Raw genomic sequence first — 144,179 nt, forward strand, 5'->3', positions numbered from 1 at the left:
TACAGAAATTAGACATTTGCAATTTTCAAATAAATAAATAAATAAAAATGTTTTTTGCAGAATAAGTGTCTGGTAACCAAAAATTGCAGATTAAGTATCCATCATAAATAGCCTAACTAGTAACTGGTAACCAACTTCACGCTGGTCAATAACTAACTGTAGAAGAAGAGGGTGGAAAAGAAAGGATGAAGTCACTATTTTTGGACAGACTTATTGGTCATACTTTCTCGAACAGTTCACTCTTCCTCGGAAAGCATCAGGATGGACTATATGTTTGGAATGTCCAGAGCCAGTGCAGCATATTAATAAATATGTCAGAGAAAGGCAAGAGCTTCTCTCAAAATTTAGGGAAATAGGCCTGAAAGAAGTTTCAGCAGGAAGTATTTTAGAGATCGGGTGAAGTGGGGGGGAGAGACTGGATTTATCGGGAGGATTTAATATTGCTATAACGGACTGATGCAGAAGGTGGCAGCAATGCCTAAAATAAGGATGCCGCCTGCCGTGAAACGTCATAGAAGAAGCCAAACAGCAGAGTACAAAGATAAATGAAAAACCAAAAGGCAGAGTAGGTCTTTTAGCACCATCTAGTGGGATGTATAAAGAACTACAACAACAATCATGGCGGCCTCCAGCAGCAGACTCATATCGAGGCTGGCGCTAGTTACTGGTGAGTTTAATAAGTTTTTAACTTGTAAGATACACACATAGAGCTGCACAACCAGACGTAAGTAGTTTATGTTTAAAGCTGTAATTGTGTCGTGAATTTCAGTGTTTGGTTGAAATCAATTTTGCAGTGCGTCAACGGTGGTTTAGCTCATTAGCTTTTAGCAACATTCATCCAGAATAATTCGTTTTATAAATGAATGTAAGTGAAGATTTAAATAGTCAAATGTTTTGTTACTCACAATCTCAAACGGCGCCCACCGAAATACACACATTGTGGTGTTAGATACTTTCTTAAAACTTGGCTAAAGATGCCATTAATACAAGTTAGTGGTTATTTTTGATTTCGATTATTTTTTATCATTAATTATATAGTTGATTAGAAGACAGAAAATTAAGAAAAAAAAAGATCCTTTCGCAGATTTTCCACAGTCACGCATACATTTAGCCTCAAATAGCCAAAAATCCAAATATATAATCCAATATATAATCCAATAATTTAGCTCACACGTGTCAAACTGCCACCAACACCTCTTGGGTCTTCCTGGAATTAGTTCGACACCTGATTTAGATGAAATTTACAATAACAAATAATTTAAATGGATCTTTTTTTTTTATAATAGTAGTAAACGCTATTGAAATGTATATCTACTAGGGGTCAGTATATTACAGGGGAAACATATTGGTCTAAAATAAAATAAAATATAAATAAATTATAAATAAAACATAAAAACACAACAATAAAATATATAAATATCTTTAAAAGCTAATTACATGGTTTTGGTACACAACACATTCCATTTCCATAAACATATGATCAACGCACTATGTTTAGTCTCATTTGAATTGCTGGACATACATGTCACATAAACAGGGCATATCTCTCCTTAGACACCTGGTAAACATATTTGTCAGTTTGTCAGGTCACTCCTTTAGATGTCAACAAAAGAATCAATGTTTTCATGAAGTCAAACAGAAGTGTCCTTTCCCTGTATGTCATTATACATTTTTCCCAATGTTATAAAATTAAATTGTATGGTGGAGCTGATCCTTTCTTCTTCACTCTAAATGGATCCTTTAACATTCAAAGGGGTATTAAAATATGCAGTTTTCAGAGCACACTGCCATGTTTTAGATTATTTACCAAACAAAAATGTGCTGATCCATTTTTCTCAAAAATGAGGATTTGCTGCTGTTTCTGTTTTGTAACATTTTAAATGGAATCTCTTTGTGTTTGGAATTGTTGATTGGACAGTAATAATAACTGAGTCACTTGGGCTCTATAAAATTTACATGTTTGTTTGTTTGTCCCCCCCATACACACACACACACACACACACACACTCAGGAGGAGGCAGCGGGATTGGGAGAGCAGTGTGTCAACGCTTTGCCTCTGAGGGCGCCTCTGTTGTGGTTGCTGACATCAGCGAGGACTCGGCCAATGAGACGCTAGGAAGCCTGTCACATGCCATCAGAGGACAATGTCACATGGCAGCTGCAGTGGATGTGTCATCCAAAGACAGTATAAAGAGAGTGATTACAAATATACAGGTGTTACCAGACTCTGCATCATTAAAGTTGTGCGGCTCTTCAAATTGTCAAGAGTTAAGTCATGAAGAGAATTTTCTTTGGCACTGCTATAATTTTATTTAATATGTATATGTCGCGGACATGAACGAGCGAAGCTCTTCAGCATCTTACCATGCCATTTAGGTCCTTCAGACTTTTTTTTCAGTAAATGCTTCTGGAGAGCATTAGCATGGCTAAAAATCTGCAGCTTCTGGGGGACTTTGCTCCCCCTCCCCCCAACTGCGGCCCTTTTAACGGATTGTTTGTTGCTGTGACGCCACTCTGAACTTCACACGGTTGTATACGCTTCTTTTATTTCTGTTTAGCACTCTTCTGGTTATTAATTGTATCTACTCTGAACATTATTTAACAACAGTCCTGTTGTGAATTGCTAGCGGTTAGCATTCACTAGCAGTTAGCTTTCGCTAGCGGTTAGCTTTCGCTAGCTAGGTCGACACCTCCCCTCTCCATTATTACTTTTTATAGCTGTTTATTTTCTACCCGTTTAATACTTCTGTTCGTTTTTCAGTTGAACTGCTGTGAATTTTAAGTAATTTTTACTCCTGTGTAAAATCTTAGGAGCGGCTAGCATTTTCGCTAGCAGTTAGCTTGCGTTAGCTATTTCTGACCCTTCGCATCATTTTTTCATTTCATTTTTTTACACTCCTGTCAGTTAATTAACTGTTTAGTGTATTTTATAGCTGCTGCTTTTTTTTACCTGTTTAATACTTCTGTTAGTTTTTCAGTGTAACTGCTGTGAATTTTAATTAATTTATCTGCATCTGTGTGAGCCTTAGGAGTGGTTAGCTTATCCATTATTGGTTAGCTCATGTTTGCTTGGCTACATTTTTGAATTTCTTAGTGCACAAAGTACACTACTTATTATACTTTACACCCTCCGTAAATCCTGCGTGATGTTGGAAGATAGGGTGGCTCTCTTAGAGAGCTGTGTCCGTAAGTTAGAGCAGCTTCTTAGCGCAGTGGAGTTAGATGTTACGGGCACTCCAGATGAGGTTAGTGTTGGGCCGGCTAGCGAGCCCATTAGCATCAGCTTAGAAACGCCGGCTGTGGAGGACGGCTTTCAGACTGTGGCTAGGCGGAGGAAGCCCCGTAGGGCTTGGTGCCCAGTTGTGGCACCCCGATCACACTCGCCAGTGCGAACTGTGAATCTGTTCTCCCCCTTGGATTTGCCAGATGTGAATTCTCTGAGCCCAAGAGTGACTTCCACTCCTGTCTCCAGGCCGAAACACCGGAATTTAGTGATAGGGGATTCTATCACCCGCAAAGTCAGGTTACAGACGCCGGCTGATGTTAAATGTATTCCTGGGGCCAGAGCTCCAGACATTGCATCTCATCTTAGGGTGCTGACGCTGCAGAAGGGAAGACAGATGAGGGAACATGACATGAGATATAGTCACATAGTTATTCATGTTGGCACCAATGATATCAGTATGAAGCACTCAGAAAAAATGGACATAGAGAGGACTTGTGACCTTGCCAGAAAGATATGTACCTTGCCAAGGTAGCTTAGCCGCCGTTAGTTTCCCTCTGGCAGATCCCGAGCAGCTGGGAAAGAAGGCCGACTGGGTGACTGTGAGGAGGAAGCGTAGTTCTAAACAGAAGCCCCGTGTACACCGCCAACCTGTTCACATTTCTAACCGTTTTTCCCCACTCGGCGACACACCCGCCGAGGATCAAACTCTGGTTATTGGCGACTCTGTTTTGAGAAATGTGAAGTTAGCGACACCAGTAACCATAGTCAATTGTCTTCCGGGGGCCAGAGCAGGCGACATTGAAGGAAATTTGAAACTGCTGGCTAAGGCTAAGCGTAAATTTGGTAAGATTGTAATTCACGTCGGCGGTAATGACACCCGGTTACGCCAATCGGAGGTCACTAAAATTAACATTGAATCGGTGTGTAACTTTGCAAAAACAATGTCGGACTCTGTAGTTTTCTCTGGGCCCCTCCCCAATCGGACCGGGAGTGACATGTTTAGCCGCATGTTCTCCTTGAATTGCTGGCTGTCTGAGTGGTGTCCAAAAAATGAGGTGGGCTTCATAGATAATTGACAAAGCTTTTGGGGAAAACCTGGTCTTGTTAGGAGAGACGGCATCCATCCCACTTTGGATGGAGCAGCTCTCATTTCTAGAAATCTGGCCAATTTTCTTAAATCCTCCAAACCGTGACTATCCAGGGTTGGGACCAGGAAGCAGAGTTGTAGTCTTACACACCTCTCTGCAGCTTCTCTCCCCCTGCCATCCCCTCATTACCCCATCCCCATAGAGACGGTGCCTGCTCCCAGACCACCAATAACCAGTAACAATCTATTTAAGCATAAAAATTCAAAAAGAAAAAATAATATAGCACCTTCAACTGCACCACAGACTAAAACAGTTAAATGTGGTCTATTAAACATTAGGTCTCTCTCTTCTAAGTCCCTGTTGGTAAATGATATAATAATTGATCAACATATTGATTTATTCTGCCTTACAGAAACCTGGTTACAGCAGGATGAATATGTTAGTTTAAATGAGTCAACACCCCCGAGTCACACTAACTGTCAGAACGCTCGTAGCACGGGCCAAGGCGGAGGATTAGCAGCAATCTTCCATTCCAGCTTATTAATTAATCAAAAACCCAGACAGAGCTTTAATTCATTTGAAAGCTTGACTCTTAGTCTTGTCCATCCAAATTGGAAGTCCCAAAAACCAGTTTTATTTGTTATTATCTATCGTACACCTGGTCGTTACTGTGAGTTTCTCTGTGAATTTTCAGACCTTTTGTCTGACTTAGTGCTTAGCTCAGATAAGATAATTATAGTGGGCGATTTTAACATCCACACAGATGCTGAGAATGACAGCCTCAACACTGCATTTAATCTATTATTAGACTCTATTGGCTTTGCTCAAAAAGTAAACGAGTCCACCCACCACTTTAATCATATCTTAGATCTTGTTCTGACTTATGGTATGGAAATAGAAGACTTAACAGTATTCCCTGAAAACTCCCTTCTGTCTGATCATTTCTTAATAACATTTACATTTACTCTGATGGACTACCCAGCAGTGGGGAATAAGTTTCATTACACTAGAAGTCTTTCAGAAAGCGCTGTAACTAGGTTTAAGGATATGAGTCCTTCTTTATGTTCTCTAATGCCATATACCAACACAGTGCAGAGTAGCTACCTAAACTCTGTAAGTGAGATAGAGTATCTCGTCAATATTTTTACATCCTCATTGAAGACAACTTTGGATGCTGTAGCTCCTCTGAAAAAGAGAGCTTTAAATCAGAAGTGCCTGACTCCGTGGTATAACTCACAAACTTGCAGCTTAAAGCAGATAACCCGTAAGTTGGAGAGGAAATGGCGTCTCACTAATTTAGAAGATCTTCATTTAGCCTGGAAAAAGAGTCTGTTGCTCTATAAAAAAGCCCTCCGTAAAGCTAGGACATCTTTCTACTCATCACTAATTGAAGAAAATAAGAACAACCCCAGGTTTCTTTTCAGCACTGTAGCCAGGCTGACAAAGAGTCAGAGCTCTATTGAGCTGAGTATTCCATTAACTTTAACTAGTAATGACTTCATGACTTTCTTTGCTAATAAAATTTTAACTATTAGAGAAAAAATTACTCATAACCATCCCAAAGACGTATCGTTATCTTTGGCTGCTTTCAGTGATGCCGGTATTTGGTTAGACTCTTTCTCTCCGATTGTTCTGTCTGAGTTATTTTCATTAGTTACTTCATCCAAACCATCAACATGTCTATTACACCCCATTCCTACCAGGCTGCTCAAGGAAACCCTACCATTATTTAATGCTTCGATCTTAAATATGATCAATCTATCTTTGTTAGTTGGCTATGTACCACAGGCTTTTAAGGTGGCAGTAATTAAACCATTACTTAAAAAGCCATCACTTGACCCAGCTATCTTAGCTAATTATAGGCCAATCTCCAACCTTCCTTTTCTCTCAAAAATTCTTGAAAGGGTAGTTGTAAAACAGCTAACTGATCATCTGCAGAGGAATGGTCTATTTGAAGAGTTTCAGTCAGGTTTTAGAATTCATCATAGTACAGAAACAGCATTAGTGAAGGTTACAAATGATCTTATGGCCTCAGACAGTGGACTCATCTCTGTGCTTGTTCTGTTAGACCTCAGTGCTGCTTTTGATACTGTTGACCATAAAATTTTATTAGAGATTAGAGCATGCCATAGGTATTAAAGGCACTGCGCTGCGGTGGTTTGAATCATATTTATCTAATAGATTACAATTTGTTCATGTAAATGGGGAATCTTCTTCACAGACTAAGGTTAATTATGGAGTTCCACAAGGTTCTGTGCTAGGACCAATTTTATTCACTTTATACATGCTTCCCTTAGGCAGTATTATTAGACGGTATTGCTTAAATTTTCATTGTTACGCAGATGATACCCAGCTTTATCTATCCATGAAGCCAGAGGACACACCAATTAGCTAAACTGCAGGATTGTCTTACAGACATAAAGACATGGATGACCTCTAATTTCCTGCTTTTAAACTCAGATAAAACTGAAGTTATTGTACTTGGCCCCACAAATCTTAGAAACATGGTGTCTAACCAGATCCTTACTCTGGATGGCATTACCCTGACCTCTAGTAATACTGTGAGAAATCTTGGAGTCATTTTTTATCAGGATATGTCATTCAAAGTGCATATTAAACAAATATGTAGGACTGCTTTTTTGCATTTACGCAATATCTCTAAAATTAGAAAGGTCTTGTCTCAGAGTGATGCTGAAAAACTAATTCATGCATTTATTTCCTCTAGGCTGGACTATTGTAATTCATTATTATCAGGTTGTCCTAAAAGTTCCCTGAAAAGCCTTCAGTTAATTCAAAATGCTGCAGCTAGAGTACTAACGGGGACTAGAAGGAGAGAGCATATCTCACCCATATTGGCCTCTCTTCATTGGCTTCCTGTTAATTCTAGAATAGAATTTAAAATTCTTCTTCTTACTTATAAGGTTTTGAATAATCAGGTCCCATCTTATCTTAGGGACCTCGTAGTACCATATCACCCCAATAGAGCGCTTCGCTCTCAGACTGCAGGCTTACTTGTAGTTCCTAGGGTTTGTAAGAGTAGAATGGGAGGCAGAGCCTTCAGCTTTCAGGCTCCTCTCCTCTGGAACCAGCTCCCAATTCAGATCAGGGAGACAGACACCCTCTCTACTTTTAAGATTAGGCTTAAAACTTTCCTTTTTGCTAAAGCTTATAGTTAGGGCTGGATCAGGTGACCCTGAACCATCCCTTAGTTATGCTGCTATAGACTTAGACTGCTGGGGGGTTCCCATGATGCACTGTTTCTTTCTCTTTTTGCTCTGTATGCACCACTCTGCATTTAATTATTAGTGATCGATCTCTGCTCCCCTCCACAGCATGTCTTTTTCCTGGTTCTCTCCCTCAGCCCCAACCAGTCCCAGCAGAAGACTAGCCCCCCTTCGCCTGGTTCTGCTGGAGGTTTCTTCCTGTTAAAAGGGAGTTTTTCCTTCCCACTGTAGCCAAGTGCTTGCTCACAGGGGGTCGTTTTGACCGTTGGGGTTTTACATAATTATTGTATGGCCTTGCCTTACAATATAAAGCGCCTTGGGGCAACTGTTTGTTGTGATTTGGCGCTATATAAAAAAAAATTGATTGATTGATTGATTGATATGATTGGGCTATGTGAAACCTGGCTTAAACCTAGAGCTGTCCTCCCCTTAAATGAGGCCTGTCCGCCACCATATACATTTAGTCAAGTCCCTCGTGATGCGAAGCAAGGCGGGGGGTGTTGCTCTTATTTATAAATCTAGGTTTAGCTTATTAGCTGTTGGGGGTTACAAATATCACTCATTTGAGCATCTGATTCTCCGCTCTGCTCAGGATATTACACATTGCCAAAGTCAGAAGAATAAAAATCAGTTGTATTACTTTGTCACTGTATATAGGCCTCCTGGCCCATATTCTGAATTCTTAGATGAATTTGGTGCGTTCATCTCTAACTTGTCAACTAGTGTAGATAACATTCTGATCATTGGTGACTTTAACATTCATATAAATAAGCCTTCTGATCCCCTCTGCAAATCATTTATGGAAATTGTGGATGCATTAGGATTTCGGCAATGCATTCAGGATTCGATGCACATTAGTGGAAATACCCTGGATCCGGTTCTCGCACGTGGTATTGCTGTCACGAATATTGACATCATGCCTCTTACATCAGTGGTGTCTGATGACTCACTTATTAAGTTTACAGTTTCGCTGCCGTGTTTAGTGGAACAACAACCTTATATATCTTTACAGAGATGCATCAACTCCTCAACTAAGACTGAACTCGAAGCTACGAGAGTAGGCTGAAAAGTTCTAAGGCTCACTATGATAGTTAATGCATTAACTGCATCATAGTGAGCCTTAGAACTTTTCAGCCTACCCTCGTAGACTGCCTGATGCCTTAGCTTCACATTTGACAAATACCCAGTCAGTAGACAGACTTGTGGATAGTTTAAACTCAGTGCTCAAAACGACACTCGACATGATTGCACCACCTGTGTTAAAACAGCGCTCCCCCAAATCACAGTCACCTTGGTTCAATGATTATTCTGCGTGACCTCAAGCATAAAGCAAGAGGTCTAGAACGGAAATGGCGTCATTCAAAATTAGAAGTATTTCACCTTGCGTGGCGTGATGCTATCTTAGACTATAAGCATGCATTATTGGCTACAAAGCGGACTTACTACTCTGATTTGATCAACAAAAACAAGCATAACTCAAAGTTCTTGTTCGACACGGTGGCAACACTTTTGCATGGACAACCACCTGTAGTTCGCTCTCCTTTTACAGCACAAGATTTCCTGGATTACTTTGGGAAGAAAATAGAAGACATCAGGTTAAACATATCCCAGCATGCCTTAATCCAGCCATTACACCCTGCTATTGATGTGGGCGCCACTACTGAGGTTTTACCTAGATTTACAGAATTTGACAGTATCTCACTAGGCATGCTGACAAAACTTGTAATGTCAACAAAACGCACAACCTGTTTATTTGATCTTATACCAACAAAACTGTTTAAGGACTTGTGGCCCACTCTTGGGCCGACTGTGCTGGAAATTATTTATCTTTCTTTAACTTCTGGTTCTGTTCCTAAATGTTTCAAATCTGCAGTGATTAAACCATTACTTAAGAAACCTAATCTTGACCCTAGTGTATTGACAAACTATTGGCCGATATCAAATCTATCATTTTTCTCTAAAATTCTGGAAAACGTGGTGTCATGGCAGCTTGTAGACTATCTTACTGAGAATAATCTCTTTGAGCCACTGCAGTGTGCTTTTAGAAAATATCATTCCACAGAGATGGCTCTCACTAAATTGGTGAATGATCTTCTGCTTACAGTGGATTCGGACACCACTATGGTTCTGTTGCTGTTAAATCTCAGTGCTGCATTTGATACAGTGGATCATCATATTCTACTTGATAGGCTGGAAAATCATTTTGGGATTACTGGGAGTGCCCTTGCATGGCTGACGTCATACTTGACCAGTCGTTCTCACTGTGTTTTGTACAGTAACACTACCTCTAACCTTAGTGACATGAAATTTGTGGTTCCACAGGGGTCTGTCTTAGGCCCCCTGCTTTTCTCCCTTTATATAGCACCCCTTGGGCACATATTGCGGCGTTTTGGGATTACCTTTCACTGCTATGCAGATGATACTCAGTTATACATGCCAATAACTGCTGGTAATCTCGTTCACATAAAATCCTTAGAAAATTGCCTTGCAGCAATGAGAAGTTGGATGTCTAGAAACTTCCTACTTTTAAACTCTGATAAGACTGAAATGATGGTTCTTGGTCCAGTGAGACATCGGCATCAATTTGACCAGTTAATGCTCAGCCTCGGCTCGTGTGTCATACATCACACTGACAAAGTGAGGAACCTTGGGGTAATTTTTGATTCTTCATTGTCCTTTGGCCTCCACATTAGAAATATTACTAGGACTGCTTTCTTCCACCTGCGAAATATAGCGAAGATTCATCCCATCCTGTCCATGGCTGATGCTGAGACCCTGATCCATGCATTTATCTCTTCTAGATTGGACTACTGCAATGTTCTGTTTTCTGGTTTACCGCAGTCTAGCATGAGGGGTCTCCAATTGGTTCACATTGCTGCAGCCAGACCTTTGACACGAAGCAGAAAGTTCGACCACATTACACCCATTTTGGCATCCCTTCACTGGCTTCCTGTCCCAGTGAGATCAGATTTTAAGGTTCTGCTACTAACCTATAAAATTATTCATGGACTGTCACCCTCCTACCTAGCTGACCTAATTAAACCTTATGTACCGGCCCGGGCTTTACGTTCTCAGGGTGCAGGACTACTTTGTGTCCCTTGGGTGAATAAGAAGACTGCGGGTCACAGAACTTTCTCTTATCGTGCCCCTGTTCTGTGGAATGATCTCCCTGTGTCAATAAAACAGTCAGATTCTGTGGAGACTTTCAAGTCCAGACTTAAGACTTTCATATGGCTAGCATACTGGTACAGTTTTGTTTTACGCTTTTTACTCTTTTAATTCATTTTATTAGTAATTGGAGCGGGCCGCGGCCTCAACTTTACCTAAATTCTGGGTCTTTTAGTGAAGTTTAGGGCTAGTGGCCGGCGATCACCTTAGTATTTCTCTGTTTTTCTTGTTGTTTAATGCTGACAAATTATAAAGTATTTCTTGTCTTTCTGATGCCTGATTCTGTTTTTTTTCTTTCTGTTTAAGGTGCAGCTCCATCCAGAGATGGGAGTTGTGTTCGTGTTGGCGATCCTCCTGTCCTCTGCGCCAATTGCATTTCTTGTATATTCGTCCGTGAATTGTTCTGTAATTTATGTTTTGTAGCATGGCCCAAGCAGAGGGTCACCCCTTTGAGTCTGGTCTGCTTGAGGTTTCTTCCTCAGAGGGAGTTTTTCCTTACCACTGTTGCTCTGGGGGTTGGTGAGGTTAGACCTTACCTGTGTGAAGCGCTTTGAGGCAACTCTGTTGTGATTTGGCACTATACGAATGAAAATAAATTGAAAATTTTTTAAACCCCCACAATTTTAAGCATTTTCTTTACTTGAGTCTTACATGTCTGGAAAAAGTCCTCACCATCTCATTTAGGTCCTTCACACTTTATTTTCATTAAATGCTTCTGGGCAGCATAACCACAGCTAAAAACCTTCAGCTTCTGGGGGGCTTCTTTCCGCAGACTCCCCAACTATGCCTCTGTTAACATCCCGCCATTTTAAGCATTTTCTTTATTTGCGTCTCACGTCCTCACTATGTCAATTAGGTCCTTCAGACGTTTTTCAGTAAATGCTTCTGTGGAGCATTAGCATGGCTAAAAACCTTCAGTTTCTGGGGGCTTCGCCCCCCCCCAGGCCCCTAACTGCACCCTTCTTAATCCCCTGCTACTTTAAGAATTTTTTTTTAATGTAGATGTAAATTCATATACTTTTCAGCTAGTTGACAGCAGGGCTGCACAATATGGCCAAATTATCTGAACTTTCAAGTCTTCTTTTTAAGAATATCCTCCTCTACACCACTCCATCAGGAAGCTGTATTTTATATTTTTAATTACATTTATACCAAGTTGTAGAGATTTGCTATCAGTTTGAGTTTAAGGAAGATAATTTTTGAATTTTGGGGGGGATTTGAAATGGCATCAGCAAATTAAAATGTGTGAAATACCAAGTGTTCCAATACTTTCAAGGCAATTGAGAAACACTCAGGCAGCATGTTACATCTTTAATAAGCAAACAGAGCATCAATCAGCTGCTATGTCCTTGTTTTGTTAATGTAAAATCACCGGAGAAACACCTATATAATGAGACAACCCAAATTAAAGGAGAAATGCTGCTTTTAACAACCTGAATCTCATTTCTGGCATAAAATACTGCTGTTTACTCACCAGTATAACTTTGGTGTCATTAGGAGTCCACAGTTCAGATGATGTGTTCAGGTACAAATCTGGCTCAAAGATTTTTCTTCTTCTACTAAGGTGGATTACAACTTTTTAGTGGACCACAGCACCAGCTAGTCTATAGGAGGGACCTAGCAGTCAATATGTGTCATCAATTTCAAAATGGCTTTTTTCAACCAGATGTGTGGTGCTGTGACATCATGTCAATCATCTGGGTGGCACCTGGGGTGTCCAATCAGATTTCAGGAGAGTCCAGTGCAACCCAGCTACACAGAATGCCAGGAAGTGTTCAGCATTTGACATTTCCTGTTTCACTGTGGACTCAAAATTCAGCACTTCCTGTATCAGTCTCAACTTGCCACTGAATTCCTGTGAGATCCCACAAGATCTTGTTTATTGTCAAACCAGGAAGTGTCGATCCAGGAAGTGTTCAACATTGACTTTTTTTTATTTATTTAATGAGACAAACAAAAGGTTACACAGAAACCTTACAGAGGATTAAATACAACAGCAAAAACAACATACCAAAGAACATGTTCATTAAAAACAGATCAAAACTATGGGGGAATTATAAAAAAAAATGTGGGGTCAAAGGCAACTTCCGGTAATTTCAAGGCCTCATGTTTGGGCACATGCCCGTCCTCTTGAAGATGGCATTAAAAGTAAAATAAAATGTTTCTTATGGAATTCCCCAGATAAATATGTTCTCTTCATTAAAATGTAATTTTGCAACATGTTTAAAAAAATAAACCAACATTTAATGCTTGAGATTTTGTCCGTTTTGTGAAATTTGAAAGGCTGTACAGCTTTAAAGTTTAAAGTCACAATCTGCAACAGTATATAAAATAAATTTCTGTGAAATGCTGCACATTTTGTTGTTGTCCTCCACAGAGTTGGTATTTCCAGCCTCCTTCGGTGTGTGTGAACGCTGCAGGCATCACCCGAGATGACTTTTTGCTGAACCTGGATGAGGAACATTTTGATGAAGTTATCCAGGTCAACCTGAAGGTAAAATCACATTTCGGCCTCTGGCTGTGTGAGCCACCTGCTGTTTATATCCACACAATCTTTGCTGATTATTTCCATAAAGGTTTTGTCGCTTGTGAATGAAACTGTGAAGCAGCTTTGCTGTAAATAAGACGCACCTTTGAACATTAGTATTTTTTTTCCAAGATGTTTGTTAAACGGCACTTTACAGAGGATGGAAAAAGAAAAAGAAGAAATAAATTAGAGAGCAAGATGTAAAAATGTCAGAACCAAAAGTGTGCAAAACACAAAATGATGTAAAGTTCTGACAGTAAGTCAGTTTGAACAGGCTTTCATATCCATCTGCACCAGATTAGAATCAACATGAGAAACAGTTAAAGAAACTTTTTTAAAATACATTTTTATTTCCTTTAACAAGCCATCCCATCATTTTGACAATAAAATAATCCAGATATGTGAATCAAATCTAACTCATTTTATTTATTATTTTCTTTGTACTCATATTCAGAACTTTCTTTTTTCTATGTGTGTGTGTGTGTATGTGTGTGTGTGTGCGTGTCTCTTAGGGTTCCTTTCTGATCACTCAAGCTGTGGCTCAGGCTCTGGTGTCGTGTGGAGCAGCCAAAGGCTCCATCATCACAGTGGGCAGCATTGTGGGAAAGGTGATCCATCACATTTGTTTGACGTTTTCTGAAGCTCTTGGGCCACATTTTAATCAGAATCGTAAGAGGGGTGGCAGCAAAATCCTCCATCATTTATTCCAAGGAGGAGCTTCTCTTTAGTACAACCCAGAAACCAAAATAAAAACTAAAAAGGTAATAATAATAATAATAAATTTAAAAAAAAACCTCAGAAGAATTTTATTTCATGAGTGGTGAATATTGTTTAACTTGGCCTGTGAGAAATCACAGCGCTCAGCTTTGCTGAATAGACTGGCAGTTTTGTTTTCAGGTTGTTTTTAATCTACTGAATACTTTTTAATGATGGTTTTGAATATTTTTGATCAATTTTTTATACTTATATTATGGACTGTAGATGATGGAATCCCTAAATTCCTTGCAATTGAACATTCTTTGAGCATTCATGAACGTTCCCTGTCTTTTGTTGCCCCGTCCCAACTTTTTTGAAATGTGTTGCAGACATCCATTTCAAAATGAGCAAATATTTGCACAAAAACAATAAAGTTGATCAGTTTCAACATTAAGTATCTTGTCTTTGTGGTATATTCATTTGAATATAGGTTGAAGAAGATTTCTAATTCATTGTATTCTGTTTTATTTATATTTTACACAATGTCCCAACTTCATTGGAATTGGGGTTGTAATATTCCCACCAATTTAGAAGAAACTCTATCCCGCTGTTTGAGTTATCTTGTCCAAAAATACACACACACGGTCTGTGCAGCCAAAACAGACTGCCCTCTGAGATTAAAAAAATTAAAATCTTAAATTAAAACAGTAGAACTTTTAAGTGACAACCACAAACAAATTAAATAAAATATAAAGGGCCAATAAGTCACATAATTATTTCATATTTGTTTTTATTTATAGGAGAACTTGTACAAACTGTATGTAAAAGCACATATCATGTACATCAGTGTTATTAAATAAAACACTTAAAAAGCACTCAGTTTTTCAATATATTGTCATTTACATCAGGTGAGGGAACATCGTGTGCTAGTAAACTCTTCCACTAAGTCGATATCCTGTTAATATGTGTGTTTTTCCTGACAGTTAGAAAATAACTTTAGAGCCATCGACTTAAACCCGTGTTTCATTTTAAACATTTCAACCGAGTCACCCTGAACTCTTCTACTCTGTAAAGATGTTAAAAATAAAACTTTGAACCTCTCCTCATAATTCATGTTTCTCAGTTCAGGTGCCAACTTTGTTTCCCACCTTTTTCCAAAAGGATTTTTTTTTCTCTCTCTTTCTAAAAACTTAGAAAAACTGTATGTTGTGTGTGTGTGGTTTGTGTTTGCAGGTGGGAAACATCGGACAGGCGAATTACGCTGCCTCTAAAGCTGGAGTGGAAGGTTTAACCAGGACGGCGGCCAAAGAACTCAGCAGGTGAGAGGAGGCGGCTGCACTCATCTCGAAATGCTGACCAGGGCCCACTTTCATACAGCAGTCAAATCTTGTTTAACTAAATATGGCAAATGGACTGCATTTATATAGCGCTTTTTCATCTGGATCAGACGCTCTAAGCGCTTTACAAATAATGCCTCACATTCACCTTGATGTCAGGGTGCTGCCATACAAGGCGCTTGCTACACACCGGGAGCAATAGGGGATTAAAGACCTTGCCCAAGGGCCCTTAGTGATTATCCAGTCAGGCTGGGATTTGAACCAAGGATCTTCTGGTCTCAAGCCCAACGCCTTAACCACTGGACCATCAACTCCCTTTAATCGACTAAACTCAATTACTAAGGTTAGTCATTGCACAAAGCGCTTGGTCGGCTGACTAAAGTTTTTAGCCTGCTACAGAGGAGGCTAATCTTATTTTAGTCGACAAAACCTCAGTGTGTTATCTCATAAATGGCAGCTATCGTGTGCCACCACTTGATGGAGCAGGAAGGAAGGAGAGCCTTGCGGCAGGAACGGGTGTTCCAAGACTGGAATAATCCATTGGAGGTGTTTACAGGCCCCGAGATTCAGCAGCGATACCGCTTCCCTCCGCCTACAATTGTCTTTGTCATGGACATGATAGCTCCAGCCATCAACCACCAAATGAGGAGGACCAATGCCCTGCCCACCTTTCTTCAGGTTTTGATTGCACTGAGGTTTTACGCCTGTGGGACCTTTCAGCAGGTTAACGGCGACAACATCCACCTCACGTTCGTGTGCCGAACTCGGCCGTGTTTGTAGCAGACGAACAACCTGGAAGTAAACAAAACTCTCGAGCATTGGAGGTGTTTCTTGCCACCAGCACTCGCAAGGCCGCTTATGCCCGTGAAAATCATCAACGAACATTAGATGGCTAATCTACAAGTTTAGCCATCAATGCGAAATGGAGATTAGACTACTAATCTACAAATTTAGCCGTCAATGTGAAACGGACATTAGACTGCTAATCTACAAATTTAGCCGTCAATGTGAAACAGAAATTAGATGGTTAATCTACAAGTTTAGCCATCAGTGTGAAACGGCGATTACACGGCTATCTACAAGTTTAGCCGTCAATGTGAAACTGAGATTAGACAGTTAATCCACAAGTTTAGTCATCAATGTGAAATGGAGATTAGATGGCTAACCTACAAGTTTAGCCGTCAATGTGAAATGGAGATTAAACGGCTAATCTACAAGTTTAGCCGTCAATGTGAAATGGAGATTAGACTGCTAATGTTGGGTGACTAACCTTAGTCGACTAAGTAATTTAGTAGAGTTTAGTACTTTATGAAACCGGACTCTGAGGCACTTAGAGAGCAGAGTGAGGACATAAGAAGAGAAAGACGTGAATCAGGTAGAGACGAGGTGCAGGACCAGGCTGCAGGCAGAAAATCCATCAGGATCATGTCCACAAGGGAATAAAGAAGATTAAAACATGATTCAACAAGTGAACTGCTTTTCCTGTTCATTTTCCCAGGTTTGGGATTCGGTGTAACTGCGTGCTACCAGGGTTCATCTCCACCCCAATGACGGATAAAGTACCTGAAAAGGTCATCAGCAAGGTACAAACATGCAACCAAACAACATAATAAATATTACTGCTCAGTTTAAATCTTCTGTCTGTCCTCATCGTCCACTGTCCTCTGAGGTTCAGTCAGAATCAGTCAGCTGTCTGTATGCTGATTTTGTGAACTTTGTGATGCGTAACAGCTCAGACAAAACACAGTCGCAAGAACAGACTTCAGTTTGTTACAGAGATTATTTTTAAGACCTCCATCTATAATTCCATAAGTCATTGACATTAAACTGTTAGTCACAGTCCCTCTCATCTGTTCGGATGATTCTCCTCTGAAGACATGTGGCGTCAGCAGCGTCCTTGTCACATGTTCTGTGTCGTGTCTTTCAGATGATGTCGTTGGTGCCTTTGGGAAGACTGGGCGAACCTGCAGGTCAGAAAAATACACAGTGTCACCACCGTCTGCTGCTTTTAGTTTTTTTGTGGAACCTGTCTGCATTAATTCTTTGTCATCATCAGCCATCACATTTCTGTTATGCTACATCTAACGAAGCTGCAGACTCATGATCTCTGATCAGTTTCCCACTTCAAATATCACAATATATTGATTAGTGTGACACCTGTTGATCCATATATTTCTGAGCAATAAAATTCACTAAAATTTTAATTTTTGCACATTTTTCCAAACTGAGTGCTGTAGTATAACCAGCAGGAGACCATTTATGTGTACAGTGAATTTGGGGACACCACACCTGAATTTATTGAATATTTTTCTGGTGTCTTCTCATTTTTTCACCTTGTAGAGGGTCCGTAAGCTTCCGTTTCTTAGCCGCCTGCTCGTTCAGGTTAGTGTTATTTTTCCAGCTCAGAGGATGGCTCATATGGATTAAAAATAAGGTTGTAGTTCATTGTCTACCTTCCTGAGGTTAGAAACTAGTGTTGTTTGTTTTTGTACAATGTTTCTCTTAAGATACCCTCTTAACTACTACAGGAAGTATTTAAACTGATCACTACTTTTTCACAAATATCAGATTACTCTATAAATTGGTCAAAATCAATGATACTTCCTTTAGGGCCCCTTCACACACCAGCGACTGAAAGACAGAGTGTGCACTGTGCAAGCCTATCAAACCCTCTTGCGCCAGCTGTCGGCCAAATTCTAGCTGGCATGCACGAACATCTAACACCACTCGTGTGGCACTTAAAAATGTGTGACCATTCGTACTATCATTACAAAAACAGTCAGCAGACAATCACTTTCGAGCTGGATATGGAATTTGTCTCTAACTGCCCCACAAGTGTGGATTTGCAGAACAGCAACACCCATGTGAGATGCCAGAGTGTCCGCTCCCCCCGCACACACATGTGCAGTGCGTGCAAATCATGCGTGTGATTTGCCTGTGTGTTGCGCCCCCCCATCCGTAAACATGTGGTGCAGGGGGGGGGGTTCACTTGTATGAGCTGCCGATATATGGATGTACAGATGGTGTGTTGGTGCGTGCACTGAAGTGACGGTTCGTACCGTGTTTGGATGGACATGATAATTCAACTGTCCACTGTGATGTGCATGTGTCTGCTTGCTGTCTTCATGTGGACATACATAAAAACATATATCGCTGTTGCGACGGGCTGCGGCGAGCGCACGCACGGCGTGCACATTGACAGGCTGCCCCAGGTGACAATGGACCATCAAATCATAACACACAGTGGACGATCTGACTGTCATGTCACCCATGTGAGCTCTGTTCCATATGGACACGCACGCGGGGTTGGCTGGACACACCTGCCCAGTAGATGTAGATGTGATAACAGCGCACTGCTTCATTAATGTCATTTCTTGACTGTACGTCTGTGACCATGGGTCATCTGCAGAGGAACAGACGGTTCATACTTGATAAGAGGGTTTTTTTATGGTGTGTGGTTTTATTTTATTTTTTTATTTTTTGTAATATGGCCATCTCATTGTTGATTTCAGGCATTTTCCTGCACTGCTTACAGGCCAGCGACAGTAGCGCAGTGGTAAGGTTTCAGGCTGGCAATCAGTAAAGTGCAGGTTCGAATTCTGTGAGTGGCATGTTTTTTTTTTTTTTTTCTTTTCCACAGCAGCGGTGCAATGTGGTTCCACACTTACCAGCTGGTTTGTATTTTTATTCATTCCACATCAGCGGCGCAGTGTGGTTCCACACATACCAGCTGTTTCACCGTAATTCAACCAAATTCGCACGATGTGTGAAGGGGCCCTTAACTGAGGATTCATGGAATCCTGCACCCCAAGATCCACACTATACCTTTCCCACTGGCAATATTAAGTACCTAGGCATAAAGATCTCTTGTAAATTTGGTGAGTTAGTTCACCTGAACGTCCTACTTATTGACAAAATCTGTAATGATTGGCAATGATGGAACAAATTCCCCATCTCCTTATTAGGATGAATAGCAACTGTCAAAATGAAAATATTACCACAAATTAATTGCTTTTTGTCAATGATTCCTTTCAAACCCACAGTTAAATGGTTTCAGTCATTAGATTCTGCCATTTCAAAGTTTTACTGGAAAAATAAAAAAAGCTAAAATTAGTCTAGCTACTCATCCATTATAAGCAGAAGATCATTCACCACTTTAGTGAGAGCTGTCTCTGTGGAATCATATTTTCTAAAAGCAGACTGCAGTTGCTCAAACAGATTATTCTCAGTAAGATCCATGAGCTGCCGTGAAACCACATTTTCCAGAATTTTAAAGCAAAATTATAGATTTGATATCAGCCTTTAGTTTTTCAATATACTAAGGTCAAGATTATATTTCTTAAGTAACGGTTTAATCACTACAGATTTGAAACATTTAAGAACAGATCCAGAAGTTAATGTCCAGCACAGTCTGCCCAAAAGTGGGCCACAGGTCCTTAAACAGGTTTGTTGGTGGAGGATCAAATAAACAGGTTGTGCTTTTTGTTGACATTATGAGTTTCGTCAGCATGCCTAATGAGATACTATCAAATTGTGCAAATCTAGGTAACACCTCAGTGATGCCACCCACCTCAATAGCAGTGTGTAGTGGCTGGGTTAAAGCATGCTGGGATATGTTTAACCTAATGTCTTCTATTTTCTTCTCAAAGTAATCCAAGAAATCTTGTGCTGTAAAAGGAAAGCGACTTATAGGTGGTTGTCCATGAATAAGTGTTGCAACCATGTCAAACAAGAACTTTGAGTTATGCTTGTTTTTGTTGATCAAATCAGAGTAATAGGCCCGCTTTGTAGCCAGTAGTTCACACTTATACAACCCCAATTCCAATGAAGTTGGGACGTTGTGTAAAATGTAAATTAAAACAGAATACAGAATGAATACAGAAAACAGAATGATTTGCAAATCTTCTTCAACCTATATTCAATTGAGTACACCACAAAGACAAGATATTTAATGTTCAAACTGATAAACTTTATTGTTTTTGTGCAAATATTTACTCATTTTGAAATGGATTCCTGCAACACATTTCAAAAAAGCTGGGACAGTGGTATGTTTACCACTGTGTTACATCACCTTTCCTTCTGAGGACACTAAATGTTGAAGCTTTGTAGGTGGAATCTTTCCCATTCTTGCTTGATGTACGACTTCAGTTGTTCAACAGTCTGGGGTCTCCGTTGTCGTATTTTGCTCTTCATAATGCGCCGCACATTTTCAGTGGGTGACAGGTCTGGACTACAGGCAGGCCAGTCTAGTACCCGCACTCATTTACTACGAAGCCACACTGTTGTAACACATGCAGAATGTTGTTGATGTATGGCTTTCGCTTTGCATGGTGGAGTTTTAACTTGCACTTGTAGATGTAGCAGTGAACTGTGTTAACTGACAATGGTTTTCCGAAGTATTCCTGAGTCCACGCAGTAAGCTCCTTTACACAATGATGTCGGTTTTTAATGCAGTGCCGCCTGAGGGATCGAAGGTCACGGGCATTCAGTGTTGGTTTTCGGCCTTGCAGCTTACATGTAGAAAGTTCCCCAGATCTTCTGATTATATTATGGACTTCTGATTATATTATGGACTGTAGATGATGGAATCCCTAAATTCCTTGCAATTGAACATTGAGAAACATTGTTCTTAAACTGTTGGACATTTTTTTTTTCACGCAGTTGTTCACAAAGTGCTGATCCTCACCCCATCTTTGCTTGTGAATGGCTGAGCCTTTTGGGGATGCTCCTTTTATACCCAATCATGACACTCACCTGTTTGCAATTAGGTGTTCTTTGAGCATTCATCAACTTTCCCAGTCTTTTGTTGCAAATATCTGCACAAAAACAATAAAGCTGAGGGCTGGTTTTAATTTAGGTGGGGCAATCTTGTCGAGTGTAGTTTTGAGCGCTGAGTTTAAACTATCCACAAGACTATCTACTGATTGAGGATTTTCCAAACGTGTACCTAAGATATTAGGCAGTCTAGCTTCGAGTTCAGTCGTAGTTGAGTTGATGTGTCGCCGAAGTGATAAATAAGGCAGGGTTGGGAACAGCTGACCAAAAGGTTAGCTTCGATAACAGATAATCAGCTAACTGAAAAGTTAGCTTTTATGGAGCTAAACCGATAAACTACCCCAAAAACATTATTGGAAGCTACAGCTAACCGATAACGGTTAACTTTCAGTATTGTCTCCGGTACACTTACAGCTAACAAGCTGAATCGCTTCTGGTAGCATTAAAGGTGACCACAGACCCAAACAATGAGTCAGCACTTCTGTCTTTGTGCACCCTGCCCACTGCTGGAAGCTCCTGTTTATTACATCGCTTGTAGCAGCGACGCAGCTGAGAGGAGTAGAGGTGGGTGATATCGGGAATTTTGGTATTGATCCGATACCAAGTAAATACAGGCCCAGTGTCACAGATACCGATACTTTTTCATATGTAAGCTTCATAGATCCAAAGGATCTAAAATACCTAGGATAGAATTTCGCCAAACATTGTACGTGACAACAAAATACTTTATTATCATAATCAACATTTTTGCTTAAAAAAAAAAATCACTCAACACAACTTAAACTCTCCTGAGGTAGAGGGCTGACAAACCACAATACAAGGGTTCGCTGCTCCGTGTTGTGTGACACAGCGCAGCGTTGCCCTTACATACAGAGAGTAGACTTTGATGAATCTGCCTGCGCAGCAGTCAGTGCTTGCGGGAGAGAAAAAAAAGCTTGAGTATCAATCTTTTTACACGAGGATTTTGTTCAATATCAGTACCAGCATTGGTATCAATATTATCGTTATTAGGATCGATCCGCCCACCTCTAGAGAGGAGCAGCGAAGCTCAACTCTCTACGCAATAGCAGCATCGCCGTGAGGCGGAGGTCTTGGGAAAATAAAGCAGTGCTGACTTATGGTTTGATTATAAATAGATAGAATAATTCCATTAATGTCAGTTCTATCATTAGTACAAAGTTAAAATATAACACATATCTTTTAATTTTAAATAAAGCACTAATTCTGAAGTTTTGTAACAAACACAGACAGATGCCAAAGGGATTATGGGTAAATGAGCCTCCGTTAACACTGATTGGTTGACTCATTCATTCTATGTAAAACCCAACACGTTAATTTGAGGTATGGTGTTTACATATAAATGTGCTTTTGTAAAATATGCCTTTTTTATTTGTAAAACAAAAAAAAGCCATTTGCAAAAGCCAAGTTGTGAAAAGACAACCGCCTGATATAACTGGGGTATGCAGGGGTGGTGGCCAAGTGGTGAATGCGCTTGGTTTCATTTCAGAAGGCTCTGGGTTCAAATCCCACCCCTGCCACATTTCTCCATGTAATGTGGAGTTGCGATATAACCGGGGTCTGATATAACCGGGGTCAGAATAAATAGAACACTGTCATCTGCTGGCGTCCAGACGCTCATACGGCCATGAACACTACTGGCCAGTAGATGGCAGTAGAGACCGTGAAAACTTGCCAAAACAAATATTCCAGATAATCCGCGTCTGATACATTTAAGATGTGTGGAATTTCATAAATGCAAACTGAATTTCAGACATCTTATATATATTTCTCTGGAACAAAGAGGACAGTCAGTGTTTGACAAAAGCAAGATGTTAAAGAACAAACAGGAAACGTTGCAGCAATTCCAATTGAAAATAATGGAGAAGCAACCTGAGCTTGTTCTGGCATTTTTACATAAAACAAATACAATAACAACGTCTATAAACCCAGAGAATATATTCACGAGAGTTTTACGCACAGTATACAAAGGGTTTAATGCTGTTATCCGTGTGGAGCCTGATTAGAGCGTCTCAAATGCATTTCTTCTGTCATGAATGTACTGAGGTTACCCATAATGCACCTTGCCACAGCATGTCCACACTAAAACCTTCAAAATTAGTGCATTACTTTAAAACTAAAACATATATCTGATATTTTCACTTCATAAAACTTCAGATGTGACGTTAATTTAAATAACTTGTCCGAAATTAGTGTGGTTAAAATTTTAACCATAAGTTAAAACTGTATGCCTCTGGATGACTTGGGTGCTGTTGCCAGTGAATCAGTATGGGTTAAAAGAAATGATTTTTTCTTTTCTGTGACCAGTTCTCTTTTGCCTGCAAAGGATAGAGTAGTTTCTCCTGGAACCAGCTCTCCTCTGTTTGCAGAGGATAGAACTGTACATTTACTACAAAACATTTAACAGGTAAGTACTCAAATCTTTGATTTTGAACTATATAAATGTTTGTAACTGTTTAGCTTTGTTCACCATGTCTACAAAAATATGTTGGAGGCCTAAAATTTATCGGACCAAAATTTATCGGAAGATAATTAGTCCACTGATGGTTTTCAAAGTTATCTGAAAAGCTAATCCGATAATGAAAACGTTAGCTTCGATAATTATGGGTTAGTAGATTAGCGGAACTGTGCCCACTGCTGAAATAAGGTTGTTGTTCCACTAAACACGGCAGCGAAACTGTAAACCTAATAAGTGAGTGATCAGAGGCCACTGATGCAAGAGGCATGATGTTAATATTCGTGACGGCAATACCACGTGCGAGAACCAAGTCCAGGATATTTCCACTAATGTGAGTTGAATTCTGAATGCATTGCTGAAATCCTAATGCATCCACAATTTCCATAAATGATTTGCAGAGGGGATCAGAAGGCTTATTTATATGAATGTTAAAGTCGTCAATAATCAGAATGTTATCTGCACTAGTTGATGCACTAGATTGTGACTTGTTTCTTTTGTTTTTTATCCACTAACTCTTCTCTCTTGTGCTGCAGATCCACCTTGCAGCTTATTGTTGTACTCTTGTTATCAGAGAATGACATTATGTGTTTTTTCTTGAATATGTTAGCATTAGTGGAGGTGATAGCTTGCATCTTTTAAGGTGGGTAGCTCCTCGGGTATGATGGTGCTGTGTGGCCTGATGCAGGCAGGGATGGTTTGGTTCTCCTGACTGTGGGGTGCTGGGTTTGCTTGGGGACCTGTGGTCGGGGTGGGGCTTCAGGGGCCTGGGGAGGTGTTGCTTTCCAGTGTTGCCTGGGCGTCCTGTGGGCTTCTAGGATGGTGGGTCAGATGCTGGACCAGGCTCCCTTCCAGTTTCCTCCCTTGTGGGGTGGGGGTGCGACTCCATACCTAGGGGTGTGCTGGGCGGCAGGTTTGGCATGTCGGGGGGCCCTGGTGGCCCTGGAGAGTGGTCCACATCATATGGTAAGGTTCTGTACTTATGTCTTGGCCCAACACACCAGCCACAGTAGTGATCGGATATTTAGCTGTGATCTGGGTGTGTGTGTGGATGGTTAGGTTTTTGTGGCCGTCAACACAATTTGGTTTTGGGTGCTCTCAAGGGGATCAACACTCTGGTGTCCTAGAATAGGGTATGGATGCTCACTAAATAGACAACAGACTGTTGCTGTCACTGCTTGTTTATGTGGTTGTTTGTCCTGGTATGTTGTATTGTTGGGATTCTGTCTCTTTGGTGTCTCACATTTTTCATCACCTCATAGTTATTACTGTCACCACTTGTCTTTCATTCTTGTCTGTCTTCATGTTGTTTTGGTGGTCAGCCCTTCCTGATAGAAGTTATCTGTTAGCTTTAAATAAAATATTATAAGCTGATCAGGAAGGGCAGGTGAAGGTCACACATGTACACCACATTCACTCACACACTACATGCTCTCTGTCTGGCAAGAACAAATTGTATATGTGTTTATATGTATATAAATGGTTCTGCCAGTTTGGCATTTACCATCATATGCAGACAGGGTGGGGGAAAAAGAATCAATAATGGCACAGCTGCTGTTCGACCTGTGACCTCATCACCTTGTTTCCTTCTCTCCTCCTTGTGTCCACCTGCAGAGGTCGCTGATGTTTGTGCCTTTCTTGCTTCAGACGATTCTCGCTACATCACAGGAGCCAGCATCGAAGTGGCGGGTATAGCTTCAGCTGTATCAGTAAACATGCATCATTTACATACTAGCTGCTCTTCTCCTTCTTTCAGCTGTTCCTGTTAGGGGTCTCCACAGCAGATCAGTTGTTTCCTTCTTCGGTCACAAATCACTCCTGACACCTTTCTCCACCCACTCCACCCTGCCTTCACTCTCTTCTTCACCTCTCTACCACACTCTCCATTACTTTGGATAGCTGACTTCAAATATTTAAACTCATCTACTTTCACAACCTCTACTCCTTGTAACTGCACTATTCCACTGGGCTCCCTCTCATTCACACACATGTAGTCAGTCTTGCTCCTACTGACTTTCATTCCCCCACTCTCCAGAGCGTATTTCCACATTTCCAGGCTAGACTCAACTTGCTCTCTGCTCTCACCACAGATCACATTGTCATCTGCAAACATCATAGTCCATTTCGACTCCTGTCTGATGTCATCTGTCAACCTGCCCATCACCATTGTGAACAAGAAAGGACTCAGAGCTGATCCTTGGTGTAATCCCACCTCCACCTTGAAGGAGTCTGTCATTCCTACGGCGCATCTCACCGCTGTCGCACTATCCTTGTACATGTCCTGTACCACCCTCACATACTTCTCTGCTCTCCAGGCTTCCTCATACAATACCACAACTCATCTCTTGGCACCCTGTCATAAGCTTTCTCTAAATCCACAAATCAAATCACTTTTATTTATGTAGCGCCAAATCACAACAAACAGTTGCCCCAAGGCGCTTAACAAGCACACAACGTAACTCCTTCTGGTGTTCTCTATACTTCTCCATCAGTATTCTCAGAGCAAACATTGCATCTGTAGTGCACTTTCTCGGCATAAAACCATATTACTGCTCAAAGACCTTCACCTGTTTTCTAAGCCTAGCGTCTACTACACTTTCCCATAACGTCATGCTGTGGCTGATCAAGTTTATGCTTCTGTAGTTACTGCAGCTCTGCACATCACCCATGTTCTTAAAAATAGGAACCAGAACACTTTGTCTCCACTCTTCAGGCACCCTTTCTCTTTCCAAGATTTTATTAGACAATCAGGTTAGAAACTCTACTGTCATCTCTCCTAGACATTTCCATGCCTCCACTGGAATGTCATCTGGACCGACTGCCTTTCCACTCATCTTCTTCATAGCTGCCCTCACTTCATCCTTACTAATATGTTGCACTTCCTGATTTACTCTTGCCACATCATCCAGTTTTTTCCTCTTTCTCTCATTTACTTCATTCATCAGCTCCTCAGAATATTCCCTCCACCTTCTCCACACACTCTCCTCACTTGTCAGCACTTTACCATCTGTATCCTTTATTCCTCTAACCTGCTGCGCATCCTTTCCAGCTTGGTCTCTTTGTTTGGCCAATCGGCACAAGTCCTTTTCTCTTTCCTTGCTGTTGAACTATGCGCTATATACACACACACACACACACACACATATATATATATATTACAGTGAGGAAAACAAGTATTTGAACACCCTGTGGTTTTTCAAGTTCTCCCACTTAGAAATCATGGAGGGGAGACATAACCTAAAAAAAATTTCGGAAATCACAATGTATGATTTTTTTAATAATTTATTTGTATGTTACTGCTGCAAATAAGTATTTGAACGTCTGTGAAAATCAATGTTAATATTTGGTATAGTAGCCTTTGTTTGCAATTACAGAGTTCATACGTTTCCTGTGGTTCTTGACCAGGTTTTCACACACTGCAGCAGGGATTTTGGTCCACTCCTCCATACAGATCTTCTCCAAATCTTTCAGGTTTGGAGTTTCAGCTCCCTCCAAAGATTTTCTATTGAGTTCAGGTCTGGAGACTGGCCAGGCCACTCCAGGACCTTGAAATGCTTCTTACGGAGCCCCTCCTTGGTTGCCCTGGCTGTGTGTTTGGGGTCATTGTCATGCTGGAAGACCCAGCCATGACCCATCTTCAATGCTTTTACTGAGGGAAGGAGGTTGTTTGCCAAAATCTTACAATACATGACCCCATCCATCCTCCCTTCAATACGTTGCAGTTGTCCTGTCCCCTGTGCAGAAGAGCACCCCCAGAGTATGATGTTTCTACCCCCATGCTTCACGATTGGGATGGTTTTCTTGGGGTTGTTCTCATCTTCTAAACATGGTAAGTGGAGTTGATTCCAAAAAGCTCTATTTTGGTCTCATCTGATCACATGCCCTTCTCCCATGCCTCCTCTGGATCATCCAGATGGTCACTGGTGAACTTCAAATGGGCCTGGACATGTGCTGGCTTGAGCAGGGGGACCTTGCTGCCTTGCAGGATTTTAAGCCATGACAGCATCGTGTGTTACTAATGTAATCTTGTGACTGTGGTCCCAGCTCTCTTCAGGTCATTGACCAGGTCCTTCTGTGTAGTTCTGAGCTTTCTGAAAATCATCCTTACCCCACAAACTGAGATCTTCCATGGAATCCCAGACCGAGGGAGATTGACAGTTATCTTGTTTCTTCCACTTTCTAATAAATAATCATGACAGTTGTTGTCTTCTATCAAGCTGCTTGCCTGTTGTCCTGTAGTCCATCCCAGCCTTGTGCAGGTCTACAGTTTTGTCCCTGGTGTCCTTAGACAGCTCTTTGGTCTTGGCTATGGTGGACAGGTTGGAATGTGGTTAATTGAGTGTGTGAACAGGTGTCTTTTATACAGGTAACAAGTTCAAAGAAGTGCAATTAATACAGGTAAAGAGTGCAGAATAAGAGGGCTTCTTAAAGAAAAATTAACAGGTCTGTGAGAACCAGAATTCTTGCTGGTCGGTTGGTGTTCAGATACTTATTTGCAGCAATAACATACAAATAAATTATAAAAAAAAATCATACATTGTGATTTCCAGTTTTTTCTTTTGTTTGTTTTTTTTAGATTATGTCTCTCACAGTGGACGTGCATCTAAGATGAAAATTTCAAACCCCGCCATGATCTCTAAGTGAGAGAACTTGCAAAACCGCAGGGTGTTCGGTTGAAAGCGTACATACGTGAACACACGCGCACACACACAAACACGGTCAGCCTTAAATATTACATCACAACCTTCTCCGCCATTAGTGTGTTTGTTGCAGCTAGATTTTAGTTTTCTCAAAGTATATTCATAGGTTGAAATCCTAAATTGTACATTTACTTTGAGAGAAATTAATAAATTTAGAAGGGACAAATTAGAGTAATTCAAAAGAAAAAAGTGATTCAGGATTCAGTTTCACTTTTTTCAGTGCGTGAACGTATCACCAGGAAATCACTCATCCCACACATTTAATTTTGCTCAAATTAAATACAAATTTCATTTTTTTCTTAAAATGTAATGATGTCCTGAGATTCTTATAGTTAGAGTCGAATTACAGGTGTGTTTAAGCGTTTAAACTTTTTTTTTCTGCCAGGTGGACTTTTCATTGGCTGACGCTGCTATGTGTCACACAGATGAAGACCAATGGGAGGCCAGATCTTGCCTAAATAGACTGATTTATAAAATAATTGTGAATATGTAAAGTGGAATCATGTGTGTACCAATAAACGTGTGTTTGTAATGTTTCTGTGCCTAATGCAGAACTTTAAAATTAACAGCTCTTCTTGCCCTGTCTTTGGTCACCGGCGGGACTTGAACCAGCAGCTTTATATTTTCTTCAGTGTTTGTTAAAGAACTCAACCACATCACCACCACTTGAGCTTGTTCTGTGGGAATGTTTCACAATTTTATCAGCTGTTTGTGGTTAAAACAGAACATTTTGTGCAGCTTTTAAACTTTTAGGAGTGGATGTCAGATAATCTGACCTGAACTCTGCAGGTCACCAGCTTGGATGTAACTTATTGATCTCTTACACCAAAGGGGCCTGAACCCACAACTTATTTCAAAGGTGTATGAAAACCAACCACCACAACCCCTTCATGACTTCTTTCTCTTTTTTTAAGCTTCCTGAGAGTTTTCATGAGTCCGTTAGATGGCTTTATTGGCTTGTTTGCACTTTAAGAAGAGCAGATTTAAAGTGTTTCAGCAGGACTTGAACTGCTGATCACGGGGGGGGGGGGGGGGTGTTTTGCAGCGGCAAGAGACAATAATTGCGCTGCCGTCGGCAACAAATAATCAGTGGTGGGCACATATAACCAAAAAATTAACTTCGATAACAGATAATCAGATAACTGAAAAGTCATCTTCGATAAAGCTAAAACGATAAACCACCAAAAAATGTATCGGAAGTTACAGATATCCGATACATTCCAGTATTGTCTCCGGTACACCTGCAACTACTAACAAGCTTATTTTGAGTTTTAACACCAAGATCACTTTTGGAAGCATCAAAAGCGACAACAGACCCAATCAATGAGTCAGCACTTCTATCTTTGAGCGTCCTGCCCCCTGCTGGAAGCTCCTGTTTATTGCATGGCTTCCAGCACAGATGCAAGCTGAGAGGAGCAACACAGCTCAACAGTCCAGGTCCTGCAACTGCTCAAAAATGCAATAACCTAGGGTGACACCTTAATTGTTTTGAACTGTGTGTGTGTGTGTGTGTATACATAATCACCAGTTACACAGTTTCAGGGTGGAGTGGCACAGAGAAGGATTTTCTTAAGATGTGAACTTTCAGCTGGCGTTTGCCCAAAAGCTACATGAGAGCTGTAAGCCTAGATTTGATCTGTTTTGTTGTTTGAAAATCCTTCTCTGCTGCACTTCACTATGAGGGTGTGAGTGATGGTGCAACAGACAAACATTGCACTATACACAATTTGTCCAATCACAGCCACAGAAGCCTGTCACTTCTTCAGAGTTGTCTGGGTGTCTTGGTGGCTTCCCTCACTCATCTCCTTCTTGCACAGTTACTCAGTTTTTGAGAACTGCCTCCTCCAGACAGATTTTCCATACAGTACCATACTGTTATACCGATATATTTGACTTGATCTTGAGCATCAGAAGAGGTAATTAGAGAAAATACAGAGAATCAACATGGATCCTTACAATATTTCCCTCTAAGTTCACCGGTTTCATCGATTTTGAGCGAAAGCCAAACATGAGGTATGATATACAGACATTTTCAATTACTTTATCAATACTCCATCACCCTACACAGGAGAAGCCCTGGAGGCATATAAAAGTTTGGATGTCTACAGCTTCTTGGCAGCTGGATGGTTGCAGAATGTGGTCATCAGTCATGTTACTGATAACATCTGAGTAATAAAAGCCGGAGTAGTAAAACTCACCGAAACTGTCATCGTATAAAGTGGATACTTGCACTCACCGGCCAAAAGTCCCAATGTTTTTGTATGGTTTTCTATGTAATAAACACCATAACAGATTTTCGCTCACATCAGACAAAACAACGTCTGATTGCAATGAATTGTCATTAAAACCCCTCGTACAAACCAGACAAAGCAGTCTGGACGTGCCCAGTAACAGAGGTATGAAATTAAAGTTCAGCACTGACACTGAGGAAAGTAGGTACTGGATTTCCTTCATTAAAAGACTGACTCTTTATTTTTTTTTTTCAAACCATGGTCAGACCCGGGACCCGCAACCTGACTTGTACCTGCTAAATCGGACACTGCAAAAGGCTGTGATTTGTTACTTTTACAGTTTCACTCCTTCCTCTCTTATCATATTTAAAAATTTTAGCAGCGTGCACACCAATTACATTTCAATCATGGATCAAATGCGTTTGTCAGAAAAGTACACAATAAAAATAAATATGACCAACTTCACAACACGGAGTCAAAAAACTAACTACTAAAAGTTGCTCAAATGACCCGCAGTTCATGGAGGAAATTGTAAACTGTACCTTTTTGATTGTCAAAAGAAGAGCTTGTTGAAGGACAAATTAATCCAGAAAAAGCATAATCCAGAAAAATGGCATAAAGATGTGACAGAGAACTTTAAAATGGTCACCTTTCACACACTCTTTATCAGCGGGAAAACGCTAAAAATTGTACCCCGGAGCCCTTCTTTTGACGACTCGTGCAATTGTATGCACAGCAAAGTGAAACACCACATTTGCCGTTCATGCAGTGCAGAAGTTGCCATGCAGTTTGACTGCGTGATCACATATCATGGGGAAAAAAAAACAAGAGTCAAGCAGCTCTTTAAAAAGATTATATATTACAGAAACAAAGATTCTTTTAAAAAATTACTTACACACAGTAATACTTTTTCTCTTTCAGCACCATATTTTTAGTTGAAATGTTTGTATTCAGCACAGTAAAGACATTTTTGAGGTCACTCTCACTGGAGAATCTAAACTTTCTTTGATATTTTAACAATCCCACCCAGTTTTACTACAATATTTAAAAAAATTCAAACAAAAAATAAAATCAGGATCCTCAATCTGCATAAATCCACATTATACTTAGAATCCTTTTTCACTGAGCATTAACTGTGAGCTTCCTCCCAATAGGTTCTCCTCCCCGCTGTGGTCCCACAGAAACATCCAAATTAGTGGACTTAAAGTAGAAGTCAAACGTTAATAACAATAAAAGTTGTATTTCAGAGATCCATTTTAAGGACAAGTAAAGCAGAGAAGCCCAAATCAAACGGCAACAAGAACAATGAAATGTCACAGAAGTGGAGACGCATCATTTAATCTTTACGAAACATAAGAGCACAATACAGGAGATGGAAACACTACGAGGGACATTACAGTGAAATATGGCCACAAATTCTTTGGTTGTACAAAAGGGCAAGAAGAGAATGAAGAAAAAGTTACTTGCTACAGGAAATAAATATGAATGAAAAATACCACATTTGACAGGAAGATCTGATGGTTGCTAATCTCAAAGCATCGCTTTGTTTTAAATAAATACATTAGAATATCACTATTTCTGTACAAGTGGAGTGTAATGCACATTTTCCCCTTTGTTCCCAGGCTTTGTTCAAATGGCACAAAAAGAGACTAAAGAAGATCAAAGTGAAAACTAAATCCTTTATGCTTTGGTAGAATTAGCACCTTTCAGACTTTTTACTCCTTGTGCAGGAAAAATAAAATAAAGTAAGAAAATTGTATTTAAATCCTGATCAGGTTCTGTGCATGGATGAGAAATCAGAACACGTGTTCTGGATCAGAGTGTGGGTTCAACCCCGGTATCCTGGTCCACAGTTTAAAGAAAAACAGCATCGGTGCCACACAGCCATAAACACACAAAACTGAGCACAGTTACAGAAATAAAGAGGATAAATCTGATCTCCTGCTGGCAAAGTTTGTATCTGATCTAAAATAAGCTGCAGATCAAAGAGTTGCAGGTCCCAGATTTGATCAACCTGGACGGAAAACATCAACAGGCAGGTTTTTGTCATCAGTCTGAACAAAACCAGACTCAACCGGGCTGGTACCGTGTGGTCCAGAGGCTCAGATTCTTTGGTTATTGTGATTTACAGTCTGAACAAAATAACCAATAAGTCACTGAAGAGTTCATTATTTGTTTCACGTTTGAACAGAATGATTTGATCTCAGTTCTTGTACAGAAACTCTGCCTGGTGAGTCGATCCAAAAGTGCCGCTTTGTCAAAAACATCAAACTACAGGGACTAGTACCGACTGCAGTTCCTGCGTCCTGTTTCCACCAGAGTGAAGAGATGGTAAAGTTGTTATAAACTGAGAGCGGTGACACCGACGGCAGTCACATGACTCTCAGCTCATTAAACTTCTCTGAACAGTTTAGTCTTTAAAGCGTCTCTTTCTGTTGACAGATGATGTAAATATTAAAGCTAATTTTGTCACAAAATACCTTAAATTAAACCATTAAACCTGCGATCGACTAGATCATTTCAAATCAGTGATCTCCGAAGAAACAAAAAGCTGTTTCTGCCCCTTCGTCTCTGCAGCTCAAACGTCATCCGACCTCCCCGCTAATTCAGGAAGCACCGCCCCTAACATGCCTGCGCCGCTGAAAAGTAGCACCTATGCGGCAAAAAATATGAGGCCTGGTTCTCTGGTGGATCTCCACAGGCTAGTTCCTGAGAATGGTACTAGTCCATGTAGTGAAACTAAATGAACCTCACATGAAATCAGAAAACCACATCATCATCATCATCATCATCATCATCATGTTAATTTCGGCTGCACAGGAACTCCTGCAGCGGTCGACCCACCGTGTTGCTGAGTGAAAGACGAACGAAACGACGTTATGTCGGATGTTGGCGTGTGATGCTGTTTTTTGTGGGGAAGATGGGAGGTAGAAAGGAGAGAGACAGCGGGGAGAAGAAGAGTGGGATGAGGATGGTGGCGGTGGTAGTGGAGGCCTCGGGTCGGCCAGCTCGCTCAGGTTCTCCATCCGGCTCAGTTCCAACAAAAACTCCTTTGTGCTCGTTTGCCCAGTCGACGGCCTCCTCTCCTCAAGTTTTTTTTTGTTTAAATTTCTCTTCTCATTACTTTTTTGTTGTCCATTTATTGTCGTCAGGATGTTTTGTTCCCAGGCACGTACTCGAGTGCGTGTTTGTCGCACAACAGCGTGAGAGTGTGTAAAAGTGTGAGTGTGTCTCATATCATTTACAAGTTAATTTACAAATTACCAGGTGTGTGTGTGTTTCTGTGTGTGTGTTTGTGTGTGTGCATGTGTGTGTTTTAGCCTTGGAAACAGACAGGTCCCACTTCAAAGCCAAACTGCTGGTTATTCTCCCCAAAGTCTGACACCTTGATGTCCAGCAGGGGGAGGTGTTCCACCTGTGGCGTGTTGATCTGCAGGACTGTCCTGTCAAAGCCTTTCCGGTACTGTGCACACAAAAACCGAGAGAAAAGTGTCACACAGCTGGATGTGGGAAATTCTTCCAGGATTTATTCATTTTTTCCCCAAGTTTGAACAAATTTTTAATGCTTTCCACAAAATAATTAAATAAATACATAAATTTGGATCCGATGAAACTTATTCTCTGTTTCGGCATAAAGATCCAACAAGTTTTACAAAGTCATTTTAAACTTAAGCTGAAGTGAACAAACTTTACCACAACCACCAAAACTTAACACCAACTGAACCCTCAAACTGTTATGATCCAATGAGACAGTCATAGAGTCATCAAACTGTGGATTCATACGGCGCATCCAGAAAGTATTCACGGCGCTTCACTTTTTCTACATTTTTGTTATGCTACAGCATCATTCCAAAATGGACTAAATTCACTTTTTCCTCAAAAGTCTACTTACAGAACCCCATAATGACAACATGAATAAAGCTTTTGTGACATTTTTTGCAAATTTATTCAAAATAAAAAACTAAGAAATCACGTGTACATAAGTATTCACACCCTTTGCTCAATACTTTGTTGATGCATCTTTGGCAGCAGTTACAGCCTCAAGACTTCTTGAATATGATGCCACAAGCTTGGTGCACCTATCTTTGGGCAGTTTTGTCCATTGCTCTTTGCAGCACCTCTCAAGCTCCATCAGGTTGGATGGGGAGCGTTGGTGCACAGCCATTTTCAGATCTCTCCAGAGATGTTCAATTGGATTCCGGTCTGGGTCCCTCAAGGACATTCACAGAGTTGTCCTGAAGCCACTCCTTTGATATCTTGGCTGTGTGTTTAGGGTCATTGTCCTGCTGAAAATGAACTGGTGCCCAAGTCTGAGGTCAAGAGTGCTCAGGAGTAGGTTTTCATCCAGGATGTCTCTGTACATTGATGCATTCATCTTTCCCACAATCCTGACTAGTCTCCCAGTTCCTGCTGGTAAAAAAACATCCCCACAGCATGATGCTGCCACCACCATGCTTCACTGTAGGGATGGTGCCTGGTTTCCTCCAAACATGACACCTGGCATTCACACCAAAGAGTTCAATCTTTGTCTCATCAGACCAGAGAATTTTGTTTCTCATGGTCTGAGAGTCCTTCAGGTGCCTTTTTGACAACTCCAGGTGGGCTGCCATGTGCCTTTTACTAAGGAGTGGCTTCCGTCTGGCCACTCTACCACACAGAGCTGATTGGTGGATTCCTGCAGAGATGGTTGTCCTTCTGGAAAGTTCTCCTCTCTCCACAAAGGAATGCTGGAACTCTGACAGAGTGACCATGGGGTTCTTGGTCACCTCCCTGACTAAAGTCCTTCTCCCCCAATCACTCAGTTTAGATGGCTGCTAGAAATGGAAGAGTCCTGGTGGATCTGAACTTCTTCCACTTACCGATGATGCAGGCCACTTTGTTCATTTGGACCTTCAAAGCAGCAGAAATGTTTCTGTACCCTTCCCCAGATTTGTGCATTGAGACAATCCTGTCTCAGAGGTCTACAGATAATTCCTCTGACTTCATGCTTGGTTTGTGCTCTGACATGCACTGTCAACTCTGGGACCTTATATGTAGACAGGTGTGTGTCTTTCCAAATCATGTGCAATCAGCTGAATTTACCCCAAGTGGACTCTAATAAAGCTGTAGAAACATCTCAAAGATGATCAGTGGAACCAGGATGCACCAGAGCTCAATTTTGAGCTTCATGGCAAAGGCTATGAATACTTATGGACATATGACTTCTTAGTGTTTTCTTCTTCTTCTTCAATAAATTTGCAAAAAACAACCTTTTTCACACTGTCATTGCCAATGCAGCAGTGTGAATACTTTCTGGACACACCGTATTTTACATCAATCAAAGACATTTCATTAAATCAAGAGGCCAGTTTTTTTCTCATCCCTCCATGGATTCATAACTTTACATATTTTTAATTTTTTTTAACAACCTTCATCAACATTGTTTTCAATCGAGCTTCTCTGCACTTTACTCATCTTTGACATCGTGCAGCTATCAACATGTTTGTGCATTTTATGATTACTTATATACTGCTGGAGATATTATTACATGTCTGTAAGGAATAAACAGACAGACACAGATGCCCTGCTGAATCCCAACAATAATCCTCTCCTGTTTTTTGATTGTTGTCATCATGTTGATTTGGCACAATTTTAACACCAGAATTCCTTCCCGACTCTACTCTAGATACCCAATGTAAATGCACACAGCGGGCTCTGAATACTGGACTTTCTTGCTGCCAAATTTCGCAGAGAAAATAATTATTTAAAATAAATCTTTATCACAATCAAAACGATCATCAAAAGTGAGCAAAACATCAATGGCTCAATTTCTCACAATGTTTGAATGTAACCAATGTAAAAAAAAATGTGAATTTACACTTTAAACCTCAAAATATTTTTGAATTATTTGGCTCACACACAAACAAAATGAACAGTGAAATTATACACCAACTAGTGGGATATGAGGTCAAGGTTGAAAGGTCACACCGCAACATATGCAGCAGCAGATCAGCTGTTTGTGTGTGTGTGTGTGTGTGTGCGCACGTGTGGACTCACAGAGCACCCGTCGATCAGAGCTTTGATGTAAGGATTGGTTTCATAGCTCAGTTCCTCCTCGTTGGCGCCCTGGAAGTGAAGTGCCCTCTGGTAGCTGTTCTTGGCGCTGCGGTCGGCCCAAGCGACTGAGCGGTGGCAGTGGTAGGTCACTTCCTGCCGGGCCTGGACACTCAGGAGGCGCAAGAATCCCAGCTGGACCACACCCAGGAGCTCCCCATTAGAGTCCATGTAGGAGAACTGGGAGGAAGACAAAGGAGAGAAGAAAGGCTTTAGAAGGAAAGACAAGATGATATTGAGATTTGGGGGTGGGGGGTTGTCGTCACAGAGTTTCTAACCTTGCTGCCGCTGGCAAACTGACTGTACCAGGATCCCGGAGTCTCCATGTCCCAAGAACTCATCTTCACCTGAAGTGATCAGATCAAAAATTATGTCCACATATATGTACTTTAATCTTTAATACGTTTAGTTGTGGACAAATACAGAAACGTGTTTGCACATCATAGTTACAGTATTTAGCATCAGCCTGAGTGAACTGTCCACAACCACCGACAGCAGCGGATACTATTCTACTCGGTAGAGAGACGGCCAGAGGCTGTAGTTACTCTCATCTTTGCAAGGAGATCGACAGGAGCATCTGACATTATTTATTTTGGAAAATGGAAAATGGGCTGGCGAAGCAGGGTGTGTGTGTGTGTGTGTGTGTGTGTGTGTGTGTGAGTGAGGAAGAAGAGAGAGAGAGAGAGAGAGAACAAGATCACTTACAAAAACAAACCTAATACAAAAACAGCGGGACAGATTTTCACCAAACTCTGTTAATAAGGGTCACAGAAAGAAAAATGCAGACACTGCTATTTTTTTTTAACAGCCTAATGTTCCTTTTTCTTCACTTTCTGTAAAGCAATAAAAATTAGATCAATCAAATATATAGTCTGAGTGGGGGTACGTCTTGATGTCTTAGGCCTTTACACCAGTACCGCCGACCGTCCCCCCTTAAAATGGGTCCCCCCCTTGCCTTCACATCACATGCGTCATTTCGGAGCGTCAGCAGCGATTCACCGATTATCACCTCATTTCTGCTTAAAACTGCACGCTAGCCATCATCTATCTCAGCGACAAATATCTGAAGCTTTTGCACAATAATTTCCACATAAATTTAGCATTATTTCATAATAAAAGAGAGAGGAAGTGATCAGAGCACCACAGCAGCATGTCTGAGTCTGACTCTCTACATCAATTATGTGATTATTAACCATCAGATGACAAAGTAAAACCTCTTAAATCATTCTAAAGTCAGTTTTAAGCAGAAATGAGGCAATAATTGGTGAATTGCTGCTGACGCGCCGAAATAACGCATGTGCAGTGAAGGCAGGGGGAACAGATTTTTAGGGGAGACCGTCGTTCGGCGACACCAGCTTCTCATCTAGGCTGTTTTGCATTTGGTTTAAGGTTCTGCTTAACAGGTTTGAAGAAGAAGGGCCTTTATTGTCATTGTACATACATACAATGAAATTTGTCCTCTGCATTTAACTCATCCTAATTACAGTTCAACACAATCCAACCACTAGGAGCAGTGAGTAGCTACAGTCTGGTGGCTGGGGACCAACTCAGGATGTAGAGACGCTGCTTTGGTCAGGGACAGAGAAGGAGCAGACCCTAAATAAGCAAGTTTTTGATAGATGGAGGAAACCAGAGTGCCCAGAGGAAACCTACACAGACACGGTGAGATCATGCAAACTCCACACAGAAAGGATCAGGCTTCCCACCTGATCCTTCTCACTGTGAAGCAACCGTGCCAACCACTAATCCACTGTGCCAGCCAAACAGTAGGATAGTTGAAGAGTATGTTATAGTCACTTTGTAGACATCATTCCAAAGTGTTGTTGCTGAGTCAGGGAACTGACCGTGCTGATGGCCTTGCTGGGGAACAAGCAGGTCTCTGCACCATTTGTGAAGTTGCAGAAGACCTTGAAGGAGTCTCTTGAGCAACCCTGGTTAGGGTCAATCCAGTACTCTCCTACAGGGGGAAACAGAAACTGAAGGTCAAATGTAGTTATGACTCAACATTTCCATAAAATAGTTCGGTTTTCAGATTTCTTTCAGTCACTATTAAGTTTTTTGTGTACACAACAATGGCAGCAAAGCAACAACATGACAAAACCCGATGGGCTGTGTTTCCAAATGTGGCCAAGGACACGCCAATGCTTCACATGGATGTGGCAGATGGGTCCTTTAGACCGCTGTCTGCCTGGGTGGTTGCAATCCAGGATTCAAGGGGGTTCCATAGTGTCGTGGCACGGCACCAGTGCATGCTCCCAGACTTGACTTGACTGTGCCTCTCGGGCTGCAGCAAAATCAGAGTTTTACCGTCTTTGTAGTCGGGCTGGCTGAGGTGCAGGTCCTGGCAGGTGCGGGCGGGGCTTTCCTTGGTGCCCAGAGGGAAACGCATGGTTTCAATCTCTCGCCGCAGCGAGTTGAGCGAGCCGAAGATTTCCTCCATGCCTTCATTGCCCATCATGAACTCTGTGCCGGTGGCGTCTGCAGCGGGCATGTCGAGGTCCGGGAGCAGCTTACTGGCATCAATGGAACGCTTGGACTTGGGGCTCCTCTGGATTGGTAGAGGCTGGATGACCTCACCCGGTGGGCCCTGGGAACAACAATCACATTTATATCTTTAACTGAAGACCAACAGGAATGTGCAATTATTGATTTGAATACAAATCATTAATCTTGAAGTACTTACAGGAGGTCCAGGAGGTCCTTGGACACCCTTCTCTCCTTTCGGACCAGCTCCTCCCTAAACCAAGTGAGGAGATGTTTAACCAGCACAATTTCTTCAACAATTTTGTTCATGTTGTGACACAAATACTTTGAAGGTCTACTCACAGAAGCACCCTTAGCTCCTTTGATACCTTGAGGACCCTGTAGAAGATACAAGCCTTCATTAATTTTTATTAAAAAAAATCATTCTTTATCGTTTTCCTACCTTTCACAAATAAAAAGATACTTAAAACAGCTTCACAACTGCCAAGAGGAGGAAGGAAGTGTGAAAAAGAGGAAGTAGGAAGACACTCACAGGCAGACCAGGAGGTCCAGAGGGGCCAAATGGTCCGGTGCTTCCAGGCATTCCCTGCAAATAATGCAAACAATGCATCAAACATAGGAATTTCATCTTCTCAATAAGCATCTATAACACCTCTGTGACACATTTGACATCTTTAACACTTACAGTTTCTCCCTTGGGTCCTGTGGATCCCTGAGGCCCAGGCTGACCTCGGTCTCCTTTCTCTCCTTGCTCTCCCGGAGGTCCGATCAGGCCGATTAGACCTGGGTGTCCTTTCTCGCCCTTAGCACCCGGGTCCCCGCTCAGTCCGAGCAAACCAGGAGGTCCCTGCAGAAGGAGAAAACAGTAAGAAGGTGGGAAAGAAGATAAGAAATGGATAAAACAAGAGAAGGTAAAACCTGGAAGAAAAGAAGACTTTCAGAGGGGAAAAAATTCTTAATCTCAGCTGTTTTAAAAAATATATTTAATGGCTTTGCTGTGTGTCAGAATGCAGAGGAGAAATAGTAATAAAAATAAAACTTATTGCCGTCTTACAATTGGTCCAGGTGGTCCTTTCTGCCCAGGAGGTCCTGGAGATCCTTGCTCACCCTGGAACACAGGAGAAAGACATTCAGCAGGTTCACTGCAAATGTCACAGTTTTACCTGCAGGATTCTGTCTCATCGGTTAGAAAAATGACCCAAAAGCTCCACTGACCACTGATCCTGGAAGTCCTCTGAGACCTTCTGGCCCTGGTTTTCCAGGTGTACCCTGGGGGCCGACAGGGCCTGTTTTGCCTGGAGGACCAAGAGCACCCGAGTCTCCCTAAAAGGGAATAATAAATGGTTAAAAAAACAAAAATCTTAAAAACACAGAGAGATGTTAAAGTTTGTCTATTCAAAACCTGAACTTCTGAGCAGACACATTTGAAGATCTGACACAAAATCAGTTATCAGATCCAGTTCTGGATTCGAAATTCTCAGTGGACCACAGTCCCTCCTGTTCTCCTACTGGCTCCTGGCATAAGTGTGTGAACATAGTTGCAATTTTAAGTCACTCTGGACGAAACTATCTGATAAACAGGTAAATATAAATCCACAGTGTCGCTGTTTATGTTCCTAATCCCACAATGGGAATAAAGGAAAATGGACATGAAGAGGAGGTTCTCACCAAAGTGGAAAAAGATGAGGAAAGTTAAGAGTTCAAATCATCAAACGGAGCAAAAGAAGAAATAAACTCAACAAGAACAACGCCGTGCATGACATACGCCTCTGCTCGTATGTTAAGACAGTGCTGTAAAGATGGAATATGGTGCATTTGTGTAACAAAAGATTGTTGTTTTACAACTGGTATGTGATGTATCGACCACCATTCTCAAAAAGAACCTTCCTCTACTCTCCCCAAATACAAAACCAAGAAATGGTTTCAATCAGACGAGGTGTTCTTTTCTTATTGCGCGGAAATGAAAATTAAGATGATGCCTGTGATGGCCATATTGGATGATGGACAACTCTAATTTTGAAAAAGAAGCTTCCTCTAGCCTCCCCTAAAACACCACCAAGACATGGTTTCAATCGGTTTAGTTATTTCATGGAAATGAAGAGATTCCAGAATTTTTTTGTTTTAATAAAACCAAAACTAGGAAAATGAAATGGTACTCTGGACTCACACCTTGGTTCCTTTCTCTCCCTGACGTCCTTCAGGTCCTCTTGTTCCAGCAGGACCCTATAACAAAAAGTACAACAAAATAATCCAACACAGTTACACTAAAAAGTCAGTCAGTGAAATGGATCATGTTCTGGTCAGATTACTCTAACCAGGGTCAACCAGGCAGGACTTACTCTCTTTCCTAGGGGGCCGGGAGGTCCATTCTCACCAGGAGGTCCTGGGGACCCCTGCAGTGGGAAGAAGGGGACCAAAGAATCAGGAGAGAAACATTTTTAAAGATGTTATTCAGATTTGTAACCTGTGACATCTTCTGACTTACAGACTCTCCTTGTTCACCATCCTCTCCTCGCTCTCCTTTGGCACCATCTTGACCCTAAAGATAAAGCAGAACAGGATTATGGGACAGAAATGGGTTATGGGTTCAGTAAATCTTTTGGAATGTGGTCAACAAAACATATTTATAACTAGAGCACTACGCTCATCGAGTGCAAACCTCGGCCAACACTAGTTTCCAATTCCACAAAATTTTACCCTGAAAAAATTTTTCAAGGTTAAAGTCCTGTTCGAAGTGACTTTTCATGAGCTAAATTAGATGTGATCAAATGTCAGGAGTATGTATTTAGTTCATGCACTTGAATCAGAGTTTGTGGTGTTGTCAGTTTTTTTTTTCCAACTTTTTTGGTTTTTGAATTCTTTTTCAGATAATTTTCACAGAACATTGGTTATTTCTACTATGTACAATTTGTCATTGCTTTTCCAACTAATAGCTGGAAGACAGACAAACAGGCACGAAACGAACCTCCATCCAATGTTGGTTGTGTAGGTAAATCCATAACAGAAAAATGAGAGTGATTGAGGCACTTTTGATTGAGTTATAATGCAAAATGTACACCAGATGGACTTTCAACATTAAATTTAAATGTCCACAAAATCCACAGTCTGGATCAGATCCGGATCAAACTTTGTCAGGCGATAGTGAGCACCAGTGTGCACCTCCCTTTCAAATATGAGAGTGATTGGGGCATGTTTGATTTAGATATAATGTAAAATATACATTAAATTAGGTTTTCAATGTTGAATGGCCCAAAATCTGTAATCTGGATCAGATCCAGATCAACCTCCGTTAGGTGATAAAGGGTACCATCCTACATAATCCTCACAAATATGAAAGAAATTTGATATTTTTGACAGAGTTATGAATTTTTCAATATTTGTTCAATGTTAAAAACAGGGATTTTCCAAGATTTTTCCTGACTTTGCCCTTTGACCCATAACCTTAAAAATTGACTCAGGTCTTCCCTATCAGGATATGAATCTTCTGTAAAAATTTCATAACGACATATGAAAAATTGTGGGCTCCAGGCTGTTCTCAAACAGACAAGCATACAAACAAACAAACAAACGGGCAAAAATATAACCTCCACCCAACTTCGTTGGTGGAGGTAATAAAATGATAAGAAGTAGACTTTAAGTTTGAAAGAAATCCACTCACTCTGGGGCCGACCTCACCAGGAGGACCAGGATCACCGGGGAAACCAACAGGACCCTGACAGAGACAAAATGCAAATCAGACATTAAATTTAAAACTGGAGACAGAAAAAGAAAATCTGAGATGACAGGAACACAATCAGAATTAAGTGGAAATCTGAGAAAAGTCACTGTGGATCTGAAGTCTGTTCCTGTGTGTGTGTGTGTGTTTCATACAGGGTTCCCTTTAGGTCCGTCATCTCCAGGTCGCCCTCGTCCTCCGGTGGGTCCAGCAGTTCCAGGCTGACCGGCCTCTCCTTTCTCTCCTCGCTCACCTCGAGGTCCCTGCAGGCAGCAAAAAGTTGCATTAATTCCTGGAGGGTGTTACCGCTTGAGAGAAGGTGGAGTCTCCTGGCTGCCACTCACCTTCTTTCCAGGCTCTCCTACGATTCCGGGTGATCCAGGCTCACCAGGCTCTCCCTGCGGACACAAACAACAACAACTCTACTGACGCTAAAGAAAAACAATTCCAACCATAATTACGCAGGAACAAGATTGATTGATTTATTGATTTTAAATCTCTGCACCTTCTCTCCGATTGGTCCAGGATTACCCAAACCTCCAGGAGGACCTTGAGAACCCTAAAAACAGGCACAGAAACACCACCCACCAAAAAATATGAATAAAATAATCAAAACAAACAACAAAATTTTAAAGATGGCAACAGATTTGAGTTTGTAAAGCCATAATATTATTTTAAGTTTATTAAAATGACCCTGTTTCCTTAATGTAACCGTGACTGGAGAATTGGAATGTTTGCTTAATACATCACAAATGTTACTGAATATTAGATTTTTTTTTTTGTACTTTAACTGACTAGCTGAATCATTCAATTATTTATGACTGTTGTATTTAGATGAAGTGCATTTCTTTTAAAATAATTTATGAAACAAAACAGTCATATTGTTAAAACAACAATAAGAAAAAATAAATACATAAAATAACTCACAGTCCTTCCCAAACTTAAGGCTCGGTCCCACTGGGGAGAGGATTAATTGCGCATGAACTGAGTATACACATTTTGGGCGTTCGTTGTCGTCTGCAACAAAACTGGCCAAAAATGACAAATGTCTCAGTATGATTATGGATATATTAATAATGTATAGCGAATATATGATGAACAATCACGAATGCATGTATTGAGGAAACGGATCGGACACATTGCGATCATCACGGAAGTATTACAGATGTATTGAGAATGCATCTGCATTGCGGTCATAACAAAAGCGCACTCGGGCCTGTCGGCATCACTATTCACACCAACACCACAGTCTCTGGAACAACTGCTGGACTTGGACAAATTGATTGGTATGTTGATGGATTGCAGCAACTCTCACACTACGTCTTTGTGGATCCATAACTACATCTGTACGTCTCCACAGCTGGACTGGCAATGACTGGCATGTTGATTTCTGCCACATTTATATAGTACTTTGGGTTTATGTGAAGTGTTTGTTATGCATTCACAAATTGTCCGCAAATCTGTATGCATTCACTAAAACTTATGTTAGTCTGTGATGTGGACGCTATATATCCGTTTTACACACTGTCCCAGTCCGCTGCCAAGCCTCAATACCCCGTCAGTTGCAGATATCAGCGGATAACGGCGGGTATGTATTGAGTATGTAAGGTGGATGTCATCCGCAACCAAAATTTTGTGCAGCTCAAAAATCCTGGCAACAGAAAAACGTGCCTCTGCGGATAATTGCGGACGTGTGCGGATGTCGGCCAACTCATACAAGCATGTTTCACGGATATTGCGGATGTTTAGCAACTATAAACCAATGTTGTGCGCAATTCATACGCCAATCATCCTAAACGCCAGTGGGACCAGGCCTTTAAGAAGGCTGTGGCTGGCCTTGAAATTTGAAAATCTAACCAAACCTTCATTCTAATTTTACACAAAGATGGAGTTTGTCCATATTTATATGACGAATAACACATTATTTAAATCCATGGCTTTGTTTTATTTGTTTTGATTACCTTTAAAAAATATGCATGAATATGTTTTGGTAATTTTAAACTGTAACTCATCTTCAACTGTTTACTCGAATTAAGGGTTGCGGGGGGGGGGTCATAGAGCGTGAGGCGGGGTGCACTCTGGACAGGACGGCAGTATGTCGCAGGGCCACAAATAGACAAACACACGCACGCCTAAGGACAATTTAAAGTTTTCAATTCACCTAACCTGCATAAACTTTATTACAAAATTGAAACTCAAAGTAGTATGATTTGTGATCTTTAATGGCCTGACATTGGCCCACTTGCAGGACCTTCACGGCCCACCTGGGGGCTGCGACCCCCACTTTGGGATTCACTGCCCTGAACACTATTACAGCAGAAGAGTGAGAAATGATTTGACGTCAGAGGTTAAGTACGCTGATACAGAAAATGCTATCTGATATTTCGTACTGTGTAGATGATTTTAATATTATTTGTAAATTATATGTTATTTTTTTTCCCCGGTAAGAGCTGTGAACACTCACATCAGCACCATTGGGTCCCGCTGGGCCCCGGGGCCCGGGAGGGCCTGGAGGACCCTGTGAAGAAAAATATTATTGTGATTCAACTTACATCATCAAAGTCAGCTGTTTAAGGCACATTTGAGAAAATGAAATGTTTTTACATGATTCTTTTCCTTTATTGCAAAAACTCACCAGTGGTCCAACATCTCCAGTCTCTCCTTTCTCTCCTGGTGGTCCCGGCAGTCCCTACAGACATTCACTTAGCTTAGAACATGTCTGAAAACCGAATGTTGGTGTTATAATAAAGGTCAGTTAGCGCAGCAAAGGACAGGATCACGTTTATGGGTTTGAACCCGGTCTCTCCTTGTGGGTTCCTTCAGGGTACTGCAGGTCAGATCCAGTCCACAGACTTAACTGGTGACTCTCAAAGTGCAGGAGGGAACCTGTCTCTCACCATACGTGTGTGTGTGTGTGTGTGTGTGTGTGTGTGTGTGTGTGTGTGTGTGTGTGTGTGTGTGTGTGTGTGTGTGTGTGCGTGTGTGTGTGTGTGTGTGTGTGTGCAGGAACAGGCTGGATGGATGTCAAAGTCGATGACCGTGGGCCAAATACATCCACAACTTTAACTTTTTATTGTAAAAGAAAGCCATAAAAATAATCAGTACTAAACCTTACCACGAGCCAACAAACCCACTATTTATTTGTTTGAATATTCTGAAATTCAAGGACTTAGTTGATTATATTACAATACAAACCATGTTTAAAGCAAAAAAACAAACGTCTACCTCAACATGTCCAAAATCTGTTTAAAATGAAGGACTCCAGTTATAATTTGAGAGGAACATTATTTGATAAATTAAAGACTCGAACTACTGTAAAAATTCACTGTTTTTTCTGTAAAAGGTGTAAACATTTGTAACATCTGTCCTGAACATATTAAATTATGCGGTACTTTAGTCAGCTTTAAAAGACTTTATAAAAATAATATAATCTCTTGTTACAGTATGGACAATTAAGTTTAATGAATTGGTATTATTTCTTTTGGATTTAGCATTTTTATTTATTTTGTTTTGAGGAGAAAATTCTGTTCCATTCATTGATTAATCTCAAAGGTCTGGGACAAGCGGGATGTCGATGGTAAATGAGGGCTCAAAACAAGCAAACATTTTTTTTTTTAAACAACAAAGGTTGTTTGTGAACTTTAATTCCTCATGAGAGGACACGGCTCATTTTACTTCATAATCCTTCACATTTTCCTCGGTTTCATGAAACTATTTCAGTTTAGTGCGGCCAAAATATCTACAAACCTCTATTTAACACAAAAATCTGCTTCACAAAACAGACGACCTGCAGTTTGTAGTGGGCGTGGCTTCAGCGCTGGGGTCGTCACCGAAGCTGGTGTTAAGGGACTGCGTTCTATCAAAACAGGTTTCAAATGTTTTACTGTGTTTAAACCAGTTTGCCAAAGTTTTAGAAACACCTTGAATGCAGTGAATTAAAAAATAAAAGTGGTAATACACGAAAACCTGGAATTACACATAAACTGAATATTATATTTAAGGTAGTATTGTTTGATTTGTAGCACTTGTGGTGATAACTTAGTTATAATTTAGCAATTCGTACTGAAATACATTTGAGTGAATTAGTATCACTTAAAAAACTGAAAGGTCCTTGATATGACCCTTGGCAACATCGAGTTCAACAATACTGAAAGAAAGTATCAGAAACACTGTGCAAACACCAGACTGATTTAAGAGAGTTTAACGCCGAGTGGACGTCCCACTGAAGGGTGTGTTGTGGCTTTGACGGGACTCGTACTTGCAGTCCGATGGGTCCTGGTGCTCCTGGGAATCCTCTGGTTCCATCATCACCTTTAGCTCCAAAATGCCCCTGCTGACCCCTCGGTCCAAGCTCCCCATCTGCACCCTACACCACGAAAAAATAATACACGGAAGGACAATCTGAGTATTTATTCCGAAACACACCAGCAAATAAATTTCTAGAATAATATATTAAGGTCCTTCTATTGTGACGATACAATCCACCAGGTCCTGGAAAGAGTTAAAAGGTTTATACTTACAGCAGGTCCAGGCTGACCAACAGGACCCACAACCCCAGGTGGACCAGGAGGACCCTACCAACAAATAAATCAATCAATCTGTGATCAAGCCAACAAAAATAACTAAAGAGGTTCGTACATCTTACTTTACAAAGATAAAATTCTGGTCCTTGTGAAGTTAATTTTGAGGTTTGAATGTCATGTTGAGCTCACTCACATGTTCTCCTTTAGCTCCCTTGGCACCTTTCTGACCGGGTTCTCCAACCTCACCCTATAAAACACAAGATGACTTGAAATAAAGCTTTAAAATTATTGATGAACTCAAATGTTGATGCAAAACCCACAGATCAGATTTAGCCAACATGACTGATCAATTCAGACTAATCTGGATCAAGTACCAAGATTCTTATGTATGAAAGGACACTATGTATCCATGTATGTGAAAAGATTTCACAGTCCAACTTCACATTTATTTTAGAAACCAAAATATGTGGAATACCTTGGTTATGTACATTAGTTCATGCAATTACCACCAGAGGGCATTTCAAGGTTGTAGATTGTATATCATTCTAATGACTTTTGAACCCAGGGACATAACATCTACAAACCTGGACTGTTAGAGGTGAAGCAATAACAAATGTCTACGAAATCTCACACCTGGGCATTGCCCGTGTACACTGCCAGTTTCTTGATACACCAGAGTCTGATCGTGATCATGATGAAACACTAGTACAGCAGTTCACTGAACAGCTGAATGGATCCATAAATGTTCTGGAGTGGAGTATTAACCCTCGGCAGACTTGTGCAGTGTCGTCATCTTCACCATGTGTCTCTGTGCCAAATATACTGCTTCACTTTTTGATCTATTATGTTACATCTTTGCAGATCATATCACTTATTTGTAGTCAATGTATCTTGATCCAGGTGCAATATTTTAATAATTAGAATTACTAATTTGACCCTGGTGACAAGTGCAGGATCCTGATGCAGGGTCCAGATCATTTCATTCAACCAAGATGTCTGATCAAGGTGAGAGAGTTTTAGCCAGCAAGAAGAATTCTACAACTTGAGTCTCATACTGAAGTTGTGAGACACCAAGAAGTTAGTGAAGAGGACACTCATGACTTTATAGAGAGACATAAGAACATGATTTACCTGCTTTATTCGTTCTACGTGATTCATGTGTATGATGATTGTTCTTTATTTTTGTTGTAATATGTGATGAATATCTTATCACATGTCTGTTTATGTGTCATGCCCTGAAGTATCAGCCCTCGTCCGAAGTATACGTATGTATTACCTTTATTTTTCAGTCACAAGCTTTAAAACCTCCCATAATGCACTGTATCTTTAACTAGATCTTTCGAGATTGTTACTAGCCTTGTCTCCGTCCTCTCCAGGCACTCCGGATGGTCCGGCAGGGCCAGGCAAACCCACTGGACCCTGAACTCCATCCCGCCCTGCTGGGCCAATCGGACCTTTCTCACCCTTAGCAGACAAGAGCGAAGCAGATAATCAGAACAATAACATGTCAGGGGTTGGAAATCTGCTCCTTTTGAAAGTCAAGTCACACACCTGAATTTATACAATGGACACAAGTCTCCGGAATACTCACAGAAACTCCCTTCTCGCCAGCAGGTCCAGGAGGACCTTGAGGACCAGGTCTACCAGGAAGTCCAACAGGTCCAGCTGTACCAGGTCCTCCCCTCTCACCAGGAGAACCCTAAACAGGTAAAATAACATACAGACGGTACCAATACAATCGCTATTTTAGTACTTTTTAATTGCAAAAGTTGAATTTATGGTGTTGTGGAAATTAAGATTTGAAACACACAGCAGGTCCAGGAGGTCCAGCAGGTCCTTCATTTCCCTTCAGTCCACCACCTCCCTGGAAGAAAAGACAAGAAGAGAAAAATAAATAATGTTGTTAAAAGTAAGGAGAACTGAGGAATTTTCCCTAAAAGTTGATGATAAAACCAATCGTGTCTTTTTAAAGATAGATATTTATGCTCAAGCTGACCAAATTACACCTCCCACTCTGTGATACGAGATGTTTGCACGTACGTATCACTGACAGTATATCTTTTGTAATGAAATACTTTAATGAGCTGATCAACATCTGTGGATGATATTGACAAATATATATAAAAATAATATCAAAGTCCAATTATCTCCCCTTGAAGACACCAGACCAGAATCATTTTCCTGCATGTGCAGCTCCACGTGGTGTGCAACACCTGTGTGAAGTTTAAATGAAATCCACCAGACGGTTTAGGAGGAGTTGTGGTTTGAATCCTCATGGACAGAGGGAAGGACAGGGTGCCCCCCCCCCCCCCCCCCACACACACACATTTTTGTTGGGGGGGGGGGGGGGGGTATAATTAACGTTTAAAATCAAATTATGACCACTGAAGTATAGTTTATTTTTGAGGTTTAATAGTCACCGCTAACTTTGTTTCTTAAAACTGATTTTGAACTGGCATCGTTTACTGTTATTTATTATGATGTCTACCAGAAGATGATCCACAGTCTTCCTTGTCATCATACTCACAGGGGTTCCAGGCAGTCCTCTCTCTCCTGGGAAGCCCCTCAGTCCTGGTGGTCCATCCTTGCCAGGTCCTCCTGGGGGTCCTGGGTCTCCTTTTGTTCCCTCTTTCCCTGAGGGACCAGAGAGTCCCTGCTCTCCAGGTGGCCCTGGAGGTCCAGGGTGTCCACGTTCGCCCATGGGGCCAGTCTCTCCTGATGGACCCTAAGAGCACAGATAAACAGAGAAAGATTAAGATGTTTGAGAAGAAAAAAGTGTTGACAGAAACAGAACAGAAGACAAGACAAAGATGTGTGTGAGGATGAGAAGAAGGTGAGATGATAGTTTGTGGAAATGTGCTGATTGGACTTTTCTTTTTTTGGAAAATACTCACCTGAGGTCCAACAACTCCAGGAGGACCAGGTGGACCCATTTTACCTTGGAAACCCTGTAGTGAGGGAAAAAAAGAGAAACAAATACCTTCAATAAACTAAATATTAAAGACTCCATCCTCCTGTGGAGATACATGAAAAAAGTAGAATCCATCAGAAGAGACTTTGAAGCAACGGCAAATCACAATCCAATTTTTATTTTATTTATTTATTTGTGAAATCAATTAAAAATAAAACTAAATCTGACAGTTGAAAATAGAATATCTGTATCATGTGACTTAATCTGTAAAGACTTGAAATAAATATGTGAGGAGAGACGGAACACGTGAAGAAGAGAAGAGCAAACTGACTACCACACAATATTCAAAAGCAATGATTTTTTAAAAAAATCAGTAGATAAAGATCTCAAACTAATGTTTTAAGTCAGGAAACATCTGTAACGAGGAGCAGCACTCAGACAGTGGAACACGTTTAACACCGAGTCAAGCAAACAATGATTCAGTGAACATGATAAGATGTACTTCTGTGTGCATTCATATGTATTCCATGTTTTATTTATTTTTTGTTGTTGTAAGAGCAGATCTGTTCTATAAATGTATACAGATTTTCCTGTGTTCCTATGTTCATATTTCATTTTATGATACATGTAATTGCACACATTTGTTACTTTACAAATTAAAGACCAGTTTTGCACGTGAAATGCTACTATGTGTCATAAGCACTTGTAACATTGAGGCTGACCTATCAAGGTCACACAAGGTCAAAGGTCATATGACCAATACAAGGGTGATATAGGATTTTAACATTAGTGTGTAATAGTAACTAACTACAGGTGTATCTTTAACCAGTTCATCGAATTAGTCTTAATAAGTATCCCCTACACATAAACAGTGCCAGGACACTGACCTTGACCTTTTACCTTGAATTTTAACAAACCTGTCGCCCCCCCACCCCCCCAAAATCAGTTCCAAACCGAACACAAAACAAAAACTTACGACTTCTCCTCTCTGTCCTGGATGTCCGGGCAGCCCGTCCTTTCCTGGAGGACCCTGTGTGCAAACGGCACATACGTACGTCACTTTAAATTTAAACCAAATCAATTGAAAGAGCTTTTCTAGCAATCTGCTACATGTCGACAGGAAGCAGATTTTTTTACAAGATTAAAAAAAAAAATCCCAACCACATTTCATATATTGTTATTTTAGGGACTTTTGCAATCAAGTGACTAATTCTGTGCATACAAATATGCAGTATTACACAATAATTTTTTTTTAAATATTTTTCTTTCTATACACACTAGCAGTGACATTTAATTCAAGTGACACAGATCTTAAAATACAAATAAATGTGTTGTTTGAATAACAGAACAATTTCCAGTAGGGGAGCACATAGTAATAATACATAATTCATAATTCATTTTATTGTGTAAAATGTATACAAAAAGTATATATAAGCAGACATTGTACATTTTGATATAATACTACAAAGAAACTCATAAGAAATAATGCTAAAAACTTACAAATTTATCTAGACGGCCTACAAATTTAACTGCACGACATTATAATATTCATCATAAAGTTTTTTGAATATGTTAACAGATGGAGACTACTACATGTTCAGGAAGACTGTTCCATAAACAAAATGTTCTGTTACTAAAAAATAATTTCCTAATATTAAGTCTAGTTCTGCTTACTTCAACACTATAAAGGTGGCCCCTCAAATCTGCATAATGTCTTAAAGTAAAGAAAATTCTAAAGTCTAACAATTCAAAACCAAGGCCAATTTTGTACATTTCTAGTAGATCTCTAATTCTTCTGTTTTCTAAGCGAGGTCTCATCACCTCATGGGCATTTTAATGACATTAACATAAAAATATAAGCAGAATACCCAACATTACAGAATTTTGTTATAGTAAACTGATATTTTTGTGATTACTGATTTTTTTTTAATAAATTTCAGAGCAGTGCACTAAAACGTTACAATAAACAGCTTTAAATGATGATTTCTTACAGGAGGTCCCTTTGGTCCGGGGAAACCATTTGCTCCCTGAGGTCCGGGTAATCCCTGCAGGTACAACACACACACACGATCACTCAGTTATCAGTTATTGATACAAATAAAGTACAGACCTGAATGTTATATGATCCAGAAAATGAAAAAAATCTCACCCTCTCTCCAAGAGGACCAGGAGGTCCGTCACTTCCTGACGTTCCCTAATAGATAACAATAAACAAAATGTGGTTCATCATAAAGCAGCAATTTCATTTATTTATTGGGGGAAGACTATAACTTGGAGCCAGGTTACTTTACTTCTATCAGTCCACATTTATAAAGACAACGATGTTGGTCAGCGATAATTAACCAGCTTTAATAAGCATCACATTCATTTATGAAGCACTTTGGTACTAAAAGGTTACAAAATATGAATGTGATAAATTCACTGTGATGGCGAACCTTTGCTCCTGGTTTACCAGTCGGTCCTCGCGGTCCTCTTTGCCCTCTGGGACCCTGATGGACAAAAACAACAATAATAACAACAAAGGAAAAAACAAACATTAAATGAAACTGAATAAACCCGTTTTTAACACACAAGCAAGCAGAGTAAAAAGTCAAGTGAATAATGTCTGGAAATGAGTGTATAATTGAATAAATGCTACCGTTGGTCCTCTCTGTCCTCTCGGACCTGGTTTTCCCGTCAGACCCTGAAAACAAAAACTTAGACTCAGACAAAACATGACCCTGTTGATGATGTCATCATGGCCCACATTATCGCTACATGACTGTGATCACAAATTAAAGTCACATAGTTTGAACATGAGGTCAAATCCCCCCGAGTCAACTTACTCGCGTTCCCTTCTCGCCGTTTGATCCGGGGAATCCTGGGAATCCAAGAGATCCCTTAAGAAATAAAAACCCAAACCATCAGCAGTGCTTTTGCTCCAACAGAGGACTGGTAGATATTTTATAGGATAAATATTAAAGAGCTGATGAAGAAATAAGACACTGAGGTATTTCTGCTCGTACCTTTGGTCCTTGTCTTCCGGGATAACCGGGAAGTCCAGGTACGCCCAGTTTACCCTGAAGTCACACAGCAACACTGTTAATCATCAGTGTGAAACGTATCATCAGGCGAAATAGACAGAGCAAATAATGAATATTTCTGTTTTTGATGAAGCTGTCAGTTATCTTTATGATCAGCCCAGAAACCCGCGAGTCACCGTTTCTAAAGGCATTTTGTTTGGCATTTGTCCTGGATCAAGAGTAAGATTCAGGCTTCACTTCCTGGACATCAGGAGTGCATCTGTGTGAGGTCAGAGTGTTGATGTCGACATTCTGGCCATGTGGTGCGTTTCTCTGTGCATGATCCTTCTCCTTTTGAGACACCTATATATTTTTGCTGAGTTTATTTGTTGCTCATTTATTTTTAAGATGATCAAAAGAAAATCTACTCCAAGTCTATAAATGATTTGCAAATTAATAAATATTATCAAGAATCAAAGCCATCCGAATGAAAATATAATTGAAGATGAAAACGTGATGTCTTCCACTGGTGAGACAATCACTTGTGCACAATAAAGCACAACAAGGTTTTAGGTAAAAGTCACTGCCCAAATACTTTATATCAAAAATTTCAGAGGAACTTGAATTCCTGTTGGTCTTCATGATGTTTATGTGAAAATAAAACAGTTCTATTCACATAAACATGCAATGAAATGATAAAACTTTAAAGAGCATCAGCTAAACAACCAGTCCTTATTATTACATCAGCAGAGGAGGAGGGGTCCTTTGTGACATCATAAGGCAAGATGACATTTAAAGCAGAACTCTGAGCAACAACAGGACATATACAGATTTTTCTCATTTCTTAAAATATGCAGAAAGTAATCAAAGGGAAATCTTTCTCATGTGGTTAAAGAGACAAAAAGAAGATTTTGAATCTGGATCTGCCTTGAAATTTTACCACCGTTTCCCTTAATCTCAGATCAGAATATTTCAACCACAATCAGTCTTCTTTAATTTGAGATATTGTGCACACAGACAGGTGCGCACACACACATAGCTCCACCCCTCCTCTCTCCTTCAGTGGTTGAAGGTCAAACATAAATGCAGCCTCAAGAGGGCAGCATTATCTTATTTCCTATTACTAAATATTCATAAGGATCCTAATTTAAAAAATGCAATAAAATCATGAAATGTGTGTCAATATCTATTAAAGCTGTTTTAAGCAGAACTTCTCTTTTTCAAATCAAAAACAATTAAACCAAATTCAAATAATTTTAATTGAGCACCACAATGCATATTGTACCTTTTTTTTATCCTCTGCAATTTTGTATGTGTATTTTATGTGTTACTGTATATTTTATTGCCAAATAATTAAAATCAAAAGACAGTTTTCACCTTCTCTCCAACTGGCCCGAGGGGTCCGAGCTCACCAGGAGGTCCGACACGGCCCTTTGGTCCCTCTGGACCATCCTCTCCACGCGGGCCGGAAACGCCAATCTCACCCTGTCAGCGTGAGACCCGTCACAACACAACATCAGAAGGCGGAAGGAAATTAATCAATCTATTATTAAACCAATCAATGTCTCCATCCTACCCTGTCTCCCTTGATTCCAAAATCTCCCTTAACGCCAGGAAAACCGTCTTCTCCCTGCAAAGAGAGAAAAACATTCACACACATGATGAATTCTCTGGCTAAATATTAATATTCATCTGACAAAATGTTTCTGGGGTATATTTGTCCTATTTGCTTACTTTTTCACCTTTGTGACCCTTCAGTCCACGGATTCCTTGTGTTCCCTGAAATAGAAGCATTAAACAATCACCTGATGGAACGTCACAAAGGATATCTGAGATAAAACATGACAACAAGAGGGAACTCAAACAAACTGTGCTGTTTGCAGGTTTTAAACCTAGAATCTGGGCTGACCTTGATGCCCCGAGGGCCAGGATACCCAATAGCTCCCTGAGGACCATTAGGACCCTGGAGGAGGTTAAGCACACAATGACAAATTCATAAAACATTCAGTACTTAATAAAATACTTTTCACGAGGATGTGAGAAAAGTTACAGAAGCAGAATGATTTCAATCAAAGTGTTTCAGCACTGATTAGACTTAATGTGAAACGATGATGCCCACCTGGTTTCCTTTGGTGCCGGCAGGCCCCTCCTTTCCTGGGTGACCCTGAGAGGGGCAGCAGGTGAAGAGGTGAAGTTGCAGAAAGCATCCACACGGGGGATTCAGCATAAATTTGTTTTAAAGATATAAAATGAAGAGATAAACTTACAGGAGGGCCATCAGCTCCGGGCATTCCTGGCAGTCCTGGTTTTCCCGTGGGACCCTGCAGGATTAAAAAAAAAACAAAAACAGGTCTTAATCTGAGGTAAATTAAAGTCCTATCAAAAGAGAGAAGCACTAAATGTAAATGTGAAGCACTTCTTCTGTTACATCAAAAAATTTAAAACATTATCAAAATGTATTGATTAATTCCAAGAAATGATCCATTAAAGAAATTACACTAGAACAGCACTCATTAAAGTGCCTAAACCTCAAAACAACACATCCAATGCAACACAATGCAATGCAAAAAAAATCATGGTCAGAGCATGAATTGTATTTATGTATTGTATTGAAAAGAAAAAAATAATATTTTTGCTTGTCTGCCACACATTCCCCAGTATTAAATAGTCATATCTATAACCTCCAATCCTTCATGCATATTTGTGCCAAAATGTGGTGAATTCAAATTAAAAACAGATCCAACCTTCCCAGCTAGTTTCTTTAAATAAAAATTTCATGCTAAAGAAAATGATTTTAAAAAGTTTTGGCTCCTTCATTTTCGCAGACTGGCTTCAAACCATAATAAAATCTATTTCAGGATACTGTCACACCTTTAATTAAGAAAATTGAAGAAAATAAGGCGTATCTTGGAACTTATCTCACAATAAAAAATTGTAAGCTTTATGGCTCTGCCCATTTTATTAAATCCAGCTCCAAGTTTAAAGTGTAGGTGACATGATATGTAATATTTTTTGAGTATTTAACACTAAAATTAAACAACAGTTTGAAATTGATCCTTTCCTGGAGCACAGTTATTGAAGAGATAAATGTTCAGATTTCGAACTGCGTGCCACTAAAAACCAGGAACTGCCTGGCGACTCCCGACATTGGAGAGGAAGCAGGACGTGGCATCAGCGCCGGAACCATTATCTTAATAGTCCCATTCATTTATGGATTTTTACAGGCTACTGACAGCCCCATTTCCACCAAGTGGTTCAGGTCGGTGATGCACATTTTTTATATGTGTCAGAATGGTTCATTTTCGCCTTGAATCCTTTTGATTGGCAGGTGGAACACTTTTATTGATGAGCGCGTTTGCACGGTCTGCAGCTTCTCCACAGTCTTTTAACTTGCAGCACAAACAGGAGAGACTCAATCCATCAGCCACACAGTGAACAGGTTACACATGTAGAGACTCGAACCATCATGGACTTTTCTTCAGCCAGGACAACAAATTAAATTATTTTCAGACAATGATCTCACTGAAACGGACAGGTAAGACTACATATTTACTCCTCATGTGAATGGTTTTAATATTTAATAATGTGTGCACTATATAATAAAATGAGCACCCAATATAATAAAACATGCACACACTGTAGCAAAATAAGTGCATGATATAATAAAATGTAGGCAGTAAAATGAGTGCACAATGTAATAAAATGAGCACACAATATAATAAAACGTGTGCTCATTATAAAGTGAGTGTACAATGTAGTAAAACGTGCACACATTACAAAATGAGAGCACAATATAATCCATGTTTACAATTGATTTGGTCTTGAATCAGCAGGTCCTGTTCTTGTGATGACGTAGCAACAATATGGCCACGGCTGAAATAGAGCACACGCTTCAGACAGCTGTTGTTTCTCCTTCACCTGCGCACTTATCAACTTTTATTGTTCAGGATTTTTTACAATATCAACATTTTATCATTTTACTGATTATTAGTGCAAATTTTTTGATGTCACCTACACTTTAATGGTTTGTCTTCCTGTTCAGATTTAACCTTCTTAATTGGTTCCTACTTTTTAATTAATCCTACTCACACAAACACCTAAAAGAAAACTCAACCTACTGATAAAAGAAATTTGACTTTTACATAACAAAAACAATGTTATGTCATCACGAAACATAATTAAAAATTATAATCAATAAAACACTCCAGATTCTGATGCCATTTGGATTCAACAGCTTCATAAAAATGAAGCTTTTCTGGTTGACAGTTTTGTGGTATCAACGTATTGGTTCATCATCCTGTTACTCTTACAAAAAAAAAAAAAAAAACTGAGGAAGAAAATGCTCTTTAAGCAGCTTCACTAAATTTGCACTTTTGTTAGTGTGATCGCGTATGAATATTTTTGGACTCTTACCTTCTCTCCCGGGGGCCCGATGGCACCCTGAGGTCCTGGGATTCCCTGTGATGTCATGTGAGACACAAGCTCGAGGTTAGTGCACTTTTACTATGACAGTTAATTTTTTGTTTTTTAATTTATTTTTTTAAAGCATCATTAGTAGAGCATGAACAAGTGAAACTGCATCGACATTTAATCATGATCAAGTGACATAAAGAGATTAAGATGAACTGTTGGAGTACAAAATTCTGGGTATCAGCTTTACTTGTGTCAAACATGTCGCTTGGATTAAATGCTTCAGCATAAAGTTAGAGATCGTAAATTATGGGTAAGAATCATCTCTCCGGTCCTGGTTAGGGGTCCCAGTCTCACCTGAGTTCCTGGTGTTCCCTGCTGACCCGGTGGTCCTGGTTCTCCTTGGGGACCCTGACAAACCACAATAGATGAAAATGAACAATTAAACCATCACCAGCACATAATAACGTTTGTACTAAGACGGCGGATAAATTGGAGCAACACTGACCAGGTTACCCTTGGGTCCATGGGGCCCATCGTTCCCTCGTACACCCTGAGACAGAGGCACAATGGATTTGTGAGATCACTGATCCAAAACGAGAATCTAGGCTGAAGTTTAATTCAGAACAACGCACACACAAAATGGACGCTACTGCTCTTAAATGATATCATACAGTTCTAGAAGGAAGCGTGTCAAAAGTGATTTAATTGGTAAATGCTTTGGATCAAAGTGCTTTGATCCAAAGCACTTTGATCCAAAACACTTTGACAAGAACTTCAGCACACATGGGGTAATGTTCTTTACAGGCTGCTTAAATCCTGTGCTAAACTCTGTTTCTTGGTGCTGAACTGATGAAGGAAGGACTAGATGTCCACTTTTACATGAGTGGATGTTTCAGTTTTTCTATGTGTTTATTTCAGAACGGGCCGTGGGCGTCCAGCGGTGGCAGAAAATAATGCTGCTAAATTAAGAGCAGCACAATGTTGTTCCAAACTATCTTTACTCACAGGAGGTCCAGGGATTCCAGGAGGACCTTTAGGTCCAAGCAAACCACGAGGTCCCTGCAGACAAACACACAAAACACAGTCAAGCCAAGAACCAAAGAATGAAAATCAATCTGACAACCAGTTTATTCAAAGGTTCAGAGACACCACTAACACACAATGTAATGTGTATATATATATATATATATGTGTGTGGTCCTTTATTAATACATTTTTCCATTTTCAGTATTTTGGAAGGGTGATATCCAACATTATAAAACTATAGTTTTTTAAATATTGAAATGTCTAAATGTTATCATTTTGAACAATAATACAGTAACTTGTGTATTTGTAACTATTATTTTGTTCCAATTTTAAGCCTTAACCTGAACTTTATCAGAAATGGTGGAAATGGAACTTTAGTGGAGATGACATCCAAAATATCACTACATATAGGAAGAAACAAACCACATAGATACGTGACACTCCTCCTCCAAAAAGAGAAATAGTAATTCTCTTTTTCAATTTCTTGTAATATGTAACATATTTCAGAATGTTCTCATCCAAACATGTGATGAATTGACGAGAAGAAAGTATAATTATTATAATAACCTAATAATACCTTTATACACCAAACCAGATTTTTAAAATTCATTTTGTTGGAAAAAGTTGAAAAATAAACACACAAACAAGCAAACACGTTTGGTCAGACAAAGACACTAAAACCCAAATACAACATTAAGTTTATGGTTATAAAGCAGAAAATCCTGCCGCCTGTGAGACTGGAACCAGAGGCCCAATTCAGAGGCTGCATCCTTCTAAGGCTGCAGAGGCCAAACCGACTGTTCTGTACTGTTCTATACTTTACCGATTTACAGTTGAATATATGCACCCTGAAGTTGTCTTTTCTTAAAATTATTTATTAATGATTTTGTCTAAGTTTCTCAGTTTGGTGGGGTGTGCATCACAAATGTGACAAATATACAACACTTCTTCACGAGACTGTACTCTCGTAAAGCACCTTGAGGCAGCGTATGTTGTGATTGGGCACTATATAAATAAAGTGAATAGGATTGAATAGGGGCACATTCCTAATCGGTTATGTTGTCATGGAAACACTCACTGGTTCACCTGGGAGACCTCTGGGTCCAACATCTCCGTCGTCTCCCTGTAAACACAGAGAAACAGAAACATAAGGTTTGGACAAATTACAAAGGTTTAGAAGCACAGTGAAAGATCTGAGCATCATACCCGCTCTCCATCCTCTCCTATAGATCCTGACGGTCCCATCGGTCCCAGATCACCCTGTGGAGAGAAGACCGTGAAGAAGAAGCAGCTAGAATAGACAGCCACAACAAAGCGTGATCTTGTGGATTGTTTTGCTTTTGACTCACCCGGTGTCCTTTGTCACCAGGCAAACCAGGAAGACCATCAAAACCACGGTCACCCTGAAGGAGACACACGGTCGGGAAAGCTATTATTACTGTACCACGCCGAGCCGGAGTCACAACAGTGCAGCTTTAATACGCTTTCTGAATGACCAACACCCAAACCAGGAACAACTGGTAGTTTATTCCACAATACAGGTGTGTGATACCCAAAATGTCCACAGCTTGTTGGTTCTACAAAAATATCACCGACTGCCTGCATTTCTTCTGCCAGAATTGCACGCCGGCATCCACCTGGAGACCGACTGAATTTTTTAGGAGGAAAACTGCTCCCTTGTTTTTGCACCTTGGGTCGGCACAGCAAATCAGGGGTGGACCTGCATGTTGAATTGGCACAATTTCTATGCTGGATGCCCTTCCTGACCAGTGATGCCGGTAACGCGTTACTTAGTAACGCGTTACTCTAATCTGACCACTTTTTTTAGTAACGAGTAATCTAACGCGTTAATCTTTCCAAATCAGTAATCAGATTAAAGTTACTTCTCCATGTCACTGTGCGTTACTATTATTTTTCATTGTGGGTCGACAGCAGCATTAAACTTGGTCTGTGGGCAGGAGGTCGGGGTTCGACTGAACTGCCCACTTTAAGCGAACTGTGAGCTTTTCATCCGCGTTTTTCTGCAGCAGCTACAACTCGTCCTCACCTCTTACAACACACCTGCACTGAGCTTTACAAAGGCATTTTTATACTTTTTTCCTCCTTTATTTAGAGCTGAGCTGAGCCGCTCTGTATCTGGTCGTTAAAAACAGCTGATCCTCCGCGACGCGTCAACAGCTAACAGTATTTTCCACTCAAATGCACCTAAACTCTCTTTCCGAGGACCACATGATGTGAAAACACAATAAAACTTTCTTACCTGTAAATCTGGTCATGTTTTCTGCATAAATAAATGTTATCCATTCTTTGTGCTCAAACGCCAAAGCAGGGGCGAATCCAGATGGAATGGGGGCGTGGGGGAGGGATGTGCCCCCCTCACAACACCCCTAGATTAAAGGTCCAGTTTTGAAGCCTTTTTTTACTACAACTACTAATACTACTTAAAATAATATTAATTTCGACAAGTAAAATATTTAGAGAGAATTTAAATGTTAGAAAAAATGCTAGAATGAATTTAATAGTTACATTTATAAACAATGTAGGTACGAAATTGCAAGTTTTACTGTTACAGTGCTGTCAACAGTTAAATATGAGGTCAAGAAAGAGGTCTTTATTTTACTTTTTATAAAACAAGTATTTATTTTCATTGAAGTCAAGAAAGGGTGACTATAAAATAACTTTTGGCAAAACAGGTATCATTGTCATGTTGAGGTGGCAGAGGGTTGTTGTCGGCAGCTGGGAAAAGTAACTTAAAAAAGTAACTAGTAATCTAACTTAGTTACTTTTACAATTGAGTAATCAGTAAAGTAACTAAGTTACTTTTTCAAGGAGTAATCAGTAATCAGTAATTGGATTACTTTTTCAAAGTAACTGTGGCAACACTGTTCCTGACACAACTCCACATTGCACAGAGAAATGTGGCAGGAGTGGGGTTTGAACTTGCATTATTGGCCTCTCTTCATTGGCTTCCTGTTAATTCTAGAATAGAATTTAAAATTCTTCTTCTTACTTATAAGGTTTTGAATAATCAGGTCCCATCTTATCTTAGGGACCTCGTAGTACCATATCACCCCAATAGAGTGCTTCGCTCTCAGACTGCAGGCTTACTTGTAGTTCTTAGGGTTTGTAAGAGTAGAATGGGAGGCAGAGCCTTCAGCTTTCAGGCTCCTCTCCTGTGGAACCAGCTCCCAATTCAGATCAGGGAGACAGACACCCTCTCTACTTTTAAGATTAGGCTTAAAACTTTCCTTTTTGCTAAAGCTTATGGTTAGGGCTGGATCAGGTGACCCTGAACCATCCCTTAGTTATGCTGCTATAGACGTAGACTGCTGGGGGGTTCCCATGATGCACTGTTTCTTTCTCTTTTTGCTCTGTATGCACCACTCTGCATTTAATCATTAGTGATTGATCTCTGCTCCCCTCCACAGCATGTCTTTTTCCTGGTTCTCTCCCTCAGCCCCAACCAGTCCCAGCAGAAGACTGCCCCTCCCTGAGCCTGGTTCTGCTGGAGGTTTCTTCCTGTTAAAAGGGAGTTTTTCCTTCCCACTGTAGCCAAGTGCTTGCTCACAGGGGGTCGTTTTGACCGTTGGGGTTTTACATAATTATTGTATGGCCTTGCCTTACAATATAAAGCGCCTTGGGGCAACTGTTTGTTGTGATTTGGCGCTATATAAAAAAATTGATTGATTGATTGATTGATTGAATATATTCTTTGAATTTGCTGAATTAAGTGAGTAAATGGAATTAGACGGTGTTACCTTGGATCCAGGTTCTCCCGGCATTCCCCTGCCACCATCAGCACCTGCACGACCCTGTGGGAGAAGAACACATTTTACAAACAGACACTTGTTGAAATCTTGATTTAAGATTTCTCTGGGGGGGAGAACCCCTAAAAAAAAAACAAAAAAAAACAAAACAAAAAAAACCTCAAAGCAGACTGTACTTGTACAGCTCTAAAGGAGAGCTGCAGGTATAAGAATAAAAAACCCATCATGTAGATTTGTGAAGATGCTAATGATAACACTATACTCACCCTCCTTCCTGGTTTTCCTTGAGGTCCCATCAAACCCTGCGGTCCTCGAGGTCCCTGAAAAAATAATTATTGTCTGTGATAAGAATTTTGGGTACTTGGAAACAGAATGTTCTATGTAAGCATTGCTATGGGCATGTTTTTACCTGAGGACCAGGGTCTCCATGCTCTCCCTTCAGACCAGGGCTTCCTGGACCTCCCTGAAATACACACAAACACCTTAATCATCATCATCTTCATTATAATCACAGTCGTTAGCACATGTATCTCTGCTCTCCTGCCAGAGATACAGACAAACAAACATACAAACAACCACACACTTGAAGCTCATTGAGATTTTAAGAAGATAATTCAATGCTTCTTCCAAGGGGATGCACATGTCTTGTAGCTACAGCATTATATCATCTGCATAAAGACTGATTTTATGTTGTGATTATATAGTATGAATGCTGTTAATTCTATTTTTTTGTCCCAAGTGCTGCAGCCAGGCCAAAAAGACAAATTAGAAGAGAGAGCAGCTAGCCTTTTCTTGGTTAGTTTGAAGCTAAGTAAGTAAGTCAAATTTATTTATAAGGAAACCTTTCTCAGTCACAAAGTGGTTTCAAAAAGTAAAAGACAGAATGGACAAAATGGGGGGGAACTAAACTAAAACTACTATTCAAATTCCTATCAGAAGAAAACAAAGACAAAAATGTGTTCTCTTTTATAGTAACAACAGCTTTAGGTATAGTGTAGAAAGAGTTATGAAATGAACAAAGTGATAGAAAAAAATTCTTGTCAGTGCCCGGGTGAAAGAAAACTTACCAGGGGTCCGGGCCGACCAGTGTATCCCATTGGTCCAGGAGGTCCCTTCAGAGCCATCTGGAGAAAACAACACGTCCAAATAAATACGAATGGATGCAGGGTTTTAACGTTGGTCAAAGAGGCAGAAAGGAATGACTAATTTTTACATATTCAAGCATAAATCTCTCGAATAGAATGGTAAATAAGTTAATTTAGGGCGGTCTCCCATTTGAGATTGGTGGCCCCAATTTCAATCAAGACTTCCAAATTAAGGAATAACTTTATAAACAAGTTCAAAACTTCACTGATTGCTCAGAATGTTCTACAACCCTAGTTTACAACAGATTACACCTGATTTTAGACCCGATTGGGTATTGACGAAAAACGCACACAACTGTGTATCAAACATTGTGATGTATGAAATATTTGTGATGTGTAAATCATATTTTATACTTTATATATTAAAACATGTTTTTATTTTATAGATTATAATGTTTAAGACATTGTGTGAGTGGGACATTAAGCTTTAGTAGACATCTGTCTTCCATTCAACATTAAGTGTATTGACATTTTCTTTGAATAAAATTGCTGTATTAAGATTTTATGATCTGTGCAATCCAAATCTCTTCTTGTCTATTCTGTTCCTTTCCAGTGTGTCTATTCACTGGCTTTGATGAAGAAGCCATGATAGCAATTATAAAAATGTTACAAAATAATTATTTTAACAATTCATAATTCAGTGTCTTTCTATATGAACCACAATGAACAGTATCATCCTGCAATAAGACTCAGGAATGATACGGTTAGTATGGAAACATAACCGTGAAGACTCACCCTGGCCTGAGACAAGATAGCTGCTGCCTGAGCTTCCTGTGCAGAGACGACCGGACCTTTATCGCCTCCACTCTGACCAAAACGGAACTGCAAATGCAAATACAGATTTAGACATTTTGATGGGACAGTGCAAAGAAAAGATAATTCCTCTTCCTTTGGATTTGTAGGAACTGTCACTCTTGTTGCATCACTGTATGAAAATATTTTATGCCAGTGAGTGGGTGCCAGAGTTTTTTAGCAGGGCCTCTTTTGCAGATAAAAAATGTTCTGGGATTTTATACATATATTACCAGATCAATTTTTAAACCATCCATTTTCTTTGCCCACTTACTCCAATTAAGGGTCATAAGGGTTTTTTTTCTGAGTAATTCTCTTAACAAACAATAATATGACTAAAATAAAACTGGAGGAGGAAAGATGACAGCAGGTCACGTGTTCCTGTTTAGGAAGGGATCAAGCTGCTCCAGATCTATTTCAGAATACATACAATGTCAAGGAAAAATGGGAAGAGGTGGGAGTAAGTCACTGTCAAGTCATTCTTAGGTCATCAATCTGCAAGTCAAGTCTTAAGTCAGCTTGCAAACAATTGGTGGTTATTATGACTTGAGACTTGACTTGAGACTTGCTGATTAATGACTTGAGAGTGACTTGATGGTGACTTACTCCCACCTCTGAAAATGGGAATAAGAATCTAATACGATAATAATTTTTTCAATTCAGTTTAAATTTATTCAGTTTATAAAAGCACCAAATCACGACAACATCGCCCCAAGGCGCTTTACATAAAACAGTTCAAAAACAGTTTAACATGAATTAAGAACAACAAGTATAACACAATTAAAAACAAAATTTAAAACAATAAAATTTAAAAGAATTAAAAACAGAATAACACACTATATTAACCAAAGCACTGATAAAAATGTGTCTTCAGTCTTGACTTGAAGGTCTCCACAGTATCAGACTGTCTTATCAACACTGGGAGACCATTCCAGAATACTGGGACACGATAAGAAAAGGCCCTTTGACTGACAGACCTCTTCTTCACCCTTGGGACACAAAGCAGTCCTGCATCAGATGAGCGCAAAGCCCGGGACCGTACATAGGGCTTAATCAAATCAGCTAAGTATGTCAGTGCTAGTCCATGAACAACTTTATAAGCTAACTAGAAGCACTCGGAGAGCCCAAAACCTCTGCCAAGGCCATAGGGTCACTGACGTCACGTGGAATACCCTTTGGCAAAGAGACTTATTCCACGTCGTTTCATGCATCTACCGTCGTCATGTTTCAGATTCAGTGGTTAAACCTCTGGGGTCTGAGGGCATTTTTTTGGACAGTTCACTCGCCTGGCATAAATGTTTTATTGCTGTTAACAGCTATCTCTGCATCCCACAATCAAGTTTTATGTCTCTTTTTTTTCAAAATATATATGCTACAGTTGTGTTTTATAAGTGTAATAAAGGTTTACAATCAGAAATAAGAAAGGAAAAAGTAAAGCGGGAAAACAATTTTCCATACACATTTATTTGCCTGTCCTTTGTCACCAGGCAAACCAGGTTTATAAGGTTTTGAATAATCAGGTCCCATCTTATCTTAGGGACCTCATAGTACCATATCACCCCAATAGAGCGCTTTGCTCTCAGACTGCAGGCTTACTTGTAGTTCCTAGGGTTTGTAAGAGTAGAATGGGAGGCAGAGCCTTCAGCTTTCAGGCTCCTCTCCTGTGGAACCAGCTCCCAATTCAGATCAGGGAGACAGACACCCTCTCTACTTTTAAGATTAGGCTTAAAACTTTCCTTTTTGCTAAAGCTTATAGTTAGGGCTGGATCAGGTGACCCTGAACCATCCCTTAGTTATGCTGCTATAGACTTAGACTGCTGGGGGGTTCCCATGATGCACTGAGTGTTTCTTTCTCTTTTTGCTCTGTATGCACCACTCTGCATTTAATCATTAGTGATTGATCTCTGCTCCCCTCCACAGCATGTCTTTTTCCTGGTTCTCTCCCTCAGCCCCAACCAGTCCCAGCAGAAGACTGCCCCTCCCTGAGCCTGGTTCTGCTGGAGGTTTCTTCCTGTTAAAAGGGAGTTTTTCCTTCCCACTGTCGCCAAGTGCTTGCTCACAGGGGGTCGTTTTGACCATTGGGGTTTTTCCGTAATTATTGTATGGCCTTTTTTACAATATAAAGCGCCTTGGGGCAACTGTTTGTTGTGATTTGGCGCTATATAAATAAAATTGATTTGATTTATTCAAAACACACAGCAAACTATAATGAACTAGTAACACATCACTCCTAAAAACTATCTTTGGTGTGTCACGTGAGGTGAATCTGCCCTACGACTGGATTTTGGAAAACCATGTGACGGTGAACCAATTCTGATTGGACACTCACATTGTTCACGTCATCACACAGCTTCTATGAGGAGTACAAAGATGGTGGACAGTGGCTTGAAAGTCCACAGAGTTAACTTTTCAGCAAAAAAAAGTAAGTTTCTATCTCATATTAAAAAGTTATTTATAATTTAGTAAAGCTTGGTCTAAGCCATTGTATACGATGCTGAACCCTTAGATCTTCAGCAAATGTATTTATAAAGAGAAACTGCATGAACTACACAAATTTATTTTTATTTTCTAATAACAAATCCTGCTAATAAACCAACCAACCAACAAACAAACGGACGCGACCGAAGACATAAGCTCCTTGGCGGAGGTAATAACAGAACCTTAAAGTCTGATCTCACAGAGACAGGTAGCCAATGGAGGGATGCCAGAACAGGTGTAATATGGTCAAACTTTCTAGTCCGTGTTAAAAGTCTGGCAGCAGCATTCTGAACTAATTGGAGACCCCTGATACTGAACATAATAGAAGACGAACTGTGGGATAAACTCTGTAACAGCAGTCATAAGGAAATCAATGTTCAGCAGTGGAAAAAGTTAGACTGGAAACTCAAAATCCTATATTTTTTATACCTCTTTGGTTATTTCAAATTTTGATAAGGACTCCTCAGCAGCTTTATGCTGGAGACAATGTGGTAAAATAGGGGATCATACACATATATTCTGGGACTGTCCAGTCATTTTTGAGTACTGGAAAAACATTAAAGAAGAGATTGAGAAAACTGTTAAAAGAGAAGTCCCTTCAAATATACATTTTTTTTATTATTACGTACATTGGTTGACACTTTCACTGCTGACCAAAGATATATTTTATGCATTTTACTGTTGATTGCCAAGAAAATCATTGCTGTTAATTGGAAGAATGTGACATCACCAACGGTAACTGAATGGAAACAGAGGCTAAAACAGGTATATAGGATGGAAAAAATTACTGCATTATTACAAATTAAAATGGACCTTTTTAACAAGAGATGGTATATGGACAAAGAATATTTTTGTCTTTAAAGTATAGGGGTGTAGAAAGTTTTGGGAACTGGTTCTGACATGAGGTTAATCTGTTTTTTTTTTCTTATTTGTGTGTGTGTGTGTGTGTGTGTTATCTTCATTACTGTACTATATGTATTTATTGATGTATATGCTTTTGTATCATATGCAGCAATGATTATATACATCAGGGGTTTTCAAAGTGTGGGAGAGTGAGCCCCCCTCAGAGAACAAATGAATTGCTGCGCCCCCCCCCAGCCCCCCCACCCCCACAACACACATTCACACAATTTCAACATCATTGTTTCTTTTTATTCTTTTACACATGTTGAACACATTTTAAATATATTTATGTGTTTTTAAAGAACTGTATGCATTTAAGCATTTTACAGCCTTTGTAAACATTTTAAACATATTTTTAAAGAACTTTCTATTCTTTCAGATTTTACACCCTTTTCAAACATGTCTTTTTATAAAACTTTCTATTCTTCTATTTTTACCTTTGTCATTTTTAAACATCATTTTTTAAACATCTCTGTGTGTTTTTAAACGTCTTTGACATAACTAACATATTTTATCATAAATAATATTGATTAAACTTTTATACATATTTTAGTCTCTCATCTATTCTCACCAGGAGTGAAAGAAAGAAAGAAAGAAAAAAAAAAAAAACCCCGAAATAAAAAGTTCCCCCCCCCCCCAAAAAAAGTATGGGATCAAGCTCATGGGCGACTTACAGGGAGCATGACCGATGTTCCTGGGGGTCCAGGGACTCCATCTGCTCCAGGCAAACCATGTCTACCAGGAGGACCCTGTGGAGCAGCAACATGAAGGTTCCACGTTAAACAGTAGAACTCATTTCAAGTCATCTGTTATTGATGCTTTATTATGTCTGTGAAAAATAAAATCACGAGTAAAGGTTTCAATCCTGCTATCCTTCAAATAAACTGAAAGACTCACCCTCTCACCGGGGTCACCGACAGAACCAGGAGGTCCAGAAGGGCCAGGAGGGCCAGTGGGACCCTGAAAGGGTCCGTTATGGGAAGATAATGATAACATTTAAAGGTAAATTCAAGTATTTACAGACAAAAATAAGAGAATAACCATAATGAACTTACAGCACGTCCTTCAGGTCCTGGAGGTCCTTCAATCAGCATGCCCTGCTCAAAACAGGTAAAAAACAGATTTTAAGATTCCAAACTGTTTTCAGATTATTGCACCCTGCCCAGTTTGTATCAATAACCTTATTGGTTTTTATGCTCTTCTCATCTTCATTCATTTAAATCTTTATAACAGAATAATAAACAGCACATAAGTTATAAATGGATGAACAGGTCGGATTTATGTGATGTGTTTTGCCACCTAAAAGGAAAACATCTCATTCAGACCATCAGGCAAACGTGCCGTTATACCGAGGTGTAGTGTGCGACCAATCACGAATAACAACAGATTCTGTCAATCATTAAAACAGTCTGATGGTTACTGGTGTTAAAAATAAATAAGAACGATCATAAAATTCCTTATGGAAAAGCTGATATGAGGTCAAATTAAGCTGCCCTTTTTTTGCCTTTGAGCAAGGCAGCGAGCTGATGTAAGGCTGCTGAGGTGTTGGCATTAACTCACGGGCTCCATGATGGCGGGTTCTCCTTTCTCTCCTTTCTGACCTCTAATGGCAGCCTGAGGAAAACACACATGTAGCAACAGCACAGAACCGTCAGGACGGAAAAAACACGCAGAACACAAAACCTTTATCAAAAAAAAGTACCTACATCAAACCAAAACTCCAAAGTAGAAATTAAAAGACGCCTGTGATAAAGGCAAACCTTGTACTCCAAATGCTGCAGACGTCTTGGTTTTCTGATCAGGTCATTAATTGCTTCTGTACTTTGTTGCAGTGATGCAGAAAACCTTTGAGACTTTGCGGTGCTAAATAAAGCACCAGTGAGATAAAGGGCACTGAAACTAAATATGCAACAAACACTAGCTGCATATTAAATGCCACTTTATAGATGAATTTATAATTATTAGGCCCTCATTAGCTTCTATCATTAGTAGCTCGTTGAGTTTCTTGACCATACAGAATAAATCCCATTTCAACCAACCAATGTGGTGACTCGGTTTTGTCGCTGCAATATTTTTAAAGACATATTTCTCTGTGTCTGTTGGGTTTGTCTGGCATTCTGTTCAATTAAATCTGCAAATTAGTCAGATTTTCATGGTACCCATTTTAGAATATTTAATACAGTAAAACTTGCCTAAACCATCATCATATAAACTGGATTATTTGGACTCACCGGACAAAAGCAAAAGTCCCAGTGCTTTTGTAAATTAAGTTCGGCTCTAACACCCTCTGATTCCAGGGAAGTGGGTATTTCCTTGATTAAAGGCCCAGGCGTTTCTTTTTTTTTCAAACTGTGATCAGACCCAGTGCCTAAACGAGGCAGGGCATAACTCAACGCCGGTGATTATTAACAAAATGCTGCTTGTTGCCTGCACTGTAATGTGATGTTAAGTTTCACACATCTCTGTAAGTGTGATGAACCAAAGACAGCCGCTTTAGATCAAAGCCCACTGTGTGGCTGCGAACCCTCTCCATAGCCTGGTCGAAACAATGGAGACTGCAAGGGCTGTGATTGGTCACTTTTACTCTTTCACTCCTTCCTCTCCCATCATATTTTAATAGTTTTTGCAGTGCGCCTGCCGATTATATTTCGATCATGGATCAAATACATTCGACAGAAAAGTTTACAAATATGACCAACTTCACAACATGGAGTCTAAAAACTATAATGACACTCAAATGACCCACAGTTCATGAAGGGAAATTGTACGTACCATAGGTTTGGAGGTTGATGATTGTATAAAGAAGTGTATAAATTAATCCAGAAAAGCCACTGTTCCTGCTGTAAATTGCATTAAGACGTGACAGAGAACTTGAAAAGGGTCACGCACACGTCAATGTCATTGCATGACCATGGAGTTACAGAGTTGTAGAAGCATAATTTAGGCTTTAGGATTTTAAGGTACCACTCTGCAGCGGACTTGGAAAAAAAGAGTGACTCGATCATATGTAACCTTTTTAATGCACATAATATCTAGAGCTTATTTGGGGCAGGTGTTTATTTTTTTCATATGAAGTTTTGACCTGACTTTTAAATGAGGCAGGTCCTGATTCAAGGTCAGGTGTTTAATCAAGGAAATATGTAAGCTTAATTGGTGCTGGGGATTCCCTGTAGATCATCCTGCACCTCCTAACTGTAACTAATCCCTTACATACATACAGTTGTATGCAAAAGTTTGGGCACCCCTGATAATTTTCATGATTTTCCTTTATCAATCATTGGTTGTCGGGATCAGAAATTTCAGTTAAATATATCATATAGCAGACGAACACACTGATATTTGAGAAGTGACAAGGAGTTTCTAGTATTTACAGAAAGTGTGCAATAATTATTTAAACAAAACTGGGCAGGTGCATAAATTTGGGCACCCTTGTCATTTTATTGATTTGAACATATTTAGCTCTAATTATTGGAACACAAAATTGGTTTGGTAAGCTCATTGACCCTTGACCTTCTTAAACAGGTGAATCGAATCATGAGAAAGGGTTTTTAACCTCTTAAACCCTTGAGTCCCCAAATTTGGGGACCTGCCCTGTTTTGGAACATTTGAACACTCATAACTAACCAATGGTGACACCAACATACACTTATTATACATCAAAATGTCAAGCGAAGTTTCCTCTACAAAAGTATCCACTTCAATCACATATCAACTAACCACAGCTGAAACACCAAGCAAATAAAGACATAAATCGAAATTCATTTTTTGGGAAAAAACCTCATTTACTCCTACCAAGTATTATTTACTTTCAATTTTTTTGCATCCACAACATCCCCTAGGACCTGTCTTTTAGCTGATCCACACTTTTGCATTTTTGACCTTGTACAAGCTGAGAAATAAATCTTAATGTATGGGCATGTGATTTTGGTGAAATAGGCTCGAGGGCTTAAGGGTTAAGGTGGCCATTTGCAAATGTTTCTCCTCTTTGCATCTCTTCCAATGAGTGGCAACATAGGAGCCTCTAAACAACTCTCAAATGACCTGAAAACAAAGACTGTTCAACATCATGGTTTAGGGGAAGGATACAAAAAGCTATCTCCGAGATTTCAGCTGTCATTTTCCACTGTGAGGAACATAGTGAGGAAATGGAAGACCGCAGACACAGTACTATTTAAGGCCTGAAGTGGCAGGCCAAGAAAAATCTCAGATAAGCTGAAGTGAAGGATGGTGAGAACAGTCATAGTCAACACACAGACCTGCTCCAAAGACCTACAACATGATCTTGCTGCAGATAGTTTCTCTGTGCATCAATCAACTGTACAGCGCACTTTGTACAAGGAGATGCTGTATGATGCTGTAATGTAGAGGAAGCCTTTTCTGCATACACACCACAAACAGAGTCGCTTGAGGTACATGCTAAAGCACATTTGGCCAAGCCAGCTTCATTTTGGAATAAGGTGCAGTGGACTGATGAAACTAAAATTGAGTTATTTGGACATAACAAGGGGAGGTATGCATGGCTGAAAAAGAACACAGCATTCCAACAAAAACACATGCTACCTACAGTAAAATTTGGAGGTGGTCAGGCTGTGTGGCCAGTGCAGGTACTGGGAATTTCATTAAAGCTGAGGGTCACACGGATTACAGTCAATATCAGCAGATTCTTGTGAACAATGTTCATGAATCAGTGACAAAGCTGAAGTTGCGCCGGGGGTGGATCTTTCAATGAGACAACGACCCTAAACACTGCTCAAAATCTACTAAGGCATTCATGTAGAGGAACAAGTACAACATTCTGGAATGGCCATCTCAGTCCCCAGACCTGAATATTATTGAAAATCTGTGGTGTGATTTTAAGTGGGCTGTCCATGCTCCGAAACCAACAAACCGGACTGAAATGAAGATGTTTTGTAAAGACGAATGGTCCAAAATACCTTCAACCAGAATCCAGACTCTCACTGGAAGCTATAGGAAGCGTTTAGAGACTGTTATTTTTGCAAAAGGAGGATCTACTAAATATTGATGTATTTTTTTCTGTTGGGGTGCCCAAATTTATGCACCTGCCTAATTTTGTTTAAAAAATTACTGCACACTTTCTGTAAATCCTGTAAGCTTCATTTCACTTCTCAAATATCACTGTGCTCATCTGCTATATGATATATTTAACTGAAATTGCTGATCCAAACAACCAATGATTTATAAAGGAAAATCATGGAAATGATCAGGGGTGCCCAAATTTTGCATACAACTGTAGGTATGTAAGGATTTTGTCTGTTTTATACATATAATGGATTCTGTCAGTTTTATACATATAGCGGATTTCTATTATAATGGACAAAATTTGCTGGTCCACCTGAATCCATTATATCCTCCTGACTACCAGGACACACACACACACACACACACACACACATACATATATATATATATATATGTGTGTGTGTGTCCTTTAGGTAAGACAAATAATTATTCAAAGGAACCACCAGGGCGGCGAACTTCCTGAAGTCAAACTTCTTCCTAGAATCCTCACCAGAGAAATTAGCCCCAGACAGTTTAATATACATGGAACAAAATTTGCCACTCCCTTTTTTAGATAATGCTCCCTCCAAACAGTTGTGGCATGTTGTAGCACTTTTGAAAGAACGTGAGCAATACTCAGACAATCAGTGTACTGGGGATGATAAAAGGCCACCCAAAATGTCCTGAAATGTCAGACGTTACAATGACACAGATAACATGAGGGAGCAGGCCACTGGCATGCCGACTAGGGCTGTTGCTGTACAGCATAATGTCCACTTCTCCACCATGTGCCGCTTGAGACAGTGGTTTCGACAGTTTGGGACAACGATCAATTGACCACACTCCCACAGACCCCGTGCTACCACCCCAGCTCAGGATCGGTATATCAAGCTCCTCCCAAAGATTGGGACAGTATTCCACAGGCCAGAATTGACAGCCTTGTGTGATCCATGTGCAGGCTATGTACCGCACTACGAGATACTAACGGAGGCCACACAAGATACTGACTGGTGAATTTTGACACATGGCTCTCCGTGTTGTAATGAATCTCGGTGAGATCCAAATGGACATCTGAATGCGGAAATGTCACTAATCAGTCTTAAACTGAAGAATAAAGGTATGTTGACTGAACTAAGTAATTTCTTTATCCTTAAGTGTACAAAATATTTAAAAATGTCTTATGTTGAGTTTATAAGTTTCAGTGTAGTTTGTGACTAATTGTTGGATTACGGTTGCTAATAAAATAAGCATATTTTTACAACACATACTGAAATTTCTGACCTTCAAACTATCAATTTTGGGACAGATGCACAAAATGAGGCAGAGCCACGCAATATAAAAATATAACTCAATGCTAAAATACCTTCCAATGTACTATGAGCATTGTCTTCTTTATAATTTGCAGTTGTTTAACTGGTATCCCAGTGCAAAGTATATATATATATATATATATATATATATATATATATATATATATATATATATATATATATATATATATATATATATACGAGGTCTCTTAGAAAAGTATCCGACCTTTTTATTTTTTTCAAAAACCTGATGGATTTGAATCATGTGTGCTTGTATGAGCCAACCTTGAACCTTCGTGCGCATGCGTGAGTTTTTTCACGCCTGTCGATTGCATCATTTGCTTGTAAGCAGCGTTTGTGTGAGGATGGGTGGAGTCTCTCGTTGTTTTTTCTTTGCAAGGAAATGGCGGAACGACTGGAGCAGCGCGACTGCATCAAATTTTGCCAGAAACTGGGCGACAGCCAGGTGGAAACCATTCGGATTATTCAGACGGCTTTTGGTGACGATGCTATGAGCATCACACAGATTAAGGAGCGGTGCAACCGGTTTAAAGACGGGCGCACAACGGTGGAGAGCGAGCCGTGCTCCGGGCGGCCATCAACATGCTGAAATGACCAGATCATTTCCAAAGTGAACTCTGTGGTGATGCGGGACCGTCGTGTGACTATCCGAGAAATTGTGGAAGAGGTGGACATCAGCACGTTTTCGGCACATTCCACTGTGACAGAAGATTTTGCCATGAAAAGAGTTGCAGCGAAATTCATGCCGATGGCTTTGGCACAAAGCTGATGGCGCAGCAAAAGTGCCACCGTGTTGAAGCCTCACAGGACATGTTGTGACATGCCCACCTCTTCCACAATTTCTCGGATAGTTACATGACTGAAAAGCCACCGAAAGCCGTCTGAATCTTTTGGAGTTCACTTTGGAAATGATCTGGTCATTTCAGCATGTTGATGGCCGCCCAGAGCGCAGCTCGCTCTCCACCGTTGTGCGCCCCTCTTTAAACAGGTTGCACCGCTCCTTAATCTGTGTGATGCCCATAGCATCGTCACCAAAAGCCATCTGAATAATTTGAATGGTTTCCATCTGGCTGTCGCCCAGTTTCTGGCAAAATTTGATGCAGTCACGCTGCTCCAGTTCCGCCATTTCCTTGCAAAGAAAAAAATGACGAGAGACTCCACCCATCCTCACACAAAGACTACTTACAAGCAAATGATGCAATCGACAGGCGTGAAAAAACTCACGCATGCGCACGAAGGTTCAAGGTTGGCTCATGCAAGCACACGTGATTCAAATCCATCAGGTTTTTGAAAAAAATAAAAAGGTCAGATACTTTTCTAACTGACCTCATATATATATATATATATATATATATATATATATATATATATATACACACACACACCAACATTTCTGAAGAATGTGTGAAGTTTTGACTCACTAGGTGCAATGTTGAGAAATGTTGGTTTCTCAGAATGCAAAAAATGGAGAACCACGCCCTACTTTTTCTGGGTCAGGCTCAAAATGTTTCTATTGCTCCTCGTGCTAATGAAGAGACTTGGTAAACACCTCGTGTCTGACATGAAATAGAAGCTGTTACATTTGGGGAAGATCTGCTATTTATCTATTAAAAAGGATGAAACCTAAAGGGCTTTAAAAATAATTTTGTATTTTACAAAAGGGTAACGTTAACCAGACAGAATTTTCTAGGTGTTTTATTGACCAATAAGATCAATAAATCCCAGAACAAACCCAAAGACATCACTTCAGAAAAATAATTCTAATTAGGAATCACAGCTGGTTGAAATTCGGGTGATTTGGGATTTTCTTTGTAGGTTTTTCTTTGCCTCTGAAGCAAAACAACTTACGCCTCCCTCATCTGTCACAGCGGACAGGGCAGGGCCCATGTTGGCATCGACCTCTCCAGTCTCCAGGGACGGCTCACTGTAGTCCCTGTAGGAATATTCATATTCCTTCAGGCCCACATCCCCGGTCACATACTCCTCGGTGAAGACCTCCTCGCCCACACCACCCGCCTTGGTGTCATCGACCTCCTCTCCAACCAAAGCCGGCATCACCTGGGGCTGGATGTGGATTGTCCAGGCCATGACAGACAGATAGACGGACAGGAAAATGTAGAGCAGGAAAAGTAGTTGAAGGAAATAAGAAGAAGAAGACGTGGAAATGAGGGGATTTTGATGGCAAAACGAAGAAAAGGTTAGTAAAGACCAAGGAGTTGAAGAGAAAGGCATATGAGTCTTACCTTCTGCAAATAAACAGTGGGACAAAAGTGTTTGCACAGAGACACCAAACTGCACGTTAACTATTAATCTTAGCTCATTAGTCTGTTTCCACAAATGTGTTCAAACCAGCTTATGTGTTAAGATATGCAAACGATGATGCTTTAAAAACTTAAGTTTATCTTTGAAGATTGGGGTTAAACAACAAACTGCAGGTTGTTTTTTGTTTTTCTTAAAGTGAATTTATGGATCCAGAATATGAACACTGATGGGAAATCTGAATTCTTAAACATGTTGGACACTCTATGAAAATGTATTTGCAACCTCACAGAGAGTACTCAAATGGTGCACATTCATGGGAGTTATGACTGGGACACCAAAGACAAAGGCATCAGGTGGGCTGTCCATGACTACTTTAGAAACACTTGTATTATATATAATTGATTCCAACATATTTAATACATTTAATACATTGTTGTATTTCTGCTAAAGTAAAGTGTCACAGGAATGGTGCTTACACCACTCTTAACACCTTATAAGTAGCAGTAAGTCTGCACTAAGTCACTGCATTCTTGCTAAAAACCCTTTTATTTCCATGAGAAGGGACACTCCATTCTTGTTAAGGTCTAAAATCACTTTATCTACATTTATCTTCTCAAAACTGCCAGCAAGTCTGCGCATTTATCTAGGCTCCAACTGCTCAGTGGGTCACAGTGCTCTCGCATATCCCCATTTGAACCAGTTAGTGACATGGCCACACTTAAAACATCATTATACAATCATACGCGCAAAAGACCTCCCCTCTGTCATGGTGAGCCAACAGAAATCAGTTGCAAAAACAGGTCCACCCATTGTAACGGGACGCTCTATAAAACTTTACTGCATTCTGTGTTTGAGGTCCTTTCAAACGAGTTCCTGCATGAGCTCTATTCGTGGAGAACCCAGATCTGTCTGACTTCACATGAAATTTAAATAAACTGTATCCTTTGTACTTAAAGATTTTTTTTTCTATTCAGGACAGTACTATTTAAGATCCAGGTTAAAGGGGTCTTGAACCCACAACTTTATGGTTGTGACAGAAAAATTACTGTCACATAGCACCACTAATGAAGACTCATAATGTGTGTCAAGAACTTGTCTCATCTCTGACGGGATTTGTGAACTGGGTTAAAAAGACACTTTCAGAGAGTTAAACATTTGTCAAGGGTTGAATCAACACTGAAACAACTCAAACATTCTACAAGGTTTAATGCAGAGACTGTTAAAATAACATGTTTAAATTTAATATCAAGTCAGAAATATGAGTGAGATTTTAATATTTTAGCTTTTTTTTTGTTACATAAACAAGCAAACAATGATCTATGGCAGGTTAGTGAAGATAACACCCTCATTTAGTGTAGTTTCACAATGTGGAAAAGAAGCTTCTTCAGCATGGCTCAAAACCAAAATTATTATTGTGTCAAATGTTTTATTTCACATTATTATATTTTCATTGGGGAGATGTTTGTGTGTAATGAACGTGTATGATGCCTGATAAGAAGCTCTTAAACACAGAATCTGAGATGAAGCTTTTTGTGAAAACATGTCTAATTGCTCTGAGATGCCTCCGCTGCTGTTATTTTCTACTTTACTTACCACTGGCTGGTTTCAAAACATCAACACAATCCACAGGAATTGTACCGGTCTGTGCCCTCACACCAAAACCCAACAGAACCCAAACGAGGCTCCACCACAAAAACACAAATGTTTCAACATTTTCTCTCATCACAGCAGCCAAAAGCCAAAAATGTAACAGACATCAAATTAGGAAATAGAGATGAAATGGTAACGATGACAATATGCATTATTACCAAACAGTGAGAAGTAGGACAAACCAATGAGAACTGTGACAGGATTCACAGACTCTGACAGTTAATCAGTCTGTAAATAAACCGCAGTAACCACTCTGTGCTCTACTTCAGCTCTATTTTCACTCTCAAAAGAGAATGCAACATATTCATCTCCCTGAGGTGCTCCGGTGAAAACTCTACATCAAAAACTCTGACACGGATCATCTTCTCACAAGATCTTTGCTCCCGTCACAGCATCCTGACCTGGAGAGACGAGAACAAACCAGAAATCTTGCTGTTAGGGAGAAGAAGATGCATATGAAAGTTTTTGATGGGACGGGTGAATAAATGTGCTGCATTCCTCTTTGGGAGAGTTTCTCTCTTACTATGTCTTTGTCTCATGGCATGAGTGCCAACAAAACTGTGAGGTGAGGTTAGAAAAAGATGGACAAAGCTGGAACTACAGGCAGCAGTTAGACGAGGAATTCTGGGCTCACCACCACACAGCCGTTTTATTTCTACTGGTCTTTGGCCGGACTGCTGGCGGCTCAGTGTGTATTTCTCTTTACCTGCACCGTGGGCTCTTCTGGTTCGACGGTCTCACCGTCGGGCTGCGGGATCATCTCCTCATAGTAATAATCAGTCTCTGTAGGGGTGTGGCCAGCCTCGGTATACTCAGTGTCTACGTCCTAATTGGTCAAGCAGACAGGAAATGGAGGGGAGCAGGGAGAAAATAAGGAGGTTTGATTGGAAGAGCGCGGTTAGTAAGTAAAAAGAATACACTGTAAAAAAGAAAAAAGAACATGCTGTTTTAATGGTAAAAAAAGAAAAAGTTAGCTGCGATTGCCAGAGTAACTTTGAAAAATACAGTAAAAATGTGTAATTATATTTGCAGAACTACCTATAAATTTTATGCTATAAAGATGGTTAAAATGTCATAATAAACAAGTAAATCTAACAGCTTTTTTTTATTTTTTTCTTGTTTTTATTTTTTATGTTAAATTATCATAATCAAGCTGTTTTTAAACAAATTATTCCTGTACAATTTAAATGCAGTTGTTACTTTTTGTCAGTGAATCAATTCAATGGTATTCTGTTGTGCTGCTACTTTTGCTCAGAGCCACCACAGGGGTTTGGCGTGGGTTCCACAAGTTGATCTGGCTTTTCTGAAAATAACTTGTGCTGTATAAGTCTGCCTCAGGCAGCCTTGAACTTGAAATATTTTGCTCGGGAGCCAAGCATGCTTTTACTGTTCACACCTCTGTGCTGTCACACAAAAGAAACAACTCTCAAAATATAATTAATTGGATATATCAGATTGCCATATTAACATACTGTATTTTTACAGTATTTGTACAAAGTATGTTAATATGATGAGTTCTGAAAAAAAATCATGTTTGTTTATAATTGAAAAGAGTAACAGACTCTGCAATTAATTACATTTTCATATCGGGACAGAATGGTAGCACAAACAGTTAGTGTGCTTGCTTCCCAAAAAGAATATTCCTGTTTAAGTGCCTGTACCCTACTCTCCTTTTATTTATTTATTGATTTATTGCAAATAACAAAAGCAATTGCAGTATTTTCTGTAAAGGTATTTACATATTTTTACTGTTTTTTAACAGAATTATTCTGGCAACCACAGCTGCCATTTTTTTCTGTAAAAACAATAGAATTTTAAGATTTTTTTTTTTTTTTTTTTTTACAGTGTAGGATGAAAATGCAAAAAGCAAACATATTTTTTAGAGGCAACACACTATTTCGAAATTGCAAAAAAAACTTTTTATCAAAGAAAATTCAGGCAGTTAGAATCTCAATGACTATAAATCTTCACATCATGAAGATTTAGGGAGTCATCAAGCTGACTTGGATAAACTTTTTTTTTTTTGTGACACTGAAGAAAAATGTTGCCATGATATGCTCATAAAAGCATGAAACCTGCATCGGTCCATCTGCTGAGATGAAAATATCATGACTTAGTGCATCAGGATGTCTTGTTTCAAAAGCAGGAAACAAAGACGATCCTGTCGACAGCCTCACAGAACCAAGAACATCTGTTCCTGAAGGTGCTGTGAGACCTCACTCCAGGAACAGTTTGCTGCAGATTCTGTAAGCCTGCTTCTGTAATATTTAATATACAGTAAAACACGATCAGAGACAAAGACGCGAGTGTCTGGGAGGAAAAACATGTCAGAAGAACAGAGAGAAGCTGTGTCTGTGTGTGTGTGCAGGCTGTGAGAGCATTTGTTCTTCTCACATTTAGTTTCTGTGCCACAGAGGATCCGTGCGTGTTTGCTGCATAACGGTTCGGCAAACAGAAAGCGACAGAGTGCCGGAGCACGTCCAGGTTCTAACGCCCGGCCTCAGCAGCTTGAAGGTGGAAGTATGAAGCTTAATGAGCCATGCTAGGTTCTGCATCACCTTATCATATCATATGGAGGAGGAGCTGAGGGGGTCACAAAGATCATATGATACAGAAGTGGAGAAGTTGTCATAGCTGGTATGAAGCATCTTCAGATCTGAAGGCCAGAATGTCAAGAATTGACCTTAAATTTTGCATTGACTATGTTACCCCCCCACCCCCCAAAAAACAACTAAAGTCAAAACTGTTCAAAGAAAACATTTCTCTAAAATTCCCTGCTGACCCTGGATCAGTGATGGAGCTGGCCTTCAGGTTCGACAGATGGTACATACAGCTTGGGACACCGAGACCCGACCATGGGTCTTCCTCTTGTACCTGTTGAAAACCGTTGCTAATTTTCTTCGATGGGACAGCAGTTCCACTCAGTGCAGTCTTTCCAAAGGGTGGGGACGGTCTGTGATGGGATTTGACATTAACGTCCACTGCCATTTTGGATTTTGTTGGTCTAGGCGGAGTGGGCCGGACAGGGGTGGATGTTGAAGATACACTCTTCGTCACTACTTTGCTCACTGTTGATTTGGTGACAGGGGCTTTGGTGACTACGGTTTTAACTTTGGTCACCTCTTTGACCTCTGCCTTAGCGTGGGTTTTTGCAGCAGGAGCTTTGGTGGCTGTGGTTTTTGCTGCTTTTGTGGGTTTAGGCGATTTAGTAGCTTGTAATTTGTCAGCCGAGTTAGCCAAACTGACCACAGTCTTTTGAACGATTTTCTCAGTTTTGGCTTTTGTAGTGGTTTCAGTTTTAGCCGTAGTTGCTCCAGCTGCACCAGAAATTTTCTTTTCTACAACAACATTAGCATTGTCGTTAGCCTTAGCACCACCATTCACTTTGCTGTTGAGTTTAACCTCTTTGACCTCAACGGTAGTCTTGCCATTAGCGCTGGCTTTCTTCTCTGCCGTAGCTTTGCCGTTTCCATTTGTCTTAGTTACAACTGTCACTTTTCCAGTCAGGCTCTTTTCTGCTGATGATTTTCCATTTCCATTGACTTTCTTCTCTGCTGCAGACTTTCCGTTTCCATTCACTTTGACCTGAGCTGCAGCTTTGCCATTGCTATTAGCTTTAGACGCACCGTTTGCCTTCTTCTCGGCAGCTGATTTACTGTTACCGTTCTTAGCCGGGACAGCTGTGGATTTCGATTTAGCTGCTACTGTTGGTCTGATCTTAGAAAGGAGGCTCTCTACTGCGGTGGGCTTCGCCTTGGATGTTTTGGACGAAGACTTGGATGCTTTGGTGGGGATTGGTGGCTTGACTACAAGTTTGTATGTTCCAGTCTTTGCTGGCTTAGCTGGGGTGGGTTTGGGTTTGACAGGGGTGGATTTAGAGGGGGACACTTTTCCATTGAGTGTCTTCTTCTATTTTTTCCCATATTTACATTGAGATGTTGAAACGTGTGCAATGTGCACGTTGACAAAGACAGGGCGAGAGAATGAAAGAGGACAAAGATACATGGAGGGGTTGGGGGATGAAAGCAAAAACAAGGGATGACAGAAGGAGAGAAGGAGACAAGAGTGGATGTTTTTGAGAAACAATGACATAAAGATGGCTAAAAGCTTGAATGATTTACTGAAGCTGTTCAGGCATTACTGGATACAGCTGCAGATTACAGGTTAAAAAGTACAACAATCTGCAAAAAGAAAGAAATTTCAGGCTGTGATGTGAATTCTATTAATTCCAAAAGGTTGTAGCTGATTTCTCCAGTAATGCCATTCTCCATATTAAATGACAAAGCAGCATCTTTGTGCTAATACGAACTGGAGCCGGTGGTTCGGCAGAGGCGCTGAGGGTGTCGCCGATCAGCTAAAGCTAAAGCTGAACACACACACACCCACTCACACAGTCATACTGTACAGATACTCATGGACACACATGCGAATGATGCGCCAACCTGTGTGCACGTAGACAAACAAACAGCTTGTAATTGCAAGAAAGAGACGTTTGGTGCAAGAAGCCATGCAGAAAGAGACGCAGCGGCGGCAGCAATGCCAGGGTGGCGTGCAAAGACGTGTTAGACGAACGGGCCAGTCACACTAACATTTTATCAGCAGATTTTCAGAATAAATTTTAGTTACCTTTTTTCTTGTGCTTCACTGCATTTAATGGATTTGGTTGGTTTGACTCAAGTTGGCAAATATTAATTTGAGAAATTAATTTCAGCTGGAATTTTGCATCATGCTAACTGGAGCCACTTTTGTCCCTGTGATTGTTTCCCTTCTTCTCCCAGGACCCTTAAATGGACTGCATTTATATAGACTCTCAAAGCGCTTTACAATTATGCCTCACATTCACCCCGATGTCAGGGTGCTGCCATACAAGGCGTTCACTACACACCGGGAGCAATAGGGGATTAAAGGCCTTGCCCAAGGGCCCTTAGTGATTTTCCAGTCAGGTGGGGATTTGAACCCATGATCTTCTGGACTCAAGCCCAACACTTTAGCCACTAGACCATCACCTCCCCTCCACTAGACCATCACCTCCCCTAAACCATCACCTCCCCTTAAAGGGTTTGTTTCTGCAAAGGTCAAGGTCATTGGGGTCAAAGGTCAAAATTTTTGTATTCATACCTCTAATTTGCACCACACATGGCACACATGTTGGTGGCTCTCACAGTTGGGAAGGTTACATTTCCAAAGGGTCAGTCTTTGAGATTAAGGTTAAGATCATCTGTGTCTGTAGGATGACTCCTCTCACTTTCTTTTGCAGATTTCTACCATACTTAGTATGTGGTTTAAGGTCCACCATGGAATTAGATGCAAAGGGTTAATTTTGGCAAATGTCATGGTAATATGTGATAAGTTAATGTTTAAATTAAGTTCATGAATTAGATTTTAAACCATATTGGGCTCACACTTGGCACACATATTTAGGTGTGTTCTGGAACTTCCCTGGCAAAATCTACCAAAGGTCAGGCATTTGGGTGAAGGTCAATGTCACTGGGTTAAAGATGAGGGAATGAATTGTGTTGTTTATGCAGAAGTACTATCTTAAATGAAGTAACCACATTCTTATCAGTGCTGTACTGATACTAACTAACTGCCTTGGGCTCTTCCTGCATATGGGAACTATATGACCTAGTTGAGTTTAAATTTGGTGATACATCATTAATATAATACATATTAACAGTGTCCGTAATGGGTTTGACTATATCAGCCAGTTATGTCACACAACATGGGTTGATAAATACATTTATTTATTACCTACAGTATATTCAGCTACCAATAACCTAATTAGCACAAGACGACTCACTAGCACGGTTAAGGCTAAGCTAACTTGGCTACTCAACTTCTTCAAAAACCAACCGTGTTGAGCTACATTGTTTAACTCTTTTAAGTAGTTTTGTGCAAAAATTTTACCTTGCAGTTGTGACAGTTGTGACCCGCCCTTTTCAAGTAGTCCGTGCAAAGAAAATAAATAAATAAAAATAAATCAATTTGCTGATCCTTAGTGTGCACACATGGTGAGATAAACCCACAAAAATAAAACTACAGTGAATAGTTAATTCCTTATCACATGGAAATACATGCAAATTAACATCAGAAACCAACAAAAAAAAACAAAAAAAAACCTTGCACTGACTAATTGTGTGAAGGCGAAAGAGGCCTGAATGGACTGAATGCAAACTCCTACATGTAGATGACATATAAAACACACAGACTGTGGCATACAGGCTTGTTACATAACCCATGCAAATATCAAAGGTACATTCATGAATGCATATATGAAGAAAAACATGTGCATTATTATCTTACTGTTGATCAGACAACCAAGAGACACAGAACCATTCCATGGGTGCATGCAGGAAGAAATCATGCAACTAACAAGACAATACACACGCATGCTTCCGTCGTACAGTTGTGCAAATTTGTCAAAAACACTTGTGCAATTGACTTTGGAGCTGTGCAGGTGATATTTGTGCCAGAAAATTTATATCAGAGAAAAACAACTTAGTTTCACTATTCAGGGTTTACAAATATCAACATTATCTGTGTCCTTGCTGGTCTGGTAACGAGAGAACATCTGAAGATGGAATCTGGAACATTCTGCACTGCTTTGGACAGAACATCAATCTCTAACCTTGACTTTTAAAAGTCATTTTCTGCAGGGTTTTGAGTCTTACCAGACCAGCTTGTTGGATATATGAGGAAGAATTTGATTATTGAGGAACATATTGCAGAAGAAAACCTGCATGTGCTGTGCCTAGATCACCCCAGCGCCCCCACTTGGCCACAGCTAGACACACATTAAAACAACATGATGACATAAATGACAAGGAGCAATATTGATCCAGTGCAATGATGACGATGCTGAAAAAAGAGGTCTGTGCACGAGCGAGCAAACTGAAGGAGGTTTAGTGTCATGATGAATGAGAGGCCCATCACCAAAAACCAAAAACATGCAGAGATTTTTTTTAAAATATACCAAACTACATGATCGTTATGCTCAAGGCCAGTTAATTCCTCACTTCACTGCCTTCATATCACCCTCGCATTCTTCTAGTCTCTCCTTTACTTTGTTCCTCTCTTGTTACCTGATGACTGAGGGCTGCAGGTTGGGGAGGAGGAGGTGGAGAGGAGGACGGAGCATGTGTTATGTCATAATAATGGAGGGGTTCATGGTCATCCTGCACACCATCAAAGTGCTAAGAAAGAAGGATGGAAGAAAGTCAGGGGAAAGCACGAAAAGAGAGAGAAGAACGCTGGAGAGGCGTCGCGATCACAGCCGGTCAAATACAGGAGGAAAAAAAGGGCAAAAGAAAAGAAGCAAGAGGAGGAAGAAAAATCTGGTGAGAGATGAAGAAATTAATAGAAAAAGAGGTGCAACTACTTTAATTTTTCATTTTATTTTCATTGCTGATAGAAGTGCTAATATTAAAATTGTTGTTTAGCTGCGGGTTGTTTCAGGTGATTGTCGTACTTAAATTAACAATTAACAACAAAACTCAAATTAATCATGAAATCAAAACCTTGAACTAACAAATGCGAAGCAAGTTTCTGGTCATTTAATACATTTTAAACACACAGATGACCGTAATGATAACGAATGAGGAAAAACATGACTGATTTCAATAACTGTGACTTATATTCATTCGGAATCAAATCAGCAGCATCACCAAGGTTTGGAATGCAAAGTGCCGGAACAAAATATGATGATGTGGCACGCAACCTTTTAATAAATACAGGTTGTATTTTGAATGAATGAATTTAGATGAAAACTTCTTCTTGTAATAATTGCTGGTACTCATCCATGCGTCTGTCAAACAGACGTTTCTGCACTACCTGATCTGCTTGAAACTTGGCACGGAGGTTTGGCTGAGGGTGGAGCACAACACGCTTCATTATCATCCAGATCGTGTCAGAACCCTGAAAGTTATAGGGGTCAGAAAAATGCCCACTTCTTCCATGGGATCCAACTCAGCCAGATTTGGTAGGCGGGTTCGGCTGAGTGTGGCCAGGTACAGTAGGGTTCAGAATAATAGTAGTGCTATGTGACTAAAAATATTAATCCAGGTTTTGAGTATATTTCTTATTGTTACATGGGAAACAAGGTACCAGTAGATTCAGTAGATTCTCACAAATCCAACAAGACCAAGCATTCATGATATGCACACTCTTAAGGCTATGAAATTGGGCTATTAGTAAAAAAAAAGGAGAAAAGGGGGTGTTCACAATAATAGTGGCATCTGCTGTTGACGCTACAAACTTAAAACTATTATGTTGAAACTACTTTTTTAGCAATCCTGTGAATCACTAAACTAGTATTTAGTTGTATAACCACAGTTTTTCATGATTTCTTCACATTTGCGAGGCATTAATTTTGTTGGTTTGGAACCAAGATTTTGCTCATTTACTAGTGAGCTTGGGGTCATTGTCTTGTTGAAACACTCATTTCAAGGGCATGCCCTCTTCAGCATAAGGCAACATGACCTCTTCAAGTATTCTGACATATCCAAACTGATCCACGATACCTGGTATGTGATATATAGGCCCAACACCATAGTAGGAGAAACATGCCCATATCATGATGCTTGCACCACCATGTTTCACTGTCTTCACTGTGAACTGTGGCTTGAATTCAGAGTTTGGGGGTCGTCTCACAAACTGTCTGCGGCCCTTGGACCCAAAAAGAACAATTTTACTCTCATCAGTCCACAAAATATTCCTCCATTTCTCTTTAGGCCAGTTGATGTGTTCTTTAGCAAATTGTAACCTCTTCTGCACGTCTTTTATTTAACAGAGGGACTTTGCGGGGGATTCTTGCAAATAAATTAGCTTTACACAGGTGTCTTCTAACTGTCACAGCACTTACAGGTAACTCCAGACTGTCTTTGATCATCATGGAGCTGATCAATGGGTTATTCTTCTATCCATTTTGATGGTTGTTTTCCGTTTTCTCCCACGTGTCTCGTTTTTTTTTTTTTTTTTTTGTCCATTTTAAAGCACTGGAGATCATTGTAGTTGAACAGCCTATAATTTTTTGCACCTGTGTATAAGTTTTCCCCTCTTCAATCAACTTTTTAATCAAACTACACTGTTCTTCTGAACAATGTCTTGAACGTCCCATTTTCCTCAGGCTTTCAAAGAGAAAAGCATGTTCAACAGGTGCTGGCTTCATCCTTAAATAGGGGACACCTGATTCACACCTGTTTGTTCCACAAAATTGACGAACTCACTGACTGAATGCCACACTACTATTATTGTGAACACCCCCTTTTCTACTTTTTTTTTTTTTACTAATAGCCCAATTTAATAGCCTTAAGAGTGTGCATATCATGAATGCTTGGTCTTGTTGGATTTGTGAGAATCTACTGAATCTACTGGTACCTTGTTTCCCATGTAACAATAAGAAATATACTCAAAACTTGGATTAATCTTTTTAGTCATATAGCACTACTATTATTCTGAACACTACTGTACATGCCTTCATTTGTCTCGAATGACCCAGAAAAATAATTACAATCTTAATTAATATTCATATTTTAAATGCTTTTTATTTTATTTTTTTGAGTCCATGATTCAGTTCAATGTTGACAGCACTGGACTTAAAATGAGTTCTTATAACAGAACTCATCTGATCTCTGTTTGGTTTGGAGATGCACAGACAGAGGAGGACAGGAGGACAGTGGAAGGACACAAACAGTTGCTGTGAGGAGGAAGAGGAAGAGACAGCAGCACTTCGATGACCTCATCAGACGACCCAAACTGAGCCTGTGGACTTTTATTTCCTTTTCAAAAACACTAACTGCTAGAAGAAACCCAAAGCATCAGGATCAACCTAAAACTAAGAAACTAACAAGCAAACTGATGACAGAAAACTTCAAATTATTACACAGATTTTGTTTTACAAGATTTTGTATTTATCTTCATTGAGTAAGAACAATGATTAAAAATTATTCAAACCAACTGTTAAGGTATTTTATCCATCGTCTTAACTGTGACTAAGATAATGACATGTTGCTGTTTTGTGTCTCGTTGCTAATATGATTATATTAATTACAAAAGTATAATTTTAACTAGATTCCTTCTGCACTTTTGCTGTCTCATAATTTATCACTTTAATCACAGCCTCCTCTGTGATTCAGGAAGTGATTAGAGCCGTTTTCAATGGCCATTTTGCAGAAAGAAATGATTAATCCGCCATGAAATAATTATTTTATATACGCAGCGTCCAGCGTAGAGCTCGTGGCAGCCGGTAGAACAAAGAACGACGTCCAGATGTGAACACAGCGGGTGGGATCATCATGACACAGTTCATGCTATTATGTGAGTCACAGGCATGCTCGTGTAATTGGGAAACTAAAGCCTCGGTTTGTTTGGCTTCTTCTGTTGTCTGGAGGTCCCACATGTTGATTTGGCACAGGTTTTATGCTCTATGTTCTCACTAATGCAACTACAGATATACAAGGAGATTAGGACAGAGGCGGGCGCTGAACTCTGCACCTACTGGCTCACAGTTAAGAGTGCTAACCACTCAAAAATTTACCTTATTTAGACCCAGTGCTGCATATCTACTTTGTTTCATTCAAATAAATCTCTAAAAACTCTTAAGAAACAGAAATAAAAGTCCACAGATTCTGTTTTTGTCGGCTTTACAGGTGACATTCATGAATGGTGCATGTTAGCATAATGCTAACACTTTGATGCTTCCCATGATGCATTTTACCCGACTTGATTTGCGCGTGGTAAGAAGATATTGGAAGGTAATATTTCATGAAGTTTTGCCAGGTGTTCAAATACGTCACTGTGTGGACTGGCGTTGTGACGGTGTTACTCACGTATGTGTTGGGATCCTGAGCCTGGGTTTTGGGCAGTGGGGAGTCACAGTCGGGGCTGTAGTGTTCACAGAAGTCATAGGCAGCCTGCGGGTTGGAGGCGATCAACAGCTGTTGGATGTCTCCCTGAAGAGAAGCAGAAGACAATTCTCCATCATTTTAAAAGTAAAAGTCAGGTGTGGGAGTGTATGTACTGCACGCCTGCCTATGACTGGCCTGTTGCTTAGCAACTGTTGGACGTCTCCCTGACAAGAAGCAGAAGACAATTCTCCATCATCTTAAAAGTAAAAGTCAGGTGTGGGAGTGTATGTACTGTACGCCTGCCTATGACTGGCCTGTTGCTTAGTACAGTAAGTGAAACAACCTCCCCATAAACACACAAAACTCCCCCCAACACACTCAAATCTCCCCATACACACACACACTCCACCATACATCCTTCCTTCCTTCGTTACACAATATCCATGTACTTGGCAAATGTACCCTGCTAGTAAAGTTACTAAAAGTGAAAGAGGTTCTGCACGAGCCGACTCGAAGGATTAGAAGGTTTCGAAGAGCTGTTTAAAGGTCTACTTTTCAAGTTTGACCTAAAAGATGACAGTCCAGCACCACACGTGCCTTGGAGTCAAAGCTGCTCCAGACTGGATCCACTGAGAAACAAACATGGAAACCAAATCAAGTTCTGACCTGGAAAACCTCCTCGTCCAGCAGACGGGCTCCAAACACAGTGATGCCGTTGGTGTCAACCTTGGCGCTGTTTCCACGAGGTAGTGGCCGGGTCATCTTCTTCTTGCAGTCCAGCAGCAGGGTGACATTCTTCTTAGAAACTGAGAAAGCAATACGATGCCACCTGGAGACAATGAGGAGCGACAAAAGGTAAAAAACTCCAACAACTCCAGCCAAACAAACAGACTGTGACACACACACAGAACCCCACACTACCCAAGTGCTGTCATGTCAACCAGTCACAAACTGGCTGTTGCTGGTTACTGACTTGCCATCAGCCAGGTTGATGCCTCTGAACAGCGGGTAGTCCTCCGGTGCCGGCTTTCCGTTCTGGTCCTCGTAGAGAAAAACCGGGGAGCGTCCCAGTTCGATGCCCAGTTGCTGGACGCCCTGCTCATTGTAGATGGAGAGGAGGAAGGCCTGCAGACCTGCCTGGGCTTTAACAAGAGCCATGAGGGAGAAGTTCTCTGGGAAACGACCTGTGGAGGAGATGCAGGAGGAGAGACACACAGGAGGAGCAACAGGGTCATAAAGCCAGAGTCTACTGTCAGTATTTAGAAGAGAAAAAGCAAAAGGTATGAGGTCAGAAACAGGCAAAAATGAAAAGGGCATTTAATTATAGTTAATCATGTGGTGGCCACGCCCCTTTATGCAAATCGAACCCAAACCTGATGGAATTTATTTATTTTTAATCAAGATTCATGAAACTCAGTTCCAATTTACACAGTAATCCTGCTGACAAACAAACAAAACAGAAACAATGAAATTAAGAATGTTTAAAATTTTAGGAATTATTAAGTCATTTATCATGAAAAGAAAAATACTATATATGATCTGGTTTTGTTTTATCCAATTTTCTTAATATCTATAAATAAAGCAGAGAAAAATGTGATTCTAATCCAATTACATTTGTTTCGCAAATCTGATTGGTTAATCATGTGAGATTTCAGACCATAAAATATCAAGTAGACAGTGGCAAAATATTAGACCATTTCACATTTGATGTATAACTCCGCGCCCTGACTGCGTTGCTGTGCAGGTGTCAATAATGGCGCTGTCAGCTGAGAGTAAGAGAAACTGGCGGAGCGACGTTGCTGAAATCAGTGGATTTAATGGACTGAACTGGATTGATTGATGGATTTACCGTGGATTTTACTCAGTGCAGCTGACAAGATGGAGAAATCTCTCCTCACAGAATTTCCATTTTGGCATGACGACGCTGTTGCTACGGTAAGTTTCGCCAACTGAATTACTTACAGAAAAATAAACCATGCAAATGATGGAATTGGATTAGAATGGGAACAATCCTGTTGTGTCTTGTTGTGTGGGCCGCTGAAGAGGAGGTACTGCTGGCCCACCATCAGAGGGTGCCCTGCCTGGAGTGTGGGCTTCAGGCACGAGAGGGCGCTGCCGCCTCACAGGGCAGCCGGGAGTGACAGCTGTCACTCGTTAACTCCTGACAGCTGTCACCTATCATCAACTCATCAACCACTCCATAAAAGCCGGATGACATCTCCACCCTGCTGCCGAGATATCGTTTGCCTTCGAGGTATTTTCTCAGCCGTATTTAGTTAAGTAGTAGGTGCTACTGTTAATTCTTACTGTGTTCCTGTTTCGGAGGTGGAGGTGTTTTACCCACCATTGAGGAACTGTAGCTGATTGTATTGCTGGGTGTACACACACCCACACATAACTGTTTCTGCTTCCTGCCAGCAGTACCAGATCTGACAGCCGGAGACGGTGGCCACCTGGGGACTCGGAACTTGGCGGCTCCAGTATTCTCCGGGTTCAGCGGCAGTGGAAATCGTGTGGGATCCGGCTCTTCTCTGGACGGACGTCTTCTATCCTCGAGCCTGCCCACACGTCACCTTAGTACATTTGACTCTGTCCAAATTCTGTATTTGTCTATATTTCGTTGTGCACGCTTCACAACAGTAAAGTGTTGTATTTTTGGCTCATCTATTGTCCGTTCATTTACGCCCCCTGTTGTGGGTCCGTGTCATTACACTTTCACAACAGTGTCTGATGATTTCTGGATGTTCATGCTGGATTACTGTCGCAAATATTCATTTTGCCAGTTTCACTAACACATCGCTGGTAAAACTCAATCTGCGGCCATAAATTCCAGCATGAACGTCCGCAAATCATCGGACATATCAGTGTCACTTAACAATCAATCAATCAACACAGCAACATTTGCCACCTATTTCAATCATTGATTAATCATTAAAAACAAATTTATTATGAAACAAATGTCAAGTTTTATCTTCATGATGTTGCTTCTTAAATTTGAATTCTTTTTTCTGTTTAATCATCTTTAAAGTGCTTTTAAGCACTTTCAAACATTTTAGTTCCCATTAAGTTATTTTCAAATAGGTTTAACAGTAAAATGATTTAAACTAATCCTAATCCTGGTTTAGTTAATCAGATATTAACTGACTCTGACCTGTACTGGCCCTGATTTCAACCTTTTTAAGTATCATTAATCTAAACATTAACTGGTTTTAAACTTCTCTTAAACATCTCTTAAAGGAAAACTAGTCTATGCTGGATTAAAATGGGTAAATTTAGCTTATATATATATATATATATATATATATATATATATATATATATATATATATATATATATCACATCACTTCAAACCAGTTTGCTTCTATTTTCTAATTTTTGTGAAAAACTATGAATTCACCACAAAAGGAATGCACTGAGCAATAATGTGAAAGACTGAAAGAAGAATGGAAGGATTTGTGACAAAACAGAAAAAAATGATTAAGGTGGGACAGAAGATGAGGACACTTAATAACAGGTGTGCACAGTTTAAAAAAATAAAGCTGAAGTGGTTTAAATCATTTTAGACATTTGAGGATTCTTGTGAGCCACATAAATGCTACTTTGTGTTTTCTCTCCACACGTCGGTACTGCAGTTAATTTGTTTTGCTTCTCCCACGCAGTCACAGTTTAAGTCGAGATCTGTGCAACGCAACACATAATTATACTTTACAGCCATGTGCAGCCCAACAGCTGCACTTCACTCCTGACAGCAACATCAAGAGCAACCTGTTAAAAAAAGGAGCTCCACAAAACTCTGGAATTCATTTGAAATACAGTGGAGTAAAAAAGTATTTAGTCACTCCCTGATTGTGCAGGTTCTCCTACTTAGAAAGATCAGAGAGGTCTGCAATTTTCATCATAGGTACACTTCAACTATGAGAGACAAAATTATATATATATATATATATATATATATATATATATATATATATATATAAATCCAGCAAATCACATTGTAGGATTTTTAAAGAATTTATTTGTAAATTATGGTGGAAAAAAATTATTTGGTCAACCATAAACAAACAAGATTTCTGGCTCTCACAGACCTGTAACAACTTCTTTAAGAAGCTCTTCTGTCCTCCACCTGTAATCTGTATTAATGGCACCTGTTTGAACTTGTTATCTGTATAAAAGACACCTGTCCACAGCGTCAAACAGTCAGACTTCAAACTCAACCATGGCCAAGACCAAAGAACTGTCGAAGGATACCAGGAAGAAAATTGTAGATGTGCACCAGGCTGGGAAGAGTGAATCTACAATAGTCAAGCAGGTTGGTGTGAATAAATCAACTGTGGGAGCAATTTTAAGAAAATGAAAGACATACAAGACCATTGATAATCTCCCTCGATCTGGGGCTCCATGCAAGATGTCATCCCGTGGGGTCAAAATGATCATGAGAATGGTGAACAAAAATCCCAGAACTACACAGAGGGACCTGATGAATGACCTGCAGAGAGCTGGGACCAAAGTAACAAAGGCTACACACTACTCACAGAGGGACTCAAATCCTGCAGTGCCAGGCGTGTCCCCCTGCTTAAGCCAGTACATGTCCAGGCCCTTCTGAAGTTTGCCAGAGAGCATAAGGATGATGCAGAAGAGGATTGGGAGAATATCGTGGTCCGATGAAACCAAGATAGAACTTTTTAGTAAAAACTCAACTAGTCACGTTTGGAGGAAGATGAATGCTGAGTTGCATTCCAAGAACATGATATCTACTGTGAAGCATGGGGGTGGAAACATCATGCTTTGAGGCTGTTTTTCTGCAAAGGGGACAGGACGACTGATCTGTGTTAAGGGGAGAATGAACGTGACCATGTATCGTGAGATTTTAAGCCAAAACCTCCTTCCATCAGTGACAGCATTGAAGATGCAACATGGCTGGGTATTCCAGCATGACAATGATCCCAAACACACCACACGGGCAAGGAAGGAGTGGCTTCATAAAAAGCATCTCAAGGTCCTGGAGTGGCTGAGCCAGTCTCCAGACCTCAACCCCATAGAAAATTTGTGGAGGGAGTTGAAAGTCCGTGTTGCCCAGTGACAGCCCCAAAACATCACTGCTCTAGAGGAGATCTGTAAAAAGGAATGGGCCAAAATACCAGCTACAGTGTGTGCAAACCTGGTGAAGACTTACAGGAAACGTTTGACCTCTGTCATTGTCAACAAAGATTATGTTACAAAGTACTGAGCTGAACTTTTGTTATTGACCAAATACTTATTTTCCACCATAATTTACAAATAAATTCGTAAAATGTTATATGGCTGGGGGGGCCTGGCTGCCGGTTTGTTTCTGTTTTTTGGTTTTCCTCCCAGGTGGCGTGCGTTTGGGACTGAGTGGCTGTGTTGCTGAGGCTGTCAGGACTTCACCCTGATCACCTGCGACTCGTCAGGACTCACAGCTGTGGTGCATCTGGATGGATTGGAACATGTTGTCATTTAAGACTGGAATGCACAGTGTGTATTTGCCAGAGACTCGACCTTGTGACCAGATGGGTGAGATCGTCGTCTCGGGAGCCATCGCATCAACAGCGGATGCTGAGAACGTCCAGGTTTGATGCACAGTCTGTGAAAGAGGAGGGGGTGAGGTCTCACGCTCGTCAGCACACTTCCTGAGGTACGTTAGATTTTGTGACTAACAGTTATACAGTCAGTAAATGTGGTGTCCCTCACACCTTATTGTATTGAGCTGTTTGTTAGTCATGTATCAGCTTCCACTGCAGTGGAGTTTTGTGAACGGGATGTTCCATGCCTGCAGGTTGGGAAGCTGATCAGTAATCAAGCCAGGAAGTGTTTGCTGTTTGTACACCTTTAAGTGTTCTGTGTGTAGAGTGTGGACTCACATAATGGTTCCTTCTTTCACAGACTCGGTTGTTGCGGCCACCTGGGGGGTGTCGGCAGGGTCCTTGGGTCCGAAACAGCTTCTGGCTCCGGACCGTTAGCGCTGCTGGGAGCGCACCACGCCAGGCCGCACCTTTTTATTATATTATCACTGTTATGTATTAAATTCAGTTATCCTTTGAACCGTGCTCTGCTTATTTCATACTGGGTCCTTCAAACGCTGGTCGGTTCTCCGAGCTGCGTCCGACACATAACAGTAAAACATTCTACAATGTGATTTCCTGGATTTTTTTTTTTTCTCATTTTGTCTCTCATAGTTGAAGTGTACCTATGATGAAAATTACAGACCTCTCTCATCTTTCTAAGTAGGAGAACATGCACAATCAGGGACTGACTAAATACTTTTTTACTCCACTGTATTAAACTACTGCTGTAGGAACAGACATGCAAAGAAATATGATAAAGGTCACTGAAAGCTAAAATGTGCTTTAAAAAAAAAAAAAAAAGCCATGCCCACTGATGTCCAGGTGAGCAGGAAGGTGGAACCTACCTGAGAAGAGCTGCTTGGTGGGGGCGGAGATCTGAGCCTTCTTGTTGATGCGGTAGGCGTGGTCCGGGCTGCTCGATCGACGGGAAGTGCAGAACCCGGGGACCTTCTTCACACCTTCAGGGAGAGATGGAACCTGCAGGGCCCGCAGCACGTCCACTGGGTCTGACACACACACACACACACACACACACACACACACACACACACACACACACACACACACACACACACACACACACACACGCACACACACACACACACAGTTGACTAAAAACCTGTTTATGACAGAGCAGCACTTTGCAACTTTATAAGTTCTGCAGACACAAACAACCAAACTGTGCATAACCTTCATTTAAACTCTAACGAACTGCAGAATGTTAGGTTGCACACATGTGCAAAGTCCCGTCAATCTGCTGTACAGAATCTGGACTAAATTACAATTGTGAATCATTAGCCATGCAACACCCACATTCTTTAATTTTCAAAAGCTACTATAAATGATTTATTGGCCTATATGTCATAGTAAAACACCAGCATTTCCGTCTAAACCACTAGCTTCCTTTTGGGCACTCCTCTTTCACTCTCGCTGCCAGGATTTTTTTTTCATAGAAAGTGTTGAGAAGCCATCATCATGAAAGAGAAGCTTGTTTTGGCTATCTACACTGAGCTGGATGACATGTCGCACAAAGAGTAATGGCTCATCAATGGGAGCAGATTGGACAGACTCTAAATGTTACTGTGTGCTGTCATCATATGCTTGTACGCTTGTTGTTGAGTATTGTTGTTACAGAAACATGACCCACACATTGTGGGTCAGAAAACACTGAGATGAAGTCCTCCTCATCACCCTGCCAGCACTTTTCTGACAGACAACCCCGCCAATACACAACAACAAAAGTGCAATATGAATAGGAACCTAAGTATAGAATGATTTTACTATCATTACTAATATGGGGAGAAATTTCTGGAAAACCAGTACTTTCCGCCATCTTGCATACATTTATTATAAATATGTTTGGGGACGGGGGGGTCAGTGGTTTTACAGGATGGGACCCACATGCCAGAAATGTGTTGACATGGCCAGTCTGGTTATGAAAACAACTAACAAAAAAACTCAAATTAAAGAACATATGAGGAAGTGTTGCTTCATTTTCTGAACAGGACGCCCTTACACCACTAAATAGTCATTCATTCATTCATTTAGTCATTTTTAGCCACTTATCCTTTGGGTCACAGTAGCAGAGAAAGCAGCTCATCCCACACATCTGTATCCTCAACCAAGTCCTGTAACTCTTCCCAGGGGATCCCAAAGAGTTCCCAAGCCAGCTGGGAAATATAATCTTTCAAGGGTGTCCTGGGTCTTCCCCGGGGCCTCCTCCTGGTTGGATGTGCCTGGAAGACCTCCTTAGGGAGACAACCAGGGGGCATCATCACCAGAGTCTCAAACCACCTCAACTGGCTCCTTTCAATGTGAAGAAGTAGTGGCTCTAATCTGAGTCCCTCCCGGATACTCGAGCTTCTCACCCTGTGCAGGAGTGTAAGCCCAGATACGTGATGGAGGAATCCCATTTCTGCTGCTTGTATCCGTGATCTTATTCTTTCAGTCATTATCCAAAGCTCATGACCATAGGTGAGGAAAAGAGTGTAAATCGACTGGTAAACTGAGAGCCTTGCCTCCCAGCTCAGCTCCTTCTGTACCACGACAGCCTGGTACAACATCCTTAAAATTTCAGACACCACTCCAATCTGTCTATCAACCTCCCGCTACAATTTACCCCACTTGTGAACAAGACTCCAAGATATTTAAACTCCTCCTCTTGGGGCAGTAACTCTCTCATGACCCAGAGGGGACAATCCACCATGTTCTGACAGAAAACCATGATCTAAGATTTGAAGGTGCTGATTCTCATCCCAGTCGTTTCACACTCTGTTTCAAACTCTGCCTCTGCTCAGTGCACATCAGCGGTCACTGCCTGAAGAAGCCAACAGAACCACATCATCTGCCATTAAATATTTACATAGAAAATAATTATTGGCAGCTATATTAATATCCTATATTAACACAGCAGGTGAGGCTGGGAAGCATCACATACAGCACATGGGCAATCAGCACTGGCACCCCTCAGGGATGTGTGCTCTCCCCACTGCTCTTCTTCCTCTATACAAATGACTGCACCTCAGGGCACCCCTCTGTTAAACTCCTGAAGTTTGCGGGCAACACCACCATCACTGGTCTCATCCAGGATGGTGATGAGGCTACATACAGTTGGTCCTCTGGTGTGGTCAGAACAACCTGGAGCTGAACCCGCTCAAGACTGTGGAGATGATAGTGAACTTCAAGAGAACACCTCTTCCCCTTCATCAAAAACACTGTGTCTACTGTTGACACTTTCCAGCTCCTGGGATCCAGAATATCCCGGGATCTAAAGTGGACCTCCCACACAGACTCCATCAGAAAATAGGCAGAGCAGAGGATCTACTTCCTCAGACAGCTCAGGAAGTTCAACCTGCTCCAGAAACTGCTCAACATCTTCTACACATCCATCATCCAGTCTGTCCTGTGCATCTCCAGCTGTTTGATTTCCGTCTGCCTCCAAACATACAGACTTCAACGAACTGTCAGGTCTGCAGAAAAAAAAATTTATTGGAGCCAGCTGGCCCTCCATCCAGGGCTTATATCTGTCCAGGACCAGGAAGCGAGCTGGTAACATCTCTGAAGAACCCTCCCACCCTGGACACACACATTGTTTAAACTCCTCCCCTCTGGTCGATGTTACAGAGCTCTGTATGTCAGAACAACCAGACACAGGAACAGTTTCTTTCCACAGGTCGTCACACTGAATTTAACCTGCCAAAAAACTCACTAATTCATCTACCTCGTGTACAGTGTAACTTCAGTCTGTTGTCTGTTTCTTCTTTGCACTCATTTTTTTACTGCACATTTTATTTGCACATATTGATACATGCTGTACAAAGAGAGTGCAGCTCACACCGGAGTCAAATTCCTTGTATTCTTTGAAGACTCATTGGGAATAAAAGCTATTCTGATTCTGATTAAAATTTAATTTATGCTAACTTCAAACAAGAAATGCAAGTTTGTTTTTAATGTAGTGAAAAAATGTTTAAAGATCCATGTCACACATGCCCTGTGATGGACTGGAGTCCTGTCCAGGGTGCATCCTGCCTCATGCCCCGTAACTGCTATGATAGGGTCCAGCCCCCGACCCAATGAATCTTGACTGGAGTAAGCAGGTATAGAAAATGAATGAATGAACATCTCACATTGTAAAGAAAGTTAAAGTGACCTACGTCATTGATGGAGGAGGTCAGATGACTGTTTTTTATGATTGTGTACAAGATATCTTTATAAAAAAAGGGCTGATATTGACAAAATTTAGTGTCGGCATAACATGTCCATCAGGAAAGGGTTGATTATAGTTTGAGGCAAATAAAGACCAAAATGTGACTCCAATATCATTTTGACACTTTCGTTAAAACTGTAGAAATTCTGGGGTTTGAGAATTTCTACAATTGAGGATGAAATAATTTTTGTATTCTTAGGGGACAGATGAACAAACATAATCATGACAACAGCCTGAGAACAATTTCTTTATTTTTTTATTTTTCAGCTTTAGTGACAAGGGAGACAGCAAGGTGGATTAGTGGTTAGCACTGTTGCCTCACAGCAAGAAGGTCATGGGATCGATTCCCACCTGTGGCCTTTCTGTACTCGGGGTTCCTCCCACATTTAAAGACATGCAGGTTAGGTGGATTGGAAACTTTATAATTGTCCAGGTCTCCCTTGCAAAAGAGGTCTCGATCTCAATGGGACTAACTTGGTTAAATAAAGGTTAAATTAAATCTGAGAGCTTCGAGTTAGCACCTGTATGCAGATCCTAATTATTGCCAATGTATCACTGGATTATCAAATTTGCAAAGTTTGATCAAAATTCCTTAATTGTTTGTCAAGAAGTCTTTTTAAAAATGGGTTAATTGGCAAATACACAATTCCCATTTAACAGCAAACCAAGTGTCAATATTTTTTTCTTATACTCAGTGCATTAGTTTTTGAGTGACCCAGCTAATAATAATACAAATAATGAACTATTGGTTGAGGTCATTTCACAGCAGCAGACCTTCACAGATTCTGTTTCTTTTTCAGGTGGTCTATCAGCCGGTCTACATAAGAATCAACATTTTTTTTGTGCTTAATCTGCAGTTTTCTTCAAGTGTTCGGGACCTTTTTAACTTTAATTGCAGCCATTCTGTGCAGATGTTTTGCCTTGAAACTGATCTTACAGGTTCCTGCAGCAGTAAGGCGACAGGGCACCAGGTCTAGGGACGATCCACAAAGAAGACCACTGTACCCGCCAGGAGGGCATAAGAAAGGAAGCACTGTGTCCGAACCCACGGGCGCAGATCCAGCAGCAGAGCAGCAGGTACAGTAGAGCTCAGTCTCAATCCACATCTGACACACACAACTCAATTCTGCTGCTGATGTGATGGTGCAGAATCAAGTAAGTGTTTCACAATTTCACGTGACGTGCACAAACACAGGAATGTACGTACGCAGGCACGTCAGGAATGCACGGCCCCAAAACGCTGCACACTACCTGTCTCACATCCAGTCTCCACTTTCACACTCGGAGATTAGCCGTGTGGTTTCTCCACTTTCAGTCTGCTCTGTAGTTCACCTCCCTGGGTGTCTGCTCAAAGGCACTGCGTCAGCCAGACTGACAGGAAACTAGATTGGATTCTGTGCTGATAGGACATTTAATGCACACAATGATTTGCATTGAAATGCAGAAAAAAAAAACTCTTTAAAGTTAAACATTTAAACTCATTTTAAAAGATTAAAAACTGAAATGAAATTAAGGTAAGTGCATTTGTGGAATGGAATAAATTAAAGCAACCACAAATAATTTTACTCATTTTCAAAAATGACACTCAAAATCACGGAAATTAATGTATTACCAAAAGAGCTGTCATTAGAGTGTACGGATACCTCCAGAAATTAATATGGATCTATATTTTGATTTGGCACAAGTTTTACGCTGGATGCCCTCCATGATGGAACTCCAACATTACATGGAGAATAGGCATGGGTGGTACTGAACCAAGAACCTTCTGTTTTGGGAGCAACTGCACTGACCACATGACCACCACACTGCCCAAATAAATAAATAAATACAAGGGCGGAATGAGAAGTTTTGAGCCTGACCCAGAAATAGGAGGGTGTGGTTCTCCCTCGTTTGCATTCTGAGAAACCCACATTTCTCGAGAATGTGTAAAGTTTTGACTCATTGAGTACAATGTTGAGAAATGTGGGTTTCTCAGAATGCAAAATACGAAATGAGTCAAATTTTCGTGACAGGTTTTTTTTTTTTTTTTTACTCACTATGACTAACTCTACTCCTACCCCCAACCCATAACCTTAACTTTTCGTCACAATATCACAAACCATTAGATTAATGTATATTTTGTGCTGCTGAATCACGACTTGCCGTGAGACCAGGCTGTACATATGTATACATTTTTATTTTTATAGTTAAAGGGGTGGGCGCTTATAAGCTTTTGCCTCTTCTTACACCCTTCTGGGCATGTTAAATTGTTATCTTTATGAGCTTTTTTTTTTTTTTTTTGCTATTTTTGAGTCTGTGTGTGCCGAATTAATAAAATTCATTCATTAATTCATTCTGTGGTCGTCCAGAACACGTCTGCATACCTCAATATGCGTTGGAGATAACTTCGATATAAGTTACGCAGAGGTTCCAAGCACGTTTCTCATCGGTTAGAAATAACCTATTTTGGGTACACTAGACATTGTCTCAACACTCACAAACTAGTACCTGTCAGGTGACACTGATAAACAACAACTATATAATGCAAGTTTAACACAAAGAAGATGCAGGTGTGAAAGTCAGAGTTCCATCAGTTTGACAGTAAGATGACAGCTGGAAGTTACATCACATTAAGAGTGTGTGAGTCACTGAAATAAACGTCCCACAGTGTTTGCACCGCAGTCCAATGATGGCACACATTTTGGTATCATATTGTGTGAAGACAAACACAAAAACTGAGCTACGTGGGTAAACAGTTGATGGAATGATGCATATAAATGTTTATTTGTTTCTTTTTTTGAGCCGTCTGTGTCTCAGGCGCAGTGGGATGTCCACGACCAGAAGACACAGTGGTTCTGCACCCTCCCCAAACTGTTCTGTGCACGCACTTAGTGATGTGCTTTAGAGAGGAGTGTGAAGTTAAGATCCAGTGTGAGAGTTTGATGATCAGTTTGTTTCAAATCAGTGTCATCAGACAACATATTGATATTTGAGATCCTTCAAACTGCTTCTTGTTGACTCTTTAAACTAATCCTTTAAACGTGCACAAAATCTGCACAGCTTTGGGGTTACTGTGTGGTACATGACCAACTCACAGCGACGAGTCAAACCAGCTCACATATTTACTCAGACAGAGTAAACAGCGTGGAAGAGGAACAAAGAGGAGAGGAAGGGAAGGAGAGAAGAATGAAGGACACAGAGATTCCTGAAGTGCTACCTTAACTCGTATACAGGGGATTAGAGTTGTGTCAAAGTACTAACTGAAATATCTAAAACCTCAAACACAGCTGACAACAGGAAGACAGAGGACGGGAATGAGAGGATCAGTAGTAGCTAATAAACCAGTACTGACCGTATGTCTGATATTTATATTGTGTATTTATATTGTAAACTTTCTTTTTTACTTTCACTTTTGATACGCTGCGTGCTTCTTACCCTGTGTGCTGCTATACATTGCTGCTGGAACCTCAATTTCCCTGAGGGAGTCTTCCCAAGGGATCAATAAAGTTCTGTTTAATCTAATCTAATATACCGAAAATCAAAGCTCTGCTTTTGATTGATGACCATATAAACAGTGATGTTTAGATCAAATATTATAATATTCTGGAGCTCCGAGAGCCGGATGTTAAGACAAAGATGTCACACAATCTGCTCAGTGTGATGGACAATAATTCACATTAGAGGTAGGCGGATCGATCCTAATATCAATAATATCGATACCAACGCTGGTATTGATATTGAATGTTCCTCGTGTAAAAAGATCGATACTCAAGCTTTTTTTTTCTCACACACACACTGACTGCTGCGCACGCAGATTCATCAAAGTCTACTCTCTGTCTGTAAGAGCAGCGCTGCGCTGTGTCGCACAACACAGAGCAGCACACCCTCCCTCCTCTGGTCTGGTGTGTTGTTGCGCCGTCACGTGGCTCAGCGATAAAGTATTTTGTTGTCACGTACAATGTTTGGCGAAATTCTATCTTAGGTCTTTTGGATCCTTTGGATCTATGAAGCTTAAATATGAAAAAATATCGGTATCGATATCGGCAACACTGGGCCTGTATTTACTTGGTATCGGATCAATACCAAAATTCCCGGTATCACCCACCTCTAATTCACATCTGCTGCACGGACACTTCAGAGCATTTTTTTAGACGGATGTTTCTTGAACTCTACTGAAATAAAGATGAGATGGAGAATCCTTCCTGCCTACTGCTATATCAGGAAACAGTGACTCTTCTCTGTCAGTAACAACATTTTACATTTAATTTGCACATCTGCAGGCATGTGTTTGATTCCATGTCTGTTTTGTGTAAAATTGTGTGTGTGTTTTTAATCTCGGGGAGGGTCCACTGGTCCTCACCTCACTGATCTTGAAGTTCACAAATAAGTGTAATACTTTCAAATAGTTAACAAACCAGATCCAGTTTTGTTCAATTTACAAAAATAAAACATATGATTCTGTTGACATACATCATTAATCACCTTTAATTGTACTGTTGTCTATAAATCTGTTGAATTGAAAATCAACAAATAATGGTAATTCCCCCTAATTAAATAGGTTTTTTTACCCGAGGCCATCAAATATGACCATCGGTATTGTGAAGGCTTTTCTTCGATCTGTCCGTCCGTCTGTGCTCAGCATAAGTCCAATCCTATTACTACCAGATTCTTGAAATTCACAGGGAACATTCTTGGGACACAGACTTTGGACAAGTTCAAAGATGGCTAACCTTAATGTATTTTAAGAGTTTAAAAAGTGACATTCTGTTCCAATCTCATCCATTTTGTTTTTGACTGACACAGGTGACAGCCAATCAGAGTAGAGCCGCACTGTGACATCAGTGGCTGGTTTCTTCAAACCACTTTTTTGTGTGTTTATACATGTTTCTCACAAGGGTTGCTGCAGACTTTACACCGAGTCCCCTATGGTGGCTATTTTTAGCCGATGAAAACATCACAGAGCTCAGTACAAATACATGTAATTTGGTCATTTTTCAAAGGGGTCAGACTCGTCAATAAAGTCAATTTAATGTACAATGGTTCATTTCAGGTCAGCTTGGTGGATAAATCTCGTTGTTCCAGGCAGTGAGAGCTGTTAGCTGGCTGTTAGAAGCAAGTTAGAGACAAAACAAAACCAGCTAATTTCAACAGACAATCAATGCAGCCGGAGCTTGTTTTCATCGGGCAGCCAGTCATGGAAGTACGAATTCTTGCCTTCGGATTGGGCACTTCTCTGGAAGTGACGTGGCTCTGCGGCAACCCATATTATGTAAAAGCTAGCGAGAAATAAACACTTCTATAACGGAAAACACTGTTTTTGGAACTTATTTACAAGACATTTCACCAAGGTTAGCATGGTGATGTTACTTCCTGGTGTAGCTATTTGCTAACAGCTTTGTTTCTGGTATATTATGTGAAAGCTAGCGATGAACAAACACTTCTAAAACTGAAAATGCTGTTTTTGTAACCTGATAACACCTGTGGAGTCATTTGCAAGACATTTTGCAGATGTTAGCTTGTCTTCTTTAACTCTAAAGTCATCCTACAAACAACCATCCTATGCTGTCTAGTGACACTCTCTCCTGCTACCACCTTACAGTCTGTGATTTCTTTTAGCTTGCATCTCCTATAAAGAATGTAGTCCACCTGTGCGCACCTTCCTCCACTCTTATATGTTACCCTGTGCTCCTCCCTTTTCTTAAAGTAGGTATTCACCACAGCCATTTCCATCCTTTTTGCAAAATCAACTACCATCTGTCTTTCCCCATTCCTATCCGTGATACCATATCTACCCATTACTTCTTCATCACCTCTGTTCCCTTCACCAACATGCCCACTGAAGTCTGCTCCTATCACCACTCTTTCATGCTTAGGCACACTCTCCACCACCTCATCTAACACACTCCAGAAATCTTCTTTCTCCTTCATCTCACAACCTACCTGTGGGGCATATGCACTGATGATATTCATCATCACCCCTTCAATTTCCAACTTCACACTCATCACCCTGTCAGACACTCGCTTAACCTCCAACACACTTTTAACATACTCTTCCTTTAAAATGACCCCAACACCATTTCTCTTCCTGTCCTCACCATGGTACAACAACTTGTACCCACCGCCGATGCTCCTGCTCTTACTTCCCTTCCACTTGGTCTCTTGCACACACAATATGTCTACCTTTCTCCTCTCCATCATATCAGCCAGCTCTCTCCCTTTACCAGTCATACTACCAACATTCAAAGTCCCCACTCTCATTTCCACCCTTCTAGTTTTCTTCTTCTCCCGCTGTTCGTGGCAACGTTTTCCCAGCAGTAGCCCAATTTCCACCGGCACCCTGTTGGGCAATAGCACCGGTGGCGGACGTTGTTAACCCGGGCCGCGACCGATACGGTATGGGAATTCGATTCTGAGTCTGCATAGTTGGGTTGGCTTGTTTTACGCCGGATGCCCTTCCTGACGCAACCCTCCTCATTTATCCAGGCTTGGGACCGGCACTCAGAATGTACTGGCTGCACACCCCATGTGGCTGAGTTAGTAATTTTTAGCCAAATAAGGCTAGTGAAATTTAAAGGTAAATTATTCAGAGTATATGTACAACTAATATAAACATAAGGTAAAATAAAATCAAATCAAATGTGGACCAAGTAAAATGTAAAACGAGAATTATATACTGTGGAATCCTACTGCATGGGAAAATCGCACATGGTTTACAGATATTGCACAAGAAATTTGAAAGGTGCGGATTAGAGTGATTTGTTATTGTTCAAATTGTACGTAAGATAACAGGATCTTAATAATTAATTAAACAACTACAAATTATAAAGGACACAATGCTCTTATGCCCGAGGGTATTTTAGCATTGCGTTAGATTTTTAATTGTCACACTTTTGTAACATTACTTAATCTACTTTAGTGCAACATATAGCCTACCATAAATGTAAAAGCATCTTCAACATGTGCTCTTTAATACTAGGACTAGTGGACCCAAGGATGAGTAGGAAGTTCCCTTAATCTCTATTGTTGCTGCAACACTTCAGTTTCCCCTTGGGGTCAGTAATCCATCAATCTATCAATCTGTTCTTATTCAGCATTAATTGCACCTGCAAAAGAAAGAAATCTTGACAATTATCAATCTAGAATTTTAGACAAAAAAAGTGACCCCGAACCTGCATCACAGGTAACACCAACTAGTGCGAGGCCAAACATACAGCATCAAGTTTCATCACGATCCACATTGTCCTTGTGGCGTTATCGTGTATGCTAAATTTCAGGGGCCTGGCCGTCTGGTGACCATAATCATAACTGAAACCTGCCACACTTTAAAGTTGTTTGAGGCTTTAATGAGGTGACATTGTACATCAAATTTCACCTTGAACAATAAAAGTTTTAATACCATAAATCACATGCACATTGACCACAGAGACGGCTCAGCACCTCATAAGTAATTACATGTCAGGAAATGTTCACCTTTGATTTTGTGTGAGATTAATTTAGCTTTCAAAGCAGAAAAATCCCCGCCACCTTTTTTTTTAAAACTCGTACGTTGCATATATCGCTACATGACTGATGGTGAGACCGTGAGAGGAAAAAGTGGCATGTAATGAGGGGGCTGTGGAGCATGACGAAGGTTCGGGCAGAGTGTCGGTGTCACTTTGTGTTTGAAGGGTCAGATAGTGACAGCAGACGGTTCTTGGAGGATTACCGGATCAGATTACAGCCGGAGAACCTCCAGCACAATGTGTGCCTCTGTTCCACCTCTGGAACCGGGGCCCTTCCTGCCTGCAGGGCCTCAGCCACAACAAAAACAACACGCGGGGCACAGAGGGGCACACACACTGAAAACACCTAACGAGACGACGAACAACAAATAAAAGAGGAGACGTGGGAAGAAAACAGCCGGCCGGGGCACAGATTTGTTCTTTCATCTCTTCTTGCTCGTTCTTTTTTACTTTAAAGTCTGCAGCACTTTGAGGTAAACTCGTAAACACAGGAAACTGTTACGCCCTCTGTTGGTACAGATGGGAGTAGCTCACGCAGACAGTGTGAGCCTCTGTGGGGAGGTGATGGTCTAGTGGTTAAGCGTTAAGCTTTGGACCAAAGGATCCTCAGTTCAAAACCCAGCCAGACCGGAAAATCGATAAGGACCCTTAGGCAAGGTCCTTAATCCCCTAGCTGCTCCCGGTGTGTAGTGAGCACCTTGTATGGCAGCACCCTCACATTGGTGTGTGAATGTGAATGGGTGAATGTGAGGCATCTTTGTAAAGCACTTTGTGCAGTCCATTTACCCTGCAGGCATTCCTTCTGACAGGTGATCCGGCTGACATCCAAATGAAAAAGTCACACACACACACACACACACACACACACACCCCAGGACATTAAAATGCTTAATGACTAAAACTAGACTGATTCCACATGACTGAATACAAACTCCTGGCAGGCTTCTTGGCTCCTTCCTGCACACGTCTTCTGTGCACCATCTGGACCAGGGGTCACTAACCCTACTCATGGAGATCACCTGACCTGCATGTTTTCCATCTTCCTGCTCCACCTGCTGCTCATGATATCAGGTATGCTCAGACAGTCAAAAGCTTGGAAGCACCAGACTTGACTAATCATCTGCGGTTACAGCAGGTACCCACGGAAAACATGTAGGACAGGACAGGTGTCCAGGAGCAGGGATGATGACTCCCTAATCTATAGCATGATATTTAAAGCGCATACTGCTGTCAAAAGTCAACAATCCACAGCAGAATCTGCATCTGGACCAAATGGCTCAAGCCACATGTGGCCCCAGTTTGCATCGTGTAAGATACAGTAGGGTTTGACATATTGACAAGTGCATACCTCCAACAAGGCTCGAAATGTCCTATCTTGGTTTAAAAAAAAAAATGTCATCCAATTTGTGCACCTCCACCATAAAATTAAACCGTTTCCACCCCAAGTCAGTGCCGACCTGTTGATTACATTTTCTGAAAACGCGTTGGTTATTAAAATACCCCAAGTGCAACATATTCCTATCATACTACTAATACTGCTACTACTGATAATAATAATAATAATAATAATATTAATAATAATAAATAAGACACAACTGAGTTGCCTATTGTCATATCAAATTATATGCACCTTACAGTTTTATAAAAATGTTTGCAAACTGACAACTTAATTAGCATTTATAAGATATTATGTAAAAACTAAAGAATTGATCGCAGAAAATCTGCAGTACAACACACCTCCCACCTCCTATGAGACACTACAGGAAAGACAGAAAACAAACAATTCATTCTTAATCATTTCTTATTTCATCCATCTATCAAAAGTAGCATAAGCTTCATGTGATCATTAAACTGAAGAATACTGTTTTGATGTATATTGATTATATCTGTTCATGTTTTTTTTCCAACATAATCAATTAGTCACAGACCTAAAACTGCCAAAAGATGTAAACTTTCAGCTTATTAAAACCTGACTGAACACATTTATCATCCTCAAAGACTTCTGCTGTTCCCCACTCCGGCCACTAGATGGAGCTGCGTCAGATTTGATGAGCTTGCTGAGAGGCCTGTTCGTTTGCAGAAGAGCAGGAAAAGTCAAACATGAGTGTTTACGCCTCCAAACACTGTGCAAAGATTCCAAACACTGACTGACTGAACAGCGATGAACTCACACGGAGAGTCTTCACTTCCTGTCGGCTAATGAGGCGACTGACAAGACTCACAGGAAAGGCGTAGATGTGTGCAAAAAGCACATGTTTTTCCAAGCAAAGATTTCTTCCCATTTCCAATATGTTGGTCAGTCGTATTGTGCATAATTTGTAAACTCCATTCACTGAATCTACAGTTTGGTATGTTAGAAACAAAAGTGAGTTAAAATTTAAACCAACTCTGATGAAAACTGAAAGCAGTCCAACGAGTCGGTGTCACGGTGCTCAGGTTGGACATTTGGTCCCAAATATCGACTCAAAAGAGTCTAAATAAAACACGACAGTGCAGGAACACGGCTCTGACCTGAGTCTGAACCCTCACACAGACAAACAGCTCCTCATAAAAACAGAAAACACACACACACACACACTGTGTGTGTTGAAGGTCAATATTGCACATCTCACTTTCTTAGTGTCAAACTATGTGGTGGTTGTGTAAAGGTGAGAGGTCAACATGTCAGCTGGGATCAGCACACACACACACACACACACACACACACACACACACACACACACACACACACACACACACACACACACACACACACACACACACACACACAGTTTCTCCCTCTGTGCATAAAAAATTTGACAAACCGTGTTGATCTTGTAAAAGCTCATTTTCACAAATGTATTTTTACATGACTGTGATTTATGAGGTTGACAGAATCGGTTCATTGTGTGACAGGATTGTGTTCAGGGAGACGTCTTCTGGTCACATGTGGAAGATGGGACAAAAAACAGTCTTTGGACTCCACAGTCACGTTGCTATGATGTACACATGAGTATCAATAAAAGTTCCCCAAATAATATCAACATTTGTCAGATAGAACATTATGAACCGCAATAAATCCTGCAGGATGTACTAACAGCTTGAGCCTCCACTGACTTCAAGCGGAAAAGAAACGGTCAAGTAGCACCATGAGAGCAGACAGTCTGAGCTTTACATTAATGCTAAATCTGTCTGCGTGGACAGAGTGTAAAAGACACACAAACCTTTTGGCGATGCTTCATAAATTAATATCAATTAATCCTATTTTTTCTCGAATGAAAATGATCTGCAGCCCAGAGCCAAAAAATACAGTCTTGACTTTTTCTGGTGTCTAAATGCCATTTCCCCCCCATTTTTCACTAAAATGCTGCTTCTGGCATGTGCCCAAGGCCTCTGCAGTCGCCCATGCACTAGTCCTCCACTGCCGCCTGTACACGAGGCCTCTACTGCCGCCCGTGCACTGTCATGTGGCATATATGCGGCTTTGTGCGTCACACTGCTGCTGCCAGCGAGTGTCGAGCTGGAAGTCTGGTGTGGTTTCTGGGCCCCGAAATGAGGGTGGATACGAGCACCACAGGGCCAGGACAGGAGGACCACAGGGGCCCCACCAGGACAAAGTCAACTGTTCCATCTATAGTATTGTTACACCACACAGACACCGTTTAAAAAAAGCATACAAAAATATAAAGATGCCTAAAGCTGCTAAATGATAAACCATCACAGCTCAAATCTGCAGTTACAGGTTAAAAAAGTCACCACAAACAAAAGCGTTTACACACTGAACTCTAGTGGTGAACGTAAAAATAAGTCATCAGAACTTCATTTACATCTGGAAGGTTTTCACCGATGCTGCCAACACGTTTGGACTGAGAGTGATTTTTACCCGAGGCCATCACATATGGCCATTGGGTATTGCAAAGGCTTTGCGTCTGTCTGTCTGTCCGTCCGTCCATCTGTCTGTCTGTGCTCAGCATAAGTCCAGTCCTATTACTGCCAGAGTCTTGAAATTCACAGGGAACATTCTTGGGACACAGACTTTGGACAAGTTCAAAGATGGCTAACCTTGACCTATTCTAAGAGCTATTTTAAGAGGTTAAAATGTCACATTCTGTTTCATTCTGTTCAGTTTTGTTTTTGAGTGGCGGGTGTGACATCTCATCACAGTAGAGCTGCACCGTGACGTCTGTAGCTGGTCTCTCAAAAATCACTTTGTTTCTTGTATATTATGTGAAAACTATTGAGAAATAAACACTTCTAAAACTGAAAATGCCCTTTTTTGGAACTTAATAACGCCTCTGAACTTATTTACAAGGCATTTTGCGGACGTTAGCATGGTGACATCACAGGCTGGTAGCTAACTGCAAAACTCAGTTTCATTTGTGTGTAAATACAACCTCTTTGTCATATATTATGTACAAGCTAGTGAGAAATAAACACTTCTAAAACTGAAAACGTAATTTCTGGAACCTGATAACACTTCTGGAATCATTTACAAGATTTCATTTACAAAATTCATTTACAAAATTCATTTACAAAATTTTGTGGACGTTATCATGCTAACTTTCGCTAACTCAAAGCTAAAAGTTAAATTTGTCTCATTAATACCTGCAAATGCACAGAGGCTGATCTACAAATATTGCTTGATTTGCACAGTGTTGTGTGGGCTGCCAGAAGAGGAGGTACACTGCTGGCTCACCACCAGAGGGCGCCCTGCCTGAAGTGCGGGCTTCAGGCACGAGAGGGCGCTGCCGCGGACACAGCCGGGGGTGACAGCTGTCACTCATTATCTCATGACAGCTGTCATCCATCTTCACTTCATCATTCCACTCCATAAAAACCGGACGTCATCTCCACCTCGTTGCCGAGATATCATCTACCTGTGAAGGTAACTTAACTTTTTTGTCTTTTCAGACAGTGTTTGCTTCTGTATTGTTTGCAGTCGGTTCTGTGAGTGCTCGCAGCTGGAGGCTGAGTTTGTGATATGTGGAGGGCTGACGTCTTCGCTCCCCACGCCAAACTGTTGATAAGTACTCACTACTACTGCACGTGCCAGTTTTCTGGATTAGAGGTGGAGGTGGTATTCCCACCATTGTTGTTACTGGGTGTGCACGCACCCACATCTTACTGTTTTTGCTCCTCGCCAGCAGTACCAGATCCAACATTCGGAGACGGTGGCCACCTGGGGACTCGGGACTTGGCGGCTCCAGTATTCTCCAGGTTCGGTGGCGGAGGAAATCGTGAGGTTCCGGTTCTTCTCAGGACAGACGTCTTCTATCCTCGAGCCTGCCCACGCGTCACCTTTGTGGATTGACTGTTTGCATAAATTCTGTAATCCTCTGTGTTTTGGTTGTGCTCTTTCACAACAGTAGACTCTTTCATTGTCCGTTCATTTACGCCCCCTGTTGTGGGTCCGTGTCACTATACTTTCCCAACACACAGCTTCCGCTCTTAAAACGTAAATACTGTTTTTGATTGATTGATTGATTGATAGAGGGGCTTTAGTGAATATGTACAAACTGTATGTAAGACAATAGGATCTTAATAATTAATTCAGCAACTGCAAATTATATAGAACATAGTGCTCATACGGCCGAGGGTGTTTTAGCATTGCGTTATATTTATAACTTTTCCTACTGCTGTGCTTCCGTCGCTGACGTTAACCTCAGAGTCTGACAAAGTATGATTATTATCGCTGATTATCGCGTCACTCATGGAAATCCTCACAGAAATGTACATAACTTCTACTCTCTGTATGTTAATTTATCTCAAAAAACTTCGCAATATTTCGAAATTGCAGGAGATTGTAAATATTGTGCAGATTTTCAACTCAACACTAAATTGTTTATTGTACTGTACTAATTACTGCACAACATAATGATAACAGCTTAAATTCAATGTTGTAAATGAAGAGGAATTCATATATCTGAAAACTAGAATGGCACTCAGGCAGCACATTCTTAAGACAAAGCAACAAATCCTGGATTTGACATCAGGATTAACAGCATTATCAGCAAAGACGAGAGCTCTTCTTCAAAAACAAGTACATTTAATATGTATCTGTCGCAGACATGAACGAGCGAAGCTCTTCAGTATCTCACCATGTCATTTAGGCCCTTCAGACTTTTTTCAGTGAATGCTTCTGAGGAGCATATGCATGGCAAAAAATCTTCAGCTTCGCCCCCCAGACCCCCCATCTACAGCCTTATTAACCCCTGCCACTTTAAGCATTTTCTTTACTTGCATTCTCACATGCCTGGAAAAAGAGTCCTCACCATTTCATTTAGGTCCATCACACTTAATTTTCAGTAAATATGCTGGGAGCATAAGCATGGAAAAAATCTGCTTCTGATTCCACGAGATTCCGTCTACTGTCAATCCAGGAAGTGTTTGACATTTGACATTTCCTGTTTCACTGTGGACTCAAAATTTGGCACTTCCTGCTTGGGACTCCCTGTACCATGAGCAAGCTTCACGCTGCTGCGCGGTGCTTTGCTCGTATTAGGTTTCTATGCAGACAAAGTATTTTGTTTAATTCTTCTTTAACATGTGATTTCTAATAATATCTTTACATGCAGCTGTACTGTTACCATAATCTTTTGGCACCTCTGGGCAAATTATTATATGCATTCTATATTAGTAAGACCCTTTGGCTGTTCCCTTGTTTTTCCACTTGGGGTCGCCACAGAAGATCTGAGGTGGATCTGCATGTTGATTTGGCAGACGTTTTACAGCTGATACCCTTCCTGACGCAACTCCACATTACATGGAGAAATGGGCAGGGGTGGGGTTTGAACAGAGAAACCAAGTGTACTAACCGCTTGGCCACCACCCCTGCCTATTTATATGTACCTTAACAGGCTTTGGGTCTTCTGTGATGCCAAACAAACAAACAAAAATTCAGGCTCTTATCTTAATTGCAACTGTTTGCTGAACCACACACGCACACACACACACACACACAGTAGTGCAACACTTGCCAAGGGAACTTAGTCGCACGTCTCATTTTTAGACCAACACACCCACAACACTGCACGTGGCTCATGATTTAGAGGATGTGGGTGATGAGCATAAAACTGTCAGTCGCTACTTGCACTGTGCTGTGCAGGACTTTGTACCGGTTCGAAATCGAGCCCTGAGATGTATTTCCATAGGCTGCTTCAGCCACAGTTCAACTGATGTCTGGAAAAGCCATGTACATTCATTTGACTTGTAAACGCACAGAGCCGTCGTCCCCACCCGCCCTCGAAAGCAGCAAAATAACTGTGACTAGGAATAGTCTGCCACAGACAGCCTGTCATTATGAAGCTGGCTCCTTCTCATGACGTCCTTGTACATCTTCAGCATTGAAGGAATGACGCCTAAAGAGCCACACACCATCAAACCACTAAATCATCACCTAGGAACCCGAGGAAGGCCGAGCTCCAGCTCCCTCTGGTCCTTTACATCGGTTTCTGTCTGAGAAAAGACTTTATGCAGTTTGAGACGATGTCACACGTCTTGAGGAACATCACTGACATTTTGATGGATCAGAAGGTTTTACATGCAGAGGCATCATTTTATGTGCACGTATGAAGCCAAATTTCATTTTGCATCTATCAGACATGAAAATGAAACATCCTGAAAAATTCTGAAAGTCAGCCAGGGCTCTGGGGCCTGCTGTTGGAACTACTGGGTTTTCAACAAGATTAGCTCACTTTAAGCTTTATTTTGACGGCCAAGCAGTCAGGAATACTTCATCCAGATCATCCTAAAGAATCCATAATTCAGGAAAAATCCAGAAAATTCTCATGCCTGATCTACTGTGGTGAGAAACAGTAAATGGACTTCATAAAGCCACTCCAGAGTCCTGTTTTATGGCTGTGTAAAGGAAATATCTATGTTTCTAGACTTAAGTCCAGAAATTGGCTGGGGAAATTAACCTAACTGCCATTTCCAACTAACTGTAACATGTTACATTACTTATTAATTTATTTTACGCACAAACTCAAAATCAAAACATCTGGTAGTCTGCACACAACATCAAAAACATCAAAAACCTCAGCAAGTTGCCATGTTGAATGTTAACAGCTAACCAGCTCAAAATCCATACAAAACTAGGGTTCCATTTCTGTCCTTCGCTCATTGTGACGCTTAAGAATGGCGGGGGGGGGGGGGGGGGGGGGGGGGTGCTGGCAACATATACACATTTAATGGTGAAATCCAGGAAAACGTTCTAAGACAAACATGCCAGCTGATGGAACTGTAGTGAAGAGAAAATAACTTTTCAAAAGGAAACAAAGAGAAATCAGATTTATTTTCAGATTTATTTAATTCCTCAATCTGGAAGAATGATGGCAACAAAAATTTGTAAAATGTTGGTGCTGCCAAATCAGAAACTATCTTTAAACTTTTTCCTACAAGCAGTTTATCTGACGTATATCATGTTCATAGTCTTTGTGGAGTTTGCGTGTTCTCCCTGTGTTTTTGTGGGTTTCCTCCAGGTGCTCCTGTTTCCTCCCACATCCAAAGACATGCAGGTTAGGTGGATTGGAATCTTTAAATTGTCCGTGTGCGACTGTGTTTTGTTTGTTTGTGGCCCTGTGACAGACTGGCGTCCTGTCCTGGGTGAACCCCGCCTCGCGCTCTATTACTGCTGGGATAGGCTCTATCCCCCTGCGACCCTTCATTGGACTAAGCGATTGAAGAAGAATTGAAGATGAGTCTTAAAGGGTTCATATTATTTGTTTTAATCTGCTGTTTAGTTTTAAATATGGTTGAGGTTTCAATTAAAATGTGCAAAAACTTCCCTGCTTCAAATAAAATTTGGGCTTTAAAATAGTTTGTTTTGGGATCTTGTGACATATGTCACACTCGGGAGACTTTATACCAACTCTTGCATTCTCTGTAACGCACGTGCACTGAGCCTGCCCTAACTCTGTGGAACACGCCCACCGGGTGTGAAAGAGAGGACTTCTCTTCAGCCATACAGCACTCTCTTCGGAGAGGGGGCGTGGCTACAGCAGCTCCTTTTCAGTTAAACAGGTCTTTTTGTTGTTTTTTTAAATGAATGACTGAATGAATTTCTTCTGGTTTTAATGAGCATCTTGGCCACAAACATTAATATCTGTTTTCAGATGACTGAGATAACCTCTGAACTTGCTGAAACAATGCGTTTTCTTGACAGAATAGCATCATCAAACCACGCTCTCTGTCACATGAGGTCAAGCAGGTGTCAAAGAAAAATCTGTGCAATACATCAAGTTCAACAGAGGCCCAGGGGAAATAATGAGGTGAGAGAGGAAATTCAAAAGTGTCACATGGAGTCACACGACCAACAGAAGCTGGAAGCTTCCATATAGTCACAGATTAAGCTGTCAAAACCAAAAGCTGCTTCACCAGAACACATACTGCTGTTCCCACCGAGTAAGAGAGAGAGAGAGAGCGAGAGAGAGAGCGAGAGACGGCTTTGAAATGAGGCTGCGGAACATCTAAGCAGAGAAAATATTGCCCTCTGATTTTCTCATTTATACAAAACCTGGCTTTCATGAACACCCCCCCCCACACACACACACACACATACCTCCCCCTTCCTGGGAAATAAGAGTCTGACCACTTTCTTCTCTAAATTGCTCTTTCACTGACTGGGTGGGGCGATGTCACAGTTTAAACCATCATCTGCGCATTTTACGCACGCATTACGCACGGCGGAGCCAACTGCGTCTGCTCAGTTACGCGTTCTTAATCCACTGCGCGCACCCCGTAAAGGCAAGTGCGCGCACACAAGGGTAACGAAGCATTGTATCAGCTTTCTGAGGAAGGATCAGAAAAACAGCACCTCCTCTGCATCCTAAAGCAAACACATGGAGTCTGAGCTGCTGCACACAGACGGACTGTCACACACACATACAGTTCCACACCCTAAGATGCGGAAAACATCCACATCGTGCACGGAAAGCGCACGCAGACACGGAGACACTGAACGCATTCAGTCCGAACCCCGTGCTGCATAAAAACCTTTTCATAGAGAGCGACACCGTCTCCAAAATCCACACGATCACCTACCGCAACCTGGCACCGCAAACACACGACTTCAGACACAAAAAGCGCACTGTGCACTGCGCAAAGTCCAGCGGCACGGAACAAAAAAAAAAACGAGTACAGTGAAGCTGTTCAAATGCGACAATTGTTCTTTCTCTCTTTAAAATCACTTTTAACAAATGTAGAGTTTTGTTATTCATACAAAAAGAAACGTTTGGAGGCGTTCAGGAAAAAAAAATGTGGATTTTTGTTATTGTTAAAGTTTTATAAATTAAGCATTGGATATCACACTATTGAATGAACGCATGAATGAATGAATGCATGAATTAATTAACAGCTGCAGTTCTACGTCATATTAACTCATTTTCACGCTATCAACTTTAAAGTTGACATGTGATGGCTAAAGTTAGTATTAATCCATCTTCCTTTGTGAGTCAGTTTAAGAATCACAATAAATATAAACTTTTAACTTCTGGTGAGTTTTACAAAGCGCAAATTCATTCTCAAGCATTTAAAGAACGTTCACGCACACAGGGCGTGGCTTTGAAATATTTTCTCTTCGGGGTGTTTTTCATTTCGGATTAAAAGCTTGACTCGCAGGTGAATCAAAGGATTCTCTGTTTGAAAATAACTGCAGACACCTAGCGGCCACTTAGGAGACTACAGCGCAGACCAACTGCGAGTCAGGTTTTAAGTCCGCACAACTAAAAACTCGGAAAATGCAATTATTATCGACAGCCCACTTTTAATATGTATTCTAATGGCATAAAAACATTATTATATTTATTATTTCCTTAAACTACAGCTGTGCAGAAGAAGAAAAAAAAAAAAGCAAGTCCATCTTTCCATGACCTTACTGTCATCCTGGAGTTTTGACGCTCCTCCCTGGACAACCGCAGTCATTGATGGATGAGCTGGTGCTCAGGCTGAACCGGTAAACAACCAAATAACCTTAAACAATCATCCAGGTAGCCAAAATATACCAACAAAGAAACTGTGCTAAAGAAAGTCCTAAACCTTTCTCAGAGTTCATCTGAAGCGTTTTATGCACAGCAGACACCTGCGACAGCAAAATAAAATAAAATATCCTGACAAAACTCTTATGTGGGCGACATATGTTAAAAAAAAGTAAAGTTGAAACCACAAAACGACCGAAACACCGAGATGCCTGAAATACTTGATCCAACCCCAACCTTTGGTGAGATGACACCTGTCAGTTGGCTGCGCACGGAACACGGACGGACCCACGCATCCAAATACCAACAAAGCAACCTTTTATGTGAAACATGAACCTTCTGTTTTAGTGCAACCAAACGTTCTTCTGTAAAACTCTACTACGGGATGCTGATGTGCGTAACATCCATTATCAGAGTTTTGGAAGACAGATATTTAAGAGTGGGTCTGAGATAATCCCACGAGAAAATCTTGTAGGTGAGGAAACCTAGTCTTCTTTTCCAACCAGGCCGAAGAACAAAAACATCCAAATATCATGAAATCATTTATTTTGCGCAAAAAAACGAAAAGAAACACAGCGCAGGTGCGCAGGTGTCCAGACGGCGCTTGCGTACCGTTAATAAGTGAGTACGGAGGAAAGAAAATAAATAAATAAAAGAATACTACAGCTGTCTAAATTATCTAATCAAGTCTCAGGTGAAAACATTCAGAAGAAGCGGTCTTACCTGCGCGTGCAACGGTCGTTTGGCACACAGCGAGAGCCACCGCAACTAAGGCAAAGGATGAGAAGTTCGTGCGCCATGGTCTCCGTTTCTTCCGAAAGAGGCAAACTCCAATATCCATAGTGTTGCAGTTGTTTGCCGGTCTGGTGACTCTGGAAAAGCAGGGAATGGTGGAGTTATCCTCCGACAGAAAGCCTGCAGACAGCAACCCACTGCACCGGACACAAAGGCACGTCTCTGGAGACGTCCGTCCCCCGCCGAACGTCCTTGGTTAATCACCTGCGTCTGCGTACAAAAACGGCACAGAAAGAGGGTTCTGGGGTGAATAAATAGATTTTATTTTAACTGCTGCCGGAGCCCCATTGAGTCAGACTGGGTTTGAGTACCCAAAGTGGGGAGAGCAGCAGAGACCTGGAATCACGCTCTCTCTCCCACCTCTCGACTTTCTCCCACGAAAAGTGAGAGCGCGCACGCGTCTGTGTGCGCGTGTATATGTGCGTGCGGAGAGAGAGTGAATGCCTGTAAAGCAGAGGGAGGGAGAGTCCGTGCGTAATTGCGCACAGGACGCACTGAGACCTGCGTATACGGAGGCGCGTCTGAGCGCGTGGATCTGGTTTTAGAGCGCAAATATATTTCACACCACAAACAGCCGCGCGGTTTCTAATAAAACAAATGTTTTGTTTGTTTTTGGTTCAACTGAGTGGTGGACAGCGTGAAAACATTTTTTTCATGCCTCTGATTCTTCTATAATCCAACTTCATGTCTTTGCATTGACATGAAATAGTGGATTTTTTTAATCTGGAAGGGTATAGTTCAGGTAAACCGGAATTTGAGGCGGAACTACAGACATGAGGTAGGATAGCCTTCCCTCAGCCAATTAGGTTTATGTCCGCGCTATTTACCACGCCCTTATTACGCAGATCTGTGCTCTAGGCTCTCTGATTGGGCAGCACATCCATCCATTTATCCATTTTCTATGCTAGTGGAGCGGACAAGAGAATATTTAGAGGGGAATCCTGCAAATGGTGATAAAAGCATCAAATTCAGCAGAAATACTCCTCAGACAATCCTCTTGAAAAAAACCGATTGGTCACTTCAATTTTCAATCGCGGTCAGGTAGGGGTCAATTTGAGAATTACACAGAGGTCAAAATTAAAAGATGCTCCAATCATATTGAAAAATATTCCACATTATTTGCCTGATCATAAAGATTCCAAAAAGGTATAGTTTGGACTGTCTGTGACTGAATTCTATGGAGTTACGGGATAAAAACAGCAAGAATGGTGACAAAGGTCAGTGTCGGTTTGTACGGGGGTCAAAAGTTAAAGTTGCTCCAATTTTGGTAAAAACTGATGCAAATGACTAGTTGAGTTAACACGGTTTTAAAAAGGAATAGTTTGGACCATGTATCATCCTTACTTATCACGTTACGGGGTAACATATGTCACATGTCATAGAATCCAACAGACGTAGACCCTGTTTGACCTTTACTTTGGAGACCAAGCATTCAACACTGTCAAAACTATTCCATTTATTAATCCTATTAGCTCAACCAACAATTTGCATCACTTTTTACCAAAATTGGAGCAACTTTAACTTTTGACCCCTGTACAAAATGGCACTGACCTTTGTCACCATTCTTGCTGTTTTTATCCCGTAACTCCATAGAATTCCAGACTAATTCCAAATAATGTGGAATATTTTTCAGTATGATTGGAGCATCTTTTAATTTTGGTCTCTGTGTAATTCTTCAATTGACCCCTACCTGACCACCGATTAAAAAGTCAAGTGGCCAATAGTTTTTTTTCAAAGGAGTGTCTAAGGAGTACTTCTGTCGAATTTGATGCTTTTATCACCATTTGCATGATTTTTTATATCACAATTATCAGGGAACTACTTTTTGTGCTGGAATTCATCAAGCACGTTCGGCCAAAACCTCTGTGTTAAATTGGCAATAAATCTTTGATATAGATGACTTGTGTAAGTTTGATTTCATGCATTGTCTTGAGCACCATTTCAATGAATTCAGTTTGTATACCTATGTGCAAGTTTACTGAACTTGCAACCATTCTAAGTCATGTGTGTGTGCATAGATACCACATTTTAGAGGAGCACGGGTGACTAAAACATATACCTTGGTATTTACAAGCAATTTACTATATATCGTTCATTTCGATGACATTTTGTGGAGCCTCCCCTCAGCCCCCCCAACAAAAATTTCCTGGCGCCGCCACTGTTTTTGACCATCTTTTTAAGAAGGTGGGGCTCAACAGGCCACAAATGACTGAAAAAAAAAAAAGATTTTTAGTCAGTTGTCATTGGCATTTTCATGGCTTCCCTCACAGTCACGACATGTGTACCAAATCTGGACCACCTGAAAAATTCAAACAGTGTAGACTGGACATCAATTTCTCACTCATCTTTAACCGTTTACTTCAACTAAGGGTCAAAAAGGGGCTCGAGCCTATCCCAGCAGTCAAAGGGCATGCGGCAGGGTACATCCTGGGCAAGACGCCAGTCTGTCACAGGGCTGCACGTAGACAAACACATACACCCGTACGCACACCTACGGACAATTTAAAGTTTCCAATCCATCTAACCTGCATATCTTTGGATGTGAGAGGAAGCCGGAGCATCTGGAGAGAACCCACGCAAACACGGGGACAACATGCAAACTTCACACAGAAAGGCCACAGGTGGGAATTGATGGCATGACCTTGTAACAGTACGAACCACTTTCTATGATAAGTAAATGTGTGAATACATCAAACCACATGAAATACATTTTCCCATAATGACAAAGTGGCTTTCATATACATAAATCTTCTATATTTCAAAGCTTTATGTGCCACCTGACATATAAATGCTTCCATAGGCTCACGAATCCCCTGGTATTTCATTTTCTTTGAAAACACACCACAGCAGCAATTAACCATAATTATCCCTTTATGTCTACTCCACAAGCTCATTTTCCACTATACCTTTCAATTCTTCAGTCTGATTCTCTCAGGAGAAAGGAGAAACAAGTTCAAGTAAGCAGTTACAAAACAATAAAAGATCATTTTACACTTACACAGGTAAGTATAATGATATATTAACAAAAATGTAAGACTGGGAATTCATCTTTTGTTAAAGCAACAAACTCAGTGTAATATTTCATGATTGTTCCACGCAAAAATAAAAATAAATAAAAAAAATGCTGTAAATAATGGAAAAATAATCCAAGTAATATTAAATATTAAACTAAAATATTATGAAATAATATAAAAAAATATTTAGGGTGTATATTGAGGTAAGTATTATGGAGTTAAATTCAAAGTTTAGCCAAGTTTGTCACATATAACATCATGTATTATCATCAATTAAACTCCTGCAAAATTGCATATTTTTTTACATGAAAAATACCCCAAACCTGTAATTTCTCACTTTAATTTCAAGACAGGACTAAATTTTTCAATTTGTCAGAAAATTGGTTTAATAATTTTTGAGTAATTGTGTTAAGAGTTGCAGGTACAAACCACGCCCACACCAGTAACAATGCTTTTGTGTTGATGCGCAGTTGCAACCATCACGACTCACTTTTGTCCCATCAGGAGCCTCCTCTGATTTCATGCTCTCCAGATGAAAACCAGATAAATGTTAAAATGTAACCAAACAAGAACTTTTAAAATGTGAATTCATCATCATCTTGATAAAGTTGTAAGCTTGTTCTCCGTGTCTGTGAAGATTCAGAGTTCAGTTGTTTTCGCTCTGAGAGGATTTGTTCTAAATCAGAAAATGCAGGAAGCGCTCCCTGAATGTGGCCGCTCGGGGTTTTTATTTTTGTTTCCTGAACACAGTGGACCAAGTGTTTGTGGAGGTCATGCTGTTTGCTTCTGACCTTTTTGTGCCCTGAAAGCAGAATCCAGAATGTAAAAAGAGTCACGCCCACAGAGAACCATGTGTTTGGATCAATCACTTCTACTCACAATTATTCATTAGTTCGGACAGAACCATGTGTTGAGAGGTGGAACTTGACAGCAGTGCAAGCTTTTGGATCAAGACCTGCACTTTCTACTTGGTTGGTCACACAGACTCAACCGAGGGGTCTGTGGGGGTGAGACTGGGCTCTACAGACTCCATGCGGCTATCATCAGATCATGTGCTCACCATTTTGGTGAGCAAGAAATCTTCGAACTGGTTGGTGTGACAAGCAAGTCATTAATCCCATTATCAGCTTATATTTGCTTAAATATTCTGACACATGGGATGGACAAAGTGATACCCTGGAGGTTCCAGAGGCAACCTTGTAACCAGAGGATCCCCAAATCAATTCCTCAGTGGTTCTTGGTGTACAGCATTGGTGTGCAAATGTGAGGCATCATTGTAAAACTCTTAGCAGCTGCATTAGATAGAAAATCGCACTCGTAATGCAGTTGATTTTAGAGAAACGATGACATTTGAGGGCTTCTGTCGCATAGACGCCACATTGAAATCAACCAGGGAAGACGCCATGTAATTTTTCATAATATGTGACTTGTTCAACCCGTAATGGCAAACGCCTAGACCTTTGCTTTGGTTCAGTAAGAGGTGGCTACAAATCAGTCTCTCGAGCCCCGTTTGGCTTGTCGGATCATAACACTGTGTATTTACTGCCAGTGTCACGTTTGGTTCCAGTTTGGTCAAAGGAGGCAACTGTCAGTCTGCAGAACTGCTTCAGTTGCACAAATATGGGCTTATTTAAAGGTGCATGCAGCAACCTAGATCTCACAGAGATGGTCACAGCATATATCTTTTTGTGAGGACTTGGTCATCCCCCGTAAACATATCTCCATCTATCCCAACAACAAACCCTGGATGCCTAAATCTACCAAAAACACAATTAACCAGTGCAATATCTGTTACAACCAAGGCAACACCATCAGGTCCAGAAAGCTACAGAAACAAGTTAAAAGAGAACTTAAGCTTGCTAAATGTAGTGGAGTCACTTCTCCACAACAATAACTCCTGCCCAGCCTGGGATGGGGTAAAGCCAATGATGGGAATACAGTCCACGAGAGTCCCAATCTCCCTTGGAAATAAGTCCGACCATAATCTCTCTAATAAACACAACAGTTTTTATAATTGTTTTAACACTTATGATTTAGTAAAGAACAGTCTCCCTTCAGGGTTGCGGCACCTGGGCAGAAGTCCATCCATATCAGAAACGGCACAGTCCAGAGGCTTTTCAGGGCCACAAAGAAGAGGAAAAGTCCGGACCCCGATGGCGCTGGTGGCCGCACCCTTAAGAACTGTGCGGACCAGCTGGCAGAGATCTTCCCTTTTATTTTCTGATGTTCTCTCTAGCTCTTTAAGGTCCCAGTCTATGGAAAGATTCCATAATTGTTCTTGTACCAAAAGTCAGTGCACCCAAACAGCTCAATGACTGTAGGCCTGTTGCACTTACCTCTTTAGTGACAAAGTCATTTGAGGAAAAAAATGTGAAAAATGTTCTTTTAAACTCTGTCAAAGATGATCTGGACTCGCTCCAGTTTGCATACAGGTCAGGTGGGGGAGTGATAATGCACAATGCACTTTATTGAACACAGCACTTGCATATTTAGAGGGGGCTAAAACCTTTGCACATCTTATATTGATTTTCTTCTGCTTTTTATTCAGCCACACACTTTAGCAGAGAGGTTAAAAAAAACGTACCTAACATTGACCCAGGAATTCTATGATGGCTAATGGATTTTTTTTTTTAACTGACAGATCTCAATGTGTTAAAGTCAGTGATGTTTTATCTGATGCTCTTATCTCCTCCACTGGTTCACCAGAGAGCTGTGTCCTTTCACCTCTTTTATTTGTTTTATATAACAGTATGTGCCAAAGTTAACACCAAGGATGATTTATTGTTAAATTTGCTGATGATTCTGTCATTGTCTCTTTTAAATTCACATCACCAAAACCATGACCCTGTGGTGTCAGATTTTATCAGCTGGTGTAACTGATCCTTTTTAGACATCAATTTGAAGAAGACCAAGAGGATAATTGATTTTAGGAAAAAACAGGACACCACCCCCACTGTAGTTATTAATGGATGCCAGTCACCCTCTGCACACCGTCATCAGTAACCAGAGGAGCCTCTTCAGCCACAAACGGCTCCTTCCCAAGTACAGGACCAACAGTCTGAAAAACTCTTTGTCCCTCAGGCCATCAGACTGTACAACTCCTCACTCAGGAAAAGGAGTAGTAACAGGAAGACAGAGGATGGGAAGGAGAGGAGCAGTAGTAGCCAGTAAGACAGTATTTCTGGTATTTATATTTGTATCTACATGTTGCAAATTGTTTCTTACTTCTACTTCTGATACTCTGTGTGCTGCTATATAATGCTGCTGTAACCACAATTTCCCTGAGGGAAGCTTCCCAAAGGATTAATAAAGTTCTATCTATTTTAATCTAATTGTCCGGCTGTTGAAATTGTACAGAATTCTAAATACCTTGGGAGTTTTACTGACAGACTAACCTTTGAGCATCAGATTGACCAGGTATGTAAGAAAGATCACCCACGCATGTATTTTTTTTATTGTAACTCAGGCATTTTAATGTGGACAGCACTTTTATGGAGATGTTTTATTGAATCTGTTCTTACCTTTTCTTGTCTGCTGGTATGGGTTTTTAAACAAACAAACAAACAAAAATGTTTGCATCATATTATAAATGATTGTAGTAAGATTGCCGGTGCTACCTTAAATGACCTGCCATCCATACATTAAAACAAAGCCATCAAGAAGGCGTGGTTGGTCTTGGATGAACCCAGTCACCCCTTGCACCCAGAGTTGAAACTCCTTCCATCTGACTGTGGTTTGGGTTCAAGAGATGTAAGACCAATAGATGCAAGAACTCTTTTCTACCCACTGTTACTTGTTTTTTTTAACAGTATCAGTTGAGGGTTTTTAACTACTTCTATTTATTATGTCCACTGTCTGGTGAGTTTTCATGTCATATTTACAAGTCTATGTATGTACAGTAGTGTTTAGAATAATAGAAGTGCTATGTGACTAAAAAGATTAATCCAGGTTTTGAGTATATTTCTTACTGTTACATGGGAAACAAGGTACCAGTAGATTCAGTAGATTCTCACAAATCCAACAAGACCAAGCATTCATGATATGCACAGTCTTAAGGCTTTGAAATTGGGCTATTAGTAAAAAAAGTAGAAAAGGGGGTGTTCACAATAATAGTAGCATCTGCTGTTGATGCTACAAACTCAAAACTATTATGTTCAAACTGCTTTTTTAGCAATCCTGTGAATCACTAAACTAGTATTTAGTTGTATAACCAGTTTTTCAAGTGTGCTTGGGGTCATTGTCTTCTTGAAACATCCATTTCAAGGGCATGTCCTCTTCAGCATAAGGCAACATGACCTCTTCAAGTATTCTGACATATCCAAACTGATCCATGATACCTGGTATGCGATATATAGGCCCAACACCATAGTAGGAGAAACATGCCCATATCATGATGCTTGCACCACCATGCTTCACTGTCTTCACTGTAAACTGTGGCTTGAATTCAGAGTTTGGGGGTCATCTCACAATCTGTCTGCGGCCCTTGGACCCAAAAAGAACAATTTTACTCTCATCAGTCCACAAAATATTCCTCCATTTCTCTTTAGGCCTGTTGATGTGTTCTTTGGCAAACTGTAACCTCTTCTGCACGTCTTTTATTTAACAGAGGGACATAGCGGGAGATTCTTGCAAATAAACTAGCTTCACACAGGCGTCTTCTAACTGTCACAGCACTTACAGGTAACTCCAGACGGTCTTTGATCATCCTGGAGCTGATCAATGGGTGAGCCTTTGCCATTCTGGTTATTCTTTTATCCATTTTGATGGTTGTTTTGTTTTCTTCCACGCGTCTGTTTTTTTTTTGTGTCCATTTTAAAGCATTGGAGATCATTGTAGATGAACAGCCTACAATTTTTTGCACCTGCGTATAAGTTTTCCCCTCTCCAATAAACTTTTTAATCAAACTACGCTGTTCTTCTGAACAAATGTCTTGAACGTCCCATTTTCCTCAGGCTTTCAAAGAGAAAAGCATGTTCAACAGGTGCTGGCTTCATCTTTAAATACAGGACACCTGATTCACACCTGTTTGTTCTGCAAAACTGACGAACTCACTGCCTGAATGCCACACTGCTATTATTGTGAACACCCCCTTTTCTACTTTTTTTTTTCTTCTTTAATAATAGCCCAATTTCATAGCCTTAATAGTGTGCATATCATGAATACTTGGTCTTGTTGGATTTGTGAGAATCTACTGGTACCTTGTTTCCCATGTAATAATAAGAAATATACTCAAAACCTGGATTAATCTTTTTAGTCACATAGTACTACTATTATTCTGAACACTACTATATGTATGAATGTGTTCTCTCTGCTGGCTGCACAACAAATTGAGACTCCTTGATACCTTGAATCCTCAAATTGAAGGAATGGCAAAAGTCAATTCTACAGTGTAATTTAGGCATCACACTCCATCTGCTGTACCTTGTACTTGGGTTCCACTGGAATCTAACTCAGTACTTTTGCTTGCTACACATGTAAAGGAGATGTCCAGACCTGAGCAGGTTCGAGGCTGTGTGTGAAATAACTACTACAAAAATGGTGTCAGAAAAAGGTGGACTGTCCCCTCTGGGTTAGAGGAGAGATTTTGCCTCAAGAGGAGTTCAAGTTTCTCAGGGTCTTGTTCAGGAGTGGGGGTAAGTTGGAATGTGAGACTGATAGATGGATTTGGGCTGCATGTGAGGTCCTACAGATGCTGTACCAGACTGTCTTTGTGAAGAAAAAGCTGGGTAATTACTGAAACAGCAAGATCATGAATACAAGAAGTGGAAAAGTGCAGAGTATCCGAGCTTACAGTCAGGAAAAGGGTGAGAAGTTTGAACAACTGGGAGGGACTCAGAGTAGAGCCACGAGCTGCTGCTGCTTCATAATGAAAGGAGCCAGCTGAGGTGGTTCTGGCATTTGGTCAGGAGGCCCTCTTGGCTGAGGATAGGGAAGTGTGGGATGAGCTGCCACTGTGACCTGGACCCAGACAAAGTGGCACAAAATGAAGGAATGAGTGATGTCCAGATTTAATGAGCTTTACCAGGCTTTCAGATGAGAAAGCAGGTTTGTGTTTGTGCTTTACATTTTGATAGAAATCAGCCAATCTGTGCACCGAGTAAGCAGATCCCACTTTTTTTTTTTGACCCAACATGGTGATGTCGGCACTCGTCACGTGACTGCAATGAGTCTACAGATGATTAAATGCCATCTGGAACACTGTTTTGGTCTGTGACCTGCAGATGACGACGTTCATCTCTCCCAGTCCACCCAGCTGTGAATGGGTTCTGGCCCTCACTGGGGAAGTGACCTGTAATGGACTGACACCCTTTTCTAGGGGGAGCTGTAGTCTCTCCTGCACTTCACACTAAGCACCAGCCCAAGGGCCTGTTTGGGAAGTATGTCTGTTACTCCTTCTAATTAAAGCTAAGCCAGCTGATTGCAGTACCAGGCCATAGAAAACCCGGCTACACCCCTGGAACAGCATTTGGCATCTCACTTAAAACAGAGATGTTTTTTTTCCTGTTACAGCACAAAAAGAAAACAAGAACGGGGCAGGGGGAGCTGTACAGATGAGTTTTAATATCCAGTACATTTCAGTGTGACCACAGCAGACAATCCTACATCATAAACTGCTGAAAACTTACATTACAGAGGTCCCGCAAATTCCAAATAATATATGGAATATGGAATTGCCTGGTTGCGCAATCCAGCAGCAATTACGGATGACATCAGCATCCAGAAACAAAATTACGGTTCATCACAGCAAAAAGGCCAGTCAGCTGAAAAATTCCGACAATATCTTCACATCCAGGAAACAGGTGCTTCCACTTGTCTACTCGGGAGGCGTGGGGGGGGGCGGGGGGTGCAGTGTCAGTTTTGTTTGAATTAATAAAGCTTATAATTTGCTATGCGGTAAATTGAAGGCTAAGAGAAGACAGTGACCACACAATCTCCCTGCAGGGAAGCTCCATGACCACCCACTGCAATGATTAGTGATGCTCCGTCCAGCAGAATGGAGCTGATCGAGCTCCCTGATGTGGCAACATCTGGCTCAAAGCGTGTCAGCTGGATGGCACCGAGAGGAGACCGAGGGGGGAGACGGCCTGAGTGCTATGAGACTTGTGGGCATCTCTCTCTCTCTCTGAGGGTTATTTCTAAAAGGAGAACCTTGTCATTACAGTAAAACAACCATATTATACTGCTGACTTCCTTGAAAAGTCTGTATTTTACTGGGCAGGGCTGCAAATGCGCGCGCACGCACACACACACCCTGCTTGCCACAACCCACCAAAATAGATCAGAGAGGGGGCACGGTGGGAAGGAAATGGAGAAAGGGAGTGTGTTCTATACCCTCCTTAACACACCCGATGACCCACGTGCTGTACCCCCACACAGGCAGCAGAGGAGGTTTTGTGGGTGCAGCTTGGCGGGTGTTTTCCTTCACTAATCTTTTGATAACTGGTCAATTTAAGCGCGTGCGTAAAACAGTGAAGTATGTGTTCTCCTGGAATTCTACATGTTTCTCTTGGCTTTATTACTGTCATTTTTTTTAAGTTTGAAAATCAGCCGACTCAGAGGGTGATAAATATAACAAGATTAGCTCAATTTAACACAATTTACCTTTTTTTTAGAAAGATAATTTATCCAGACTGTGAGCGAAGCAGAGTCCAAATCCGTTCCCCGCCAGCCCAGGTTTCTTTTGTGCCCCGTAACGAAAGTGCTCCATTTTCATTAGTTTTTCATTTTGATATTTCTAATCCACCCCCTTCTCAACTCTAACCATAGCGTTAGTGTGCCCCTAAACCCAACCATAACCCCCCCATACCCCCTCGTCACCCCACATTCCATGCCCCTGTCACGAAAAGCGCCCTGTTTTTGTGCCGCTGTCACAAACCCATGGATTAACGTTAATGTATTTTTCATAATGCCACCGTGAACTGTCGTGAGACTGGATTGTCAGCGCAGGAGGAAATGAACTTTTATGTTAATATTAAATATTAATTTGGCTGCTCCTGTTTTTTTTTTTTCAGGGTCGCCACAACGGATACGCATTCGCATTTGGCACAAGTTTTATGCTGGATACCCTTCCTGACACAACTCCAGTGTAACCCAGAGAAACACACACAGCCGCTGGTGTTCCAAAGAGGTCTCCCATCCAAGTACTAACCAGGTCTCGCACTGCTTAGCTTCTGCGATCTGACGGGATCAGGCTAACACAGAGCAGATCGGCTGCATATGTTAATATTAAATACTGCACACATTTAATAGTGATAGCTGGAATTTTAATGTTCGGACATTTAAAGTGAGATTTTCTCTTCATCCACAATAAATAAATAAATAAATAAAGTCAAAAGCCAGCGTTCCACGCCAGTCTGATACATGTTACTTTCCCAGCAGAGGCTAGTTATCAATTTACAGCTGGTGGACTGAGATGATGTAGATTAAGTGTACAGACAGGTAGCATGAGTGGGATTCCAATCCAGGTCTACATATTTGCAGGCCAGCTTCTTATCCACTCAGCTACCTGTTGGTCCAAAGCTTAAAAAGTCACATTTTTAATCAGTTTAATGCAAATTCACTACAAATTGCAGCCTCACAGTATCATAAAACTGTCAGAACAGGTGGGAGCATCCCCTGGAAATGTGCTTCACCAAATCCACAACATTACCATTTTGAAAAACCTTGTAACTGTTAGAAGGGTTTAAGCAGTGGGTCACCCCTCTGAGTCTGGTCTGCTTGAGGTTTCTTCCTCAAATCATCAGAGGGAGTTTTTCCTTACCACTGTTGCCTGTGTGCTTGCTCTAGGGGTGTGTAAGGTTAGACTTAACTTGTGTGAAGCGCCTTGAGGCAGCTTTTGTCATGATTTGGTGCTATATAAACGAAAATAAATTAATTAAATTATTACAGAGGAGGCCCTGAATGGCCATCACCCTGATAGGTAATTGGTTCACCCCCACCTCCTGAAAGTAACTATCTGCAGCAACCAAGTGGAACGTGGGCGTGTCCTTGTCTTTTTAGTTGCTGGGATCCTCAACATTGATAAACCTCCCCCCGGGTCATGAGAGGTGTGACATCACATGGGCATAATGATGTCGCTGATGTTCCTTGATCATCCACTGCATGGTGGCATCCAGATCAAACCTGAGGCAGCTCATGCAGGTGGAGACCTGGAACATCTTTCTAAAACTGTCAAGCTGATTAAAAATGCTTAATATTGTGTTGGACTCCTCCACATATACAGTATTAGTACATCTTCAGATCCATTCATTACTCTAAAACCGTCGCTTTGCTCCACAGAGGCAGCAGCAAAAAGAGATCTGCACCTAACCTTCACTGAAATACCTGGAACTTAGAGAAAAGTGCCCATCAGTAATGGCAAAGTGAATATTGGCTGAACCTAAAATATCCAGATGTGCAGCCAAATGTCAAAATTCCAGAAATGAACCACAGCCATAAATGGACACGATAATGGTGGAGGTTGGAGGAAAACCGCTGCCTGGGAGGAGAACGTTGTGCTCCTGGAAAGGTACAGGCTGGAAAAAAAAAAAGCAAGGGGTGGGGGGGTCCACAAAAATGAATAGCGCATGAGTGGAGGAACAGGGGGAGGAGGGGACACGCAGGCATGCAGAAGGTGACGAGGAATGAATGAGAGCCATTGATAAAGAAGGAAAACGAAGGAAAAAAGAAAGCGGAGGGAGGTGGGATCAAACAGTATTTACACATGAGATTCCAGAATAAGCTGAGGTGCACGGATGCGCCTCTAACTGACCTACTGACTGTGACACTGGGTGGGATCATGGAGACTCTGACACAGACACACATTAGTGTCCTTGGAGTTGCAGATTTTCCATAGATGGAATCATCACCTCTGTAGCCGTCACTGCAGGAGACGGACAACAGCACAGTGTAGGAAGACTTTCCTTCAGAATGAGTAACAAAAGTTAACATCCCTCTCTCCCTACATGATCCCACCTTTTCAGTAGGGATGGAAGAGGAAACATGCCCCAAGGTTAAGCAGCTAGTGAAGAACACTTCCAGTTTTCTGAGATTTAATCCTCCAGCCCTTCAGTTTGTGGACGATCACCCAGGACAGTCCAAGTGTCATCAAATCTGACATTCATCTTCTTTTCCAGCATCCTTTTTTTTTTTATGGGAGTCACCCCAGACATTCTGATAAACCTTTCCCAACCTCTTACAACATCAGCCTTCATCTTGGTGTTCAACCCCCTCTGCAGGAGTTCCAGATATCACAGACAGGGCTGAATCCAGGTTGACAGGTCCCAGTCGAACACATGCACTGTACCAGTTAAATCATTTCATTATTGTTGACGGTAACATGCAATCAGAATCATGTGTCACTTCACATCAGTGGGTCAGAATTTGGGACAATATCTGCTTTAAAACTCCTTTCACGTTTATCCTGGCTGATAGTTACTTTCGAGGGGTAGGGATAGACCGGTTCACTGCCGTCCAGAACCTGGGGGGGGGGGGGTTCCTTGGTGCGGTGGACGTGGCAATATGTAGCACCAGCGCACAATCACAGACTTGCTATTTCTCTTGAAACCCATGTCATGGATCTATACCACATAATTGGTTTAAATTTCTTTGGGGTCCCTGAGCCCAACCAGCTGGTTCAGGAATCCATCCCTGGTCATGGGATTCATCCTGGAGCTCATTTTTGTTGCACTTGCATTGGAGCGCTGACAGCAAGTGGCTCAGAGCCACTCAGGTATTCGATTACAGATGTGGAAACCAGAGACTTGAGGCAGCAGAACGTGGGCTGACCTGGACCAGACTAGACTGAAAACCATCTGAACCGTAACTGATTAGCTCACAGGTGTCAACAAGGTTTGTAAAGCTGTAACATGAAAATTCTTCACTTCAAATGAGTCTTTGTTGCCGCCATGGCAACTGTCAATCTTGGTCCTGTTGGATAGAATGTTCCATGAGGCCTGTCCTCAGACCACTTAATGTTACAGACTGGATTTGACTGATTTCTTTATATGCAGCTCTGACGCATGCCCAAAATGTCATAATTTGTGTACAGTCTAAACTGATAAAGCCAAGGTCTTCATATCTCTGTCTGGGACAGCGGCACCATGAAATGTTCTGTTTTTTGCTTATCACACTGACACAAACACATTCATCACAAAGTTTTGATATAACACATACCACTTGAATATAACAACGAGATCACGGTCACCCGCTTACAATGTCAAAAGCAACACTCTTCAACCAATCACATAGCTCCACTGATCCACATGGCAGGGCAAGGCCCACCCACCTGGGGGTGGGCCAAGTGCAGGCTTAAAAAGCAGGCTAACCTTAATGTCGATGCTCTTGTCCTCAACGGTGCATGTAATGTTTTGTTTCAAGAACCCAGCGCTGTCTTAGCCGACTCTGTTCTTCACTGTCGGTATCTTTTCAATACAACATCTGTTTTTGAAGTCCGTCTCCTGTCAGTCTTTGAGTTCGCTCACCACATAAAACTACCGGGAGTGGTCAGCAGGCAGAAAAAAACCCTACAAATACATAGTTTCAGCACAGCTACAACAGAGAAACATCTTTACTTTAGTCAGTCCTACCATGTTCAAAATAGTGTTACTGCTAACTTATTGTGGACTTTTACTCAGCCAGCACCCAGGAAGGACCATCACTCCATGAAACGGCCATTACTTCAGGACTGAAACCCAGAACAGTGGAGAAAACCAGTCTTCCACAAAGGGAAAGCAGAGTGCTTAACACTGTTACCTCAGCTCGAAAGCTACAATTTAAACCAAACCCAAACCATTTTAGAACAAAAATCAAAGGAAACACAACCTAATTGAATTAATGTTTGACAGCCCAAAGGAATAAGGGATAATGAATTATAAACGTGACTAACTGGTGTTACGCTCTTGCAAATTTCCTCATTTATAAGCCTGTAAAAAGAACTTGTATTGTTTGGCTCAGGAAGCATTTTCTCGCTGCTGCAGTTGGAGAGGGTTTTTAGAAAGAGATGATCCTGACTGGAAAAGGAGCCATGTTGTGGCTTTCCTCATTGTAATGGATGAAAGAGGAGAAGCAGAAAGTATGTGAAGTATTGTGCTGGCTGGACGGCAGAGGGACATCGAGGGCAGCGGAGGCTGGACCGCGTCACGTCCATCAGCTGGGCTTTATGAGGTTGAAGCGCAGGTCAGGTGGGCACATTACTGCCCGGGGGGGTCGGTAAGATGGAATGCGATAGCGACAGATGGACTGGGGCTGCAGATGCTGTACCAGATAATCGTGGTGAAGAAGGAGCAGAGCCAAAAGGCGAGTCTTGATTTACCAGTTGATTTATGCTCCTCACAGTCACAGACTTTGGGTAATGATTTAAAGAACAAGGTCGGGGGCAATGAGGTTCTTCTGCCGGGCATCCGTCAGGGACAGGGTGAGAAGCTTGAATATCTGAGGACCTCCTGAGTCGAGCTCCCTAGGGGAGGTCTTCCAGGCACATCCAACAAGGAGGAGGCCCCGGGGAAGACCTCGGACATGCTGGAGGGATTGTATCTCCCAACTGTCTTGGGAACACCTCTGGAATTCCCCAGGACGAGTGAGGGGACTCAACCAAGGACAGGGAAGTAAAGGATGAGCTGCTTGTTCTGCTACTACCGCAGCTTTTGACAAGCAGCAGAAATTGAATAAATAACAGTGCTGGGGGGTTAAATCAGAAAATGGAATGAAAATTGATCACATGCTTCATACCATTTTAAAATACAATGACTATATTTCTCATGTCTGATCTTTAATGGCCTGAATGGACAGTAACCTTGAAAACAGCTTCCAGAAATCAGTGACGGCTCAGTCTGTGTCTTTCTGCTGACAGAGCGACTCCAGAGCAGGCTGAGGTCAACCAGGAATGCACCGGAGAGAGGGAGGGAATGTACCACAGGGGTGCTGAGGAAGGGGGTGTGGTGGCAGTGGAGGAAAAGGAGTGTCGGAAACAGAGGGGTCTTTTGTGAGACAGGAAGCTGCTGAGAGCAGGACCCTCTCCCCAAGTACAGTAGCAGAGTGCACGGAGAGACGGGATGTCAGAATGATGGTGGGTGAGAGTCCAGAGAAACATTCACCAGGAAAAAAAAAATGAGAGAAGAGATGCAGGACAGAAACATGGGAGAGGTTGGTAAGATGCAAATAGTTGACTGGGTCTGAAATATGGCCTGTGATTTTTAGTGTAGTTCACAAAGTCTAAACCAGAGATGCCCACATTCTTCCCTCTGAAAGGCCAAAAATGTACCAATTAACATATATTTAAAATAACAAAAACAATACGAGTTATTCACCTAAACAGTAACATATTCATTTGTAGAGGTTGTCAACTTCCATAGTGGGCCAGAACAAAGGATGGTGAGGCCAAATGTGGCCCACAGGCCACAAATTGGGTAACCCTGGTTTTAATTATAAGAAACAGGAGCAAAAAAAAAGATCACAAGAGGAAAAAGAAAACATTAATTTCGACAAGCGCTTGAACGTACAGTATTTGTGGCGTTTGCTTAATGAGATCATTAATCAGAGCTGTTGTGACCTCATTACTGTCCGTCCAATCAGGAGCCATCAAAGAGCTTTTCATCTGCAGCAGGTCTGACTTCCCTTCAGTGGCATAACGGATGGACACACACACACACACACACACACACACACACACGATGAGATAAATGACCGCGATGGAGCAGAATAATAAAAATACGACCCTCCCTTTTCCGGTTTTAGTCAACTCGTCTCAGCGCAGCTCGTTATTTCCATGTGCTTCTTCCTCAGTCGGACACATTTGGACCTTTTAACGTTTGCTCTTGGCACACAGACATCAGCTTGTTAATCCTTCCACCCACACACGGCCTGATGACAACACAGTAAAGTGGCAGCAATTCCTACTCCATCCAATAAAGTAACATGAACAAAAACTCAATCAAATACTCAAAAAAAGTTTTCCACTTTACTGTATTGTTCACACACACACACACACACACACACACACACACACACACACACACACACACACACACACACACACACACACACACACACACACATACACTCAACAAAAATATAAACGCAACACTTTTGGTTTTGCTCCCATTTTGTATGAGATGAACTCAAAGATCTAAAACTTTTTCCACATACACAATATCACCATTTCTCTCAAATATTGTTCACAATCCAGTCTAAATCTGTGATAGTGAGCACTTCTCCTTTGCTGAGATAATCCATCCCACCTCACAGGTGTGCCATATCAAGATGCTGATTAGACACCATGATTAGTGCACAGGTGTGCCTTAGACTGCCCACAATAAAAGGCCACTCTGAAAGGTGCAGTTTTATCACACAGCACAATGCCACAGATGTCGCAAGATTTGAGGGAGCGTGCAATTGGCATGCTGACAGCAGGAATGTCAACCAGAGCTGTTGCTCGTGTATTGAATGTTCATGTCTCTACCATAAGCCGTCTCCAAAGGCGTTTCAGAGAATTTGGCAGTACATCCAACCAGCCTCACAACCACAGACCATGTGTAACCACACCAGCCCAGGACCTCCACATCCAGCATGTTCACCTCCAAGATCGTCTGAGACCAGCCACTCGGACAGCTGCTGGAACAATCGGTTTGCATAACCAAAGAATTTCTGCACAAACTGTCAGAAACGATCTCAGGGAAGCTCATCTGCATGCTCGTCGTCCTCATCGGGGTCTCGACCTGACTCCAGTTCGGCATCGTAACCGACTTGAGTGGGCAAATGCACACATTCGCTGGCGTTTGGCACGTTGGAGAGGTGTTCTCTTCACGGATGATGCGAAGGAGATGTGTTGCACTGCATGCGGCAAATGGTGGTCACACCAGATACTGACTGGTATCCCCCCCAATAAAACAAAACTGCACCTTTCAGAGTGGCCTTTTATTGTGGGCAGTCTAAGGCACACCTGTGCACTAATCATGGTGTCTAATCAGCATCTTGATATGGCACACCTGTGAGGTGGGATGGATTATCTCAGCAAAGGAGAAGTGCTCACTATCACAGATTTAGACTGGTTTGTGAACAATATTTGAGGGAAATGGTGATATTGTGTATGTGGGAAAAGTTTTAGATCTTTGAGTTCATCTCATACAAAATGGGAGCAAAACCAAAAAAAATTATGGAATCACCGGCCTCAGAGGATGTTCATTCAGTTGTTTAATTTTGTAGAAAAAAAACAGATCACAGACATGACACAAAACTAAAGTCATTTCAAATGGCAACTTTCTGGCTTTAAGAAACACTATAAGAAATCAGGAAAAAAAATTGTGGCAGTCAGTAACGGTTACTTTTTAGACCAAGCAGAGGGAAAAAAATATGGAATCACTCAATTCTGAGGAAAAAATTATGGAATCATGAAAAACAAAAGAACGCTCCAACACATCAGTAGTATTTTGTTGCACCACCTCTGGCTTTTAAAACAGCTTGCAGTCTCTGAGGCATGGACTTAATGAGTGACAAACAGTACTCTTCATCAATCTGGCTCTAACTTTCTCTGATTGCTGTTGCCAGATCAGCTTTGCAGGTTGGAGCCTTGTCATGGACCATTTTCTTCAACTTCCACCAAAGATTTTCAATTGGATTAAGATCCGGACTATTTGCAGGCCATGACATTGACCCTATGTGTCTTTTTGCAAGGAATGTTTTCACAGTTTTTGCTCTATGGCAAGATGCAGTATCATCTTGAAAAATGATTTCATCATCCCCAAACATCCTTTCAATTGATGGGATAAGAAAAGTGTCCAAAATATCAACGTAAACTTGTGCATTTATTGATGATGTAATGACAGCCATCTCCTGCAGTGCCTTTACCTGACATGCAGCCCCGTATCATCAATGACTGTGGAAATTTACATGTTCTCTTCAGGCAGTCATCTTTATAAATCTCATTGGAACGGCACCAAACAAAAGTTCCAGCATCATCACCTTGCCCAATGCAGATTCAAGATTCATCACTGAATATGACTTTCATCCAGTCATCCACAGTCCACGATTGCTTTTCCTTAGCCCATTGTAACATTGTTTTTTTCTGTTTAGGTGTTAATGATGGCTTTCGTTTAGCTTTTCTGTATGTAAATCCCATTTCCTTTAGGCGGTTTCTTACAGTTCGGTCACAGACGTTGACTCCAGTTTCCTCCCATTCATTCCTCATTTGTTTTGTTGTGCATTTTCAATTTTTGAGACATATTGCTTTAAGTTTTCTGTCTTGACGCTTTGATGTCTTCCTTGGTCTACCAGTATGTTTGCCTTTAACAACCTTCCCATGTTGTTTGTATTTGGTTCAGAGTTTAGACACAGCTGACTGTGAACAACCAACATCTTTTGCAACATTGCGTGATGATTTATCCTCTTAAGAGTTTGATAATCCTCTCCTTTGTTTCAATTGACATCTCTCGTGTTGGAGCCATGATTCATGTCAGTCCACTTGGTGCAACAGCTCTCCAAGGTGTGATCACTCCTTTTTAGATGTAGACTAACAAGCAGATCTGATTTGATGCAGGTGTTAGTTTTGGGGATGAAAATTTACAGGGTGATTCCATAATTTATTCCTCAGAATTGAGTGATTCCATATTTTGTTCCCTCTTCTTGGTCTAAAAAAGTAACCGTTACTGACTGCCACAATTATTTTTCCTGATTTCTTATAGTGTTTCTTAAAGCCAGAAAGTTGCCATCTGAAATGACTTTGGTTTTGTGCCATGTCTGTGATCTGCTTTTTTTCTACAAAATTAAACAACTGAATGAACATCCTCCGAGGCCGGTGATTCCATAATTTTTGCCAGGGGTTGTATATATATATATATATATATATATATATATATATATATATATATATATATATATATATATATATATATATATATATATATATATATATACAGTAGTGTTCAGAATAATAGTAGTGCTATGTGACTAAAAAGATTAATCCAGGTTTTGAGTATATTTCTTATTGTTACATGGGAAACAAGGTACCAGTAGATTCAGTAGATTCTCACAAATCCAACAACAGCAAGCATTCATGATATGCACACTCTTAAGGCTATGAAATTGTGCTATTAGTAAAAAAAAAGTAGAAAAGGGGGTGTTCACAATAATAGTAGTATGGCATTCAGTCAGTGAGTTCGTCAATTATGTGGAACAAACAGGTGTGAGTCAGGTGTCCCCTATTTAAGGATGAAGCCAGCACCTGTTGAACATGCTTTTCTCTTTGAAAGCCTGAGGAAAATGGGACGTTCAAGACATTGTTCAGAAGAACAGCGTAGTTTGATTAAAAAGTTGATTGGAGAGGGGAAAACCTATACGCAGGTGCAAAAAATTATAGGCTATTCATCTACAATGATCTCCAATGCTTTAAAATGGACAAAAAAAACAAAACCAGAGACGCGTGGAAGAAAACGGAAAACAACCATCAAAATGGATAAAAGAATAACCAGAATGGCAAAGGCTCACCCACTGATCAGCTCCAGGATAATCAAAGACCGTCTGGAGTTACCTGTAAGTGCTGTGACAGTTAGAAGACACCTAGGTGACGCCAATTTATTTGCAAGAATCTCCTGCAATGTCCCTCTGTTAAATAAAAGACATGCAGAAGAGGTTAGTTTGCCAAAGAACACATTAACTGGCCTAAAGAGAAATGGAGGAATATTTTGTGGACTGATGAGAGTAAAATTGTTCTTTTTGGGTCCAAGGGCCGCAGACAGATTGTGAGACGACCCCCAAACTCTGAATTCAAGCCACAGTTCACAGTGAAGACAGTGAAGCATGGTGGTGCAAGCATCATGATATGGGCATGTTTCTCCTACTATGGTGTTGGGCCTATATATCGCATACCAGGTATCATGGATCAGTTTGGACATGTCAAAATACTTGAAGAGGTCATGTTGCCTTATGCTGAAGAGGACATGCCCTTGAAATGGGTGTTTCAACAAGATAATGACCCCAAGCACACTAGTAAACGAGCAAAATCTTGGTTCCAAACCAACAAAATTAATGCCTCGCAGATGTGAAGAAATCATCAAAAACTGTGGTTATATGTGACAAATGTGACAAAGTTTTTTATTCGGCACACAAAATATTCAAATAGAAAAAAATGAACAATTCCACAAACAAACACAGACAAAACTAGTGAGTCTGAAAGGGTGTGGGCTGAAGCAAAGCTTATTAGTGCCCACCCCTGCTAGTACAAGTCCAACAATTCTAATCAGTCATATTTACATAAATACAAATTCACTACTACATGTCGACACACAGACTGTTGTGTGGGCCGCTGAAGAGGAGGTACTGCTGGCCCACCACCACCAGAGGGCGCCCTGCCTGGAGTGCGGGCTCCAGGCACCAGAGGGCGCTGCCGCCGACGAGGGCTGCCAGGGTGACAGCTGTCACCCATTACTGGACACAGCTGACTGCACTCAGGACGGAGGTATATCAGCAGGACAGCGTCTCCACCTCAGTGCCGAGATATCGCCTTGAGATTAAGGTAACCTTCTCTGCAAGCTCATATTGAAGACTCTGATAAACCTTGGTAAACCTTTTCAGGACAGCTGACTACAGAAAGCTACTTGCTTGGATAAGTACTCACCTTTCCTGCTTCATTGTAACAAGAGGTGGAGGCGGCTTCTCCCCTCTCCGTCTACTGGGTGCTGTCGCATCCATACCTGTGTGTTTGTGCTCTTTCCCGCCAGCAGTACCGGATCCGACGAGCGGAGGCAGTGGCCACCTGGGAATTCGGGACTTGGCGGTTCCAGTACTTCTGGGGTTCGGTGGCAGAGGAAATCTGGGTGGTTCCGGTTCGACTAGGACGGACGCCTCCTACCTTCGAGCCTGCCCACACGACACCAGCAGATTTCGGCTTCAAACTCCAAATTATTAATTGTTGTATTGGTTGTGCTCTTTTCACAACAGTAAAACTTGTTATTCACCTTTCTCCATTGTCCGTTCATTGCGCCCCCTGTTGTGGGTCCGTGTACCTACACTTTCACAACAGGATATCTCGGCCAGCGTCATGGATCCCGAGGGGCGTCAACCGGCTGTTGAACGGCCAATGGAAGAACAGGGCGCAGCGGCGGCTTCGGGAGGGGTAGTCGGTGAGTTGCAGCGGATCCTCACCGCTTTCACCACTCGGATCGATTTCATGACCGAGCAGCACGTTCTCCTAAACCGCAGGGTGGAGGCTCTCGCCGCACAAGTGGAAGCGCGCCCTCCGGGCGCCGCTGCGGCTCTCCCTCCCGAGGACCCTGCGTGTGAGAGTGACGTTCCACTGGTCGTTCAACGGTCCCTTCCTCCGTCCCCAGAAGCTTACATAAGCCCTCCAGAACCGTACGGAGGCTGTGTGGAGACGTGCGCGGATTTTTTGATGCAATGTTCGCTCGTCTTCGCACAGCGTCCCGTGATGTACGCGACTGACGCTAGCAAAGTAGCTTATGTCATAAACCTGCTTCGCGGGGAGGCACGCGCGTGGGCTACAGCGCTCTGGGAGCAGAACTCACGGCTCCTTCATTCATACGATGGGTTTGTACGGGAGCTCAGAACGGTGTTCGATCATCCCAACAGAGGCGAGTCCGCTTCAACCGCACTACTGTCCATACGACAGGGGCGTCGGAGCGCAGCTGCCTATGCAGTCGCCTTCCGCATCGCGGCGGCGAGATCCGGCTGGAATAGCACTGCCCTCCGCGCTGCCTTTGTAAACGGACTGTCTCTGGTCCTAAAAGAGCACCTGGTGGCTAAGGACGAACCGCGGGATTTAGATGGGCTCATCGATCTAGTTATACGACTCGACAACCGGTTAGAAGAACGCCGTCGGGAACGAGGCGAAGGGCGTGGCCAGGCACGCGTCGTCCCTCTCCCTTCCGGGTCCGATCGAGCTCCGCCCTCCCCACGCTCCTCTGTTCCTGCGCTCCGTGGGGTCACAGCTCCCCCTACTGACGAAGCTAGGGACACGAGTAGGGCAACATTTAGGGCACCAGATGCACAAAGGAGATGGACCCACGGAGCGTGTCTTGTTTGTGGTTCAATAGAGCACCATGTGAGAGACTGCCCCGAGCGGTCAAACGCCAAACGCCCGCCCTTAGAGACTGGGCCAGGGGTGGGCCAAAACATTCACGTGGGACATACCCACATTGCTACACGACTCCCAGTCACGATCCTGTTTGAGGATTCAACCCTGAAGGCCCCAGCACTGGTGGACACGGGCTCTGAGGGGAATCTGCTAGACAGTAGATGGGCCAGGGAGATAGGGCTCCCTCTGGTGGCTCTTACCTCGCCTGTGCAGGTTCGAGCACTAGATGGCTCCCTACTCCCACCAATCACACACAAGACACCTCCAGTAACTCTGGTGGTGTCAGGCAACCACCGGGAGGTGATCGAGTTCTTCGTGACTCAGGCCACCTCCCGTGTGGTTTTAGGATTTCCATGGATGCTTAAGCACAATCCCCGGATTGATTGGCCGTCCGGGGTGGTGGTTCAGTGGAGCGAAACCTGCCATCGGGAGTGTCTCGGTTCCTCGGTTCCGCCCGGCTCCCAAGCTAAGGAGGAGGTCCGAGTCCCGCCCAATCTGAAGGCGGTGCCAGCGGAGTACCATGACCTTGCGGACGTGTTCAGCAAGGATCTGGCTCTCACGCTTCCTCCCCACCGCCCGTACGATTGTGCCATTGATTTGGTTCCAGGCAGTGAGTTCCCGTCCAGTAGGCTGTACAACCTCTCACGGCCGGAACGCGAATCAATGGAGACCTACATCCGGGACTCATTAGCCGCCGGGTTGATCCGGAATTCCACCTCACCGATGGGCGCTGGTTTCTTTTTTGTGGGTAAAAAAGATGGCGGACTTCGTCCATGCATTGATTACAGGGGGTTGAATGAGATCACGGTTCGCAACCGATACCCGTTGCCCTTGTTGGATTCAGTGTTCACCCCCTTGCATGGAGCCAGAATCTTCACCAAGCTGGATCTTAGGAACGCGTACCATTTGGTTCGGATTCGGAAGGGAGACGAATGGAAGACGGCATTTAACACCCCCTTAGGTCATTTTGAGTACCTGGTCATGCCGTTCGGTCTCACTAATGCTCCCGCGACCTTCCAAGCGTTGGTAAACGATGTCTTGCGGGACTTCCTGCACCGGTTCGTCTTCGTATATCTAGACGATATACTCATCTTTTCTCCGGATCCTGAGACCCATGTCAAGCATGTACGTCAGGTCCTACAGCGGTTGTTGGAGAACCGTCTGTTTGTGAAGGGCGAGAAGTGTGAGTTCCACCGCACTTCTTTGTCCTTCCTGGGGTTTATCATCTCCTCTAACTCCGTCGCCCCGGACCCGGCCAAGGTTGCGGCGGTGAGAGACTGGCCCCAACCCACAAGCCGTAGGAAGCTGCAACAGTTCCTCGGCTTTGCTAATTTCTACAGGAGGTTCATCAAGGGCTACAGTCAGGTAGTTAGCCCCCTGACAGCCCTGACCTCTCCAAAAGTTCCCTTCACCTGGTCGGACCGGTGCGAGGCCGCGTTCAAGGAGTTGAAACGGCGCTTCTCGTCTGCACCAGTTCTGGTGCAGCCCGATCCTAGCCGCCAGTTAGTGGTTGAAGTGGATGCCTCGGACTCAGGGATAGGAGCGGTGCTCTCCCAGAGCGGGAAGACCGATAAGGTCCTTCACCCGTGTGCCTATTTTTCCCGCAGGTTGACCCCCGCTGAACGGAACTATGACGTCGGCAATCGGGAACTCCTTGCTGTGAAAGAGGCCCTCGAAGAGTGGAGACATCTGTTGGAGGGAACAGCCGTGCCATTCACGGTTTTCACTGACCATCGGAACCTGGAGTACATCAGGACCGCTAAGCGTCTGAACCCCAGGCAAGCCCGCTGGTCACTGTTCTTTGGCCGTTTTGACTTCCGGATTACCTACCGCCCCGGGACCAAGAACCAGAGATCGGATGCATTGTCCCGGGTGCACGAAGATGAGGTCAAAACGGAACCGTCGGATCCCCCGGATCCCATCATCCCGGAGTCCGCTATCGTGGCCGCCCTCACCTGGGACGTGGAGAAGACCGTCCGGGAGGCCCTGACCCGTGTCCCGGACCCCGGAAACGGACCAAAGAACAAACTATACGTCCCACCAGAGGCCAGGGCCGCAGTCCTAGACTTCTGTCACGGTTCTAAGCTCTCCTGTCACCCGGGGGTGCGAAGGACCGTGACAGTCGTCCGGCAACGCTTCTGGTGGGCATCCCTGGAGGCCGATGTCCGGGATTACGTCCAGGCCTGTACCACCTGCGCCAGGGGCAAGGCCAACCACCAGAAGACCTCAGGGCAGCTACAGCCACTGCCCGTGCCTCATCGCCCCTGGTCCCACATCGGCCTGGACTTCGTCACGGGTCTCCCGCCGTCCCAGGGAAACACCGTCGTCTTCACGATAGTGGACCGTTTCTCCAAGGCGGCCCACTTCGTGGCCCTCCCGAAGCTTCCAACGGCCCAGGAGACAGCGGACCTCCTGGTCCACCACGTCGTCCGTCTGCATGGTATACCATCAGACATCGTCTCCGATCGCGGTCCCCAGTTCACCTCACACGTCTGGAGGAGCTTCTGCCGGGAACTGGGGGCCACGGTCAGCCTCTCGTCTGGGTATCATCCCCAGACCAACGGGCAAGCAGAGCGGGCGAACCAGGACTTGGAGCAGACACTACGCTGTGTGACAGCCGCGCACCCGACGGCCTGGAGTACCCACCTGGCCTGGATCGAGTACGCTCACAACAGCCAAGTGTCATCAGCCACCGGCCTCTCCCCGTTTGAGGTGTGCTTGGGGTATCAGCCCCCCTTGTTTCCGGTGGTCGAGGGAGAGGTCGGTGTGCCCTCGGTCCAGGCCCACCTACGGAGGTGCCGTCGGGTGTGGCGTGCCGCCCGCTCTGCCTTGTTGAAGGCCCGGACGAGAGCGAAGACACATGCAGACCGGCGGCGGGCCCCGGCTCCCACGTATCGTCCTGGGCAGGAGGTATGGTTGTCCACCAAGGACATTCCCCTTCAAGTGGACTCCCCCAAGCTCCAAGACCGATACATCGGCCCCTTCAAGGTCCTCAAAATCATCAATCCCGCCGCAGTGAGGCTTCAGTTGCCGGCCTCGCTGCGGATTCACCCGGTATTCCACGTCTCCCGGATAAAGCCCCATCACACCTCACCCCTCTGCACCCCGGGTCCGGCACCACCTCCTGCCCGGATCATCGACGGGGAACCGGCTTGGACCGTGCGTCGGCTCCTCGATGTCCGTCGAATGGGTCGGGGTCTTCAGTACCTGGTGGACTGGGAGGGGTACGGCCCCGAAGAACGCTCCTGGGTGAAGAGGAGCTTCATCCTGGACCCGGCCCTC

At 41.5% G+C, this 144,179-nt stretch overlaps 2 protein-coding genes across 3 annotated transcripts; one reads left to right on the forward strand and one right to left on the reverse strand.

The window, feature by feature from the left end:
- The first annotated feature begins 564 nt into the window (after positions 1-564).
- On the forward strand, positions 565-28,785 carry hsd17b8 (hydroxysteroid (17-beta) dehydrogenase 8). The gene is made up of 9 exons (XM_034161377.1): positions 565-667; positions 2,012-2,214; positions 13,084-13,200; positions 13,746-13,841; positions 15,163-15,248; positions 16,765-16,849; positions 17,194-17,236; positions 25,129-25,203; positions 28,600-28,785. The coding sequence occupies exons 1-9, from the start codon at positions 619-621 to the stop codon at positions 28,617-28,619; spliced, it is 774 nt and encodes a 257-aa protein (XP_034017268.1). The 5' UTR covers positions 565-618; the 3' UTR covers positions 28,620-28,785.
- A 2,499-nt stretch (positions 28,786-31,284) lies between these two features.
- Positions 31,285-118,218, reverse strand: col11a2 (collagen, type XI, alpha 2). Of its 2 annotated transcripts, XM_034160269.1 has the most exons (66): positions 118,026-118,218; positions 117,750-117,898; positions 95,232-95,393; positions 89,777-89,987; positions 89,470-89,632; positions 88,786-88,908; positions 80,834-81,868; positions 78,666-78,785; positions 75,896-76,111; positions 69,258-69,311; positions 68,753-68,794; positions 68,595-68,657; positions 68,372-68,446; positions 64,260-64,346; positions 63,447-63,503; positions 62,789-62,842; positions 62,646-62,699; positions 62,371-62,424; positions 59,962-60,015; positions 59,819-59,872; positions 59,691-59,735; positions 58,592-58,645; positions 58,092-58,136; positions 57,941-57,994; positions 57,587-57,631; positions 55,441-55,494; positions 55,293-55,337; positions 55,083-55,136; positions 54,908-54,952; positions 54,750-54,803; positions 54,551-54,658; positions 53,177-53,230; positions 52,997-53,050; positions 52,810-52,854; positions 52,607-52,660; positions 52,321-52,365; positions 52,163-52,216; positions 51,148-51,201; positions 50,155-50,208; positions 49,788-49,985; positions 49,071-49,124; positions 48,852-48,959; positions 48,617-48,724; positions 47,454-47,507; positions 47,258-47,311; positions 46,996-47,103; positions 45,373-45,426; positions 45,202-45,255; positions 43,243-43,296; positions 43,082-43,135; positions 42,893-43,000; positions 42,681-42,734; positions 41,508-41,561; positions 41,362-41,415; positions 41,192-41,245; positions 40,238-40,345; positions 40,077-40,130; positions 39,708-39,869; positions 39,555-39,608; positions 39,365-39,400; positions 39,222-39,275; positions 38,846-39,125; positions 38,383-38,495; positions 36,817-36,885; positions 36,482-36,718; positions 31,285-33,908 (listed from the first exon to the last, which is right to left on the reverse strand). In XM_034160269.1, exons 2-66 carry the CDS (start codon positions 117,865-117,867, stop codon positions 33,762-33,764), a joined length of 6,351 nt encoding a protein of 2,116 aa, XP_034016160.1. In that variant the 5' UTR covers positions 117,868-117,898; positions 118,026-118,218; the 3' UTR covers positions 31,285-33,761. The 2 variants fall into 2 exon arrangements, with proteins under 2 accessions (XP_034016160.1, XP_034016161.1); XM_034160270.1 differs by lacking the exon at positions 80,834-81,868 and having other exon boundaries at positions 117,750-118,217.
- Positions 118,219-144,179: the final 25,961 nt, after the last annotated feature.

Source organism: Thalassophryne amazonica, chromosome 20, assembly GCF_902500255.1.
Source record: "Thalassophryne amazonica chromosome 20, fThaAma1.1, whole genome shotgun sequence".
In the NCBI taxonomy this organism is placed as follows: domain Eukaryota; kingdom Metazoa; phylum Chordata; class Actinopteri; order Batrachoidiformes; family Batrachoididae; genus Thalassophryne; species Thalassophryne amazonica.

What these genes read in the sequence shown, in the direction of transcription:
- hsd17b8 (XM_034161377.1), top strand. Translation starts at nt 619, where the DNA reads ATGGCGGCCTCCAGCAGCAGACTCATATCGAGGCTGGCGCTAGTTACT. An exon ending in TTATCCAGGTCAACCTGAAG is followed by an intron (nt 13,201 to 13,745) that starts GTAAAATCACAT and finishes CGTGTCTCTTAG; the next exon opens with GGTTCCTTTCTGATCACTCA. An exon ending in AAGACTGGGCGAACCTGCAG is followed by an intron (nt 17,237 to 25,128) that starts GTCAGAAAAATA and finishes GTCCACCTGCAG; the next exon opens with AGGTCGCTGATGTTTGTGCC.
- col11a2 (XM_034160269.1), bottom strand. Translation starts at nt 117,867, where the DNA reads ATGGATATTGGAGTTTGCCTCTTTCGGAAGAAACGGAGACCATGGCGC. An exon ending in GAGGACTGCCTGGAACCCCT is followed by an intron (nt 49,125 to 49,787) that starts GTGAGTATGATG and finishes CTTTTCTTCCAG; the next exon opens with GGAGGTGGTGGACTGAAGGG. An exon ending in CTGGACCAATCGGAGAGAAG is followed by an intron (nt 43,136 to 43,242) that starts GTGCAGAGATTT and finishes TTGTGTCCGCAG; the next exon opens with GGAGAGCCTGGTGAGCCTGG.